At 32.5% G+C, this 142,038-nt stretch overlaps 15 protein-coding genes, 1 non-coding gene and 1 pseudogene across 24 annotated transcripts in view; 10 read left to right on the top strand and 7 right to left on the bottom strand.

Moving 5' to 3' along the window:
- The window catches only part of LOC133688412 (alpha carbonic anhydrase 1, chloroplastic-like), a 1,886-nt gene extending 965 nt beyond the window's left edge, over nt 1–921 (bottom strand). The window contains exons 1-3 of the mRNA XM_062107890.1: nt 837–921; nt 345–559; nt 18–124 (exon numbers count right to left, since the gene is read on the bottom strand). Coding sequence (XP_061963874.1) covers nt 18–124; nt 345–559; nt 837–921 — 407 coding nt within the window. The remainder of the gene's footprint in view (nt 1–17; nt 125–344; nt 560–836) is intronic.
- A 3,373-nt stretch (nt 922–4,294) lies between these two features.
- LOC133689972 (uncharacterized) lies at nt 4,295–10,958 on the bottom strand. 4 transcript variants are annotated; one of them, XR_009841366.1, is made up of 14 exons: nt 10,589–10,958; nt 9,146–9,210; nt 8,839–8,911; nt 8,612–8,630; nt 8,284–8,403; nt 6,980–7,049; nt 6,515–6,558; nt 6,384–6,425; nt 6,102–6,161; nt 5,849–5,916; nt 5,189–5,246; nt 4,992–5,076; nt 4,621–4,771; nt 4,295–4,508 (listed from the first exon to the last, which is right to left on the bottom strand). XR_009841366.1 is itself a non-coding variant. In XM_062110093.1 (13 exons), exons 1-13 carry the CDS (start codon nt 10,855–10,857, stop codon nt 4,764–4,766), a joined length of 981 nt encoding a protein of 326 aa, XP_061966077.1. In that variant the 5' UTR covers nt 10,858–10,958; the 3' UTR covers nt 4,295–4,763. The 4 variants fall into 4 exon arrangements, 1 of the variants encoding a protein (XP_061966077.1); XR_009841365.1 differs by having other exon boundaries at nt 4,295–4,505; XR_009841367.1 differs by having other exon boundaries at nt 4,295–4,499.
- A 9,225-nt stretch (nt 10,959–20,183) lies between these two features.
- Nucleotides 20,184–20,678, top strand: LOC133688409 (uncharacterized). Its single transcript, XM_062107887.1, has one exon. The coding sequence runs from the start codon at nt 20,184–20,186 to the stop codon at nt 20,676–20,678; it is 495 nt and encodes a 164-aa protein (XP_061963871.1).
- Nucleotides 20,679–22,285: 1,607 nt separating this feature from the next.
- LOC133690317 (pentatricopeptide repeat-containing protein At5g42450, mitochondrial) lies at nt 22,286–24,435 on the top strand. The gene has a single exon (XM_062110564.1). The coding sequence runs from the start codon at nt 22,616–22,618 to the stop codon at nt 24,167–24,169; it is 1,554 nt and encodes a 517-aa protein (XP_061966548.1). The 5' UTR covers nt 22,286–22,615; the 3' UTR covers nt 24,170–24,435.
- A 3,142-nt stretch (nt 24,436–27,577) lies between these two features.
- Nucleotides 27,578–28,438, bottom strand: LOC133688403 (large ribosomal subunit protein uL23-like; annotated as a pseudogene).
- Nucleotides 28,439–30,494: 2,056 nt separating this feature from the next.
- On the top strand, nt 30,495–34,611 carry LOC133690089 (serine/threonine-protein kinase AFC1-like). Of its 3 annotated transcripts, none has more exons than XM_062110266.1 (12): nt 30,495–30,797; nt 30,878–30,998; nt 31,225–31,251; nt 31,376–31,529; nt 31,616–31,664; nt 31,776–31,890; nt 32,111–32,202; nt 32,711–32,867; nt 32,954–33,018; nt 33,380–33,477; nt 33,567–33,672; nt 34,184–34,611. In XM_062110266.1, the coding sequence occupies exons 1-12, from the start codon at nt 30,687–30,689 to the stop codon at nt 34,340–34,342; spliced, it is 1,254 nt and encodes a 417-aa protein (XP_061966250.1). In that variant the 5' UTR covers nt 30,495–30,686; the 3' UTR covers nt 34,343–34,611. The 3 variants fall into 3 exon arrangements, with proteins under 3 accessions (XP_061966250.1, XP_061966249.1, XP_061966251.1); XM_062110265.1 differs by having other exon boundaries at nt 30,875–30,998; XM_062110267.1 differs by lacking the exons at nt 30,495–30,797; nt 30,878–30,998; nt 31,225–31,251; nt 31,376–31,529; nt 31,776–31,890 and having other exon boundaries at nt 31,627–31,664.
- A 6,544-nt stretch (nt 34,612–41,155) lies between these two features.
- Nucleotides 41,156–42,562, top strand: LOC133687759 (uncharacterized). Its single transcript, XM_062107067.1, has 3 exons — nt 41,156–41,518; nt 41,640–41,745; nt 41,902–42,562. Exons 1-3 carry the CDS (start codon nt 41,486–41,488, stop codon nt 42,009–42,011), a joined length of 249 nt encoding a protein of 82 aa, XP_061963051.1. The 5' UTR covers nt 41,156–41,485; the 3' UTR covers nt 42,012–42,562.
- Nucleotides 42,563–48,614: 6,052 nt separating this feature from the next.
- On the top strand, nt 48,615–49,944 carry LOC133688062 (protein SLOW GREEN 1, chloroplastic-like). The gene has a single exon (XM_062107450.1). It carries the CDS (start codon nt 48,723–48,725, stop codon nt 49,707–49,709), a length of 987 nt encoding a protein of 328 aa, XP_061963434.1. The 5' UTR covers nt 48,615–48,722; the 3' UTR covers nt 49,710–49,944.
- Nucleotides 49,945–66,141: 16,197 nt separating this feature from the next.
- LOC133690090 (uncharacterized) lies at nt 66,142–72,034 on the top strand. Of its 4 annotated transcripts, none has more exons than XM_062110268.1 (5): nt 66,142–66,585; nt 67,426–67,502; nt 67,678–69,678; nt 70,614–70,800; nt 71,304–72,034. In XM_062110268.1, the coding sequence occupies exons 1-5, from the start codon at nt 66,510–66,512 to the stop codon at nt 71,912–71,914; spliced, it is 2,952 nt and encodes a 983-aa protein (XP_061966252.1). In that variant the 5' UTR covers nt 66,142–66,509; the 3' UTR covers nt 71,915–72,034. The 4 variants fall into 4 exon arrangements, with proteins under 4 accessions (XP_061966252.1, XP_061966254.1, XP_061966253.1 ...); XM_062110270.1 differs by having other exon boundaries at nt 66,143–66,585; nt 67,412–67,502; XM_062110269.1 differs by having other exon boundaries at nt 66,143–66,585; nt 67,392–67,502.
- A 10,451-nt stretch (nt 72,035–82,485) lies between these two features.
- Nucleotides 82,486–84,941, bottom strand: LOC133690237 (protein SODIUM POTASSIUM ROOT DEFECTIVE 2-like). Its single transcript, XM_062110464.1, has 3 exons — nt 83,859–84,941; nt 83,678–83,753; nt 82,486–83,182 (listed from the first exon to the last, which is right to left on the bottom strand). The coding sequence occupies exons 1-3, from the start codon at nt 84,477–84,479 to the stop codon at nt 83,016–83,018; spliced, it is 864 nt and encodes a 287-aa protein (XP_061966448.1). The 5' UTR covers nt 84,480–84,941; the 3' UTR covers nt 82,486–83,015.
- Nucleotides 84,942–89,894: 4,953 nt separating this feature from the next.
- Nucleotides 89,895–94,461, bottom strand: LOC133690355 (UDP-glucuronic acid decarboxylase 1-like). The gene is made up of 7 exons (XM_062110623.1): nt 93,690–94,461; nt 93,422–93,564; nt 93,247–93,326; nt 91,324–91,407; nt 91,130–91,204; nt 90,673–90,765; nt 89,895–90,422 (listed from the first exon to the last, which is right to left on the bottom strand). The coding sequence occupies exons 1-7, from the start codon at nt 94,295–94,297 to the stop codon at nt 90,216–90,218; spliced, it is 1,290 nt and encodes a 429-aa protein (XP_061966607.1). The 5' UTR covers nt 94,298–94,461; the 3' UTR covers nt 89,895–90,215.
- Nucleotides 94,462–94,885: 424 nt separating this feature from the next.
- LOC133688930 (large ribosomal subunit protein uL29y) lies at nt 94,886–96,584 on the top strand. The gene is made up of 4 exons (XM_062108584.1): nt 94,886–95,008; nt 95,102–95,237; nt 95,332–95,488; nt 96,346–96,584. Exons 1-4 carry the CDS (start codon nt 95,005–95,007, stop codon nt 96,418–96,420), a joined length of 372 nt encoding a protein of 123 aa, XP_061964568.1. The 5' UTR covers nt 94,886–95,004; the 3' UTR covers nt 96,421–96,584.
- A 1,390-nt stretch (nt 96,585–97,974) lies between these two features.
- TRNAR-UCG (transfer RNA arginine (anticodon UCG)) lies at nt 97,975–98,048 on the bottom strand. The gene has a single exon. It is a non-coding gene; the product is annotated as a tRNA-Arg (tRNA).
- Nucleotides 98,049–101,308: 3,260 nt separating this feature from the next.
- Nucleotides 101,309–103,644, top strand: LOC133688439 (large ribosomal subunit protein uL29-like). The gene is made up of 4 exons (XM_062107922.1): nt 101,309–101,429; nt 101,524–101,659; nt 101,774–101,930; nt 103,366–103,644. The coding sequence occupies exons 1-4, from the start codon at nt 101,426–101,428 to the stop codon at nt 103,438–103,440; spliced, it is 372 nt and encodes a 123-aa protein (XP_061963906.1). The 5' UTR covers nt 101,309–101,425; the 3' UTR covers nt 103,441–103,644.
- An 18,794-nt stretch (nt 103,645–122,438) lies between these two features.
- On the top strand, nt 122,439–124,678 carry LOC133688182 (exocyst complex component EXO70H1-like). The gene has a single exon (XM_062107580.1). The coding sequence runs from the start codon at nt 122,636–122,638 to the stop codon at nt 124,526–124,528; it is 1,893 nt and encodes a 630-aa protein (XP_061963564.1). The 5' UTR covers nt 122,439–122,635; the 3' UTR covers nt 124,529–124,678.
- A 2,600-nt stretch (nt 124,679–127,278) lies between these two features.
- LOC133688954 (probable pectate lyase 4) lies at nt 127,279–131,399 on the bottom strand. The gene is made up of 5 exons (XM_062108620.1): nt 130,997–131,399; nt 129,341–129,692; nt 129,049–129,259; nt 128,887–128,955; nt 127,279–127,681 (listed from the first exon to the last, which is right to left on the bottom strand). Exons 1-5 carry the CDS (start codon nt 131,124–131,126, stop codon nt 127,442–127,444), a joined length of 1,002 nt encoding a protein of 333 aa, XP_061964604.1. The 5' UTR covers nt 131,127–131,399; the 3' UTR covers nt 127,279–127,441.
- Nucleotides 131,400–136,923: 5,524 nt separating this feature from the next.
- On the top strand, nt 136,924–141,768 carry LOC133689975 (ankyrin repeat-containing protein ITN1-like). Its single transcript, XM_062110096.1, has 5 exons — nt 136,924–137,137; nt 137,309–137,688; nt 137,988–138,180; nt 139,053–139,462; nt 140,670–141,768. Exons 1-5 carry the CDS (start codon nt 137,116–137,118, stop codon nt 141,495–141,497), a joined length of 1,833 nt encoding a protein of 610 aa, XP_061966080.1. The 5' UTR covers nt 136,924–137,115; the 3' UTR covers nt 141,498–141,768.
- The last annotated feature ends 270 nt before the right edge of the window (nt 141,769–142,038 follow it).

Here is a 142,038-nt window from a genome sequence, read left to right as displayed (position 1 = left end):
ATGGAGAGAGAGCATACTGTATTCCGTCAATCTGATGCTCGGAAGGAGAATGCCAGTGCATTTCCTTCAATGTGTAGTTTTGATGATCTACAATCAAGACTCCAGGATTCCCCTCATAGCTCAACTGCATTTAGAAAATTCAGCATTCAGAATAATTATTAGCATTATGAAAAGGCAAATGATATTTTGGACCAGCATATATAAAGTTTTCCAGGAGATCTCTTGAAGCTATTTTTTCTCCATTAGCTCATATCAACCTAACCTACCACAATATATGCCAAAGAGCTGATTACAGCATAGGAATTCCTTAAGATAAAATTAACAAAGTTATTTCAGGAACCAACCCCAATATTGAAGCCATTGTTAACAAGAGAAGCGTTTGCACGTTTGTAATCCCTGGTCAAGGGTGTCAATTTTTTGTTTTTCACGGCCTCTTTCTTGATAATGTTGACAGGAGACTGAGTTTCTCCAGACGTGCATGCAGAGAATTTTAGGTTCAAGCTTCCCCAGTTGGCAGGGCCATTATTTGAACCAGCGTAACTGAATTCTAATGCAGATGCTGCCAAGAAAATCCCAAGAATCAAACTCACTTGTTACATAACAACAGAGAAAGAATAAGTCGTTTATGCTTCTTATTTCTAAGAATGCTCCAAAGAGACAGCAAATGAATTCAGATCATATAACTTGTCAAAGGAAAACAAATACGTGTTTCAAAAGAACCATATATAATTAAAGTCTCATTCATTCTAATGGCAGAAAAATGAAAAAGAAAACACATATCCTTGTTTGTGTGCGTGTGTATGGAAGAAAGAGTACTGCATGCAAGAGAGTCATACCTTGAGTTTGATCTGTAGCACTTGCAGAAGCGACAGCAAGCAATAATGCAATAGCAATGAAGGAGTAGGTGGGTTGAGGAGCCATGCTCTCGTCTCAGAGTAAAACCTTTCCCTTGAAGATGTTTATTAGAAAACTGCGGCTCTATCGATTTGAGTTGTTAAATTATAGGCTTAATAAGTAGCTGTACTGGTGCTAAATTTGGAGAGAGCTGGTAAATTTAGCAGTGTTTCCCTCGAAACCCTTGGCACACCTTGTTTTGTATGTCTATGTCTAATCATAGACGTAGTGGGGTTTGCTCTATCCTTTTTTCTTCTTTTTTTTCTGTGCTTCAATATTTTTAGCTGTTTTATGTTCTAAAAGAAACCTTCATCCTAAATTAGGGAGCTGACCTAATCCCTACCATTGGATTTGCACTCTTGATGCAAACTAGCAGCTTGGTTCTGTTATTGTAAAGTTGAAAACGCAGAAAGCTGGCCTGGTAAAAAATGCAGACCATCGGCTCTTTCTGAGTTTAATCAAACATAGTGGGATGACTATACTTAGATAGATATAATCTGCATCTCAGAATTCATGCACTGTTCTTATTGTTGATCAAGATGAAAGAATTTTTTTTATTTTTTTTACCATTAAACTGCAAATAGGATAGAACACGCTAAAAATCAAATAATTGAAGTGTTGGTTGAGGTGGTAACTGAGTTTTCTCCCCGTATTTTTATCATGGATTTTGACGCAGCAGATTTGACAAGAAAAAAGCAAGCATAAAAAAAAAGATAGAATTTTGCCTAAAAGGGTGTCAACTAGAACCTTGATTTATATTTTTGCTACTGAATATTTTTTTCTAATATAATCTATCACTTCAATGGATCTAAAACTGTAAATAACCGACCTTTACTGGATAAGAAAAATATAAATTCTAATAAAAAAGAAAAAAAACAACATAGAAATCCAAATTATAACTAGGAAAATAAAAATCCGCTCAAACAATATTTTCTAAGCCTAATCTAATGTCTTCCCTGTTATCCTATTATAAAACTAAATCTGCAAAATTTTCTAATTAAATTTAAGCATGATTCAATAATTCAATAAAAAAATTATAATTTTTTTATTAAACTAGTTATTTAGCATGACAAAACTTTTTTTTGAACTTAATTTTATCTCACTGATTCATAAACGACTATGCTAGGTTTTCTATGTAATTTAATAATAACAAATTCATAATTGATTAATCAGAACCTTCAAACCTGCTACATCAAAATTTAATCTAGATCAAAATCTTCTATCGAGAAAAAAGACCAAAATCATGGATGGCAATTTCATGCATGGAATTAAGGTACCAATCAAAGACATTATAAAAGAAATATGATCCTCTCCCTTGTAGCTATAGCTACTGTAGTGCTCAACTTTCAACAAAATTCCACCCTTAAAATCTAGAGTTTAGGCTCAATCTTTGTAGAAATATAATTAAGTATAATTATTTTAGTTTATTAGATATTGTTTAGAATTGCATCTAAATAAAATTGTGTTATTGAAATCTCGAAAGCTTTATTAAAAAAATTGGACCTTTTACATAAAGTTAAGACCAAAAAAAGTTTTTTTAAAAAATAATTAAATCTTGACAATAATAAAATTTTAGTTTGGTTATATTCCAAGAACTTTAATAAATAAGTACTCTAAACTAGTTTTGTTTTAAGTATAAATTCTATTCGTATGTATAGTATGCATGTTAGGATTGTATTTCATTCCAAATCTCTTTTTTTCTTTATTTTCTTTCTTCTTGATTTTCATGAATAACTCTTTAATTTTTAAAGTAATCTTTCACTTTGTTTTTCATTCAAATTTGATCCATTTTTTTCTGATTACTATTTGTTTTATTTGAAATAATTTATAAAATATGATTTTTCTTCAATTTCATCCTCCTTCAATTTTGTCATCTATCAAATTTGATCTTTATTATTTGATTGTTATTTGTTTTATTTGAGATAATTTTTAAAAATTTTTTTTTAAGATTTTATCCTCTATTAGTTTTTGTTTCCTATTAGATTTGATTTTCATTCTTTTGATTGTTATTTTTTTTTATTACTTTGGCATCTTTTTTAAATTAATATTTTTTTTATTTCATCCTTCAACATTAAATTAGTTAGGAACTGAACTTCTTGATTAAGTCTGGGTCTAGAATTTCATGGGTTGTGAGTTTAGGAGATTAACACTGGTTTAGAAGATTCGTTTGGATTTACCTGACTCTTTACCCCCTATTTTTAGCTCTTGTTTTTGTTTATCTGTTTCATCTTTCAGCATTTAGAAATGGGGATATGTTATTTTTTTAATTGCTTTCTATAGAATTCTTCACGAATTTTGAAAATGACTCGAGTTATCTCGAGTCTTTTTATTTGTTATTTAAAAAAAAAAAAATTAAAATAAATTTTATTTTTGAATTAAACTAAATTAATTAATTAAATATAAACATGATATGCTCAATTCATAATATTTTGTTTTATTTGCTTTTCAGGTTGTCGCTCTAACAACGCGTGCAGTCTCTTTCAATGTTGTCATGTAACCTTTCACAATGACATTAGAATTGTCTTAATAAACTCTTTTTGTTGGTGAGGTAGTGTTCGTGACAGAGTGATGATAAGTCTTTAATAGACTTCTTTTTTCTCCTTTCAAGTATAATATTGACAACTCATTTTTTATAGTTAATTATTACAAAAAAATTTTCTTTTTTTATTGTCAATAGGGGTGAGCAAAAAAACCAAAACACCGATTAAACTGAGAAAGCCGGAAAAAAAATAACAAAAAAAACCGAACAAAAAAAAAACGATTAAACTGATTAAAATTTTAAAAAAACCGGCCGGTTTAGTTCGGTTTTGATTTTATAAGAAAAAAAACTGAACCGAACCGAAACTGAAAAAAACCCGGAAAAAACCCGAGCCAAACCGGAAAAACCGAGCCAAAACAAAAAAAACCAAGTCAAAATCGAGAAAACTGAGCCACAACCAAGCCAAATCAGAAAAACAAGCCAAACCAGTTTGAACCGATTTTTGCCCAAAAAACTGAACCAAATCGAACCGAAACCGGTCAGTTTGACCTGGTTTCGATTTTTAAAAAATAAAAATTCAGTTTGGTTATTTTTTTGATAAAAACCCAATCGAACCGAAAATAATCACCCCTGATTGTCAATGCTTTTTTTTAATCATATTATCAAATTATTCAAATTTATTAGTCAATTATTCAAATCTCAAATTTTTCTTAGATTCTTTAAAATTATTAACGTTGTCTTGACATTTTTTTTTTATATTAAAAAAATCTAACCTGACTCACAACGTAACTCGAGTCCTAACTCGAGTCCTGTCTAGTGGAAATCCACACGATTCATGGTTTTCACGGAATGCAACTAAACTCAGACCTAAACCTTTGGCGGCACATCTTTGCCCGTGCCTGTTATCAATCGCTAACCATATAAACAACATTTCTTCATTTCCTTCTGTAGTCAGCTCAATAAACTAGTTCGGGTTTTCTGCACAAATTGTTCGCACCCTTCAAAACAAACACACACACACACACACAGGGCCATATCCATCAGTCCTCCAAAGTCCAGAATGCCTTCACATGAGTTTTGTTCCATCCTTTAGCCTGTTCTTCTGCTTTAAATAGGGAATTTTGTCCTGCATCTGCTATTTTATTTGGTAAATGATTTTAGTTGTAAAAGGTCCCACACCACATAAAAACATAGCCCAAATATTTAGTTCAATGCCCTTAACAACATATTCTCCCTAATTGAATTACCTCTTGTTTGTAAATATTGACTTATTGAGTGAACAGTTCTTGTGGAATGGAACATCAGAACTTCACGAAGCAATATTGATAGGAAAAAGGTTCTGGACTTTGGAGGCCACTTCAGCCACTTCATTGAAGCAGCCTTTTCATATCTAAAATGCTGCAATCGTGAAAATTTGTATTTTAATATATCAGGTGAAAAAGAAAATAACATCCAACAGAAGTTCATCCTAAGTGCAGATTAATCAAAGAGAATCTAGCCAAACCTTCTCTGTCTGGTGCACTTAACTCGGTAAAACCACAGCAATAAACGATGTTATACAGTCACTACAATTATACTATAAAAACCTCAAATGCCTGTAGGAAGTTTGCTTATGAACCTGCATATGTTACTTTTAGATATTCCACAATTTCTGCGCTTTCAAACATCTGGACCCCAGTATTTGGATCTTCAATGTAAGGCGCCTGGAAACCATTGTTGTAAAATTGATATCACACTCTAAATAGATAGATGCTGATAATAGGGTGTGTGTTTCTTGTTACATATGAAATGCACTAACAAATAAATATAAATCACCTGAAAATGCCCAACTTTCTCAAATAGTATCTGTCGTTTTGGACTACCACGAGCACAGCTAATAATAGAAAACAACAGAAGCCTTATCAGACAAAATGTCCCTGCATATTACGTGTGTGCACGCGTGTGTGGTACACACGCTTTAAAACAGTAACTTGATGGCATGCTACTCGATAAGCAAAACTGATGGAACCGGTGAAATGCTTTCTGTTGACAGAAAGGAACAGTGCCTCACAACTAACATGTCTAAAGTATGCCAATAATAGTGGAATTAATGGGAGTGATAATTGTTTGTTAGAAAGAGCACAAAAATAATTAAATGATCTTTCAGAATACGCATTTCTTATGGTAATAAGAGCATGAAGATATTTGCTCGCTCTCAATCTCCTTACAATATTTCTGCACGTCCACATTGCAAATGTTTTTCTACAACACACCAACAAGGATGGAAATGTTTTTAGAAAATCATTTTTCACTACAACTGATTCAACTGAAAAGCAATGGTATAGATGTGTTTGAAAACATTTGTCTCTAAACCTTATCCCTTGCAAAATTTATTAAAACAGAGAATGAAAACTTACAAAATAGTTGTCATTTTACATTTAAACGGAAAAAAAACTTATAGCAAAGCATCTGATGGGAAAAAAATGTGGACTTTACCTTCGAAAAATATGTGGTAATTCTAATTCTACAAGTACTTCTCGAACAATCTTGCAGAAAGGGGAACCCTGAAATAGAAAGCAAATATCTAAAACTTATTTTTCAAAATCAGGAAACAATTAACTCTGTATCCTGTACATAAAGGCCATTGAAGTCCCTATAGAAAAACAGAAAGGGAAGAGGGTTTCTCGAAGGAGAAAGAACAGTAAGCGTGCAAGTTGAAGTATCAAAATTGATATGGCACTCTACAAACCTCGTATGCCCATAGTTCAAGTGGTTTGGGTGGCAGTTTAGATGGAGTATAAGATGACCCCTGCATTAACACAAATGATCATTAAAGACAATCTGCACCATTACATTACTAGTAGAAAACATAAAAATCACGATGAACTAAAATGGAATTGAAGGTAGCATAAAACATAATTTTACAAATTACAAAGAACGTTTTATAAATAAATATTTCACAGGAAGAAAAGATGAGCTTCATCTAATAATCATGGGAACTATTTACAAACTAAAATTCAACATTATTTACCTTTCCCATACGACCAATCATGGCAAAACCTTCGGTCAGAGTCTGCAAGAACAGAAATCACCAAGAGATATCTTTGAAATTTACATTCTACAAATTGACTAGAGAGTGTAATAGATAAGCAAATTGCTAACCGTTAAAAGACCAAGCGACAGCGTGAAAGGAATACTTCCATCACCTAAATAAGATAATCAAATAGAGAGAACATATCAAATGGTTGGAGAGAGCAGACAGGATAAATTATAATGCTTAAAAAAAAAAAGCAAATCATCATTTAAAATTTTAAACCTCTCCTTTAGTCACCTAAAATTGACAAAAGGTATAGATGAAATGAAAGAGTACCTAACAAGCACTAATTAGGCTTGCTTTGACCAAGATAAGATATGGAATCACAGTTACCCAAATTTTAAGAAAATAAATTTAATCTATTTATTAATAATATGAGCAGTAAAAACAAAAAAAAAATGGGCAAACTGATCATGCAAATTGTATTCTATAGTTTTACTTTTTATTCTTTCAGATAGCCTGTTTAGTGATGAGAAAACAATGAAAAGACATGGAAGTAAATTATGAAAGCAGGTCGATGTTGAGAAACACACCATATTTTTGAACCAAATACTTAATTATGTCGTCCGATTCATACATTGCAGTTCCAGTATTTGGATCTACCTGCAACCACAAGCAAAATTTTGAGCCTTGGCTTCGACTTAAAGTCACTCCCTTAAGGTATGACTTGCATTAAAACCATTAAGCCTAAGGACAAAACTGGCCAGAGCCTAAGAGCCACTTGGGCAATGGCCCAAAACCCGCACTTAACAAAAGACCCTAAGAATAACTAATGTATGTTTGTCAATTATGCTTTATGAAATTAAGATTATCCCTACTTAACAAAAGACTCCAAGTACAAAATGACGATTGCCCAAGGCCCCACTTGTCAGGCATACATAAAAAATAAATAAATAATATTTCTTAAATATTTTAAAAGATCTCATTTATAATTTTGCCCAAAACCTGTATTCACCTTAAGCCGGCTTTACCTAAGGATAGAAGAAATGACGATATGAAATTCTGTAAGAGTGAAATGGGAAATTGAAATTGCAAGAGACATGATTAGATTATGAAATCCGAACTTGAGAAGACCTAATTCAAGCAAGCATGTGAATGGGGCATTGAATTCTGAAGTCAGGAAGTGTTAAATAGCCTTTACTGTTAACCAATTTTGCTGCCCAGACCAGAATACAAAGAGCCACATATTCCCAATTTGCCCATACCTCGACTATTGATCATATTTCACAAAGCGGATTTGTTTTCAAGTTGTAGTTTAAGTTCTTCGGTGGCATATACACACATTGTTGGCCATTTTTGGAAGTTTTTGGCTGCAAAGCTACTCGTGGCTTCATTTCAGGTTCCTTCATTCTATCTTGTTCGAACAAAGAGACCATTATAATTTATAAATTAACTCTATGATTCACAGATAAAATGGACAACTAACCTGAGTTAAGACTAAATGCCAAAGAACTTCCCTTTGCATGGCCAATACAGATAAAGTTGAAGACCCAGATATATAATGGATATATCAAATCATCTCCTTTCTAATAACTAGAACTATAATATAGATTTTATGGTTGGCAGTCAGACAATTGGTGACCATTAGATTCTCATTCTCTGAAAATTAATTGCTCGAAGAAACCAATGATACCTTCTGTTACCATGTTAACAAGGTTCAGGGTGTTGAATGAGATGATAGGGAACTGGACACTGATTCTTTGTGGTTTTACTGTTTAACTTGTAAAACCTGGTCCTTCCAAACATTTATGTCAAGCTATTGTTCTGCTAAAGCTATATCTGGTCATTATGTACATGTGGTGACTGGGGAACAATAATAGAAAGAAAAAAGACAAACCATGTAAGGGAACTGCTGTTTTCCACCCATCTGAGCGACCTTGGGACGAAAATTGGGACCATTTTTTGGGCAAGGATAAAACAGAACATCAAGGTCCAACACTGCAACAATTTCTCTAACCTGAACATGTTTGCACAACCGTCAGCTAACATCTTAAGAAAGCCATAGACGGTAATTTCAGAGACATGCCAGTGATAAGAACAATTAGCTAGCAACATATGTAATGGATCAAGGTTCATCATCCATAAAGACCTGGGACGAACCAAATTAAACACGCCCAAGGTCAATTAAGTATAACTTGTAACACGGTATTTTTGAATGACATTACCTTCCGACAGAATGGGCAGCTGAAGTTTGCAGGTAGTGCATCAGAATCCATATTTGGAGGGGAAAAGGGGTACAACCATTCAGTATTAATTCATCATAATTGCATGTAAAAGAGTCATAAGTGGAAAGAAGAACAAGAGAAAAGACTGCAAGGAAACTCACCACCTAGATTCCTTCTACCAACTATATTATGCAGAGAAAAAAAAAATGATTTGGAAAGTAATGTACCCTTCAAACTCATATATCTCAATAGGCTTCTCTGGTCGAGGGCCTAATTTTGAGGTCTCTTTCACTTTATAACCTGTAAAAGACAAATATCATATTTACATTTATCAGCAAAATTAATTGTTAAGATAGTGGGTTTGAACAGGAATGCCAAATATGCTTTCACATCAACTTAGGACTTAAAATAAATCCTCCATATTTGTCCTGATCTTTTAACTGGTATAGAAACTTGCACCAGCTATTCAACACAAGTACACTATATCAACTTCATATAGTATGACAACTAAAATTTGGGAAATTTGACACCTACCAGCTACTTCCAGAGAATATTGGTCGGGTGGAATTGCATCCTTGGAAACAAAAGATACAGAATACCTGCCACAGTCCAACGAAGATATAATAAATTCAGGAATCCTCCAAGTGGCTGCCACAAGATCCAACTACATGATAAAGGACATGATAGTTTTCACATATTGTGTAAGAATAGCATCACTACAGATTAAGATTGGTGGGTTTGATAATCTCTCATTTCTAGTCTTTTTGGTTTGTCTTTTTTTCACATTTAATTTGATAATAAAATACAAAAAATAACTTAAATGCCTCTAAAAGAAGGCAAGGGTGCATCTTCGTGTACACTTTGGAAGATGGTACAAAGGAAACGTCAAAAGGTGGAACTTGTAAAAAGGAGGAGAATTCTAAAAGATTGCACCTGAAGTTTAAGGCTTTTGTAAGCAAATATAATCACCCATTCTTGGTACCTCAGCTAGAAGCTTAAGCTTTTAGGTTCCATGGTTTCTATGAAAGCTGTATTATTAAAGCAATGAATGGTACAGGACTCTGTCTAATGAGAAGCACAAATAAGGAACTCCAAAATCAATCTAAAACTCTCGGTGCCTTCTAAACCCTTGTCTCTGGAAGTCCAAGCCCAGTCTCAATTCATCCAATCAGGACCTAATTCCCATCTTTTTCCTTCCTATCCCTCGTTCCCTTTCAGTTTTTCTGCCCTTTTAAAATAACATACATTAGTTCATTACTATAAACTATCTGACCAGAAAATACTATGAGAATTTGTAACGAGGAGCAAAGCTGTGGAGATGGATTCTAAGTCACTTCACCAACAACACAACCCGTTCCCTTTCCCCCAGCAAGTCCATTTAGCTTTTCTCCTTCCATCGATAGCCTCCTCATCTTTGCTAATTCACTGCTTTATGTGATAACACCCGGATTGAAATCCCGAATGGATTGCAAGGGTGGAAGACAAACGACTTTAAATAATGACCATTATGGTTCCCATCATCAATCATAGGATTGCCCTCCAAATTTCCTTTTTCTACATTTGTACAAAGAGCCTCGAAAATCTATCTGGAGAAAATTGGGAACCTAAAAGGTCATTATGTCCCCATATAGTTTAAGGAACTCAAGAGTTACTACTATTTGACTTCAATTAACTTGCGGAAACATATTTTGTGCTCCATTGTACAAAAAATAATTTGAATTTCAAATGAACTACAGTGCAAATTTTAATTTTTACTATTAATACTACTTAATTATAGTACATTTGTGTCTGAGTACATTGAAATCTTCAAATCCACGGTAAACTCTACAGCAAAATCGATAACAAAAATCATCTAGCTACAAGATGCCAATTGATCCTGTCAATGTATGAGAAAACCAATATATACATAAAAAAGCAATGAACATAACTAGAAGAAAAGGAGGAAACAAGAGAACTGTTCAGTTTAATTCAACATACCCATTAACAAAAACACCAGTACCCAACCGGAAAATCAAGGCAAGAGAAGCTCCAATAATATCCCAAGTCTTGTCGGGTCTGACTGCAAATCGCTTTGGCTCTGGTGGCTTGAAATTGGGTGGTGCAGTAAAAGAAGTAGAAGTAGAAGTAGATGAAGTCGGGGTCTCTGAGGTAGCTCTAATGGTAGGAATTGACTTCTTGGGTGTTTTACGGCTGCCAGGAACTGAATGGAGAAGAGGAAAATTGTGGATGTTAAGTACTCCAGCCATGATTTTCGCTGAAGGGTTTTGGTGAAGAGAAAGAGTGGAGGTGGGATTTTAGCGAAATAAGACTGGCTGGTGTGCATTTGTTTTTTGATAACCCGGGGTGGCTGGTGTGCATTTGTTGTTTCTGGCATTGATGAGTATCTGTCGGTCTTGCTCAATTAGCTGTCCTGTACTTGGATACTTGCTTTTCTAGTACTTGACGAATGTGACAGGTAATTCAGTTATGTCCCTCCATCCTTGCTGCTCAATGCTGTTTAGGGTTACAAAGATAATTAATTATGTTTTTTAGAAAATTTTATTATGAATTTATGTATTTTTAAAATATAAAATATAGGAAGATGTGACTTCTCTATCTTTTCATTTTTCTCAATGTTCCGTAACCAAACACACCACTAAAAAATCTTGAGTTGTTAGTAACACATGCCAAAAACAAATTTGTCATATTTCAGTACAGATAATAATAATTAAAAAAAAAACCACATTGATGGGTTACACTGTTGAATTAGTTATGTTGTAGCCTACTGCAATTAAAAAAAAAAACTTTAAAAATCTTTAAAAACAAAACAAATAACAATTAAAAAAATCAAAATCAAAATTAATACAAAAAAAACTAAAACACATTTGATTTTTGAAAAGCTAGATGTTAAATATGAGATGCAAAAAAAAAAAAAAAACTTCACTAAATCTCAACTACTGCTCTATCGTGCACATGCATTTGACCACGAGGAAGAGAAATGCTATAATGCTTTTAATGTAATACAGAAAACAATGTTTGATGGTCGAGAGGTGTTATGCACACTATCTAAAAAGCAATGGCTCTCACTTACTAATACATGCAAAACACGTACTAATTATTTTTATTTTTTAATTATATTTTTATTTGTTAAAATATTGAATTGCCCTTTATTTAAATTAATTATAACTAAAAATCATGATGAAAAAAGATGAAAATAGCCCTAGATGTCAATTTTAATTTTTTTTTCTTTTAATAGCAATGGAGTAACTTTATTATACAATCAAAATGTAAAAAGACCAAAAAGCCATTAAACCCTAATTTTATTTTATTTTTACTTTTGTGGATCATCAAAATATAAGAGATGGACTTGTACCTGATCAATATGATAATAGCAAATTAACCCACGAAAAAGACAATTTTGCCTCTAACCACCAGCTAAATAATTAATTTTGTTTAAGAAAGGTGAAATGATCACTTTACCGTGTGAATGCACTATGAAATATGAGTACGTGAATAATGAAACACTGACACCAAATATCTTTTTCTTTTTTATTAAAGTTAAAGAGTTAACAATTATTTTCTCTAAACAAACATCAACGTGATAAACAGAAACTAACCTCTTCGCAAATTCATGGTTTCCCTGCCTTGGGATGAGATCTTGATTGGTGATTTGGTTAAGGGCTCAAGGCCTTTTTCTCTATTTAGTCCTCTCTTGGCCAGGTGAGCCCTTGTGATTCGGTTTTCTAACATCATTAACCCACTTCGTCGATGGTTTCAATTGCTTCAAGAGTTGGGTTTTGATTTCATGGCATGTTTGGAATTATGGTAAAGGTGGTAGTTTAAAATATTTTTTTTAAAAAAAATATATTAAAATAATTTTTTTAAAAAAAAAAATTATTATTGACATCAGTATATTAAAACGATATAAAACCATAAAAAAAATTATTTTAAACAAAAATTAAATTTTAAAAAATATAATTTGCATCGCATTCTAAAAAAACTCCATGGACTCAAGCCATGATACCACATCTAAAACAAAATAACTGTAACAAGTGCTATGAGTAAATATTTATGCCATTTTCGTCTTGAAGTAGGCCACAAGGCTCCACACCCACATCACATATTCACGTATTTTGATTGATTATTATAGAAAAATAATATTACTTTATAATGTGATATTGTATTGAAACAAAATTATCATATCAAAATCGAATTATAAAATAAAAAATAGTCTGTTTAAATAATAATCTTAGGCACAGTTATTCTAAATAAATTATTCTATAGTAGATATGTCATGTAACATGGGAAAGCTCGAAAAACTATGGGTCAGATTCCTAGAAAAAAAAAAGAGCAAATACAAAATTCTACAACTATTTAGGACTAATGTGAATTTTTTGAAAAAAGTTAAGGGGCAATTGCCTCCCTCCTCCTCCTCCTCCTCCTCCTCTTATTGTAGCTTCGCCCTAGCAATGGCCAAGAGTGGCGTCCATAGATATTAGAGAAGGAAGCAATTGCATCCTTAGTATTTTATTCCTCGCATCTTAATCCTCTCATAATCTTCTTATTTCTTCTATGAGGAAATTTACTCCCCCACCCCTCCTCGGTGCCCGATGCCTTATGTGTGAATAAATCATACTGTTGATAAAAAAATATGTTTCATCCAGATAGGAAATGCATAAATAAAATATGAGTCTTAACTAAAAAATACATTTTTTCTAGAATTTAAATCCCTCTAACCCTTTCAAATATCTATTTTATTTGTTATATAATTAAATAAAAATTATATTTGAAAATGGTCTTGTTGCCTTTGCTCTTTCCTCTATTTCATGGTTTATTGCAGTTGTATTACTGTTAACTAGCAAGATTTTATGTACACTATATTTATAAAATATTTATATGTGCATCGATATTTTGCTTCTTAATAAAAACAATAACTTATCACTTTAGTCTTTAATTTGTGTTTAATTACAGCACCTTATGGCCAGGTGAGCCCTTGTGATTCGGTTTTCTAACATCATTAACCCACTTCTTCGATGGTCTCAATTGCTTCAAGAGTTGGGTTTTGATTTTATGGCATGTCTGAAATTATGGTAGTGTCGGTAGTTTAAAGTGTTTTTTTTTAAATGCATCAAAATAAAAATTAAATTTAAAAAAAATTATTATTGATATCAGTATATTAAAACGATATGAAACCATAAAAAAATTATTTTAAACAAAAAAAATTAAATTTAAAAAAATAATATAATGATATCATCAAAATTGTTAATTTAGGAATGAAAAGTTGATGAATACAATTAATATAATGAATTAAGAAATATATTATGATGAATACAATTAATATAATGAATTAAGAAATATATTATTCTTAATTCATTATATTAATTAACAATTTTGATGATATCATAAAATAAATTAGTAACATTAACTTTTTCTTACGAGTGTGTTTGATATTGTGGTAGCTGTTGTAGTTATGATTTTAAAAAAAAATATTTTATAAAAAGTACTTTTAATTGAGGTTAGTTTGGAAAAATATATGTTTGGTTAAAACTGTGGTTAAACAAAAAATAGTATAATGTGTTTGGTTAAGAATACTTTTTAAATTGATGTTATAAAATAACTAAAAAAGACATATATTAATATTGATAGTTTTTAATTGAAATATTGTACATTTAACTGCTGCTATTACATCATGAAATAAACAATATTTTATATAAAGTACTTTTTATTATTCCATTAAACTATTTATAATTCCATCATGTATAAAATTCATCTGATAAGAACTACAGTTTTCATAAAAAAAAACATAATTTTAAATATTACAAAAACCTATTCATAATTACCATCTAATTTCAAAACATAAATCAAAGTGTCACGTCCACACATATAATCCAAAATCGATTATATATATATATAAATATAAAATAAAACTAATTAATTATTAATACCTTTTTATTTTAAAAATTATTTATTTATTCTCTATGTATTTTCTTGGAAATGAATTAAAAATTAAAAAATGTTTTTTTTATAAATAATACACAAAGTAAATTAATTTTTTAAATAAATTTTATATAAGAAATATATCTCTTTTTCAAGGCCATCGTAATTTTTTTTAAAAATAATAATAAGCCATTGTCATTATCATACTTATTTAATATAAAAATATCATAAAAAAACCAACCACATCAACTAATTTGGACTTATCATACTTATTTACCACGGAAGCATCTCTCTTTATTCTCATCATCTACTTTCCACGTTTTTTGAATGGCAGCCACGGCAAAAACTAGGCAGACTTGCTTTTGCTTCTCCTGCATTTGAAACGTGTATTTGTATGGGATGCATACATTAAAAAGTGTGGTCTGCTATTAACCAAATACATTGTTCATTGTTGACGCAGGTAAACGTGGACGCAACCACATAAAAATCTAAAATCCTACTCACGCGCGCAACATAATACAAAGTTACAAGCACAAGCATCATAACAAGTATAAGATACAAGCCTAAGTATATATTACTTTCAAAGCTTTCTAAAGGTAAAATCACTCCTCATATCTGTAGTTGATTTTACACTTCACCGTTATGTTATGAACAATTACAGTTTACACCATGTGTTAACAGAATATTCTTTACAGCGGCTTTTTTTTTTTAATATACATAGAGGTCAAACGACCAAGATGAACGTCGTTTTCCCTCCATGTCTTTGTTATTTCTCCTTTTATTCTTGCCTCTACACGTGCAAACTGCAAACCGCTTCCAACCGTTCATTTCTTTTGATATAAGCGGCTTCTCTCTCCTTCTCCCAATGGCTAGAAGTTAATATTTTCTCGTTTGCTCACCACCATTTGTAACTTAAAGAATGGTTTCGGCGATTAAAGAGATTTGTCCTTTTCCTAATTTTTATTTTAATATTAAAGTTAATATTTAAAAGAAATTATTAAATTTACATCCCAAAACATGGAAGGGTGTTTCTAAAATTTTTTAAAAAATTAATAATTATTTTTTAAAAAAATCATGAAGCTGTTATCGATTCTCAGCTCTAGCTCTTGAGTGGGCATTACTTCTTCTAATAATATATCAGTTCTCTTGTTTTAAATATTTTAAAATTTATATTGTTGGATGTTTTGTTTTAAATATTTTAAAATTTATATTTAGTTTGTGTTTTGGATATTAAATTAAATTTATGTTTTTAGTTTAAAATTTAAATTTAATTTATGTAAGTATTGCATTGTAACTAATTAGGTGTTTTATGTAAGTGTTTTTTTTTGAGTTGATCCGGGTCAATTTAAATCAATTTATTTGACCCGTAACCTGATCACTGGACTGGATCGACAGATCAAATTTTAAAACTATGGTTTTAAGTAATGGTAAATTTACAATCAAGTCTTCTAAGTAGCCCTTGATTTGTGAAAATAAAGTGGATCAGAGAATATAATGGAAACAAATCATTACAAATTAAAGTCAACTGTTTCTTTTTTCTTTTCCAGAAACGAGAATTTGAACACGATGGGCTTTCTTACCACATAATAAACTCAGTCCAGTAACATCTTAGACCCATGTTCTAAGACGAGTCTATCTAAAATGACTCTTTTTACAGGTGGCATTGTTTCAATGGAGCAACCAGCATAATCAACGTTCTTATCTCCCAGGTCCAAGATAAGTTCAGCCAAGTAAGGAAATTCTAACTGACGGTGCCGCCCAACCAGTGAGGGCCAGGTGTCACGATCTAGTGTGCCATGTCAGCCCGCCATGGTAACTCTGACCAAATCTAGAGTGCAGAGAAGGTGGAGAAAAAAGCAGTCAACCTTTCCATGAGTGTGGCAGAAGAATATTTGGTAGGTGCTTTGGAGAATGAGAAAGGAATTAATGTTCTTTGCTTTTCCATTTAGGGTTGTTGAAAGATGGCAAGTTCTGTGCGTGAATCACTGAATCCTTTGCTTGGAGAAGAGATTTTCCATGCTTTCTTGAGAAAGGGACTTCATTCTAATTTAGTTCTGGACTCACGAAGGAGATAGAGAGTTCTACGCACAGCAGCAGTCCTCCTGTATCTCCACCTGTGATAACGTACGATCCTCTCAATATAATGGAGCTATGCTAATGGAGGAGGGCAGTAGTCCATCTTCAAAGAGAAAAGTGCGTGAGGCATGGATCTAGTGGGCATGATTTCTTGTTATTTTTCTAACGCGTGACAACGACACCCATAGCATTAAGAATAAAAGCTTCTCAAGCATTCATTTGCTAGTTTTGAATACAATATGTTCATGAGGCCAGACTTCTCTCCTGATTATGATCTCTGAAAGCTTCATTCACTTTTTTATCTCCAAGAGATGCATGCATTCATCAGGCTGACGTAATTACCGTGTTATGATCCTAATACAGAGAAGCTTTCCGATTTAATTACCGACTTTGGATTTTTATTCTATTCAACTTTTTTATTATTTTGCGTGATTTTTTTTTAATTTTATATATATCCGAATGCGTTTCATCATATGACATAGTTAGATAATGATGTGGCTATTTTGTATCGACACATGGTAAAAAGTGGAACCCACTAGAGATCACAGAATAATCATTAATTATTGAAAAAAAATATCTTAAGAAAACAATAAATAATAGAAAAATAAAGGCATAAAAAGGGAAGCTTGGTTGGGCTGTGTGCGGCCTAGACATTAATACAAAGGGGGACTCATGACTCGATGCCACCTCCACTTTCTACCGACTGCGTTAAACATGGTAAAAATTTATAAAACTATAGGGATTAAATTAAATTAGAAAGTGCTTCTCTTTTTAATCCTGTAAGAAAAGGTACTCATTATTCATATTAAAAGTATAGAAGATTCATAATTAAGAATTCTAATGAAGATTTTATTTCTTACAACCTGATATAAAATTTAATACGTATGAGAACTCGCATGACATTCATTCGCCATTAATTACCATCAAATGCATGCATTACTAACATGTCTATGGAACATGCATGTACTGGGCGAGTCGCCATTCCCTTGTAAGAACAGCTGCAAGGAAATACCTGCAACTTTGAAGTTTGTCATCCTTCAGGGATAGAACATTATCTCAGAACCCTATGCAAGGGAGAAGACCTACATATCTCTCTGTGCATGGGTTTATCTTCCATCAAAGTATGTTTGTTATAATATACAAAGGCATCCAACGACCAAAGTACTGTGATTGTTTGCCTTCACGAATCATGACAGTGACGTGTATATATACATATATGTAATGGATCATATCCATCGATTTTAAGCAAAATCATGTGTTTTGCCGTTTGTTTTCTTTTTCGTTTTGTGATTTCGTTATATAGAACAATGACACTATCACTTGCTGCTAATTATCATCTTCATTTCCGATTGTTAAGTATGATTTGATAGAATTCCATATCTATTTAGCATCTGCAAATATCTTTATATATATATATATCATCTTTGATTGCGTGCAAAATTCTCAAATTATGCAGAATTGGCTTTTCCTTAGTTCCTATAATCTCTCTCTCATTAGTTTCATGCATCAAGCACGTTTGTTTTTCCTTTTTATTCAGGTTGAAATTGCTTTTTGTCCGTGACAAATAATTCAGAGATGCAGGGGAGTATTGATCATATATATGATTAATCGAAGTCTTAAAGTATATGATAATTTCAATTTGCCAAGCATGCATATAAACATAGCAGAAGGATATATACCTCCAGTCATAATTAAACAAGTGTTGAATCAGTTGCTCAGAAATCTTTGTGCCATCAAGAATAAAATAGATGAAAGACACAAGAATTTTCGTGAACTTTTTTCTGTTTAGACTAAGAATCTTTTATATATAACTTAACTTTAATTAATTACATCTTCATGATATAAGTTTCATTAATTTAAAAACTATATGATATATAGAATATTTCAAAGATATATTTTTAAAACTCTCAGGGAGATGTATGCAGCGCCCTAACCACTTGATAAAGGTACCAGCTAGACATGGTCTCTTTGCATCTGATTTGTTATACTATTGCTTCAATATTTGCTTAAAAATTCCTAAAAGGGACGCTCATTTTCTACCCATGCTAGTAAAAGGATTGCCAAGAAGCTCGCATGCGTGTGGAAAACATCACCCAGCACTAAGCAACTCTTTTAAAAAACTACTTCTTTTTCTCCACGATTCATAACTTTTATCCAAATTAGGTCTCGATCATTTCCTGGCCACTTTCTTTTCTTTTCTTTTCTTTTTTTCGTTTGATAAAAGTCATCAACAACATTCATCGTCGAAGAGAATTAATTACTGGCGGAGATTGCAAATTAGAAAACAGCACTAATTGCCCATGCTGGAACACCTTTCCATGGACACGATGCTGGGACCCAACTGGTGGGCTGTCACAGTAACGTACAGGACAGGCGAAAGCCATAATTCAGGACGCTAAAGCTGTAGAAATTAACTGGTAAAAAACCTGCGAACTACCTCTCATACAACTATTGCTGCAATACTAAAAGGCGGCGATCTTGAGAAGTTCACATAATCTCCCAAATTGACATGAAATCCATTCATGTTACTTACTCTTCTTTTTTCTTTTCTTTTTCCCAGGGGCAAGTCTGGATTAGACAACAACGGTAGTTCTCTTCCATTCCTAAGTCCTTTCCCGTCCCTCCGTAAATCTTTTGCCTTTTATGCTAAAATAAATGAGTCCCACTAGCATAGATGTATTCACATCAGGAGAGGCATAGTTTTGCATCGAATCACCACGACACAAGGAAGTAGCACGTAGTGGCTTCTACAAGCGAACCCCATTAATAGCCAAATCTTATTGTGCATGTTTTAATTTGATGTTACGGTTGGAAGTAGGGAGAGATAGTCGATGTTGCACAGAACTGCTAGTCAAGTAGAGTTTTAACCAGATCGATCCATGGTGCTCCAGTGGTCAACCACTAAAGTACAAAGAGTTTAAGCGGTCCTACTAGATCCTAGCTAGCGGATCTTCCACTACTGTAAAAAAAATGAAATCTGGTGAGAACCCACTTAATTCGACTCCGAATGCAAGGAATGAGGTCTTGTATTTGCTTATGATCTCATAGACAAAGAAGAGCCCACTCATTATAGCTAGTTAGAGCTGTAATAGAAAGTTTGTGGTGTACAGTTTAAACACTTCCAACAAAAGAGAGCTAAAGCTCTAATCATGCTTAATTTGTACCTTTATGTTATGCTAATTTACTTTTTATGCTCTAGTCTTGTGTTTTCACACTACTATATCATGCTTTATTTCCAATTAACCAATCAAAATTGACTCCCATGCGCCACTGAACATGAGTCGGCTTTCAGTTTCCAGTTGGGTGGTGATGACCTCAATGAGGAGGTTCTGTTGCAAGTCTTGTTTACACACCAGCAAAATCATCACCGTGGGGTCCAAAGTGAAAGTAGTGGTGTTCCTTGTAATATCTGGGACATCTCAAGGGCATCTTTATAACCATATTCTAAGTATATATATACACACACAACGCCAGCTATAACCCCAGCACCATTCATGCAAAGAAATTAAAGCATTGCCAAGAAGCAACTCTCTTCTTTCTTTTCACCAAACAATCAATAGTAGCTAGAGATATATATATCATGGGGAATTGCCTGGTTCTGCAAGCAAATGTTATCAAGGTCATGAAACCAGATGGGAAGATCCTTGAATACCAAGCACCCATAAAAGTCCAGCAAGTTCTGTCAGATTTCTCTGGTCATGCAATAGCTGATTCGCTTCAGGCTTTCCAGCATCTTCTGCCAGACACCACCCTACTTGGTGGAGACCACTTGTACTATCTTGTGCCTATCCAACTGCCATCCCCACAGGCTAAGAAGAAGAAAGTAAGATTTTCAATTCCAGAGGAGGAGGCCAAAGATGTTCAAGAAAAAACCAGTACTGTGGTGAGAATCAAGCTGGTGATCAGCAAGCAAGAACTGCAGGAGATGCTAAGAAAGGGAGGAGTTTCAGTTGATGATATGGTTTCTCATCTTCAGGGTCAACAGAGAGTGCAAAAGGTGGATATCTCCGGTAGTGATAGTGAACATAAAGGTTGGAAGCCTGAGCTAGAAAGCATACCTGAAAGAAGCCACTAGCTAGCAGTCTTCAATAAAAATGTAAAACTACTCCCATAATTTTGGCTCTAACATAGGAATAGATACAGTGTATTAGCCCTGCAGAAAGATAATGAAAAGAGTACAATATTTAGCTTGTTTCCTAATCAGAAATGCTTCGTGCTTAATTGTGTGTTTTAAGAAATTAACCTGATCAGGCTATGCATACATCACCCAAAATTATCATCCCACGCAATTAAATTGAATAATTAGCCTTATAATTGTCGTCTTGCTAGAAGGCATATATACCTACTCTTTTTATTTTTCTTAACCAGTAAATTAATTAGCATATATATCAAAATTGGGTGCCATTCAACAGTACAAAACCATACTCTACGATAGTAATTAGTTGAGGCTTTTGGGTTTATTTATTTTTTTTAATTTTATTTAGTTTTAATATGGTTTCAAAGTTTCTTTGACCAAACAGTCGTCGTCTTCAAGAAATGTAAAGATGCGTTAGAAAATAACTAGTATAATGCTTGTGCATTGATGTGGATAAGTCTATAAAACACTCAATTATTTATTGATTTTTTTTATAAGAAAAATATATGAAAAATGACACTGAAAATTAATGTGCTTAATCAATCTATATAGATTTAGTCAATGAGTTATTAGAAAATTCACAAAAAAAATCATTAATTATTGAAAAAAAAAATCTTAAGAAAACAATAAATAATGGAAAAATAAAAGCATAAAAAAGGAAGCTTGGTTGGGCTGAGTGCGGCCTAGACATTAAGAATACAAATGGGGGACTCATGACTCGTCGCCACCTCCACTTTCCAGCGACGGCGTTGGCAGAAAAATCAAGAGGACACTAGTTTTGGCCTCTCAAATCTAATTCATACATTATTTTTATCTTCAAATACCTTAGAATAATCCCAACAACATTTAAAAACTATTTTTAAACATTAAAACATGTTTCAGTCAATTCTAAAATGACAAGACTCTCTCTCTGTGATTATCTCTTCTCCCTCTACATACAAGAGGGCATTATATTAGGGCCTTTCCTTACAATTCTCGAAATATATATCAAGAACTAGAGCAAATTAAATTTTATATTAAAAAAATCATTTAATTATTTATTTTTGGCAAATCAATGTTGTTGTGAACAAAAATGAGCGTTTTTATTATAGTGACCCAATCGTGACCCTTTTTTTTACAACATATTTTTTAAGAATCCAAAAAAAAGTGAAAAATAAAAAAATTCTAAAAAATGTGTTCGCAGTCATTTGCACGCAATTTTACAATTTTCAATTTATTTTTTTTGTTGATAATTTTTAAATAAAATAAAAAATATATATATTTTCAAACGTATTCACATTCATTTTGTATTTTATAATTATATTTTTATTAAATTAATGTTAAAATTATTTTTCAAAAAAGATAAAAAACCAAATTAATCTTAAATTTTAAAAAACAAATTGAATATTAATTAATATTAAAAAAATGCTGAAACTTTATAATTTTGCTACCTTTATCTTTCTTACTTGATTTTATTATTAACTCAAAATACATGGAGAATATATTTAATTATTTATTAACTTTTTTTCGATCAATGAGAGTTAGCATGAGCATGGTTTTGCGAATGTCTTTTGGGAATTAATCAGTAATTAAATAATTTGTTTGGCTATTTCATTTTACAATTTTGACATAAACTTGATTTATAAACAAAATTTGATTTAAAAAACGTTAATATTTTTGTAACTAATTTTCTGTGCATTTAAATTATCTGATTATAAGAATTTTCAATAACAGATATTAAATCTACATTTATTAGAAAATGTTCTTCGTCTCTAAAATCTGAACGCACCACACCCTCCTCCTAATCATTCTATCAAGCTACTCATTTGAAGGAGGAGCATTTATTTTGAGGGTAATGAAATGGCAAATTTCCCGATGCTGTCCTTTTTCTGGGTCAAATGATGCAGCCTGTCCAAATTTACAGAAGACTGATACAGATGAAACCTGGTTTTTCCAGATTATCTCAACTTCAAACCTTACGTAGAAAAATCCACTCAGTAGCTTTTAAATCTAACCACTTTTTAGCACAAGAATATATTCTCAAACCGGAACACTCCCATTTCTCTCGAAATGCACTTCAAGTGTTCGATACAATTCCTGACCTGGATGTTGTATCAGCTACAACCATAATCGGTCAGTTTGCTAGGCTGCATCAATACAGAGAAGCAATACAACTCTTCTCTAGAATGCTTTTTTTGAATGTTACACCCAATGAGTTTACATTTGGCACTGTTGTTCACTTCTCAACCTCACTTGGAGACCTTAACTTAGGGAGGCAATTCCAAGCTTGTGCAATGAAGATGGGCCTTAATTACATGGTCTTTGTGGGCAGTGCAGTCTTAGATTCTTATGCCAAGTTGGGTTCTATTCAAGAAGCTCAAAGAGCTTTTGAGGACATACAACATCCTAATATTGTTTCTTACACTGCGTTGATACATGGGTACCTCAAGAAAGGGAGGTTTGAAGAGGCATTCGAGCTTTTTAAACAGATGCCGGAGAGAAATATTGTGACGTGGAATGCGATGATTGGTGGGTTTAGTCAGATGGGACAGAATGAAGAGGCTGTCAATCTTTTTGCTGAGATGATTAGAGAAGGCTTGGTGCCTTGTCAATATACATTTCCTTGTGCTATTATAGCTGCTGCAAATATAGCAGCACTTGAAATGGGCAGAAGTTTTCATGCTTGTGCTATTAAGACAATGGGTGAGTTTAGTGTGTTTGTTGGCAATTCTCTAATTAGCTTTTATGCAAAATGTGGAAGCATGGAAGATAGTCTCCGTCTTTTTTATGAACTTCCTGAAAGAACTATCGTCTCTTGGAATGCTGTGATTTGTGGCTTTGCACAGAATGGGAGAGGAGAGAATGCTGTGGACTTCTATGAAAGAATGAGGAACACCGGTCTGAGACCTGATAGTGTTACGCTACTTGGCCTGTTATGGGCTTGTAATCATGCTGGTCTTGTCGACAAGGGGTATTCGTATTTCAATCGTGCAAGGCTGGAGTACCCCAGTTTGTTAAAACCTAAACATTATGCTTGTATGGTTGATCTACTGTCTCGCTGTGGATGTTTCAAAGAAGCTCAGGAGTTTCTTCGTGACTTGCCTTTCAATCCGGGAGTTGGTTTTTGGAAGGCACTGCTTGGAGGCTGCAAGATACATTCAAATACGGAACTGGGGGCATTAGCCGGGAGAAATATCCTAGATTTGGATCCCAAAGATGCATCATCATATATCATGTTGTCAAATGCACACTCTGCTGCTGGTAGATGGCAGGATGCGTCGGTAATTAGGCAAGAGATTCATGAGAGGGGATTGAAGAGAATTCCAGCTTCCAGTTGGATCGAAATCAAAACCAAAGTTCATGTCTTTGTCAACTGTGACATGAGTCATCACCAAAAGGATGATATTTATAGTGTCTTGAACTTCTTATATTGGGAAATGGACTCAGATTGAGACTTCCGGTTTTTTACCAGAGTAATAAATGACTCTTTTGGTTGATTATTGTGAGAAAGCGAGGAGATCAAACTGAATGAGCTTTACAAGGAAACAAGTCGGTGCTCAGAACCGAGACATATTTATGCACTATCTTTTTGATGATGGAGGATAACCTAACCTATTATTATTTGGTTGGGAAATTGTACTCTATCTTATGTTATTAAATTACATTTATTTGAATTTATTTATTGATTTGATGTTATTAAGTTGGATCATTTTATTTAGTGAACAAAAGGCCTAATTGCTAGCTGTTTTAGAGTTTTTTTTTCATTCTAGTGAAACTGTGAAATTAAGATGATTTGATAAGAAGTTTGAGACTTTTGATTTTTCAACCTCTAATTTTCCTCTTTTCTTTGACTATTTTCTGTTTTTTTCATCTAATTTTTAATTTTATTTTTCTTAAATATTTGTTCTGTAATAGCTTTGATATAATAGCACTCCTTTTTATTTGTTGTCCTTGTAACTAAATGATCCATAAAAAGAAAATTCATTTATAATAAGAAAAGAAAAGGCTCAACATGTCATTATCAAACCCTGGCCACTAACCATCTTCTTTACATCCTTCAACCGTTCTATTTTATTGGGAAATAATTGAGGATTGTCTAAAGATGAATGAATGGTAAATCTTCAATCACTAATTGGAATGAATGAAAATGAATGAAACAAAAATCATAAAAGAAGTACTTATCTTAATTTTATAAAAACTAAGCTTTTAGACAAATAAAATAATTTTAGGCGAGAGAACAAGTTTATCAATAAATATATAACACAATTTAATTATTATAGAACGAGATGTGTCATAAGAGAGGATGACGTCATAACTTTGAATAGATTTTGTAAAGGTTTGAATAATGATTTAAGAGAGAGGTTGCACTCCAAAGTGTTTTCACTCTTGACCAAGCCTGTATTGTAGTGTAATTTATAAGTTAGTTATGAAGAGTTAATGGAAAAAAATGTCATGACCCTTAAAGTACTCTTTTTAGGTCTTAATTTAGAAATAATAGTTCTTTCTTAAGTGCTCTACCTTGTTAGCTTTATTATTAGCACAAAAAAAACATATTAATGTTATTTTAAATCCACAAATTATTTTTATCAGGGATTATGAAGTTAGTGAATCCTAGTTTATAAAATAGATAACCAGATTCAAACTATACTTGAATTACATGAGAGACATTGCAGCAGATTGAATTAAAATTTTAGAAGTTTTATTAAAGCCGCCTAGATTTAGACTTGACAAAGTTGAGTTTTTTCAACCCTAAAAGAGTTGATAAAGAAACCGAACCTGAGATACGATTCACGCATGCATATGATTTTTTTTTATGATAGAGGTTAGCCCAATCATTGTTTATTGGTGAATCATGGTTGCCAACATGCAAATAAAAAGCAACTAAATAATAAAATCAAGTGGTTATGGCTTAGAGGTTACAAGAATTGGTTTTGAAATCTCAAAATTCCTCACATATTTGGGCAGTATATCGATGACTTCAAAAAAAAAAATCTGTATGCAACCAAACAACAGCAAGAATGATCGTTATTCACCTAATTGCCATAAGTTCATAATCAATAAAAAAAAACATTTCACTCTCATAATTAATAAACACTTGGTCCCGGTGCATTTGTTATATGAGATTTGATGCAAGAGGATTTTTAGGGGAAATATTTTTTTATGATGTTTTTATTTTTTTCTATTTAATTTAGGAAATAAAATATTGAGATTGGTAGTTTTATTTTTTTTTCTTATTTGTTTAGTATTTTTATTGTTTTTCCTTTATTTTTTAGGTTTTTTAGTTTGTTTAGGTTTGTTTTTAACCTTATTTAAAGAGGTGAGAACTTTTTAAAGATGCATAGTTATATACTACATTAGAATTATTTATCCAGTAATTAAAAATATAAATTAAGGTTCTATATGACAACCCTAGTCGACTTCAATTCTATTTTTCCAGCTTGCTATCTTTTGATGTGCTGTTTCCATTTGCGTTGGTAGGTACTAGAACCCAACGATTCTAGTTGTTATATGTTTGTTATGTGCTTGAATAACCATGGATGGAAGAGGAAGTAAAACATAATATACTTGTATAGAATGGGATAAGAAGGTTTCTTATTAAGAAATAGACGCCCAAGAACTGGTGATAGAAAATATACAAATATAAAAAGGTGTTCAAGAACTAGTGGTAAAAGAAATGTAGAGATTGTAAAATTAACTCATTAGTTGGCGAATGTGAGGAGCTTGAGAGATCATAAGAAGAATAATCATGAATATATGAATAATTTTGAGAACCTGTTCAAAGACATGAGTAAAGTAAAGAGTTTCTTAATCGAGATGAATATGATATTGAAACTGAAACTGAAAGTTTTAATGATTATAGATCCTTTATGAATTGGACTTAACTATAAAAATTTGATAGGAATGATGAAGATAGTGTTAAAAGAGAAGATTTAAATGCAAAAAAATTTATTTGTGATGTCCAAGAAAATAAAACCAAATTAGATATTGTTCTAAGGGTATTTTTTATGAAGCACATTGCAAAAGATATGTCTTGCATGTGTTTAAGAAGAGTTTTTGAATTGATAAGTTCAAAGTTGATGTCGTTTACTTCCATAAAAATTATGAAATAAATTTTCAAATCTTCTCTAACTTTAAGTTTAGTTTTTTTTGTTAGAGAGATTAAGCATATTGTTAATAAATATATAATATTTATAATGGAAGGTGTAAGCATTAAAAGATTGAAAACGTTTGTTTTGTTGAGTTTATATAATTATTGTTTACCCGGTGGTCTTTTAACTTTCCACAATCATGGATCTCAAGTGCCACTTAGCTTGATAATAAATTTCTTTTAACAAAAAGCCACCCAACACAATCACATGAACTTAGTTTCTTGAGTTCATAGGTCCAAAGCTTATCTTATGCATTTTTCTCTATCATGATAAGTTTTTCCTGTGTGTACTTCAAGCATCATCGTATTGGGATTTGCATTTGATACAGGATCTTCATGCAATTTTCTCAAAACCCCTTGAACAACTCTTGTCGTTTGAAACAGAGGTAGATGATGTTGCCTTTACATCAACAGACAGTATAGAAACTGATATTCGGGTCTAATTTTGGTCATGTTCTTATGCTGGTTAGATTATATTTTATGTTCTATTCTCATGTAGTTCAGCATACAAAGGCTATCATTTGAAGATGGGCATGTTGTTAAACATTAGAGGAAGCCAAGACTACTTTTGAAAACTAGTAAATAAAGGCCAAGTTGAGAAACTAGTAAACTATTTTCGGTTTTTCGCTTGTTTTTTCTATAGCAGGCAAACCCAACAGGACCAGGTTGTGAAAATAATCAAGACACTCAACAGACAGGTCAACTTGTTCAATAATAATATTGCTCCAAATAAGGGATGAGGAGATTAACACCATTGCTACCTGATTAAGGTGTTCACTTTCTTAGTCTGAATGTCATACATCTTCTTCGCTGCATCCTTAATCTTCTTTTTATCAACACGAATGTCAACAATGAAAACTAAAGTGTTGTTATCCTTAATCTTCTTCATCGCTGACTCAGTTGTGAGAGGATACTTTAGGATCTGATAATGATCAAGCTTGTTCCTTGGAGTTGCACTAATACGAGGGTATTTGGGGTTCCTCTCCTTCTTCAAAGTCCTGGGTGATGAAATGTGACCTTAGTTTGTATCTTTTTGGACTTCTTGAAAGCTAGCTCACCTGATTTCAAAGCCTTGGTAGCTTTCTGAGCTTGGGTCTTCGCATCAACCTTCTTCGCATCTAGGTAACAAAGACCCAGGATAACAAGTATACCACCATTTCAATTCCACATGTTCATGTATCAAGCATTTCATCCTTTCCTATTATTGCAAAGCTCATTTATAGTACTCATAAAACTCTAACACCTAACTATGTCATACTAAAAAAATACAGAATACAACCCAAATATATACACAAACACACACATTCTAAAGTATAAAGAACAAAGTCACTAGCGAATAAACAGCCTGGTTATTCCCATAACCAGTCTTGATCTTTCACTAACTTATTATTAGCACTCGAGCCTATGAGAACCACCCCTAAAGATCCTAACAACTACAAAATCAAGTCCATAACCAATGCAAGAAACTTAAAAGAAATCAAAATTGAAAACAACTAAAAAAGAGAACCAAGTGAATATAATAAACATATTGCTGAAAATGAAGATATCCTATGAACATACCTTTAGGAGCCATTGTAAGGTAGGAGAAAAGCCACTCCTAAATTTTTTTTAGTTAGGGTTCTTAGTTCCAGATGGATTACACAATTATACACAGAGCAGTCACACGTATCTAAGCTCGTGAGAGCATAGAGACAAGCCCAAGTTAACATCCAGGCCTAAAATTATAATTATGACATGTACTAAAATGTCCAGTGCTTTTTTTTGTTATTATAAATATTTTTCAAAATTTGTTAAGGATTGAAAAGATTATATGATGAGGCACCAAAGTAAATAATATAGAAAAACATAATGTCCAGTCTAATATTTAGAAGCAAATTTCATTTTAGTCTTAGATTTTATTTTTCTTATTTTTTAGAAGAGAAAGTTGCTATTGGAATCGATTCTAGCAATGAAAAAAATCTATCTTAATGTCAATGAGTTACTTTCAATAAGAAATGTTTTATTGAGATGTTATTTGGCTTTCATCATGACTAGAAAATTGGATCTTACCTTTAAAAGATTTTAAAATCAAGTTGAATTTTAGTTTTTACACTGAATTTTTAGTGTTTTTGGTCATAAATATATTTATTTTGATTTACATTTGTTTTGGGGTTGAAAATGTGGGTTTTAGAGACAAGGATTCATCTTTTTTTTTTAGCCACCACTTTGGTGGTTGAAATCTAAGTTTATGTCTAGTAGCCAACGTGTTCTCTATTACTTTAAAAAAAGGATTTTATAGAACACACAGGACAATCATTGTAACATTTTTTTTTGTTCTCGTATTTTTTTTTTCAATTGCATTCTTTTATGAACCAATTGAAGAATAATTTGTCATAAGACTATAACGAACAATACATATAAACATAATGTCCAATCAATATATTAAGTAGCAAATTTTATTTTAATATGAAATTTTATTTTTTTCATTTTTAATCTTTAATAGAAAGATATGAGAGAGAAAGTTTCATATTCCAATCAAAGAGAGTTTTTTATTAGAACTGATTCTATTTATGGAAAAGATAGATCCTAGTGTCAAATAGTTACTTTTAAGATGGAAGTTTTGTTAAGGTATTATTTGGACTTTATCATGTCTGGAAAAGTAGATTCAGTCTCAAAAAGGTTTTGAAAATCGAGTTATGTTTTGGTTTTTACACCGATTTTTTAGGTGTTTTTCGATTAAAAAAAAGGGTTTTTTGTGATGTTTTCTATGTTTTATTTTGTTAAAATGATTGAAAAAACAGGTTCTATGAGCAAAAATTTATTTTACCTGTTTTTCTAGCCATCACAATAGTGGTTGGAATCTAAATTTACACCCAATAAACAACTTATTTTATTTAAAAAAAAAACCGTGTTTCACAAAAGTGTGTGCTCGTGTGGTTAAAGTTATTATTTTCAAATATCTTAGGCATTTTTTTGTGAGTTTAAAAAATTATTTTGAAATGCTTGATTTAATAAAATAAAATAAAATTTTATTAATTAAAAAATATTAAAACTTTAGGTGTTAAATTTTAAACTAAAACAAAAAATTCAGCCTTTTTTCTAATTGTACATGAGGCCTGGTTTCAGTTATCCTAGTCCTCAAAGTTCTTAGTTTTTTTTTAATTTTAAAATTTAATATTGGATTTTTGTTATTTTTTAAATTTTATTATTTAATATTTATTTAATTTTGAATTGGTTTTTATATTTTATAAATAAATGAAAAAAAATATTATTGAATTTAGTAGATTCAATGGTAATAGCAGGTTTAACCAACTAAATTAGATTGATTTGTATATCACCATTTTAATATTTTTTAAAAATCATCCTAAAATTCTTTTATATTTAACAAAATTTTGGATGAAGCACGAGAAATAACCTGGTATAATTTAAACACGCGTGGAGAGAAGCCCAAGTTAACATCAAGGCCCAAAATCTAAACTATACACGCGTCGAGAGAAGCCACAGGGTGGTGGTCCTGAGAGGCGAAACAAATATAGAAAGACGAAACGCTCCATAACTGGGACCCACCTATTAACTATAGTTAGAAACTTCGGAGGCCAATTGGGTTAACTTTACCTGGCTGTACACAACCTTGGTTAAATTAAAGCCTTCCTCAGGTTTAGCTTCCGAAAAGATCGATCTCTCTCGCTCGTCCTCCTATTCAAGATTGTACTTTTTAGGGTTTCAAAAAAAAAAATCCCCAAATTTTCTCTTTCAGAATTTACAAGTTTTCAATAATTCAGATTCAAATTGAGTGATGGATTCATTGATTACATGTTTAAATAAAGAGGATTAAGAGAGATATGGAAACGCAGAGAATAACAGAGTTTCCACATAAAAACATGGATAAGCGTCCCAAGAAACGACAGCGTTTAACATGGGGCGTGCCTCCTCCTCTCTTAGCTCCTCCAAAGGTAGGTTTTGATCTTCTCTAAAATCTAATAAATCAGAAACTTTCAATTTTAATTTTGATTTTAATTTTTTATTGCAGCAGGTGATTCCTGGGATGTTTTGTGGGTATGGGTTTTACAATGGGAATAGTTCACCTCCTTGGAGACCTGATGATAAAGATGGACATTATGTTTTCGCCATTGGAGAGAATTTGACTCCGCGCTGTACGTCCCCTTTAAAATTTCCTTACTTAATTTGCTTTGATAGTATTTAAGGTTTGATTTAATTGGATCATTTTTTTTTTATTTTGGTGAGGAGGATTCCAAAAGTGCCATTTCTAAGCACCTCGTATTTTTAACTGGTTATTCTGAGAAACTGTAAAGTTTAATATATTGGTTCTGATCATATTTTCTTTGCTGCTACTGTCTTTTTTTTCCCTTTATCTTGCAGACAGGATTCTTAGCAAGATGGGTGAAGGTTAGTACTTTATTGGGTTTTGATTTTGTCATATTGTATCCCTTTTATATGAATTTGTGATCTATAATTTAAGAAGTTATTTCTATCGTTTTCTTACTCTTATCTCGTGATTGCTTTCATGCAGGAACTTTTGGGCAGGTCTTGGAATGTTTTGATAATGAAAAGAAAGAAGGAGTGGCAATCAAAATTGTCCGCTCCATACACAAGTATCGCGAAGCTGCAATGATTGAAATTGATGTCCTGCAGAGGCTGGCTAGGCATGATTTTGGTAGCATGCGGTAAGGCTTTGCATTTTCTTTTTTCTACCCTTGTTCATTCTAGAAGTTTGAAGTGATTTTAGTATAAGTGGTTTTATTCTTTGCAGTTGTGTACAAATACGGAATTGGTTTGACTATCGTAATCATATTTGTATTGTAAGTATTTGTCAGTATTTCTGATTTGATTAATTTGAGAGCAATAAATGCTCCTGCATGCCTAAATGTTCTGTGAGTTAGCTTGCGGATGAATTTAAATGGTTTCAACAGGTATTTGAGAAGCTTGGACCAAGCTTATATGATTTTCTCCGCAAAAACAGCTATCGGTCATTTCCCATTGATCTTGTCCGGGAGCTTGGCAGACAACTTTTGGAGTCTGTTGCATGTGTGTGGACAATTCTTGTACCATTTTTATCTATATTTTATATAAACTCGATGCTCAGATGCTCTTAATTGGAAACAAAATATAACCATCTATTCTAACTTCTTTTTTCCATTTTCTTATTTTCTTGAACCCCAAAGTAAATATTGTTTGGATTAGCATGGAGTTGGTTGATAATAGAGATGGTATTTTTAGTTTGCTCATTAGTTTGTTACCTTTGCAGTTATGCATGATTTACGTCTGATTCACACTGACTTGAAGCCTGAAAATATTCTACTTGTTTCCTCTGAGTACATCAAAGTGCCAGATTACAAGGTAATGTTTCAAGGTTAATGTTTTTTTTTCTTTCTTTTTTCTATTGCATGATTTTGTCATGACTTTGAACTTGTATCTGCAAGTTTAAGAGTGTAAATGAACTGGAATTTGGAACACAACTGAAGCTTCTCTTAGCCAAATAAAAGAACTTGTCCTCTTTCTTTTTTTTCTTGCATGTTCATTTTTACACCTGAACCTGTTAATGTACTTTAAAATTTTGATTTGATTCTTTATCTAAGCAGCATAGTTGTTACAACATTCCATACCATGCGCCATGCATTGTTAAGATATGTTACCCCTGTGTAACATCATATGCTAATCATATAATGTACTTGCAATTTGAAAGTTTTCCTTATATTCATGATAACTGCCAGGAGATACATTACATTGGAGCTTTCTCTTATTTCCACTTCCCAACCTAAGCCATGATTGAATTGTGTGTTTTTCTCTTTTCCCCTCGTTGTTGATTGACTGATGATTTTTTTTTCTTCTCTTCCATGTGATTTAGTTTCTTTCACGGTCCACAAAAGATGGTTCCTACTTCAAGAATCTTCCCAAGTCAAGTGCTATTAAGCTCATTGATTTTGGAAGTACTACATTTGAACATCAGGATCACAACTATGTGGTGTCAACACGGCATTATCGTGCACCAGAGGTTGTTTTAGGTAATCACTAAAACTATTGTTGCGCTGATGCTTTGAATTTTGATGCTTGTCGTCAAATGACATTCCATGGCACTTGTTTTCTTCAGGTCTTGGGTGGAACTATCCCTGTGATATATGGAGTGTGGGCTGCATACTTGTTGAATTATGTTCTGTAAGTAACATCAGTTTTGTATTCTCTCCCCTTGATTACATTTTCCCGTGTTGCTGAATAATGGTTCTGGTTCTTATTGGCCAGAAAGGGTTTCAAGTGAAAGGTTAAGTAAGACAGGCTGCAGTGAATCGGAACTGCCTGAGAAAATAAAAACGTTCTCTTTGTTTGATGCATTTCTAGTAGCCAAATATTATTTGCCAAGTTTTTTATTAAGGCATGTTTGGCCTGGGGTGTTTTTGTGTTCTCAGATGGACTACTTTGGGACATAGGGCATCCATAAAGAGTGTGAACTGTAATTTAATATTGCATACTTGAAGGAAGCTAATTTATGTTTATGTTATTTTGGTTTGTCTATGACTAGGGTGAGGCCCTTTTTCAAACTCATGAGAACTTGGAACATCTTGCCATGATGGAGAGGGTTTTAGGACCTCTGCCACAACACATGGCGATCAGGGCTGAGTAAGAGAATTTGCTGTAGTTGCTCTATTTGTTTGTTCCCATCTTTCCATGTGGATGAATTACTTCCTTTGTGCCCGATCTTGTTGCAGTCGACGTGCTGAGAAATATTTCAGGAGAGGTGTGCGATTGGATTGGCCTGAGGGTGCAACTTCAAGAGAAAGCATGAGAGCAGTTACGAAGTTGCCTCGTCTGCCAGTAATTTTTCAGAATCCATCTCAATTAGTTTACTTGTAGAATAACCTGCTGCCTGCCTATACTTGTGCTGAAAAAGAACGTGGGAATTTCAGTAGTGATAAATGGTAATCAACAAAGAGAGGTCTTGAAAAGCATGGTTGAAAAGAGCTGGTTGCATTTCTTAAATTTTTGAGAGTATCTTCCAAAATTCATCTCACTCAATTCCCAGAATAGCTGACAAACGTATATCTTTGAAATAACTATTTCTTGCCTTGCGCCATTCTCTGTTGAAAGAAACAACTTCGTGTTCATTCACTTAAAAAAAGCAACCTCTTAATCAAATTTTACTCTTTTCCTATGTAGAAACTTTGGGTATGGCTTTGTTTTCTGATCCTGTTATAACATGCACTTTGATGTCTGCCGGTCACCATTATTTGTACTTGTACCTGATTTTCTCCGCTTCCCCCCTTTCTTTTAATTTCTCACTTCATGCAATTGCAAATTTATGTACTGTTTTGAATTTCTTTGGCAGAACATAATAATGCAGCACGTGGATCATTCTGCCGGTGATTTAATTGATCTCTTGCAAGGACTCCTAAGATATGACCCAGCAGAGCGGCTCAAAGCCAGGGAAGCGTTGAGGCACCCATTCTTCTCAAGAGATCTTAGAAGATATGGCTACCCCGTGTAATCGGGATTCTCCCCTCTTCATTTTGACGAGCTTTGAGCAACCATATAAACAAAGAGAACATGCAGCGATTGGCGTTGACTGGCATTATATGATGTCAGGTTAATTGTACCCTTGTTCCATATAGTAAAGTGTAATTCTCATTCCCTACAGTGCCCACTTGCCTTTTATTTTTTGGTTTTCTGATCCAAATTGTTTGTGTTCCAACAACCCACTAAATTATTTCTACTTTGTTTTGTGAAGATGAAGAAAAATCAAAATTTATTATTCTATGTCTCAGATTTGGTTCATCATCTTGATTTCTTGCCAATAGCACTCCCTCCGTAAATTTTGGTGCCTGTGGCAAAGCAATCGGATTGGCTTTTGGTGCCTGTGAACCCGATGAATTATGTGCAGTAAAAATTAATTAGCATCTTATCTTCTCAAGCATATAAACATTGCTTTGGTGATGTCGCTGTGAGCTTAGAGTAAACAAAAAACATGTCATAATCGCGTATTAGCTGTAATTGCACAAGAGCACGCATTATCTGTAACGCATTTAGAGGAAATAATTAGTATTGCAAATTGTAGTGCTCTAAATATTCTAATGTTTTTACTAAAATAAAACTATCAAGAAAGTAAAGGTCGGAGACTCTATAATGTGACCCGCGACCTCCTCAGGTTAGTCGTTGAAAGTTGAAACGGTGGGGCATGGGAGGTTTTGCCTTCTTTTGCAGATATGATGTGCTTTCACGGCTTCGTGTGAATTTCTCTCTCTCTCTCTCTCAGTGCACTGAACTTGACACTGCAGAAGGTTATTCAAAGAGAGGCTTGGCACATTTTTACAGCGGTGAGCTACCTTGTTATAAATGGATTCCAAGCAAATGAACATCAGATCCACGATTCCTAGCTAAAACTACATTAAATAGACGGGCACAGTTTCACCATCACTGAGCTTAGAAAGCGACCGCTCAAAAGGAAAGAATGAAATCCCAAAAATCCATTAAGTAAAATTCCTAACCATTGCATTCGTTTTGTAAACATGAACTTACCTTCTTGGTAAATAAACCAAAAACTCCACATGAAAAACATCAAATTCGAATGGCTTAGCTTAATGGTGAAAAAGAGCTCCACCAAAATACAACTTCTTGTAAGGATCCTTATACACTAAGTTTATTAATTTAGTGGATGTTTCGTGATATAACTTGTTTTTATTTTAAAAATATTTTTTTATTTAAATATATATTAAAATGATTTTTTTAATTTTTAATATCAACGCATTAAAATCTTTAAAACAACACTTAAAAATATATCAATTTAATATTTCTTAAAATAAAAAATATTTTAAAAAATATTAAAAAACAAGAGATAATAGACTCTCAAGCGACTTAATTGACATACAAACAGACATCCAGCAATTTAGCAATCACAACACCAATCATGGCTTTAGTTGATTTTATCCTAATCATAAAAAGAATAATTTTCTACTATAAAATATATCCATGTATTGATTAAAATTTAATTTTTTTTTAAAATAATTTTAATAAAACACTTTCATAAATGCCTGTATATTTTTTAAAAACGTTATATACTAATTTAATATTCAAATTCATAAAGTTAGAAGAAAATAACAAGCCTTTTAATTTGAAATCAACCCCTCAAAGTTATAAAAATAAAATAAAATAAATACATTGAAGAAAAATAATATTTACACAAACTGCTAAAAAAAATATTCTTAGTGTCGAAATCAGAAAAAAAGAAATGCATTCACCAAAAAAAGGACCCCGACGTCCCCTCCAATTTGTACACTTTTGCAACGAATCCGGACAAGGGCAATATAGAGTCTAGATTCTTGCCTTTCACCTTGAAGATTTTACAAAAAAAATTTTCTCGAATGCTATGAATCGTAGCCCTTCTGGTGCGGAGGATTATTGATGTGCCCCACGTCATCATGGGATTTCTTTTCGCCGAATAGGCCAAGACGGAATTCGAACCCGGAGAGAGCACAGCTTGTTATATTCCCATGCTACATATATAGAGTTTTTAGACATTATTTTTAGTATATTTAAGATCTAATTAAAAATAAAATTAATTTATTTTTTATTAAAATCTTATTAAAAATGATTTGAGGAGACTCAACCATGAGATACTTTTTGGTGAAAGAATTGATAGAGTCACTTTAAAAGCCTTGATAAAAAAAAAGAGAATATATTATTTGAAGAAAATTTTATGTCTTATTAGATAACAGTTTATCTAGAATGAAGCAATGTATGGAAAATCACATACGAGTTGAAGAAGTCAGTTTGCTATGACATAGACCTCCCTGTTTTTTCAAAGACAATCAACAAGACTAACCTTCTAAGTGAAGTAATCAGGGTATTCTAAGTAAATATCTTAACACCACCTCTAAAATGATTTTTATTTTTTTACAGGTGATGATTGAAGGCCTCTCAACACTTATCCTAGGAATGTGCAATTCTCCAAAGAATGGATAGACGTAGTCTTCCTAGTGTTATATATAACAATCTTTAAGGGATAGACATAGTCTTCTCGGTGTTATATGCACCAGTCTCCAATGAATGAATGTGATCTTCCTAATACTATATGCACTAATATCCAAGGGATGAATGTGATCTTCTTGGTCCTATATGCATCAATCTCTAGAGAATAACCCCAATCTTCCTGGGATAAATGTGGTCTCCCTAGTAATTTATGCACAACTCATCAAGGGATTAACTTAATCTCCCTAAAGGCAATAGACCCTCAAATTACCAAGGTATGGACTTATCCCCCTGCGATTTGCATAACTCTATCTCTCTAAGGCAATAACCTCACTCTATAAGGGTCTTCCTAGTACAATAATAACATCATCAAATCACCAGTCTTCAGTGGGGAGCTATTATACCCCGATGACAATGCTGAGAAAGCTATAGGCACCCACTCTCCAAAGAACTTATAATCACTTAGAAATTTCTAAGTATAGGTTCACCCTCATTGAGTTCCATATAACCACTTAGGAATTTATATAGATGATGGGTATGGTACCCTCAATCTCTTAGAATTTTTTTAAGTGCAAACTATTAGTCTTTTATTTTTGAAAGAAATTCTTTAAGTCCAGATGCATATTTCTCTACTTTTTTCCTAGTTTGCCTCCCTTTTATACGAGCAAAACCCAACACTCTACTTGAACTGAGAGATTAATTAAAGTCTTCGCATATTATTCCATCACAAAGACTGGGGGGCTACTGATGAATCAAGATTTTATCAATATATTTTTATTATATCAACACCCCTCTCAAGATCAAAAAGGCCGATACACTTCACTTTGGCCTCCAAGTTTGATCAAAGCCATCTATCTTGTGATAAAATCAACCTAGTTTTGGTTTGTTATAACCCCAACAAACTCTTTTAGAAACTATGAATCAACCTCTAAAAGAAGAGGTAATCTGACAGAAAAAAGGAAAAGAGGGAATGAATTTGTTTAAGGTCTAAAGGATTCAATATTGAGTTCAAGAGCTCGGAAAAAGGTTTAAAGGTTTAGCTTTATTAGGTTTAGAAACAAGAAAAAAGAAAAGCAGCAGCATAAATCTACTCCCATTAAATATTTCAAGCTTGAAAGGTATACTTTTGCAAACTTTAAAAGCAAAGTCCATGAGGCTTGCTAGATTCAAAATCATTTGTTTAATGTATAATGCAATGTTTTTTTGAATATATTGATGTGAAGACTAGTGTCTTGGTAAGTTAAGCTTGCATTTAATTTGATTGAAATCTACCAAATATGGCAACAAGATGTTTAATGTTTTTCTGGTTTGTTAATGTATTGTTCCATACTCTAAAGTTTTGTTTTAGTTTTATGGAGGGTTAAAGTGTTATTTTTTAACCTTATATTGGTTAAGTATGCTTGTTGTTTTAATTTGGCAATTTTGAAAAATAAAACTTAATGCATGTTTATGATGATTTTATGTTTTTGTTAGTTTTTTTTTATTTAACTATGCTTGGTATTGATAATGTGGTTTGTGATGACCATAAACAGTAAGGTTTAGAGGCCAAAAGTCTATTTTTTATGTTTAACAGCTTGTTCTTCAATTCTGAGTTTTTTACTGGGCAATGTTCTCGTGTTTTTAGGAAGAATATTATTTTAACCCCATGATTTAGATCAATTTTTGTCTATTTCTTTGCAGTGAACCATTTGGGAAACTCGATTAGTCAATAATCTAGGATTTATTTGCATCATTAATAAGTTTATATGGGTTTTAATCCTAGGGTTTCAGTTTTGAATCAAAACTCATTTTGATCAAACCATGTCTTCTTAGTGATAATTAATGGGTTTTGATGCTTGCCTTTTGATCTATACATGTTTACGAATAAAACCATGCCTTTTTTGTTTGAAATCTGGTTTGGGTTGGTTTTCACGTTGCTAAGTTTGGGTTTGAATATTCTTTACTTTTTTTGTGTTTGATCCGTTTCATCTAAGAAATTTTGAGCTTTTATGTTTAATTTGTTTTTGGCTTTGGTCATTATTTTTGGTTTGTTTTCAGGTCAAAATCGGTTTAAATATTTAAGGCTCTGTTTGGTTTGCCATTTTTTGTATAAAAGGATTTTTGGCCTAAACTGTGTTTGGCAAACACACTCTTAGACCTGTTTTAGCAATTTTCTAAGGAAGAAAAAATGTTTTTGTCCAAACATAGCCTTACAAAAAAAAAATTATATGTTGCATATGGTCCAATCTTTATAAAAAAAATTGCATTTTGATTTATAAAAAAAGAGAAAAAAAATTTAGTGTTGTTTTAGAAAATACCTTTGTTGATTTTCTTTTGTATTTATTTTTTGGAATTTACATAAAGTTTGTAAAATTCTTTTAAGAATTTGGTTAAAATTTCAATAACCTTAAAAATTTTAATTCATGAAAATTAATAGCCAACACCCTGGTATAAACATTGGATCTATAAGTAGGCTGATATTTAAATACCAAAAGTTGACTAGAAAATTTTCAGAAATATTTTTAGATATTCACTAATTTTAATTAAGAATATTTTTCACCACAATATATGAATTGTGAAAAATCCTTTCACCTTCCAGGATAGATAAACCCTGTCAGGACAATTACATATACCATTTTCATAAGAATTTATCTGGGCATATGAGCCTATAATAAATTCAAAATACTAGACTTATTCGTAAGAATAAATCTTTATCTTGAGCCATAGATAAACCACAAGTTATGAACTCATCAAAACCTTTAAACCATATTTAGATCACGCAATGCAGTTTACTTCAGGTGAGATGTGTTAAGGACGCTAATACTTTTCCTAGTCACAACCAACCCCTTACTTTTGAATTTCAGATAAGACCAGTATACTCGGGTCTCCTAGCAACCCCAAACCAAACAAGTAGGTAATGACTCCTTGACCCTCGATGCTACTCGCCCACATGTGACAATTATAATTCAACCCAAGTCTTTCACATATAAATTTTTTTTATATCTTTAAATGACATGTCTCTAGTTGTTTTCAAGAACATAGTTCTCTCATTAATATAAATGACATTATTATATGTATCAAAAAAAGTAGTACCATCATAATGACAACATAAAAAAGCTTGAAGACATGTTATGTAAATTAAAATACTCATTTCATAAAAATCAAATTATCTCACAATTCAATACAAATCGTAATTGCGATCACTTTGACCTTAATAATATCAATGAAAACATATTTAATTGCACTAATAAAAAACTAAATGATCTCAACTGAACAAAATCCTCAGTTATGACAATTTTTTTACCAAAATTCAACGCAGACTCTAGTTACTATGATTTCGACCACAACTTTATTAATAACATTAATTGATTAAAAATCTATCTAATTGCATCAATTAAAATAACATTTATTTCAATTCAAACAATCACATTAAATATGATAAATGACTGGACAACCAATTTAAAATCTATATTTTATAATTTCATAAATAACATAAAATGAATTAAGAAAACATAATTGTAACACTCAAAACTGAAAATTATATCAATATTAATAAAATATCTAATTATAAAACACAACACATATAGTTATAAATTAAAATTCAAGATTTATTAATTCAATAATGAAATCTATAAAACTAAGAGACAATGTGAGGCTATCTAGGCCTGGAAAGGCTGTTTAGGTTAGCGGTTTGCAACGAAAAAACAATAAAAAGACTCATTGAGACAAGGAAAAGATGATTTTGGTGGGTGATTGAAGGCTATTTCAATTAAGCGATAGAAAACTGGTTTGGGTAAAGGTTTTGAGGTTCTTAGGATTTTTTTCTCTGTATGCCCGAGAACCATGGAGAACAAATAGAGGATTACATATTCATTGTAACCAATATTTTAATTCGCAATTGTATTATATAATCGTTAGTCATGAGAATTACAATTATATTAAACTTGTGATTTTAAATCGCAGTTTATAATAAAATCACAATTCAGAATAATAGTTATATTTAAAAACATGATTATAAATTGTGGTTATGTTAAACTATATTATTTTTCAAAACCCTTTCTAATAACAGTGTTAATTTTGTTTTGTTTTTTTTAAATCGAGGGAGCCCTCCGGTTCTGGTTTAAAATGGAAAGTGGAGGACCCCACTGTCACGTCACCTATTAAGAAGACAAATGAGGTTTGCTTATAAAATCTCCTCTAATCCCCTCTCCGCCAATCATCCTCCTCCTCTCACGTGGGCATTTAGTATACTATAGTCCTTCTCCCACGTGGGCATTTGGACCCCACTTTATCATGACCTCGTATATTGATTATTTTATTGTAAACCAGTGATCAAGTCCTTAATTTGCTCATTGTAACCTGCCTCCTGCTGCTACCCCTTTTTTCTATTCCATTTCCATCGCCGTTATCATCAACCCCTTTGGCTTTCTTTGATCTACTCCCTTCTCTCTCTCTCTCTCTCTCTCTCTCTCTCTCTCTCTTCCTTCTTTTTTCCTGATGTCTTTTCTTTGCCCTTCTCTGTTCTAGTTGTTTTCTTCTGATCGATCTTGGTATATTCAGGCTTGTTCTGCCTCCAGAATCGTGATTTAATTTCTTGATCATAAAAGATAGAGTAGGGTGTGTATATATATATTGTTTGTAGCTACTAGTTCCATACATACATATTTATATAAAGAGAGAGGAGGACATGGGTGATTCTTCTGCTTCATACATCCACATGGTATTTGGAGAATTATTAATTTGATCAATAGTATCTTTTCTTCTTTCTTTCTTTCTTTCTTTTTTTGCATGGAATTAAGCTATATTCATAAGGTATATGTATGTGATTGATGGTCTTGCAGGTGCACCATCTAATAGAAGAGTGCATCATATTCAACATGAGCAAAGAAGAGTGCATGGAAGCTCTGTCCAAGCATGCTGACATCAAACCTGTCATTACTTCCACAGGTACCAGTAGCCATCTTCTTTTCTTTACCCAGTAGTACTTGCACAAAGGCACACTAGCTGACTAACACATGCTAGCTAAACTTAGCAAGGTAATTAATTATACAGCCATTTGGAGTAATTAACTTGTGTCTGTGTGTGTGTTAAATATCCCAACAGTATGGAAGGAGTTGGAGAAAGAAAACAAGGAGTTCTTCGAGGCCTACGAGAAGAGGAGAGGAGAGAAAGCTGTTCAAGAAGGGGATAAAAGCACGGGATCCAAGACATGAGTAATTCTCATCTCATCTTTCCAGGTTAATGGAGTAAATAGCATCAGCAGCAGCTGCTGCCGCTAAAACTTGATAGTCAAATTAATAAATAACACTGTATTTTGGCTAGAATCTTCGAGTTTGCTATCTGGCCAAACAGTAGCTGCCCCAGCTAGCAGCAGCCTGAAGGTTCTTTCAGTAATATGCATGGCAACTCTAGGGCAGATTAATATTTAGATAGCAATCCTAGTAAAAATAAGAAGAAAAAAAGCTCCTCTCCAAAATATCATAAGATCAGGCGCCGTACGGTCCTAAAGCGAAATGGACTGCCAAAACGGCGTAGTGTAGCTAGTCCTGTTTTGATGTAATATTGGGAATTGCGTGTCAGCATGTGGGAGCAGTATGCGGCCAGGGGGTTGCATGGAACCATGACACGTTGTGTTAACGTGGCACCGCCCTCTTGACCTCTCTCTTCTATAACGTCTGCGTCCGCTCGCCTCTGGCTCCCTCTGCTTTGTAAATTTTTTTATTTAGCTACCCAATGAAATTTGTTGTGTTGCAATTTGCATGTATATTTGCTCTCATCTTTCTTTAGAAGTTTATTTAAAAATATATTCAAATTATATTTTAAAAAATATATATTTTAAAATAAAATAGATAATGTTTAGTTTGTTTTTTTGGTGAAAAATATTTTAAATGTTTATCACCAAAAAAACAAACTAAAAATGATCTATCGTGAATCAATATCGAAAAAGAACAAAGAATTGGGGGACCGTTTGGAAGGTCATGGGTGGTCATTGTCGGAAGCTTTTCGGCATTGGTTTTTTTGATCAATTAATTAGCTACATAGCTGAACGATCCTCTGGGGAGTGACGGCAACAGTCGTTATCGTACCATTTGATGGTAAGTCTACGGTGAGCAATGTCTGATATTATTTTTTTCCGACAATAAAGAATATTCTTGAATCAACTAGTTAATTAGGAATGGATTGTTTTTCTTAATAATCTTAAAAAACGTATTTCCACATGCATCAATATGGTATATTTAGATATTTTTCAAATTAATACTTGTACAAAATCTTAATCCAAAATCTTCTTAATCAGCAGGTCCACGAAGGTTACAGTGTCAAATAATTAAGAGTCACGATCCATGAATGATGAATCCCTACAACTACGATTTCTTAGCAGGTCCGTCGCTAGTATTTTCCCACGAGCCTGGGTAGCATCGTGCTCTGAATCTTGGCTCGCCAAGTCAAAAACAAACTCTTTGCGGGTGGGGACCAGCCAGCCTCTGCGGAACAAGACAAGAGGGAAGACAACAACATCTAGAATAACAGTGTTTTGAAATTTTGATTATAGTTGTTTTTTTAAAATAATTTAAAAATATAAAAATATATTAATTAAAAATTAAAAAAATTAAACTTGTTTAAAAAACATTTTTAAAATATGATATCAAAGAATTACTTGAAACTCGGAAGAGTATGTGGTTACTCTAGTTTGCCCTATTAATTAATTTTCTAATTACTTGAGCATATTCTTGGGCAAATTCCAGGATTACTTGCTATGATAATAATTAATACATACGTGTTAAAGAAATAACCAATGCTATTATTAATACAAGGCCATGCTCAAGTTTCAAAAATATTTTTGAAAATATTTATTATGTTAAATTAAATTGTTTTAGTATTTTTAAATTATTTTATTAGAATATATTGATGTTAAAAATAATTATTATTTTAATAAAAAATATTATTTTAAAAAATAACTATTATAGTACGGAATCATAAAATGACATCTCAAATCAGGGGCAGCTGCACCCACCACTTTCCTCTCTAGGATATAATAAATTGCTTTATGAGTTGGCAATTACAATCAATCATTTGCAATTGTAATAATTTAAATAATTAGTTAATTACAAAGGGCGAGGGCAGATTTTTATGATACATTCGTCTATAACTTGAAACAGTACTATAACTAGTTTATCGCTCCTGCGTTTAAAATATTATGATTTTAATTAAAACATGTAATTAATTTTGATTTTATAAAAAAAAATGTTTCTTTATATATATATATATATATATATATATATATATATTGACACCTGGCTATATATCATATACTCTCATCATATTCAATAGCGGTGGACCGGGAAGGCACCCAAAAACAATTCAAGGTACACTATGAATAACAGCCCAAAAGCAAGATAACAGTTTTACATGATACATGTAAATATCTTTTCATGGGCTCGAGGAATGCATCTAATTATTTGCTGTAGTTTATTATTAAGGAATTGGAAAAACATGGATGGATGCTGTCGGCAGGTGTGTGTGTGTGTGTAAATGTAGATTTGTTGTTAAAATTATGAATTGAATTATAAAATTATATAATTTTATGAGTGAATATGTATCTAATAAATAAATTTAAAATAAAAACTTGAAAATTAATAAAACCAGACGTATAAAATTAATAAGCTCGATCAAAATTATATAAGATCGTGATTTTTCACTTGATTTTATGACTTTGTAGAGGTATAAATAAATCCAAATCAACACCGTTCTCAACCTTAGCCTTCTTGCTAAAAGTGAAATGAAGAAGTAAAAAACAAAAGAAGACATTTAAATTTCTATTTCTATTTCCAATTGCAAGTTCATTCTCATCAAACCCACTTCTTGCCAGGTTAGCTCTCTTTGCCTACCCTGTAAAAAACAAAAGAAAGTTTGTGTTTCTTGCGGTAATTCTTTGAATTTGGAGAATATGGCCGATCAAAATCACTATTGTCTGTGTTGATTCTTGAACCTCTTTTTTTTTAAAAAATAAAATTATAATGTCATGATTTGGGATTAGCCTTGTCGTTTAATTTTTTTTTTTAGTTTAACGTGGGTGTTCGGGCCCGCTTGCGTGCACCTCGACTAATTTCACGGGCCTTGAAGTTAACGACCATGTAAGCCTCCAGTGGCCATCATATGAGCAACCACAGGGTTCGAACCTGAGACCATAGAGGGAGCAAACCTCTTGATCCCAAACTCTTATCACTAGACCACCACTTAGATAGTTTCCTTGTCGTTTATTTTTTTTTTAGTTTAACGTGGGTGTCCGGGCCAGCTTGCGCGCACCTCGACTAATCCCACGGGCCCTGAAGTTAACGACCATGTAAGCCTCCAGTGGCCATCATACGAGCAACCACAGGGCTCGAACCTGAGACTACAGAGAAAGCAAACCTTTTGATCCCAAATTTTTACCATGTGCCACCACCTAAAAGGTTACTTGTCGTTTATTTTTAAATATATGGATGGTGTCCTTTCTCAGGAAACAAGCAGAGATGGTTTTCTGGGTTTTTGGCTATGGTACACTATAATGGAACCCAGGTTTTGAATATGATGCGAAAGTGATTGGATTTATCAAGGATTACAGGCGTGTTTTTCTTTTTGATCTCGGCATGTTTGTGTATTAATTTGAAGTTATTTTTATCAATTACAGTAATAATCTTGGTTTTTTATAGTCTTAAACTGTTCAGCTGTTGTTAACAAATCTCATGTTCTGTACGCCAGCCTGCACGTTGGAAAATGTTTCGGAGCTGTTTGCGTCAGTGGTGGTGGTGGTGGTCAGCCAAGAATGCTCATCTTTTTAGGTTAAATCTTTGTACTGCTGCTCTATCCTACTCTCAATAGGCTTTTGTTTTTCCCTGTTTTGTTTCTTATTCCCCCCTTTTCAATTCTTGTAGCGGCGAGCTGCCTACTGTGTACGGGGAGGTCCTGAAACGGAAAGATTATCTATGGAGGTATGTCCTGTTATTGTATTTCTAGCTTAAAATTGCTTTAGATTTAGCAGAACTGGCTATTTATTAATTTGATGGGAGAAATGAAGCATTGTTATCAGAGTAACCTGGGGTTTATCCGGTTAAAGAGTCGGGTTCTGAGTTACATGGGTTAACCTGAAAAAATTAAAAAAAATATTTAAAATTTTAATATTTTATATAAAAAAATTAATAAATAATCCATGAAAATATATACTATACATGTTATAAATAATAAAGTTTAAAATATTATTTTAAAAGGTTTTATATCTCATATTAAAAAAATATTATGTTAATATATTATTCTTTTAAGTTAAAGTATTTAAACTAAAAAAGATTTTTATTCCATAATAAAAAAACATAACTTTTTTTATGAATATATAATATATATATTAAAGGGATTCAATCCTACATTTAAAAATAAAATATTCTTCTAATATTTATATAATGAATCTTGAAAAGGGTTTCTAGCTAGTAAAAAAAATATATTTGAGAAAAAAAAAAACAAATCAAGTTTCAACCAGGTTTTTCTGGCTCGCCCGGATCACAGGTTAATCTGGTTTTTGTTTATTTTGATTTTTTAGCTTACCAGACCGGTCTAGCTACCGGATCGATCCAATGAACCAGTCTAAATTTAATAATTATGAATTGAAGGGGGTATGATCTAAGATGGAGTGGCAATACTAAATTCAGAAGCTTAATTACATAAACTAGCCACATTCATTTAGTTTTGTAGCTGGGAAAGAAATATTTTCCCCTGCTTTTGAAAGCAGTAGCTGAATTGTCATTTCTTAGATGTAGCTAGTGATATGCATTGGTTTCTTTTTGTAGTATATGGAGAAGCTAGAATGCGATAAAAAGACCCGACCCATGTAGATATTTTTTTTTTTTTTTTGATTATCGTGGGTGTCCGGGCTAGCTTGCGCGCACCTCGACTAATCCCACGGGCCCTGAAGTTAACGACCATGTAAGCCTCCAGTGGCCATCATATGAGCAGCCATAGGGTTTGAACCTGAGACCTAAGAGGGAGTAAACTCCTTATTCCTAAGCTCTTACCACTAGCCCATATAGATTTTTATAAGGTAAGGTAATGGTTTGTTTTTATTTGAATTTGCCGGATCATTTCTAGGCTTTTCTCCATGCTCTTTGTCCTCTTATTTATGATCCATTTCTGCTTTTTCCTCAATATAGGGGAATCCTCGCAGCCCCTTCTTTACTCTGTAAATATATATTTAGTTAAAATATTTACTTATAATTTTATAATTTCAAGTTTACATTATATTTTTTTATGTCGTGTAAAAAAAATATATTTTCGACAACTTGTGCCATGTATTTTTTGAAATATATCCGGCCTATAATTTTTGTAATTACATTAACATCACTAATTACCCACGGCCAAAACAAAACCCTATTTCAACCAGAGTTTTTTATTGGTTTTTTTTTTTAGCGCATCCCTCTTGCTTTTATTTTTTATATCTCCTCTTCCTGTGAAACTTTAGCTTTCCTCTAAAATTGAATATAAAAAAATAAAAAATATATATATATATATATGCAACTTAAGCATTACAATTGAAATTAAAGGTATCATGATGTTTATAGATTTAGTCTTTAACTAGTTGTTTGACTTGTGTTTGGCCAAAAATTGAATAAATATTTTTTTCAACAAAACATATTTACAGGTTTTTGATATGAAAAAATCTTTAAAAGATGATGTATATATTTAATTAAATAAATCAAGGATCATCTGTTTCAATAAATAAATAAATAATCTTTTTGTAATAACTAAAGATTAAATTGAAAAAATAATATAAATCAAGAAATTTGGTCTCAAACACTGGTTTTATTCCAGGTGATGTTTAATGACTTTGTTTCTTGGAATTAATATTTTATTTAATTAAATGATGATAAAAAAATGCTTAAGAAAGTAATTGAATAAGATTTTTTTAAAAAAATATTTAGATTTATACATAATGAATGTCTTCTAATATCATAAAAAAACTAATGTAAATCCCGCAAAGTATTTTCTAGATTTTCTTGCAAAGTCCTCTCAATGTACTATCACTATTAAATTTTAAATGTATATAAAACAAGGACTCTTAAATTTTCTAGTAAAAATTTAGCTCGATCAAATAGTCAAATAAAAAACTATACTTATTAGCATAAAATTATGCATTAGAAAAAATAAATCTTTAGCTGTTAAAATTAATTACCCATGAAGTAGATGATTAAGCCTCTATTATATATAAATTAAATTGACTAATATTTTATTATTACATGTTGAAATTTACATTTGGTCGAAATATCATAAATAATCTAATTAAATATATATTTTAGTTTCTTTGCCATTAGCCTTGTAATTGCCTCTTCTAAGACTTATAATAGATTTTTTTTGGTGAAGTTTAAATCACATCATTAAGTGAACATGCTAATTATAAAAGTCAAGTAATGAAATCGAGATAAACTAATAAAAAATTAAAAAAAAAAGAGTGAAGTCCAACTTTAAACAAATACAACATATAAGGATGAATTTAAAAAAAAATTAAACCAGCAAAAAAAATAGAAAATAATAGTAATTTTTAGTATTGTGGTAATAATTATTTTTAAAATATATTTTTTTGTTGGAGATGTATTAAGATAATAGTTTTTATTTTTAAAAAATTTACTAACAATATCATAACAACAAAATAATAAAAAAAATTATTTAAAAAAAAACACGAACACATAAATAAACGCAAGGGGACTATAATGGATGCTCCTAAATCAAACAAAAGAAAGGTGGTAACTAACCCAAATGGTCCCTACTCCATATATAATATAAATTCAAAACTGGCATATCGCGTTAGTCTTTTTCTTCCCCTCCTCTCCAGGCCAGGGTTTTCCTTTCGCTTCCTTTTCCTCTCCTTTTATCATCAGGGTTTTTAGCTTGAAAGAAGAAAAAAAATGGAGTCCATTGCTAAACCCCTTAATCTCTCTCTCAACCCCCACCGTCCATCATTTCCAAACCCCATCGTTTCGCTCTCCTTCAAAACCCCACCTCCCTCATCATCACCCTTCAAACTCTCCACCTCAATTAGAGCCTCATCCTCCTCCCGCATCACCCCATTCAATCAATCCCTCACCACCATCATCAAAACGACTTCCATCACTCTCACCGCCGCTGCCGTATTATTCTTCACGCGCTTCAACTCCAAACCCGCAATCGCCTCCCCGGTCGCCGCGTCTTCATCCACTGCAGACCCCACAAAAGAATCATCCAAAGAAAATGTTTCGTTTGAAGAACAAGAAAGAGCTCTTCAAGATCATCTGGCCCAAAACCCCAGTGATGTCGAAGCTTTACGGTCTCTCATGGAGGTGAGGATCAAATCAAAGAAACTTCAAGAGGCAATTGAAGTTGTTGACCGATTAATCGAGCTGGAACCAAATGAAGATGAATGGCCATTGTTGAAATCGCAAATTTACACTTACAGTGGAGATTTTGAGTCTGCTAAAGATGGGTTTGAAGCAGTTTTGCAAAACGACCCACTTCGGGTCGAGGCTTATCATGGTCTTGTAATGGCGAATTCGGAATCCGGTGGTTCGTTGGAAGTCGTGTTGAAAAGAATTGAGAGTGCAATGAATAAATGTAAGAAAGAAAAGAAGAACTCGGATTTGAGGGATTTTAAGTTATTGATTGCGCAAGTTAGAGTAATGGAGGAGAAGTATTTTGATGCGTTGAAGGTTTATGAGGAGTTGGTGAAAGAGGAACCGAGGGATTTTAGGCCGTATTTGTGTCAAGGGATGATTTATACTTTATTGAGGAAGAAAGATGAAGCAGAAAAGAAGTTTGAGCAGTTTAAAAAGCTTGTTCCGAGGAATCATCCTTATAGGGAGTATTTGGTTGAAAGTATGTTTGCTACTAACTTCTTTTCGGAGAAGGTAGAGAGATAGAGGAGTTGAGGGGTGTGGCAGAATGCATTGAGGTTAAGGGTAATAACAAGGTTGCAACTTTTTCCTTTTTTCTTGTGTTGTTATTTTGATTTTCGTTTTCGTTTCGATAAATGCCTTGGATAGAAGTTAGTTAGTGGTTTAATTTCCATGCTGGTTAGAGGAAGTGTTCGTGAAGGACTATCAGTCTCTCTATTTTTCTAGTTAGAAATGAAAACGGTAATGGATGTGCTAGTTATTCGGGGGAGAATTTTTTATTTATTTATTTGTTATGGTATTGCATATATTTATGGCTCTGGTAAAGTTGCATCTACTTAGAGCTCAAATGATTATTGCATGGAGATAGAAGTCTTTAGCTATATCTTATAAGCAAGTTTCTTGGGGGGAATGCGTGATTCTGAATTTGTGGCCTTGTAGAACTGACCATTGTTCGGTTGAAATTTTATCGTCTAACTTGTTGAGTCCTGGTATTGACCGCTAATGTTGTTGTATGTCCTGCTAAGGCTATGAATTTGCAAAATCATTTAGTTCTCTTCTACTTGGTTGGGAAGGAGGGTAAAATACTCCATGTTGTGTGCATTTTGAACTTCATTGGCTTCATTAGCAAGACTAAGGTGCCCATTCACCCTTGTACTGGGTGACCCAATTAAGCGTTCCTGGATGCTAGTTTTTATTTTATCTGAACCCGAGTGCTTCCAACACTCAGAACAATAGCCATGTTAATCATCAGAAACCAGCTTCGCATTTCACTTTGGTTGATTTTCTGCATGATCGTGAAGTGCTAAATTCATCCATGTGACCTATTATTCCTAGTTATCCCTTAGCCAAACCTGAAAGAAAAAAACTTCATAATTATGACATGACATTCGCTTCTAAACTTGCCAAGTAGAAGAAAGTGAATGCAAATGCTATTCCTCATGATAAAGATTCTAGAATACAACCATGTTGGCCTTGTTGCTTTTCTTTTCCTCCGCCCCAGTAAATCCTAGTCATGCTATTGTCAACGAATATTAAGGTACTCTTTGGTGAGAATGTGAAGTGGACTCCAACACCTTTTCTGCTCTTTCTGGATGAGTACTTTGGGTGAGCTAGTGTCTGTTAGCTCCACATAACAATTCTTAATCGCTAATTCAGAAGTCTGTTAGCCCTTGTGATGCTTTGGAAATGGGCATCAAAAGCGCTATTTAAGAGATGTGGTGAATATCTCGCATCACAGGCTATAGTTTGCTTGCAGGCTATTTATTGTCTTTAAATTATTCTTCACAAAGATGTGTGCTATTTTAGTTTCACTCTGTAACTTGTTAATTAGGACTGAAAAAGCCATTTCTTGAATACAAAAGTTGGCCTCGGGAGGAATTTATAGATGGCGTTGTGCCATGTGCATCTTCTTTGATTGTTGAAAATGCATGTAAGGCTTATACTAAGGTGTTGAAGAGATCCACCATCTCTGCAAGTGCTTTGCATGACGAGGCCGAGTGGGTTCAACTTTGTACCAGATAGGAGGCAAATGCTGGAGTTTGCATTATGGTGTCTTTACTGTAATTTGGCAAATTTGGGGTGATCAGGCTTGGCCATGACGGTTCATACTTGTGTTTTTTACCATATATTTTCTCATTGAAATTTCAGATTATTACAGGTATCATTTAGCGAGAATATTTTAGCTGGTTAAACTCAAGCTAAAATGTCATGTTAATCCAATGATTGTAGAGAATATGTGACCGTAAAGAATTCAGGTTTGGAGCCTGTGATTCGGCTCCAGTCCCATGTGCTACTGCCTTTTTGGACGGTTGAATTGGTAGTCTTTAAGCTTGTGCTGTTAATGGCTAGTTGTCGTTATGAAATCTTTATGCAGTGTAAGATTATGATTTAATATCCTTTAATTTTGCTTGTCTATTTAACTCATACCAAATGATTCACAAGTAACTCAACTTTTCTGTAGCAGTGCGTTGTCATGTTAGATTCTATTCCTTGCGTGCATAAAATTCTGTACAAAACAGAGGATTTACTTCTCGTTGCGCCTTCCTGTGCAGAGAGGCTGTGGAATATGAAGTGAAGTTTTGATTTTCACACGTGATTTATCTCCCGGTCCATATAGGGAATATTTGATGAATAACATGCTTGCAACTAAGTTCTTTTCGGAGAAAGTAGAGGCAAGAAATTCACTCCTGTAGTTTAGAGTCATCGTTGAATGAATTGAGGCTAAGGGTCGCAACAATGTTGTAATTCTTTTTGTCTTCTATTTTGGGTTTTCGTGGTATGGTTTCGGTAAATCCCTTGGATAGAAGTTCTAATGATCTTGTGAGTGTCATGGTAGTCGGAGAGTTTCAAGGGGTGACCGTGTCTCTGAGTTCTTCTAGTTCCATGTGGGAATGGTACTGGATATGTCTACATGACATTGGACCTGCCAACAAGAAGAAAATGAAAACATTGTATATCACTCTGCAAATGTAGGGTATGCTTTATTGAAAATCCTCACTGCCTAGCATTGCCGATACTTTCCACCCATGCTGACTTTAAAGTTTTCAGCATTTTATTATTGTGGAACTCTTCGCAGTGCAGACTAAATATTGAGCAATCATCTACATGGTTTAAGAATTGTTTATCTCGGCTGCAGTAGGATTGAGGATTGTTAGACACTCGATCAACTTGCTATTAACTCGGGATGTTGAATGAAACTGGAATATGTGATTCATTTTGACCAACTCTCAATTATCTTGCATTATGTATGTTAGAATTTTGTGCATCGCTTTATTTTCAGCATGTTTCTTCGTTTTTCTGGTGGAGTTTTGGCCAAGTCCTAAAGCTTTTCTGTAGCATCATATTTTGCTGGTAGGTGCTTACTGGGTGACATTTTGAATTATCTGTTTTTGACATGAGAGCATGTTTCGGGAAATTTCTCATCACGTAACGCCGCCCCTGCTTGTATTTATGGCTTTGGTGTTGAGCATCTAGTTAAAGCTCGAGTGGAAATTGAAGACTTTCATTAATCCCTGTAATATAGGATAGAACAGTCGACTATGGTGGCCTTGTTATTTATCTTCCCCCCCCCCCCCCCCCCGGGAATCATAGCGGTGCTATTAAAGATTGAACTCCACCGTGCTGAGAATCCAGAGTGAATTCCAATTTCCTTAACTTTCTGCATTCTTTCTGGATGAGGATTTGGGTGAGCTAGTGTTTGTTAGCTTAGCATAGCAATTGTTACTTGTTATTCCCAATACTCTGTCTTCGTAGTTTTGGCCACCGGTTGCTGCAAGTGCTTTTTGCCTTTTGGGAGATGCCATAAATACGTTGCATATGAGAGACTCATCTATCATAAATCCGTTAGCGTTTCTACGCCTGGAAGCATTACATTTTAGCCCCGTTTGCAACACTTTAGAAATAAATTGTGAAATTTTAAAAAAAAATTATTAAATTATTTTATTTTTTAGATCGTTTTGCATGCTGAAAATAATTTTAAAAAAATAAAATATATATATTATTTTAACATATTTTTAAGTAAAAAATATTTTTAAAAGCAACTTTAATGACACTTTCAAATAAATAAAAATTTATGTACACAATTAAATTGTGCAATAAAACTTTAAAGGCCATTTCTACAGAATGAAGTTAGCACTAGCATGAACCTTTAAGATGTCATTGTGGCAATGTCCATCTCCTTGGATTGTTGATATTGCAGCTGGAGGCCATATAGGGTTGTCAAAAGCATTTCTGCAAAGTCTTCGACTCGGCCTTGGTCTATCTGTCTGCAGGCTGAGATTTTCTGGACACCCGATGATAAATCTTGATATTGAGGTCTTGTTTTACAGTTCTTTGACTTGGTGAAGAGCCCAGCACTAGAGTTCGCAGTACAGTCTATTTTGTTCTTATGCAAAGCTTAGATCGATGATCAAGCTTGTCGAGGCTAATCTTCCTTGTGTTTCCATCCAGTGCTCCCACTAGTGGGTTTGTTTGTCAGTGTGATTGTGGTTGCTTTTTAAATAGTTTTTCGTGTCAAAATACATGCTAATAATGTTTTTTTATTTTTTAAAAATTATTTTTGACATCAGCATATTAAAATGATTTGAAAACACTAAAAACATATTAATTTGAAGCTAATAAAAAAATAAAAAAATTTTAAATTTTATTAAAAATACTTTTAAAACACAGAAACAAACAGGCGCACTATTAAATATAATTTCTCGGTGTTATTGCAAGTTGTTGCGGGTGTTAGTTCGCAAATATTGTAGCTGGATAAACAGCAGCTTAATGGCATGTGATGCCGCGGGATGTGACTTGACAATTTGATTTTGTTGAGAGCATTGGCTGAGTCGGTCAGTTCCCTTTTTAGATGAGGACAGATAAGGCATTGCAATATATTGTCACTTTTTGCCGTCTATATAGAGTATATTTGGTATTGCGATAACTGTTGTGGTTGTGGTTTGAAAAAAGTTATTTTATAAAAAGTACTTTTAGTTGAGGGTGGTTTGAAAAAATAGGTGTTTGGTTAAAACTGTAGTTAAAATTGAGGTTGAAGAAAAAATAGTTTAATGTATTTAGTTAAGAATGCTTTTGAAATTAAGGTTATAAAATAATTTTAATATATATATATATATTGATAGTTTTAAATTTAAATAGAGTAGTATTAACTTCTCCTATTACATCATGAAATAAATAATACTTGATATAAAATATTTTTTATTATTCCATTAAACTATTTATAATTCCATTACATACAAAATTCAGCCGATAAAAACTACAGTTTTCATAATTTTGTGACCGTGTAATAAAATCAGATAAAATATTATCAGATATAAAATTGATATTACAGTACGAGTGAATTTAATTTACTCTATACTAGTTTTTCATGAAAAAAAATATTGTTCACATCACAATACGAGTGAATTTAATTCATTATAAACTAGTTTTTTAAAAAAAATTGTTAAAAAAATTAACAAATTGCAAAAAAAACAAAAAAAACCCGTGAACAGTGCAATTCTATGCTTCACAGGTTGAAACTCGTAAAAAAACAGTAAAATACTGCTTCTGAAAACTCGTGGTCCTGCCACATATAAATGGCAGGACCCATGTGTTTTGAAACATTCAGTATTTGTAACCAAACGATAATTCCATGCGTTTTTGAAAAAACACGAACGCTAACACGTTGCCAAACGAGTTCATAATCTTGTTAGATTCACATGTTTTCATCAATCAATCTGGGAACCAAGACACTGTTAATTATGGAATCTCAGATTGTCCACTCCATTTGTCTAGGGTGATGGTGAATCTGTCTCTGGGTCACCCACGATTCAATGTCTTGCGTGAGCTAGAAGCAGCCCGGGTTTATTATGTTCTTAGAGCCCAGCAGTCTTTCTTTGCGGTTCGAACACTTGATGGAGACTTTGCTACGTGGGCCTACAAAATAGTGTGTTAAAACACCAAATGAATTTACCTCCCCATCTTTTGCTCCAGATTGCTCATCACTGAGATGGTGCAGATGCATGTCCATGAGTTTCAAAACAAAGCAAGCCCGCACCACTTCCCAGAGGCACTGTATAGCAGGTCAAATCACTGCAGAAACATTTAGAATCCCAGTTCCACTCGGGCGCCGCCTCCATGCATAGCCACAAGGGTCGCTATTGTTCATAATCATGGTGAGGACTGAAGAGGATGATGCCAATGTTTACTCTTCTCGTCCTATTCAAGTTGAGGCACCCATCACCGCGGCGTTTGTTTTACCATCTATAATAGCTGTGCACGCATGTCTCCTTGAAGGATACCATAACCCGGGATACTTGGTCTTTTTTATAGAAAAAAACCCCATTTGATTCTTTTCTTTTGTTCTCGTGATGGGAGAAAGGTTCGGTGCGAGTCACTCCCGCCCTTAACGGAGATTCTCTTACCCCTGTATTGTCTTGGATAGGGTCCTAGTTAGTTTTAGATGGCTACACTGTAATCTCTGAACAGGTCTTGTAGGTCTTCTTGAATCCATCTCATTGCTGTCAGAAACGCGCCGGAGACATCGGTAACCAAACACAGCTTAAAGATGACAACGCTTAGCTCATCCTCTCAAATTTGAATCTACAAATTTTTTAAGAGCACAATATTCTATTATTTGTTATGACAAGCACAGGGATTTTTATTATTGTATGGATCTTATAATACACTAAATAATATATATTTTAAAGTAAAAAATATGTCTTATTTGGCCTAGTCGCATAGCTTCTAACAGGCCTGAGCGCTTGCAGCTCTAGACTGGGTCTATCTCGTTCACTCACCTCCCTCACTCTAGATATGCAAGGGCTGTTGAATTTAACACCCTGTTTCAGTCTTTTTTATTTTTTTATAGATTTAAGGACCTGTTAACGTTGCTTGTTACGGACCCCCACAAAACTATTTTTTAAAAAAATATTTTTAAAAAATTATATTTTAATATTTTTAGATTATTTTAATGAATTGATAACAAAAATAAATTTAATATATTTTTAAATAAAATATATTTTAAAAAATAATCATCATCACAATATTAAATAAACTCAAAAAAAAATTAGATGTCAATTTCTGCTTGATATCAATTTTCATATTTAATACTATTCTGTTTTGACTCGTGGATGCTTCTTTATATTCTACATATATACAAACATGCAATCTTACCTAAGATGTTGACGAATTTATGGAAGCATTTAGGTTTTATTTGGGATTGTGGTGGGTTCGTGGTTTGAAGTATTTTTTTGTTTAAAATTATATTAAAATAAAGTTTTTTTATTTTAAAAATTATATTTGATATCAATATATAAAATGATATAAAAATATATATAAAAAAATTATTTTAAATAAAAAAATTTAAAATTTTTAAAAATATATTTCTAAACAGACCCTGATTTTATAAATTGAATCTCCAAAAGGGAAATTAAAACTAGTATGTGTGTATGGTTTGCCGCTCTCTAGACTTTTCTCATATAGTTAAGACTAGGTTATTGTGTTTTTAAAAAAATTTAAAATTTTTTTATGTTTTTTAATCATTTTAATATATAATAATAAATTTTAAAAATTAATAAAAAAATATTATTTTAATATATTTTCAAATAAAAAATATTTTAATAAATAATATCGATAAAAACCCTAAACCATAAATTGTATCAGGGATGAAAACCAATATCCCTGCAGCAGGTGTCGTCTTAATCAAGATTTGTGTTTCTAAAGATGGCAGATAATTACGGACATTCAAAAGCTATAATTGTTGATTTGGACCTTCAACAGAATTTATTTTCTTTAGCATGGCTTTTTTGATTTACCTTTCTTCTTTTTGACTCTCTCTCTTTCCTTGCACAGATGTAATTGCCCATTGATTTGATGAAGAGACTCTATCACAAGTCCATGCTCGGTGCCCTGCTGTCTCTTGTTTGAGAAACTTCTAATCTAGGAGAAATGTCCAGTCCCTTTTCCCTTGTCGAGGAGTTCCAAATCTTTCATAATTTAGCCACTTAAGATTTGCAACTCTTTTTTGTTTTTGGTTAGCAGCTGCTAATTAAACCTCTTAATATAAAGAGGGGGAAGATGAAAAGACTCGAAGAATTTGATCATTAAAAGTAAGGTATTGTATCAGAAAAAATCATCGAAAACGTTGATATTCTATTTTTTTTGTCGATTAAAGCTATAACTCATGAGGTTGAAAGGATGAACAATGAATGCAAAAACGTCAAAACAAATGATCGGTGATAAATATATGGATGATCAGGGATGGATACTCCCGAGCTTTAATGGACCGGGGGTGGTGGGGCTCTTAAGCTTCAACTTTCGCATGCTTCTATGAGTAAACCTTTGGATTCCATCGAAAAAGCATCGGGAAGGACTATACAGGAATGGAAGATGAGCTACCTAGCTAGCTTTAACCTACTTTTATCTTAGGGATTGGAGACAGCAATGATGTGCCTGTTATGATGTCTCTTGCTTCGGTCTCTTGTACACTGAAATAAAGGTTCCCAGACAAATCATGCGTTGTAGGGGAATGGTTGGTGTTTCACATCATATGGTTGAATCATGGACGAAGATGCCTGCGGATGTTCAGGCATAGGCATATGGTAAATGGTCGCCTTCTCGGCTTCTCCTGTACTGGAAATACTGTTTTAGATGCCCCTTTTTGACTTCTGTTTTACATTAGGTAGAAGATTTATGCTGCAGAACCATGAATACTGGGAGCATGATAATAATTGTTGCTTTTTAGAAATATATTAAAATGATATTTTAAAAAAATTATATCAAAAAAATCCAAAAAATTTATTGGAATTTTCATGAAATGATGTTCGGAAGGCGACCTTAACGCTGTGAAAACTCCTTCTGGGAACAAGACAGTGGAGGGGAGCCGTTGTCTGCTACATATGGGGTGAGCTTATGCAAATTAATTATGGAGAAAGAACATGCCTAGCAATTAATTATGATATTCTATAGCTTGCTTCTTTTACAAACATCCACAAAATCACGTATGAAGCAGGGTTTTGATTGCAGGTAAGAGGAGCTTTCAACTGGATCTGTTGCATGAGAGATTGCTTGCTTGTTCAAAGTTGTAATTAACTTCATTCAATGCTCCTGGACCTCGTGTCTGCTTGAACCACTGAGATTAAGCCCTGGCAATAATTTATAATTCTTAATTGTCCTCGACTTCTTCACGCCGATGTCTTGACGCCATGGAATCTGCTCGAAGGTCAATGCCGCCGCTTATGAAGAGCTTCGAGTAGCCTGGTCGGTACTATAATTAGTTTAGAAATCCTTCGAGGCCGGGGCTCTAACCATTGTTAATTAGGTGGTGGAGTTTTGCACTGTAGTACGACTGTAATTTAAAATTTTTATTTTTTAAAAAATTTAAAATATTATTTTTTGTATTTTTTTATTGATATGTTAATATCAAAAATAAATTTTAAAAAATAAAAAAATATTATTTTAATTTATTTTTAAATAAAAAATAATTTAAAAAATAATATTTACCACATTTTCAAACCCTCACATCAAAACAATACCATATGGTGGGAAAGTGAGATAGGTGAGTGAATTTTTTTGGCTACTACAACCTTACATATTTAATTTCTTGATGGTTGGAAATTTTCTTAAAATAGGGTTAACGAAACCTTTGAAGTCAAATTAAAAGTAGTGTTTATTTATTTATTGAGTTAAAAACCTTGTTGAAATTTATTAAAAGTAGTGTTTATTTATTTATTGAGTTAAAAACCTTGTTGAAATTTATTTTTCAACACAAGCCCCTTAACATGGAATATTAATATATTTAAAATAAATTACAGATGAATAAAAAATTGATTTCAAAAAACTATTAGTTGAGATGTTTTAAAAAAATTCAAAACTCTCTAAAACCCTATCTCACATGTAAAAGAAACAAGTTTTTCTTGTTGTTTATATACTAGGAAGGTAAAAAGATAAAATTAGACTAAAAAAACACTCGAACTTTAAGAGATGGGAGGTCCTAAGCATCAAGTTTATATTAGTTTTGTGATGAGTAATTAAAGCTGATAATAACATGAATTAATTTTTATTATTTTTTTTAAAAATCCTTTATGGCGTATTTTCTTCCTTTTAAACCATGTTTAAAGCTTTATTTTTCCTCTCAATCTAGAATTTAGATTCGATCTTTATAAAGAGATTTACGAAACAGGTTTCTTAGATTCGTGTTAAAAGTGCATTTAAATAATGTGATGTTGTTGGAATATTGAGTCATTTATTGCAAACATCTTAGTTGCGCAAAATAAATAGCAATAAAACTTTAAAGACAAAGTATTAATCATTGACAACAACAAAGTTTCATCATATTTTCAAATATTTCAACAAGTATCAATTTCTTTGTTATCGTTTATATTTTAATATATTACATAATTAATATGCATGCTAGAATTGTATTTTAATCTCCTATGCAAGTTTGAATATATACTTTGTTATAGTTTTTATTGTAAAATCGTATTTTTATAAATTAAACATTATATACTAGTTACTTGTCTAGTCATGTAAGAGCATCTCCCATTCTAAATAGCTAAATTGATAAAATGATATTTTGAGTAATATAAATATAGTTTTTTTTAACTATTTATACTTTAATGGGAAAAAATCATTTAAAAAAGTCAATTGTATTGAAGTAAGAGAAATATATATATTTTTTTCAAGGGGTTTGATGTCTTTTTTTTATATGGTTGTATTTAATTGGTTTTTATTTTTAGCCATGCTTTGTTAGTTTTTATTTTTTTGAAAAATAAGTAGAAATAGTATTTTTTTAAAAAAAATAAAAGATATTTTTAACTTTTTATTTATCAAGAATTGCTCAGTTTTTTTGGACAGCAATAATCATGAAGACAAACACAAATCCACTTTGTGATGTTTTTTAAGGAGCTTATATAATTAGTTATGAAAGGGTTTAACAGTGGTGGACATTTCTAGTGGTTTGACTTTCATCACCGTGAATCATGCAGTTTTTTTTTTTAAAAAAAAAAGACAACTGGGGATCCTTGAAGTTTTAAATTACAGTTTCCAGTAAAAATTATATCAAAATCTTAACCAATTAGTATACAGCATACATTCTGCATAAAATTATATTATAATTTTATATTTTTTGGAAAGTTTTAATTATTCCCTTTGAAACCACATAATTTAATGTTGCAAAATCTCGTTAGGTATCGTGGGGAGATATGATCGAAATTACATTTTGTTTCATCCACGGTTTTGAAATTAATTATATGGTTAATCAATATAAATTATAGTTTTGCATGAATTTCATCAAAAAAAAATTCTTGAAACATTAGTTACAAGAAAGTTATAACTTGTTATTTTTTTAAAATTTATTTTTTCAAATCACAAATGCAAAATTATTATAATATCAAATACACATCATTGCTATTTAAGTATTTGTAATATGGTTTAATCCATTTTTTAAATTATTTTTTATTTAAAAATATATTAAATTTATAAGTTTTAAATTTTTTCAATAATTTCAATATACTAATATTTAAAATTATAAAAAAATCATGAGCAACATTACTAAAAAGAATGATATATAAATCTGAGCAGTATAATTCAACTTATCAGACTCTAAATTTGTTTTTTGATGGTCAATAGTTTGAGTGTCATGAACCTCAAAACCACTGAAAATTTACCTATTTATTAATTATAAAATCTTAAAAGATTAGTTGAGATACAGGTAAATTAACCCTAACATTCACAATTAAAAAAAAAACAGTGATACATGCGTGTACGTGGTAAGGTTAATTTGACATGGAGTGATTTTTATTTTTTTTTAATTCTATAGAAATGCAATCGCTGAAAGGTAAATGTACGAGCTTGTTTGATTAAAAAGTTAACGACACAAATCCTATGGACAAAGTAATTTCCCCCCAAACAAAACAAAGAAGCTGTCAAGGGTCAAGTCTGTCACCTTCACTGACAAAAACAGAACAAAAAACAAAGATTTTGCCAGTACCAGCCTAGTCGCTACCTCCATAGCTGTGGCAGCTCCTTGCTTCAAAATCAAGATCCCCAAATCCCCTCTCCTGTTCATGGGTTCAAATCAATTGTCATTGTCTTCAATTTCTTTTCTGATGGGATTTTTCGTCGCCATCTCAATTTAAAAAAAAAAATCTAAAGAATCCAAGAAATGCAGTTTGTTCACTTCCAAACGTAACATAAAAAATATTTATAATCAGTGTTTTAAAGATCAATGATTACAAGAACCTCAATCATCCAAGACAAGGACAGTAAAAAAAAATCAGAATAATGCCAGCCCATGGACATGATATTACATACATTTGGAAGTGGTTTTCTTTGCTGTTAAAACTATGTTTTGTGATTTTTTTAAAATAAATTATTTTTAATATTTATTATTATTTTATGTGTTAATATTAAAAATAATTTTAAAAAATAAAAAATATTAATTTAATATTTTTTTTGAAAAAAAACACTTTTAAAAAATAAATAATACAACACTCTTAATTATTATCTTATAATGAGAGATGAAGGGTAATCGGTTAGTTATAAGTTGACATTTTGGAGCGAGTAACTTCACTTCTAATTTTATCAATTACTACTGTTGAATTAGGTATAATACTTAGTACGTGTTTGGGGTGGGAGTGTGTGGTGACTTTTTTTTTAATGAAAAATATGTATTTTTTACTTTTAGAATATGGTTTGTGCTTTAAAAGAACTTTACCTTTTAAAAATATCACCATACCTCTTATCCAAACACGCTTTTAATTATCTGGCTCGTATTATGCTGGAAGTTAGATAAAAAAACTTATTAAAAAAGTTCACAATTATTACCAATAAAGTTTATAACATGAAAAAAAAATTCTAATTATGAATTCAAAAATTCAGTAGTATATCTAATAAAATTTACAGGGCTTTTATAGCTCGATAAATGTCAATATTATTATAGTTTTATTTTTTTAACCAACTTAAATTATTGATGAGTTAGACTAAAATAACCTGATTAATTTAACAACTCCAACCATCTCTGAGCTCATATGGTGAAAACCAAGTTTTACTAAAAAGAAAATCATGGATGCCACTTTTTTATTTTTGTAATAAATATTAACATAATAACACTTTAGATGGACTCGGGTCGTGATATAGGTAACCTAGTTAAAAGTTAAAATCTAATTTTTTTATTTAAAAAACCAATTCAATGTTTTATTTATATAAAAAATACTTGGATGATAATATTTTGAATGGATCTGAATTAACTTGTCCAACTCATGATCTAAATTATATTTTTATTAAGTTTAATAACTTTATTTTTTGAATTTTTTTTTTCCTAATTGAATTGAATGATTAACAATATAAAAATTACGAGGGGGGGGGTCCTACTCAAACTTTAAATGAAAAAATAATGCAACTAAAAAACACAAAAAAGAGGGAAGGTTTGACTACAAATCTGAAAGAACAAAATGAAAAAAGAAGAAGAAGTCAGGTGCTTTACCCGGATTCGCCGTAAACCAGCTTCTTCTGGCTTGTGTGTCTTGCAAGAAATCCAAGCGCAGGCATGCGCACATGGGTTTGATTTTTTTTTTATGACATGTCATTCATAAATACAGATTTCAACCATTATTGATTGTTGAAAAATCAGGTATCTGTTTTTGGATTTAAAAATTTGTTTTCAATTAAATTTTCAAATAAAAACACTTAAAATCACTCAAAGAAACCTAATTTGTGGTATTAAACTTGGGGGAAAATCAATCTCAAAACATAAAATCAATCAAATTTTAAAAAACTTATCAAGTTTCAATCTATTTTATTCAAGAATAATAAAAATCAAAACATATCTAAATGAAACTTTTCTTCTCGAAAAAAACTCTTTAACATAAAAAATAACTATTTCATAGTTAGAATTTTGGTAAACTAATAACTTTTTTTTTTGTTATTTTTTAATGATTTGCTCCCTCCTCTCTCCCAAACCAATAAAACAAGAAAAATAAAATTTTAAACCGAAATAATACTTAAAAAAAAACAAAAAGAATTGTAATATAAGAAAATGAAATTAGGGTGCAAGTAACTTTGAAACCAAGTCTTTATTAATAAATCGATGACCGAATAGTAAATTGGCTGTCAATTCCACCTATGGCAGTATAAAGTGATATTACTTTTTAATAATAATAAAACTAATTTGAGAATATGGGTTAGCCGTGCTGTTAGTTTAGAACTAAACAAAATAAATCTTCCAGTAAAAGAAGATGTTAAGAATAAATTTAAGTCATCAATCTTTTTAACTCTCCTTTTTTTTCCCCTCGATTTATTTGCTAATTTAAGTCATCAATCTTTAAGTTTTTTGTAATTACATCCTAATATTATAAATTTGAAAATATGAGTGCTCTTACATCTCTAAACTCTATAACTATAATAATATACCAAATACTTGTTTATTCTTATGAAACAATTATCTAATTGTAAGGGTGAGCAAAAAATCAAAAAATCATTTAAATCGAAAAAATCAGAAAAAAAATAACCGAAAAAACTGAACCGTGAAAAAAACCGACTAGAATTTTGAAAAAATCATGTGGTTTAGTTTTACAAGACTGAAACCGAAAAAACCAAACCTAAACTGAAAAAACCGAAAAAAACCGAGACAACCCGGTTTGAACCGTTTTTGTTCTAAAAAACCGAACCAAATCAAAACCAGTCGGTTTGAACTGGTTTCGGTTTTTTTAAAAAATTTGATTTGGATACTTTTTTTTAAATAAAACCAAATCGAATCGAAAATGATTACCCCTACCTAACTGTATTATAAAAAACTGTCAAAAAATCATAAAAAAAAGTATTTTCATCACTGAAAACAGTGTTCATGGTTGAGAAAACCATGAAAGTATGGATACATGTCCAGGTTTGATGCTAGAATAGCATAAATTTGATTAATGAATAGGAAATTAAAGGACGAGGACTCAATTATAAAGCAAATAAGAAGTTGGAGGATTTGTTTTCAACAAATTAATTGATGGAATTGCCACACTTTGAGGTTTCAACTCAGTCGCTAAATGAAATGGGTCAAATCAAAATCAGGGGGCTTTTTTCTTTTTGCAGTTTTCCCTCGGTTTTAATTTACCATTTATCCAATGTAAACACGACAAGGAATTTACTTCATTCACGAGGAGAAAAGGAGTGCAAGAAATATATTCCGAAGCTATGAACTTCCATCTGCCTTGTCGGTGGAGATTAAGACACCTTTCTTTTTCTTTTTCCTTTTCTTTTTTTTTTTCTGTTACAGATTATTAATAAGTAATTTTTTTTATCTAATTAATACATTTCTGATTAATCATAACTTAAACATTGTTTTAATCGACCATACTTATCCCAATTAAGCACGAAAATCTTCACTTAAATATAGAATTTTGCATGTGTATTTTATCCGTGTTTCCAAGCACGAGGCATATGCTTGGCCTCGATATCACGTGCTATTGTTTTTACTCGTATATTTTTAAGTAGTGACTTTGCGCGCAGAAAGCAAGCATAGAGATTAATATTGGTTTTTTTATATTACTCTTGAAATCAAATTTTGTTAAACCGGAGTCCATGAGAATTTTAGTACTTTTATATTGGTTTTTTTAATAATCATCGAGTTGATGAAGAGACAATTTGATATTTTAATTAATATAAAATATATATTAGTTGTCGCATTTAGACGGGACATGAAATCGCGCACAGTGTGTGAAGATAACCTTTCTTGATATAGTCAGAATCGTCTTAACGTCTTCTTCTTTTCTAGGCAGCACGTGTGACGTACTAATTTTTGGTGTGGCACCAACAAATTTTGTTTTTCTTTTCTTTATTTTCTCTATCCTCCTTGATTTTCATGCAGGACCCTTCTCTATATTTTCAAAGCAACTTTTCAATTTGTTTTTTCCTTTAAACCTGATGTAGATTCTTTTTATTACTGTTTATTTTATTTAAAATAATTTATAAAATAAGATTTTGTTTTCAATTTCATCCTCCATCAACTTGTTCACTCATCAAATTTGTGCCTTATACTTTTAATCGCTATTTATTTTATTTAAAATAATTTATAAAATTTGATTTATTTTCAATATTATCATCTTTCAACTTTTTTTATTTGTCAGGTTCGATCTCCATTTTTTTAACAATCTTAAAAAAATTTATAATATTAATAAGTGATTTTTCATGGCATAATTAAACACTAAAAAATATTTTTCAACTCATTTTTTATGATACTGTCAAGCAGAAAATATAATTTATTTTTCAAAAATCTATTTTTCATATAAATCACTTTCGAACTCAAAAAATTATTTTCAGCCAACACACCTAGCTTTAGTTTGGTACACTACATGTTTTCATGTTTAGTAATGCAATTGAGAGATACTTTTGTCTTAAAAAAAAGATATTAAAATATTTTTTAAGTACTTTTAATTTTGATAATTTTGAAACAAAGACATCAAAATTAACAAAAATAAAAACATCCAAATCAGTGTCAATTTAATATTTTTCTAATTCAAGTATATTTTGAAAAATATTGAATAATAACATCAAACAATGCCACGTATCTAAATAATTTATTTTCCATATTGATAAGGTTTTACTCTATCCCAAAGCCAAAGAGGCACCTCAAAAAAGTGAATGAAGATTCCGTATATGCAACTCTTATCCCAAGATGTACCACACCACATCGTGAAATGTTTTTTTTTTTTTTTTTATCTTTGATTAATTTACCATCCAAATCCACTTTCTCGTTCTCTATTTCCTGCCATATAAAATAGAAATAAAAAATAAATTCCAAATCAAACAAAACTGAGAAATAATAAGAGACAAAAACTAAAATACGACCTCCTATAACACCCTACAAAAAAAAACCCATAAGAAAACGTGGCAGCCAATCGCTCTCCACACGTGTAGCCAAAATCATGGGCACACGGGACTACTTGCCCGCTCTCACCTTCACTCTTCTGTCAGTCTATCGTTTTTTGAATGTTCAAAAAAATCACACCCCCCACACACGCACACTCTCTTCGACGGTTCTAACGGAACACACTCTCTCTCTTTGTTATCCGCTGTTTTCTCTCTAGGTTTTTTTTGTTCTTTCTAGAAAATATTTCTTTTTTTATCTTTTTTTTTTAATTTTCAAGATCTGGTAACACTACCTGTCTTTGGAAATAAAGAAGCTGAAAAAAATTAATTCAAGTTTTTTTTTTTTTTTTTATTTCTTAAGTTCAGTTATATGATTTTCTTGGATCCTTCCTCTCTATTTCTCGCTTGCTTCTTTGCGGGATTTCCGATCTAGATTTCTGCTGCTGCTACATTGCATTGCACTGCATGTTTTTTTTTTTTTGAGTGATAATAATGGAGAGATTTCAGCTCAGAAGGTCCAATTCCTCGCCTTTTTCTCCTCTTCATAGTCATAATCTTAGCAGAGAAGGTAATTGTTTTTGCAATTTCAAGCTTAGAAATGTTGAAGTGGTCGTTTTCTTTCATTCTTCTCCTACACTTTTCTCAGCATCCAAACAAAGTCTTTTTTTATTATTTTTTTTCCTTTGCTAGCCTTTTTTATATTGTTTTTTAGAAACAAAAGTAATGCAAAAGAAAATCAGTCTGTTTTTACTTGTTTTTTTCTTAAGATTTTGCAGGCAGTTAAGCTAAATAATAGTCGAAATTTCGCTCATTTGAATGCATTTTTGGTCTTTGATTGAAAAAAAATAAAAAATTATAGCATTTATTCTTCGGTTTTTTGCTCATCATTTTGGCTCCTGCACTAAATAACAACTAGATTGAGCTTTGGCTTTGTTTCTTTGGTTTAGTTAAAGTAAGTTTTTGATTGAATTACTTTATGACCTTTTATTTATTTATTTATTCTATGGTGGTATTGGCATGATTATTTTGCTTGTTTCTTTTACTAACTCAATGGCTGTAACAAGATATGATTGCAATTCTTTAAAGTGTTTTCTTTTCAATTTAGACTAATTATTATTCATATTCTATTTTGGAACTTTTATTATTATTATTATTATTGTCATTATTATTATTAAAAAATAATCTTAGTCCTGCGCTTGCTATTTCAAGTTTGAGGACAACACCTTCTGTATATTGTGGAAATTCACTGGACGTTCTTTAACTTCGCATGCTCAAAACGACACTTCTTCGATGATTTCTTGATTGGATTAGTTGACTCTTGCAATTTTTGTGTCTTGACTCTTGCTATCCCCCCTTCCCTTTTACTTGCAACAGCAATCCTAATGTTGTACTAGGAATTCATTTCCAGGAAACGGGCTGGTTGGAAAACCGAGAAACTTCCCAAATTTGGCCTCTGATTCTAGTTCTCAGAGCGACGACGATCTGGTGTGTGTTGATTGATCTGCTTCTATTTATTATTTCTCCCTTTACAAAATTGATTGAACAGCAATCCTGCCCAGCTATATGAATTAGGAATTTCATCTATGTTAGCTTTCTCTTCTATCTATTTAATTTATTACTTGCATTCATAGTTGTGATTTGAATCATTTGGCTTCTGTAGTTCACTTGTGAGTTGGGGTGGAGATCTCCAAAACAAGCAGCTGGAACACCAATAAAGAAGTTATTAGAAGAAGAGATGTCGAGAAAATCTGATTCCAAAAGAAGGGCACCGAGTGTTATTGCCAGATTGATGGGCCTTGATGGGTTACCACCGCAGCAATCTTCTCATAAACAACAAAAGAAGTCCTTGGAGAACTACACACAAAGGATGGTATTGACAGAGAAAGCTCAAAGAAACAATGCCTCATATGGTCGGCGGTCATCCAGAAAAAGCTCGAAGGATGAGCAAGAATTTAAAGATGTATTTGAAGTTTTAGACCCATCAAAGATGGATAGTAGTAGTTACTCGTCACGGGGAACTGCACACTCAAAGCTCACAGCGGCAGAGATGGCATTCATTCAGCAGAAATTCATGGATGCTAAACGGCTTTCAACTGATGAAAAGCTTCAGAATTCAAGGGAATTTCATGATGCTATTGAGGATCTGGACTCCAACAAGGATCTTTTGCTGAAATACCTTCAGCAGCCAGATTCCCTGTTCACAAAGCATCTGCATGATCTACAAGGTGTCCCTTCACAATCCCATTGTGGTCAGACTCGCATATCAGCTATGAAGCCATCACATCCTCCACACTGTGGGAGCAGTGGCCTAGGCTCCAATATAGAGAGGCAAACTGCATTGAAGAATCGAAGAAAATCCCATGTTGATCCTGCTAGCCACTCTCATGGCAAGCATGGAGCTCAAAACCCAGTCGAGTTGTCAAAAATTCAACTGGATCAAAAAGACGAGTCCGCCATTCTCCCTACAAGGATTGTTGTTCTGAAACCAAATCTTGGGAGAACGCAGAATTCTACAAAAAATATTTCATCGCCTCAATATTCTCATGCTTCACCTTTAGATTGTAGGCAACACACCGAACCTCCTGGTATCAAGAACAGGGAGGTGGTGTCATATGGAAAGAAAAAGTTTCCTGATGATGCAGGGCCCTCAAGGTATAAGTCTAGAGAATCTAGAGAAATCGCAAAGGAAATAACTAGGCAAATGAGAGAAAGTTTTGGCAACGGCTCCATGAGTTTTTCAACACCTGCTTTTATAGGGTATGCAAGGGATGAGAGTTCGCCAGACATGTCTGAAAATGAGTCTGCAAATGAATCAGAGGAGACAACCGTGACTTCCAGAAATTCCGTTGATTGGAGCAACCGATACAGACCTTCATCATCATGCTCTACCGAGTCATCAGTGAGCAGAGAGGCCAGGAAGAGACTTTCAGAGAGGTGGAAAATGACTCATAAGTCTGTGGACATGGGAATCGTTAGTCGTAGCAACACACTAGGTGAAATGCTTGCTATCCCCGATTTGGAAACAAGGTCGGGAAATTCAGATGCAATGATCTGCAAAAAAGTATTTAGTGATAAAGGTGATCGCAAACATGGAGCACTTAGGAGGGATGGACCTTTGGGTATTAGCAGCAGGGAAGGCTGGAAGGATGTTGGTACCGGAAATCTATCTAGATCAAGGTCTGTGCCTGCTACATCTACTGTTATCAGCAGTCCTAGACTAGGCATGCGCCATGAAAATGTATGCCATGACAGATATATAATCCCAAAGCAATTGATCCAGCAGCAAAGAAACAGAACAATAAAAGGCAATTTCAGTAAGAGAGAATGTTCACCTTCTAGAAATTCCAGATCCTCTACTAAGAATTCTCACATGTCTAGCTGCTCATATAGAGATCATAGTGACACTTTCCGGGAAGTTAATTTTGGTTTGGATCAAGTGCAGAGCGAGATCGCAGAAGATGATTCACTTGAACAAATTTGTACAGTTTCTGAGACACCAGATTCTATTGTCACAGATAAAAGTTTAGTTGTTGAAAATGTGGTGGATGTGGCAATTGAGAACAAAGCCATGCCTTCGATGCCCATTAAACAAGAATCATCAACTTATATGTTGGTAAAAGGCGATTCCTCTACTAGTGATCTGGAAGTTTTAAGTTCACAGGTACGGTTCTTATCTTTAATGGATGACCTTTGTGCATGCTGGCATATTATGAGCACTGTAGATAGAAACTTCGAGCTATAGGGTGTTCTTCCTATCAAATCCCAATGTTAAGGAAAGGAGAATTTTGCCTGTTTATCTTCTTCTCTTTCCTAATAATTTTCTACTGCGGTTCAGAAAATCAGTCAGTCAGATGCGTATGGTTTTTGACTCGCGACTTCTGACTTAAACGTTTTGCTTTTCCCTTAGATTGGAGTTTCAGTTCGTGGAAATATATCAATATTAGTTTTAAAAGTACATTTTTTAAATATTCGAACAGCTATGTGTTTCTTTTCTTTTATTATACTCATGCCAAGATTGCAATCTTTAATATTCTGTTTCAGAAAAAAAGTTCATTTTTTCTCCTACTATCTGTTTCCTTGAGCAATACCAATCATTTGCTATGGCCATTAATCTAATTTAGCTGCAATCTCAATATAGAACCTACCTGGCTTCTCATTTCAGTAAATTTTCTTGTTTGATGATTTGGACACCTTTATGTTAGATAACTTTCTCGCACTGTCTGTAGAGGCAATTGTGGTTAAGCGCATGTGTTGTGTCACAAAGTGCTCTTTGAACAATTCAAATATGATTCTGTCTTTGAGACATCTTTAAATTAGTTGACAGAATCCTGGTGCTCTTGCGTTAGTGTATATCTATAGAGATACAAACACTCAAGCATGCACATCTCTTCCCTACTTTCTAGGACATATATGTTTAACATTTGCTTCTTTCCTGAAAGCTCGAAGTATATTTTCTTGTAAGTGTGTGTCTTTAGTTGAATGATCCAAAACAATTTGGTGCTGGTTTAATTGAACTACTCTGTTGTCTATATAATGAAATGGATACTTCAATTCTACATAGTGAACAGTTAATCTCAGCATTTGTTGGTGTTTCAGAAACCATCAAACGGGCCATCCGATAAAGGTTCAGTTTCCATGCAGCACCCTGTAGCCAAAGTAGAATCTCCAGCATGCTCGAAGGAGGCTGATCAACCCAGTCCTGTCTCGGTTCTTGAAACTCCTTTTCCAGATGACCTGTCATCTGGTTCTGAGTGCTTTGAGAGTCTCAGCGCTGACCTGAATGGTAATCTTGAAAAACTGTTTAGCTTGTTAATTCTTCATTCATTGGTTGGTCTCCACTTGGGATTTGAATCATTGCATTTGAATTGTTCAGTTTGCTTTTTCGTTGTAATTTATATTTGTTTGCTTTTTTCATGACTCCACTTGGAGTTTTTGAGCACAAGTTTTCATTTAGCATGTTGTTGCTGAAAGAATAACAATGAGGGGACAAAATTATTCTATTACTCCGAGTATAAATGTTTTGAAACTTAAATAATGAGGTTTTGGTTGATTTAATATGCTAAGACCAGTCATTCTTTGCCTTCATTGGTTGGTGGTTTCGCCACTATAGATAAACCAGTATCTTTCTCGTAAATACGTGGCTGATGCATTCTTGAGTGAGACCAAAAATGGTGTTGATTTTGAGAGAGAAAAATCTTCTGCTGCAAAAATTCTCCCATTGATGGGAATTTACATTTTCATTCCTATTATTGCTGCCTTGTTTTAAATTTTTTCCCCTTCCTGTAGGACTTCGGATGCAGCTTCAACTACTTAGGTTGGAGTCAGAAGCATATGAGGAAGGACCCATGCTCATCTCAAGTGATGAAGATACCGAGGAGGGCCCTGTTGGATTTACAGAAGAGAGACAAATAGCTGCCGAGAGCAAGGAATTTTCCTACATTGTAGATGTATGTTTAGACTCCGGTATCAATGATGCCGATCCTGATACTTTTCTGAGAACATTGCACTCCCCAGAATGCCCTGTCAACCCCTTGATATTTGAAGAACTTGAGAAGAAGTACTGTAATCATGCATCCTGGCCAAGGTCTGAAAGGAGGCTGCTGTTTGACCGTCTAAATATAGCCCTTCTGATGATTTACCAGCAATATGCAAATTCACACCCGTGGGTAAGGCCTGCAACTATGATTAGTCCCAAGTGGATAAAAAATGGACTCAAGGATTGTCTTTGCAAATTGATCGGTAGCCAAGTTACGACAGCTAACGAGGACGTCGCAGCGGACAAGATACTGGAAGGGGAATCGCCGTGGTTGGATTTGAGGGAGGACGTTGATGTAATAGGTAGGGAAATTGAGAGGCTATTGACAGAAGAGTTAGTAAGAGAGCTAGTAGCAGTGTAGGCACACAAGTTCCCTTTTGATTTAGGAGGGTAACGTATACTACGGAAACGTAGGAATGAAATCATCATTTCCTTAGATGGTGAATAAATTGATGAACTCCTCTTTGCATAGAAAACAAAACCCCCATCGCAGATTTAGAGAAGTAAAACAAGATGAACTGAAGTCCTGAGTTTCCATGATTGGTTAGCCGCTCGGCATCGACCATAGGTGCCCAAACGTAATCATCGTTTTAACTGCGTAGGCTCAAGCCTGCTCAAAAATTTTAGTTTCTTTTGATTTTGTGGAGGTGATTTTTAAAATGTGTTTTATTTAAAAATATATTGAAATAATATTTTTTATTTTTTAAAATTTATTTCTGACACTAAAACATCAAAAGTTAATTCTTCAATTATGTTTGAGCAAGTATTATTCAAGAAAGCAAAAAAATCAAATAAATGTAAATATTGCTAATAATATTTTAAAATAACGATTGGATCTCAATTTTTTATTGATAAAATCATCTGTAGTACTTCATTGTGTGTGTGTGTTTTATATTATCTTTTGCACCAATATTGCATAATAAAATATTTCTTTTTAATAAAAAAATTTTTAAAATTTTATTTTATGCTTATGAGTACTGAGTTTTCATAGATCACTTCCTATTTGCTTAAACAGTACTTAATAATGTAACTTTCTATAGAAAAGAATTATAAGCATACATATAAATGTGTGTGTGTGTGTGTGTGTGTGTGTGTGTGTGTGTGTGTGTGTGTGTGTGTGTGGAGTGGAACATCCAAGGCTCAAAGGCGGTGGACAAATCCAGCGTGCGGGTTAGAGCATCATTTTCAATTTCATAAAACGCATCTTGCCATAGGTATTTCCTAGCCCATAGGCACATATTACGCCGCAGAAAGAGTGAATTATTTTTTTAAAATATATAAAACAATTAAGTGTTGGTAACTTGTCTCTTAAAAAAAATAATTTTTAATCATGAATTTAAAATCTATTACTTCTTGAATGATATTTTAATCTAATCCTAAAAACAACACAATGAATTTATCTAGGCCAATCCAGGATAACAAGAAAAACTTACAGGGATATTCTTGAAAAAAAAACTAAAAAATTAAATATCCAACTAACTTAATATTGAATGATAACATTGATTAAAAAAACTTAATTTTAAAAAGAAAAACCATGTGAACTCGAGTTAACCAACTAATCTCGCAACACAAGTCATGTACACCATCGGATTCAATAATGATTTTACCCTATAGATTAGTTTTTATTTAAGAAAGATTTTTTTGTATGAGATATTTTTTTAAAAAAATAAAAACCATGACTGCATAGGACTCAGAAAGAAAAAATATATTATTGATAAAAAAAGGTCAAATTGCAGTTATTTTTAGTTTTAAATAAAAATATAATCGATAACAAATTGTGAAATTATATTTGTTTAAATTGAGGGACAAAAAATTGCATTCAACAAAATGAAAAGAAAAAATAATAATAAATTAGATGATGTGGCTTCACCTGTTTAACTTGCGATTCGGGTTAAGGACTCAACCGGGTTCTATATTTTTTTCTTAAATCTATAATTAACCCAAATATACAAAAAAAAAAACCAAAAACAAAAAGGGCTAGTAAATAGTCCAACGCCCTGAGCTTGTGAAAGGAAGAGCACAAGTGCACAAACCTTTAAGCCCATGCCTCTGATTGTGCCTATGGTTTTTTATTCATTAAAAAGGGTGGATGACTTGTCATATACCTTTATTTATTTTTGAAAAAAGATACATAGCGTGTCATATGCGAATTCAGAATTCGGCCACTATTGTAGTGGATGAAAAATTGAGCATAAGAGTTTTTCACCCAAAAAGCTCATTTGAACCCGAAAACATCATACAAACACTCTTGAAGCATCAACAAACCAACATATCAATCTAACAAAAAAAAAGGTCAAAATTACAATATTACGTGAATACAATTTCTCATTATTGACTTAGTTCTAGTTTTTTAGGCAATATTGATGCTCAAAACAACCATTATAAAACTCCAATCATTGAATGAATCCTGTTGATATAAATTTTAACCATTTTGATGGTCGACATGTGTCAACAACAACTGTATCTTTCTAATTTGTATTCTGATGAGTCTCTATCTCTCTCCTTTAAAAAAAAACTAAAAAAAAGAGGAAAATGAAGTTTGGTACCAAGATGAAATTTTTGACAACTAAAGGGACCAACCATTTATTAACGGAAAAGATGGGGGATCAAACTAATATATTTAGATAAAATTTGAAGGTGTCACCTATTTTCTCCATGTTTTTCACTTTGATCCTCTATGTTTTGACTTCACCTTCTATTGAAAAAAGATGTGATTGGCTATTAATTTGGGCTAATAAGGACTCAATCATGCAAAAAAATAAATAAATCAAGGATCAAATTGAAAAGTTAGAAAAAATTAATTATTCCAATTCATAGTGATTTATGAGCGAATGCACAATACAACATCAAGAGTAAAATAACCACACTACTTAGTCTTTTTATAAATGATTTCCAACCTTCTAAATAATATAACATAGTTTATTTTGCAATCGAGGGAAAAAAGAATACATTGAAAGAATTGTAATTTTTTATTTTTCAATTATGAAAACTGAATAATTATTACAAATGGTGTATTTTTTAATTGGATTGCCAACATAATTACCATTATGCTGTTTTTCAATAGTTATAAAATGATTAGATGATTAAACAAGTGAGCCTATTTGTTTAGTTTATAATCATGCAAACATATAAAAAGATAATAATCTTGCAATAATTATAAAAATATAGCATGTATACTAAGCAAATATATAAATTTGTAAAAGATATAGGAAAAACAATCTAGTATACAAACTATCAAGTGTTGAAATAATACTTAAACAAAATTAGTTTAGAGTATATACTTGTTGAAATCCTTAGAAAATATCCAATATAAAAATTTTGTTCTTGTTAATGATTAATTATCTATCTTTAAAGCTTTATTGCTCATCACATAGTGCAAAAAGACTAATTCCAATAAGCCTCATGAGGTTCCAATGAACTCAAAGAAATTATACTCAATATCTCACCACGAAAATTCAAACTAAACTCTATGGTAAAAAGAATAAGTAGAGGAACACGTCTAATAAAAAACCAACAACAAAGCGATAAAATAACTCAAGAGATTTCTCAATTTATTTTCACCCACCCAAGACACAAATTTATAAAACTTGAGAAACAAAACATTAGTTACTTATAATTTATGAATCTTTAAAATTCATAAATGTTCATAGTTAATGAATTGCTCATAATTTATGAATATTTATTAATTAAGATAAATGTTCATGGTTCATCAATTATTCATAATTCATGAAGTTTCATAGATACATTTATTATTATCACATAATTAATGTATGGTTCAAGTACTAAGACATTTTATGGACTAAAATAAATTATTGATTAAATAGGGACTTAATAGCAAAATATTTTTCATTAGCCAAATCCAAGCTCAAATTCATGAGCCTACAAGTCTACTACCTAATCTAAAAAGCTATTTTGGGTTTGAAACGTTTGATATCCAAAGGTTCTTTAAGAACAATTTCTCATTTATCTTTAATTAATTTTTAAAAACATGTTTATATTTCACGTTAAATTACCAATGTTGGATTACGAAGTCCAACATGGTTTTAACCTTAAATCTAAGTGAACCTCACATTTAATTTGGACTTAAAAAGCCCATTACATGTTTTTATAAAACTAATTCCAATAACTCCCTACATGAATGGAAATTGTCTAGCCAAAATGAAGACTCGAAGAATTTATATAGACATACTAATTTGATAGATCACTGCATCAAGAGAGGTAACTTTCAACTATGAACCTTTCTAAGTACTTTATCTATAATGCATACTTATCATTATATATACTACTTTGTACCTTTTTAATTGTTGACTAATTGTTTCAATGCACATAAATTGTTGGCACTAGTTTTGACCAACATGAAATATAAGAGTTTTATTAAGAGTAAATTTATCTTGATCTCATTTCTCGGATCATGGATTCAATGAGTTTACTAAAATTGACTCAGGTCTTTTTTTTACGTTAGTTATTTTTTTTCGCACTTTCAACACCTGATTCATTTGAATTAAGTTTCATGATTTTATTTAATTTTTTTTCGATGGATTTATCTTGGTTTCACAACTAAGTCATAGATTTGATTTGTTGGCTTGGATAAACTCGAGTTGTTTTTTTTTTCATTTACCTTTTCTTTCAATCTCGTTATTCAATATTTTATTTACTAAGAATTGAGATTTAATTTTTTTTATTTTACTTTCTATGTGATTATTCTGTTCTTATTTAATTTTTATTTTGTTAACAAATAAGATCATTAAAATATTTTAAGAATATTGAGAAGATCAATTTCCAAGGTATTACCAAGTGTTTCTTTTTGTATTAAATCAATATTAATTTCTTTTTTACTTTATTGTCGTCATGCGTTTTTTTGCATCTCTTTAATTTTTTTTGTTTTTTTAATGTTAGGAAAAAACTAGTTTGGCTAGCAATGCCTGTAAACTATATATTTAATGAAGTTCTAATAAATAATTTATATTATTCTTTATAAATCTCACTTGTCATTCTTATAAACTATTTTCACCTCAAATCATACATTATGATTAAATTACAAAAGGAGAGGAAAATAACACATTGGAACACACGGGCATATAATATTCAACCAATGAGAGCAAAAATAATTGCTATAAATAATGTCTGGTTTGCTAACACGATTGCCAGGACGTTGCATTAGCACTCAACTATATAGCACAATATTCGGGCCCTCATTAATTACCCCTGATTCAAAATGATGGCGGTGAAGGTATCTCGGAAGGAGACTGGTCTTTAGAGGGTCCAGTACTGGCAGGCCTGGTAGACGGTGGTGGTGGGCTAGCAAAGAAAATGGCACCTTTGGGGATTAGGGGTGGTGGTGGGCTAGCAAAGAAAATAGCACCCTTGGGGATTAGGGGTGGTGGAGGGCTAGCAAAGAAAATGGCACCTTTGGGGATTCGGGGTGGTGGTGGGCTAGCAAAGAAAATAGCACCCTTGGGGATTGGGGGTGGTGGTGGTCTAGAAAAAGCACCGGCAGCCTTGGGAGATGGTGGTGGTGGGCTATATAGATGGTAAACGGGAATTCTGTTGAGGATTGAAGATTGTTGCTGGCTAGAAAGATCACTGGCAGCCTTTAAAGACGGGCTAGCAAAGACAATGGCACCCTTGGCAGGCGGTGGCGGTGGGCCATTTCTATGGTAAAAGGGAATTCCGTTTAGGGATTGGGATGTTTGCTGGCTAAGCAGTGGCCTGGCATTCGTGGAAGAGAAGGCAAAGCCCATCAAGGCCAGCAAAACCATTGAGGCGATGACTAATGGTTTCATGGCACCTTCCACCACCAAGTCTACCATTCTTTTCTGTTTCTTTCCGTCGTTCAGTCCTTGATGCATTCTTAAATATGAGTCGGCCACCTAACTAAAAGTGGAAGCATATCTGGTTTTAATACTAAATAACATATAAATCGATAGAACCACAGAATCGACTGGTTTCAAAGATTTTAGATATCTTAGCCTTTAATTTCTCTTTTTAAGTTGCCTTTTTTTGTCTTAGATTTTGATCCCATCGCTACAAAATCTTGATTCGGACATGGAGACCACGCCAAGTGGGATCCAGATACATTCATTTAGAAAGAAATAGTGTGCTCACGTCATATTTTGGGATGGTTATAGGTATTTTTGGTCTGAAAAGAAAGTTTTAATAAAAAATTTATGAAACTAACCTAGTAAAAGAATAATTAATCTAAGAAGATTATGTTAAAATCTTCTAACAAAAAAACAAAGTAATTATTTTATTCTTATTGAATTTTTATTAACCTACTTTTTAAAAGAAAATTACATGTAATATTCATATCAATTCATAAATTAATTGTTAATAATACCATAAAAGCTATAATCTATTTGAAAATTATGATAAAATGGGAAAATTTTTAAAAATCATTTTAATAATTTTTATTTTAGTGAGTTTTATTCTAAATTAAAAAAAAAAAACTAAAGGGGCATTTAAAAATAAGACCAGGTGCCTAGACCTGATGGATGTAAAATAATAATAATGATAATACCATCACTACAAGAGGGGGTACTTGGTAGTGGAAAAGGAGCAGTAATGGTGGTGGAGGAATAATAATAATAATAATAATAATAAATATTTATTTTTATAATATGCCATTACCTCTATCAGTGGTGGTTGGTGAAGAGTTTAAATACAGTGATGATTGTAGAGGTAGTTAATATACAACGACAAGAAATGTTATGTAATTCTTTTGAGAGAGAGAAAAAAAAAGGGTTAATGGCTCAATTTGTCCTTATATTATGAGATTTCTAGAGATATTTCTTTATATTTGCACATGAAATGCAAGTAATAAAAAAAAAATCTTTCCTTTCTAATCCCATTTCCCTTATATACAAGAAAAATAATTGAATACTAGAAAATATTATCATTTAAAATAAAATTTATTCAATGTTTACAATCAATATTACTTATTTTTATTTAAATATTTGGTTTTTAGTTATTTTTAACACAATTAAACAATAAATAGAGTATAATTAAGGATAAAAAACTAAAAAAATGCTCGGAGATTCATTGTAAATTGTGAGGGAAAACACTGGAATTGGAATATTATTTTCTCTTTTTTTGTTCCTTCAAGCATTTTCTATTTTGATTATTGAATCTCTCTTTTTTTTCTTCAATTTAATTTTTATATGTTGTGTTTACTGGGATTTGAGGTGATGATTCACTTCAATTAACTTGCTATGGGGCTCTTGTGACATTGAAAATATTTTCCAAAGTTAAGTTGATCTCCGGTTTGGTAACATAGAGTTTAGTTTTATTTTTAAGAAATAATTGAAACTTCGAGGACCATACTAAACACTCAAACAAAAAAACACACTCTCTTTTTTATATTTTTAATGTGCATAAGGTTTTGCTTTTAAAAATCAGGTCCCCAAATTCTTTTGTTTTTTGTTTTGATCCCTTTAGTTTTTGCATTTTAAATTTTAGTCCAATAATTTATTTTATTTATGTCTCAGTTCCTAAATTTAAAAAGAAGAAGAAGAGAGATTGTCGCTAGAAAACTACGTAGAAGAGGAAAAATGATCAATTAATCACAATCTAACAATAAGAAAAATCAATATATGAGTTAATGAGTTCTACTTAATGAGAGAAATTTTTTTGGAGTATTTTTTTTTAATCTTTTATCTATTTTGCAGAAAAAAATAGATAAGGGCTCGAGATTATTTTTTAATTCGGAGTGAATTTTTGATTTTTTAACCAATTAAAGATTAGTTTAAAGGAGTGCTTGAAAATATAATAGCGCTTTCTTTTCAAAGTGTTTTTTACTCGAAAATACATCATAATAATATATATTTTATTTTTAAAAAAATTATTTTTAACTTCAGCATTTCAAAATGATATGAAAAACACCAAAACCTTTTTTTATCTTGAAGCAAAGAAAGAAATAAAAACAATGAATTGTTTTAAAAATACCTTTAAAATGTAAAAATAAACAAATGTTATATTAGATATGGTTTTTTCTTGGAGTTAGTTTTTTAAGGTGAAAAAAAGATTTGAAAACTATATTTTTTTTTATCAAAGAGGTGGAGTTTGACTTTCCATCATACCAGTAGAGGAATGTCTTCAACTTTGTGTTAAAAAAGAGTAAATGATGTGTTATTGGCGCACTTAAAATAAAAAATAAAAAATAAAAAAGATAGGTAGGAAGGAGGAACACGAGCCTGACCTTTCATGCGCTCCTCGCGTCTGGTCTTTTTTTAAAGGTCAGGTGTGCTATCCTACCGAATTTTTTATGCCGTGATTCAAGGCCTCAAGTTCAAAGTACAAATTGGGCTGGAGGTGGTATTTCACTGTGTGGTGAATCTTTCTAAAGGATAGATCTTGATGTGTTTAACATTAAGTTTTCAAAATGTTTTTTAAAAAATTTAAGTTTTATTTTTTACTTTAATGTAACATGTTTTTGATTTTTTCAGATTATTTTGATGTGATGATGTTAAAAATAATTTTTTAAAAATAAAAAAATATTATTTTAATTTGCTTTGCAATGAAAAACATTTTGAAAAGCAACCGTTACCACACTTCCAAATACATCCAGAGAATACAACGTCACAAATTTGCTCGATTTAAGAAAAAGGTACTGTGGTGATAGAGTAGAGAGATGGTAAATGAGAGTTTTGTTAAAGGATCATAGATGATTTAAAGTTTATTTATTTTTGTGTTTCAAAAGTATTTTTTAAAAAATTAAAAAAATATAATTTTTTACTTTAAATTAATTTTTTTGATGTTTTCAGATTGTTTTGATATGTTGATGTTAAAAATATTTTTTTAAAAAATAAAAAAATATATTATTTTAATATATTTTCAAACAAAAAAATACTTTCAAACAAAAAAAATACTACATCAATTCAAAAAAGCGTAATAGCATCTGCGTGGGAGAAGGAGGAGCCAATAATGGCAGCAAAACCACTTCGATGCATCTTGAATGGTTTTACGAATGCTTGGGATATGAATATCATTTCCTTTTGCCTCAAGTCTAAAATCTGAATTTAACCACAAAAAGGGCTAAAATCCGAACACTTCAATGGGTCAAAGCCCATAACCATCTTTCTGCTCCGAACAGTCAATTATAGCACTAACCAACAAAAAAATAAAATGTCACTCACTAGCGCTTTAGTGAGCCAAAGCCCATTATACAAACAAGCAAAGGTTCCTAAGCCCAAAGTGTAAAAACCGAGAGATGTAGAGGGTAGAGACTGAACCCGAGCCTTTCACGATGAACAGCATCAATTCCTTCGATACCATTCACGCATATAAATAACACTGAATAGTTGTAAAATGCCCCGGATTCGAGTTCCATTGTCAAGAATCTATAGGAACCGAGCAACAAATTAACTCACTCTATTCTTATTTATTTTTTTCGGGTCTGGGGATGCATACAAATATCTTATGTTCGGTTCATTCGATGGCCAGTACTCCAGATTTTAAGCTCTCTTCTCTCGGTCCGGCAGTCCTCAGAAAGAAGTTGCTATTTAGAGTATAATATATTAATCACTCTATGTTTGAAGGGCGAGAACATTTTACACCTCGAGTTTGTATACATTGCAAGATGCCGAATATTTTGTTTCACAGGACACATTCTTGATTGAAAACGCTTACGGACATCAGTTTCCTGCCATAGGTAACATCAGGATTATTACAAATTTGTTATGAGACACCGATCAATAAAAACACGATGACTAGGTTACCCTTTTAGCTAACAAATATTAAATTGTAGAGAACTCAAATAATTAGACGGCACCTTCAAACACCATTAGATGATGCCTACTCCTTGCCTTTCCTAGTTTCGAAGCATTTTAATACAACCAAATCCACCACCCAAACACTCATTTTATTTCAATCAAGCACTACTACTAAGAAAATGTTTTTCCCTGTGAGAATATTTCCCTGAAAAACCTTTTTCTCATAAGTTATTATTGTTATGTTATATACTTTAATAATAAGATGTTAATATTGGTGATGATGACATCGATGGTTGTGGATAGTGATTTTTATTGTGATAATAATGGTGTTGAAGTAACTATAATAATGGTGGAAATAATGATGAATTGTGGTTACATTGATAATTGAAGCTATATTTATTTTTATAATATGATTTGTGTTTTGCTTCAACCATATATTTGAAAGTGTTTTTTTTAATCAACACACTATAATTTTGCATGGATTTCACTAAAAACTCTATCTTAAAATCTTGGTTAAGAAAAAAACTATAATTTATATTTTTTTAAACCTATCTTTTTAAATTAAAACTGCAAAAGCTAACACAATTAAAATAGACACACACCAAGTGGTTTTAATGATGGATGCAGTGTTAATTATTATTGTTGTGATGGTGATATAAAAGGATTATGGTGCGATAATGATAAAATAATAATTATATATATTTCTTAAGATTTAAATATGCTAATCAAGCAACCAATAGTATTAACAAGGATTTGTAGCATGATCCTCTCCTTGGTCTTACATATTTTTAATTTTGTATATTATCCTTGTTTAGATTAATACATTCTTATCTTTTTTAGTTCATCTATCCTTGTACAAATTAATATATGTTCTTGTGTATTTTTATTTAGAAGAATTTTTAATCCAAATTCATATTAATACTGATAAACAGATGGTGTATATAATAACACCAATTGTGGTGACTAGCGATGCAATGCAAAGATCTACGAATGATGAAAGAACACAAGAAACAGTTAAAAAAACAACCAAACAACAATCTTAAACTAAGAAAAACACTAGACAGGTTGAACAAACATCATTAAAAAAACATTAGATCCTGCAGTAAAAATACAAGATTTATAGCTGGACAAAGAGGATAAAAATAATAAAAACTGTTACCACTTGTAGCAGTGGTTAAGAAAAAACTCAAGATACTCTGAAAATCCCAAAAAGAAGAGGAGAAAACGTCAGAAGGATCCCCTTGTTATTTACTAATATCATATACTCTTGCCATTAGTAGTTTTTCAAAAGAAGAAGCATCCGGCATGTTTTCTTTTGTAATATACTTTTGCCACTAACATCTGAAAATTTTGATGTCATCGTGGCAATTACAAGAAGAAATGTCACCGGGAAGCAATAGAAACAAGATCACGGGAAACTGGATCCAAAAATGGGCCAGTGCTTGCTTTACTTTGAAAAACAAAAACAGAGGGCAACGATTGTGATTTGTGAGCATAGCTGAGAAGTTTTTTTAGTTTATTCCAATATTGCCATAAAAACTCCATTTTTTTTTCCTGACCATGCAGGAACAAATCAGGCCTGAGAATATGTCTTGAAATGTGAACCAGATGACCACTCCTGATTTGATCTTCACTAACTTCAAAGAAAAAAAGATTCGGGTCCAGTTACTCATGCTAAGTCTTGCATTTACACTAAATTAAGCATCTAATCACACTTAGATAGCCAATTTTCGCTCACACACACTTGCGAGTGTATTATTTCATGCTCACTTCTGTGTTATTTGAGGCAGCGGCTGGGGCTGTAGAGGTCCAGAACTGAGCGCTCTTTATCTTTGACACACTCGCCAGGACACCTAATGGGGTTACATCTCCAACAATTGTCACCTTCTTTGCTGCAAAATCTATGCTGAAAGACGTCACACCTGTGTGTGTACACATGATCAATGCCGATGTAAATCAAAACACCTTAATCTGAATAAACTATCACTTAGTTCTAATTTAACGAGTTCTAATTTAACGATCCAAAAGCCATCTTTCAGAGTAAAAACCATAATTGATATTAGAATCCAAACGAAGACAGGACTGTTGAATTGGCTGAACGAAACGCACAGTCCAGGGCTAGTAATTTGACCCCATATGTAACATGTTGGCTAGTACATGATCTCATATAAAATTTCTTTGAAACAGAGTACTCCTCATAAGTTAAATCAAGTTAATGACCTCCCTCCCCCCTTTCTTTCTCTCTGATTGGTGTTTGCCACGAATACATAAAAGAAAACAAATTAGGGTGTTTTTGGAATAGAAGACAGAGAGAGTATAGAGACACTTTCTGTCAAATAATAACGTCTGAAAGAGAAAGAGACAAAGATGAGATAAAATTGAATGTCAAGTCATTAATTCATGTCACGTGGGCATACCTTCCATCCTGGATAGATGTTTCCTCACTTTTCCTTCGCAGCCTCTGCAGTGTAGTGACACTCTCAAAACCACAACCTGAAATCCAATCCATTCAGGATACAACTAATTAAAACTTGAAGGGTTTTACTACTTATTGATGTTATAAGAACATAATAAGCTTAACCAAAGTTTAGTGCAAACCTGATTCGGGTTTGAAGATGAAGAAGAAGATGGTTTTGAAGCAGTAGATTCGTCTTTACTTAAAGCTTGAGTATTCCTGTTGGATTCCACAGGAGCTAGCTGTGCTATAACCGGATCATAATCTGCTAAGCCATCAAAGAAAGCCGTGTCACCCAAAAGATATCTAGACGAGCCAGGAGGGGTAATAAAATCACCAGGCTTAGCCCAGCCCCTTCTAACTATATCTTTTGGGGCATTAAGATAAGTGGTTCTCTTCTTATCATCATCAATATCAGTTGGCTTGAATGAGATTTTCTTGGTCTTTTGATCATTTGGTTTTGGTTTTGGTTTTGTAGAGTTCGACTTCTTGCTGCTACTTTGATCACTGGCTTTATTCTTTGAAGTGCTTTTTTTGCTCTTGTGAAGTAGCTGGTAGGGGACGGGGTTGATCGGGGGTGGTTGAGAAGTACAAGGGGCTAAAGGGAGAGTTCTTGGGATTCTTTTTTGGTCTCTGATGATGGGGTTGTAGCGATCAAGGGTCCGGCCACCAAGTTGATTGGTGGAGGAGGAAGAAGGTTGATCCATGCTCATGCATATGGCTGTTGAAGCTTGAGACGCACAGAACACATCTATTTTCTTCATCCTTGGATGTTGATAAGAGTGTACGACCTAGTTAGTGGTTTAGAGAATCTGCATTTTTGAGAGAGAAAGAGAGAGAGAGAGAGCGCGAGGAACTTCTTAAAGAAGGTTGTTTGTTCTGCTTTTATGCTTGAACAACTTAAACGATTTGGACAGAGAGGGAGAGTAACAAAAGAATCACAATTTTACTAGCTAGATTGTACAGGATTAATTATATAATATTAAAGCAGTATGGATCAAGTAGAGAAGTTTCTACTCTTGCAACTCTCGTGTACTAATAACCAATTGCCACATTATGAAGTGTCAAATGATTTGTATGCGATGAGTTTTTTATTTTTATTTTTGTGATAAACATGAGAACTCTTAATCAAACAGAAATCCTTACAGAAAGTTCACCCCATAACATATCGAGTGGAGAAAAATGATTCATACAGCAGAAACAGACACTACTAGTTTGAAATTGATCCATCACACACACATGCCCTCAACACAGGGTTGTAGCTCCAGTAGTTTTGAGAATGACATAAAGGACCCACGACACAGCCGTAAGAGCTAGACTCCAATCTTAACGATATTACAGGACTGCATTAATTTACTAGACAAGTAACCATACTGTAAACTGTAAAAGGAACGAGGAAAATAAAGGGATCAATGCATGGGCTGCTGCTGCTGCAACATTTCTATTCCTTGGAGGTCAGAACAGAAAATAAGTGATCTTTAATGGATGAAAATGAGATGTAACCACCTCTTTTCTGTGCTTCTAATGGATGAAAAAGAGGCATCTTTTTTTTTTGTAGTAATATATTTTAGGTTCTACAATGGCAGTGCAATTTCCCTCTGACAAAATCACTCTTCTTGGTTATTGTGTTTACATCAAGTACTTTTACGGTTTAAGCAGAAGATTAACAAGGCCAGGAGATCCCAGATCCATTTTTAATCCCAGAAGAATCTTGTCTGTGACGTCAATGGAGCCGACAGAAACCTCAGAGCTTGATTAGCAGAGAGCTCAGAGGAAATGTACATAAAATGTGTTGTCTTCATTATAACATTATGATTTAAACAAAACTATTTTATTAGTGTAAATTAAGGTATAGTCTGTTGGCCTGCGGGGCATGGCCTACAGTTTTAATGGCTAATTAATAAATTGTTCGCGGGAAGTTGCCTATGAATTCAATTTTCGGAAAGGAACAATACAGAGGGTCGAAAGGGTCAGAGCAACGGCAGAATACTGAGCAACTGCTAATAACTGGGCTAAACATTTATTGAAGGAATATTTTCTTAAAAAGAAAAAAAAACAGAGAAGGCCCACTTGATTAGTGTTAATTATAAATTATAGTTGTTAAACTATTTACACATAAACCGATTTGTACTTTCCTCCCCTCTGTCAAAATGCATGGACATGGTGATAAAAAGAAAAGATGGACAGGACATGGTAGCCAAGAGGATGATGACTTGGCAGACAATTAAAATGTAGGATTTATATGAGGAGGTGTAACTGTAAAGATCAAATGAATGGCAGGAATATGCCAACTACATGAGATGAGATGAGGTGAGAAAAGTTATTATATTTCAAATTGTTTTTTTTTTAAATATATTAAAATGATATATATTTTTTATTTTTTTAAAATTTATTTTTAATATCAGTATATCAAAATAATTTAACAATATATAAAAATTTAATTTTAAATAAAAAATTTAATTTTTTATAAAAATATTTTCCAACTATAAAAACAAATAATTTCTAAATCAATAACACGAACATCAACTAAATATGAATGGAACAACTAGCATAAACATCCTTCTTTTTAATAATTGCCTCATTTGTTGTTTAGACTTCGGATAATCTCCAAATGTCATGTTCAAAATTTACATTCTAGTCAATTGAGTAGTTCAAACCCTTTTTTTGAAAACATCCTGATCTACTGTGATTACTTTGATGCAATTAATTGCATGGTAAACTTATCATATTTGTTTCATTAAAACATGTTTTTTTTGTTAAATGGACTAGGATGAACAAGGAAGAGAAATTAAAAAAAAAAACTTAAACTGAAGGAGGAATTACTATACATCTGTGAATTACAATAATAATCCAAGATATTTCCTTTTTTTTTGGTCCTTTGATTATTTCATTTCGACCCTTTTTTTTGTCCCTCTAGCATTACAATTATGTGGGTAATAGCTTTGCGGGTTGTTTTGTCTTGTCTATTTATGGATATAAACCTTGAGACGTGGAGGAAATATTTCAATGCTTGCTTGGTACTTAATTTTATAAAATAAAATTTATTTTTATTGGTTTTTAGCAATTAAAGTTTCGAGGACTGAATTTGAGACATTGACAAACTTTAAGCCCCTTTAATTTTATACCTTTAAGGGTTGGGTATTTTTGTCCTTTTTATTTCTTGGTGCATGTTTTTTTTTTTAAAAAAAATTGATCCTCCCATGTCTTTTTAGAATTGACTTAATTATTTATTTTAGATGCCTAGATATAAGTTTCTCGTAATGTTAGGGAAAGATCCAGTGCTCGGTTGATGCTCAAATTATGAAAATATATTTGAATTCTGTTGATTTAGAATAATTAGGAATCCAGGGATCAAATTGGATTCTAAAACAAATACGAGAGGGTTGTAGTTTATGGGTAGTGTAATTTTGGTTGGCGCATGGAAAGAGTGACGATGGTCACAGTGCATATGGCCTCCTCCGATGGCCAAATTTGGCCTTCTGTGGTGTCTCTCATGCGGGTTGTGGTAGCTGATTGGTATAAATCAAAATTGTGAGATAATCCTCATAAATCTTGGAGAACAAATTAAAATCTATGGTAATTGATATGTGCTTGTTTCTGTGTATATTTATTATAAGCCCTATAAATGTTAAGACTTTGAATCAGTCTCTATCTGCATCAAGAATTGTTGGGCGAGCAATCTACTACGTACCTAGTTAACTTTATCTACCATATGCAGCAACAAATTTACTTCTTAGTTTGCTGCTCACAAACTCAACACAGCAGTGAATGAAAGCCTCATGTGCACGAACATTAGCAGAAGTTACCGGCAAAAGACAGCTAGCCAGGCTCAGGTGTGTCCCATTGGAACAAAGATATCGAGGGAAAAAAAAAAGGCTTCGAATAATCATGATGGGAACATTATTAAGATTCTGATGGAACATATGCTGCCAGATAGAGTAAACCATTTCGAATTTTCTTTCCTGTGGATGGATGAGACACAAAGTAACTTTCTTTATCCTCCATTAACTCAAATTCTCCTTCTCAGCCTCATGGAATCGGATGCTTGTGGATGGCTTTTATCATGTTTTTCCCTCTCCTTTATATCCCCGCCGAACTCCCCCTGCACAGTTCAAGAGTTCCGACTCACAGACAATTTTTTATTTTTATTTTTTATATTCTATCAGAGAATAATATAAATTATATTTTAAAATTTTATTTAATAGTTTAAGTTTTTAGATTAAATTAATTTTTTAATATAATATCAAAGTTGATGACAGAATGGTCTCGATTTCAAATCTTACCATTATTATTTATTTGATAAAAATTAAGTATAAAATAATATGAATTTATGTGAATTTTAAAAAAATTTATTTAAGAAATTATAAAAAAATAATATAAATTATATTTTCAGTATTATTTATAATTTAAATCGGTTATTTGACATGTATACGTCAACCTACCCTCTTCTAATTGCCTACCTCTTTTGTCACCGAGTACCTGAAGATGTAGGGCGTTTTATTTTTTCTAGTGGAAAATAGTAGGGGCCCCCTTCAACACCTTTTGTTTACTTTCCTTTTCTTCATCTTTAATTCCCAACTCCTCAGAAGCTGTTACTATACAAAAGAGTACACGAAGAACGTTCTGAAAGGTCAAATGGTTTGGGGCCTTGGGGCTTCGATGATCAAGCTAAGCCGTCACCAGATTAGAGAAAGCAAGAGGGACTCCGATGGCTCTGACACTGGGACAACCTCTGAGCTCTGGGTCCAATGCTGTGCCTAAGCAATAATTGTACATGGCTTGAAGCTTGCGCAGATGGATAGTATTCGAGGGAGGCCTTCAAGCTTTTTAGATAAAAATCTACTACTTACTACTCATGAATGAATGATTTGATTCGTTGGAAAAAAGAAAGATGGAAAGAAAAAAATAGTTGAAAAGCTGGGCACGGTCGCCTTTACTCGTTCTTTCTATCTCATGGCCATTGGTCCCCGACCCGAGTGTCCCGAGTTATGACCATGACTACGGACTCCGATCCCTTATTTTTTTATCTTCCGAAAAAGAAAAGCACTAGCCAACAGATCTTTTGTAGATTTCACAATTTGGGTCGGCAAAAAAGTTGTTGAGAAGAGATGTGTTTGCGTCTGGAAAACAGTCTCAAAGATGTAGTAATCATATTGTCAATTAGTGGGGGTGTCATGATTCCCACAGATAAAACAAGTCCGATGCTATCAGTGGAGAAGCTGATCTTATCGCAGGCTTTAGATTTTTCTAGTTTACTAGTGTTTTTTTTTAATATTTTTTATTTAAAAATATATTAAAATAATTTTTTTATTAACAAATTAAATTAATAAATAAATACTAAAAATATTAATTTGAAGTTTTTTTAAAAAATTAAAAAATTAAAAAATAACCGTGAAAAGGAACAAAAGGTGATGTATAAAATGTAGGTGATTTCTATGACTATTTAAAACATTACAATTATAAATTAAGTACTTTTAGATATTGTAATGTAATAACTCTTTTTATCTGTCATTCTTTTAATTAATTATTTCATAATTATGCTAGTTATTAATATTATAATGAAATTACATATCTTAAAGAAAAATAAATATTATTCACTTGTAATAACTAGATAATTACAAACTATTAAGTAACGATATTTACTTATTACAAGTAAAAAAGAAGTATTTTTCTTAGTAATTAACTAATTGCTTGATATTTATGATTAATTAACAGCGATTTCAATTAAAAAAAAAGTTTCTGTTTTACCTTAAGTAGAAAAGAGTATTGTTTAAGACGTAAAAAAACCAATTTTAATAATTAAGTACTAAAAAGTATTTATGATTATTACATTGTAACCTTTGTTTTATTGTTCCATGAACTTAAAAGTGCTATAATTAGAGTGCTTTCAAGTAAAACCAAAATAAGCACCTTTTCTCGTATATTATATGAAGGTATAATACGTATGTATATATGTGTATGTATGTAAAGATTTTAAATATTGTAAACAATGTAGTTACGATTTTTCTTTCTCAAGTCGGCCTATAAATAAAGTTTAAATTTCAGCATGACTGCTCCAGGACTGGAAGGGATCCACGAACCTGACAGAATATGACTGGACAGTGTTGCAGTGGTCAGGACAGACGCCATATACTGACTGGCTCAGCCTGAGACCAGCATTTTGACGTGAACAGAGAACAGGATGGCCGAATCACGGCACAATATTCCTTCATCGCTGTGTTATTCCGCACCAAAACTTACTATTTAATACAAGCCTTTCAAGAGTGGTCAAGACTAGGAATGCAGTATAAAAACGGCATTCAAAAAATTGCAAATGAAAAACTAAACTAGTATCGATTTTGTGCTAATCAGCATAGGGCATGAGCAACATGCATATTTTCCTGCTATAGTGGCACCTAGCTATAATTTCCATGCAAACATGGATTATGGAAGATACCTACTAAATGAATGATATAGATAAGATCTTCACACTATACATTGTAGTTCTGCCGTCATTTTATTTAAAGCCCTCTCCCTTCATCTCCTTCCAGAATGCGATTCCGGAAGTCATTCACCATGAGAGGCAATCCTTCTCTCAAAGAAATTTTTGGCTCCCAGTTCAGCAACTCCTTTGCTTTGCTAATATCTGGTTTCCTCTTATGTGGATCATCAGCAGTGTTTGGTCTGAATTCTATTGTTGCACTTGAATCAATAGTCTCTTTGACAACCTTCATGATAGGGAGGAAAATTGAGTGTGCCAACATAAACTAGGAGTTTCCATCTCTCTCTCTCTATCTATCTCCTTATGCATGCACGCATACACACACACACACACACACACACACACACTTATGAGTAGTCAACAATTCTCCTTAGTTTGAATCTTAGCAAGAACAGGGTGCAGAAATGCAACACACTCGGAAAAGGAACCCATGCCTTTCTTTAAACATAAGATAACTATAAAATTTGAAGACAAACCTCTGCGAGCTCTAGCATAGTGAACTCTCCTGGATTGCCAAGGTTGAAAGGTCCCACATGCTCGCCTTCCATTAGTGCCACCAGCCCATCAACCTGTAAATGGAAAAGGCTTTTAACATACCTTATCACATCAACTTTTTAGAGCTTAAACAGAGCCCCAAAACACAACCAATGTTCAAGATATCCTCTGCATTTGCAGTTATTCTCTGTTTCTCTTTTAAAAAAAAGAATTATCACTTCTGTCATCTTCTTTTTCAAAGCCTTATGCAACCACTTGACTGATTAGTGGCCGTGAATAACAACTGCAGAGGTGATTTTAGTAGTTTGCATTGAGATAGAGTAGCTCAAAGATCATACAGCTTTTGGGCCGCTAGCAAGGGTACAAAGTAACCAGGCATCCAGAGGAGCCTTAAGTGGAAAAGGCAGGATAATGAATTTATGGATAATGATGCCATACCAGATCAGAAACATATTGGAAGCTCCTAGTTTGTTTCCCATCACCATATACAGTCATTGGTTGTTTGCGGATGGCCTGCAAACATAGTTCAAATAGTTAAGGAAGCTTCTAAAAAGTAAACCTCCAATTAGATATCCCAAAATCCAAATGGAAGTCCATTGCCGACATCAATGCCTAAAAATGGAGAATAATACCTGAGCAACAAAATTACTGACAACACGTCCATCATCCAAGCACATGCGAGGCCCGTACGTATTAAAAATGCGAGCAATACGCACCTGCCAACAGCAAGAGCCATCATTAGCCCATTTCCCACAGGTTAACTGAACATATATATGCAAGAGAAGCTATTGCAGGATAGAGAACAACAGTAACCTTCATATGAAAAAATCTTTCCAGTTTAATTGACAAAGTTTACATCATATCAACCTAGTATAGCACAGACAACACAAAAAGCTTAAAAATTTTACATTCTATGCATCAAACAATTAGAGAAATTCGCCAGCTGATCCAAGAAAAAATGGGTACAAAGCTTGTTTTGAGCCCAAGCTGCTGCAACTGAGACAGCTGAAATAGACTGGCCACTTCTGTGCGTACTCGTTATACAAACAAGGCAATTGTTTTTAATCCACAAGTGACAACGAATTATTTTATAGTGCTGCAATTATTCATCATTTTCTAGAAACTGAATCCATTTATTTAAATTGGTATGATTTTAACCAAAGACCTTAACCAATCTCGCCCACCCCTTTACTGCCTGGGCCAAGCCCCCAAGGGGTAGCTCATAAAATTTATTGATGTTTAAGGAGTTAAAGAAAAATTTAATCTCTACACACCAAATTCATTTAATTTCAATTGGTATGATATTGAGTATTAACCGAAAACCTGGCCCATACCACCCACCCCTTTACTATATGGAGCAAACCCCAAGGGCAGCTAATCAAATCAACTAATCTTTTAAGGAATTAAAAAAGAATTTAAGCAAGTTTGAAGACTTGCATAAAATAGGAATGGGTAAATCTTGGACCAATAGCTCAACAATGCCAAAATGAAGAGATATGTGATATTACAACTCTCCTACCCTACACAATGTGGCTTTGGCAGTTTCCAAACTTTATGCAACTGTTTAGACATTGTAGAACGTGGACATTAAGCACACAATGTCAAATTAAATTGATGACATTTTGAGCATGCAAATTCAAGTGGATAGGAAGAAACACCCCCCCACTCCCACAGTGCCCCCCCCCCCCCCCCCCCAAATCCCCCAACCTACCCAAACAAATCAACTATTCAACAACAATAATAACGGAAATAACACAGATGGACTGGTAGAATGCTGAAACTGTCAGAAAAAAGAATACCATTCTGCCAGTCAATTCTACAATAAATTTAATTGCTTGTATTCATTCTTTGAATTCCAATATTTTTCAGAAGATAAATGACCAGTATAAGCAGAGTTTAGTACATTTTTGAAGTAGCCATAGCATATACTTTTGCAAAGACATGAGATTCATGTCGAAACTTTCAGTTATTTTTTAGAAGAACAATGAATAAAAACGATTCCTGAAAACCATGTGCAATAGCAGAGACACTTATTTTGCCTTCGACACAAGTGCATTACATGATTTCTTTAAAAAGAAAACACATGCTCCAAACATAACGAAGCTAAATCAAATTATTAATGCCCTCAAAAAGGTTAAAGTCATGCAACAATTCCAGGGCCTGGCTAATTGATCGTGGGCCATTCTCAAACACTATATGCTCAAAAGGAGAGATTAATTAATAATAACCTCTATTTTACCAGATATATAAGGTCTGAACCAACTTAATTCACACTTAAATTGTCTACAGAATAGGTTGTCTAAAATACACATATATCTACTTATTGGATTTCTGCACAAAAGCATGACATTTCATCACTGGCATTTTAACTACAACCAGCAATTATTGATCCTCCATTACATTGTATCTCAAGGAGCATATCTATCAAGAAACACTGAGTAAAGACAACTGAAATTCAAATACTATCAAGCAAATTTCAAATACCCAAAGATCCTAATAACAAAATAAGCAAGCCATGATAGCATATAATCTAGTTATTTATCAGAAACAATTACCTCAACATCTGCACCTCGATTATAATCCATGGCTAATGTTTCTGCAGTCCGTTTACCTTCATCATAGCAACTCCTCTCACCTAAACAATTTCAAAGCATAACCAATCAATAACCAGAACAGAACACTGTTGAATCAATGAAACAAACAAACAGATGTTTCTAACTAACATCTGACCTATTGGATTCACATTTCCCCAATAAGTCTCCTTCTGCGGATGCTCAAGTGGATCACCATAAACCTCACTCGTACTCGTTAACAAAAACCTCGCCCCTACCCTCTTCGCCAAACCCAACATGTTAAGTGTGCCCATCACATTCGTCTTGTAAGCAAACAATTCACAGTCAAGGATCCAAAAATTCCAAAAACACAAAAACAAATCACATAATTAACAACATTGATGATAATTCAGAAATCATAACAACTTCATTTCAAAAAGAAAAAGGATATAATAGTCTTGACAGGATTGTACTTATAATGAACCGGAGAAGCAGGACAGGCCAAGTGATAGATCTGATCAACTTCTAACAAAATAGGGTCAACAACATCATGTCTAATCAATTCAAACCTCGGATTCCCAAACAAATGAACCAAATTATCTTTCCTCCCAGTAAAAAAATTATCAATCACAATAACCTCATCACCCCGCGAGATCAATTTATCCACCAAGTGACTCCCAACAAATCCAGCCCCACCAGTAACCACAATACGCAGCCTCTTCCTCCCGATCGCAGCTGGGACCCGGCCTGGAAACGATCCCTTCGAGGCAAACCCTGAGGACCCAGATGAGGAATCTTGGTGGCGATGATAAATTGAAGTGGGGATAGAAGAATGGGTAGATGGATTAAGGCGGGAGAGAGTGGGCTGGAAAATGAAGAAAGCAGAACCAATTAAAATGCCAACAAGAATGAAAAGAAAGCGTTGTTCTTTGAAGATATAAGGAATGGATCTAGGGTGTTTTAGTGTCTTAGGTGAGTAAGATTGAGTTGAAGTTGGGATTTCATCTTCTCTCCTGTGATTCACGCTGGTTTGTTTGTGTATTTGTTTCATCATTACGGTGTGGGAATTGGAGATGGAAGAAGAGGTGGTGGTGTTGACTGTTGAGTTGTCTTAAGCATTAAGCATTACTGGTTTAATTCTATCATTGGAGAAGCCAGAACAGTTCATGTGATCAGGCTAATACGATTCTTTCCTGTTTGTTGTGCTGGAAATGTTGGAGGTAGTTTTTTAAATTTTGTTTTTTAAAAGTATTAATTTTTTTTTAATATTAATATATTAAAACGATTTAAAAATATTTAAATAATTATTTAAAAAACAAATTTATTTTTTTAAAAAAATTAAAACTCACTTTCAATCACTCTTTTCGCGTGCGTTTGTAAACGGGGTTTGAATTTTTTATTATTATCTTTGCTGAAGAGTTTTCTTATATAAATTTAATTGATAGTTAACATCGTATTAAATTAATAATGGAAAATGAAAAAAGTGAGGGACTAATTTGGGCTGTCAACGACCATTGAAATAAACGCATGACACAATGCATCAGGCCCATGAGACAGCCCAATAAAAACGAGAGCGACACTGGACAGTGTCTACTTGAAATAGGCCCAAAGTACTAAATAGCCCATTAGAAATAGTGCGTCCATTTGTCTCTCTTTCGCCTTTGGATCATCAAATAAGAGGGAGTCTCCACTTCTAGGGTTTTGAAAGAGTTGTCCACCTGAGCAGCAGAAGCTGAAGCGGAGCCTCACAACAACCTTAAAATGGGTAAGAAAACCAATCCTCTTTTGTACATGTTATTTCCTCTGACTGATTCAATTGCTGCATGCTAAATGAGTTGTTATTTGGTATCATAAAAAGCAAGGATAAGGGTTCATGAGTTGAGGGAAAAGTCCAAGACAGAGCTCCTAGCCCAGTTGAAGGAGCTCAAGGCAGAGCTAGCCCTCCTCCGTGTTGCTAAGGTTACTGGGGGTGCCCCAAACAAGCTCTCCAAGATGTAAATTGTCTCTCTTCTTGTTTTTGTTGCGGTTAAGTGATTTTTATATTGTGCTTCTTTTGTTGTCTATAATTTATAAAATGAATGGGTGCAGAAAGGTGGTGAGGTTGTCAATAGCGCAGGTGTTGACGGTGATATCACAGAAACAGAAATCCGCACTCAGGGAAGCTTACAAGAATAAGAAGTTTCTGCCTCTTGATCTTCGTCCCAAGAAAACCCGTGCCATTCGCCGACGTCTTACTAAACACCAGGTCTTCATTTAACCTGCCAGTTATATATATACCAAATGTACACTCTGTATTTTTGTTTGTAATGCTTGTTTTGTAGAATTTTCCTGTTTAGCTAGCAATGCCTGGTAGTTTTTGTCTTGTTTCTGTCTAATCTAGGAAATGAGTGAAGGATCAAGTCTAAGTTGCCTATAATTAGCTATATGTTTGGTGCATTTGCGTGTTTGAATATGGTGAAATCTTAAAAACAAAAAATAGCTGTGATTGAAATATATCATTTGGAGACATGTTACAAAGCACCTGGTCTTTATTCACATTCCCAAATGAAAATTTTAGTGAATATTTACTTTGTCACTGCCTTGCCTATAGTTCTTGTTTTAAAAATATGCTTCTTTTGATAGTTCTGCTTGGTGCATATCTTGTTGTGGTTGCAATTCAGTAAACTAAAAGGTATATTTTAAGTCATCGTGTATAATTAAACAACACTCATTCGTTACCATGTTATTTTAGCATGCGTCTTAGTCTCTCAGAGATCAAGTACATTTTGAATTTAGTATTTAGTGAAGCTAATCTATAAAAAAACTGGATATCTAGCAAATGGACTAAAAACTTTATTGGATAATTACATTTTGAGTTTTTGTGTGTTCAAGTCCTGCAATGAATAAATTGCTATTGTCATTGGCTGTTGTGCCCACATACTTTCATTGGTGTTGTTAATGTGGTTTATTTTTCGAAGTTCAATTAACATATAATGATAACTCCAACCTATAGAATGTTGAGTAGGCATCATCTATTTATTTTTATCTGTCTGGTTTTATTATGAATGCAGAATTTCTTAAGGGGTTTTACTTATATTTTGTTTTCCACTTGTTTTGCTGCAGGCATCTTTGAAGACAGAACGTGAGAAGAAGAGGGAAATTTACTTCCCAATTAGAAAATATGCAATCAAAGTATAGGGTATTCTGTGGCGCATTTGATATAGTTGCAGCCATGTTGAGGCAACCATTTTATTTCTTAATTCTTGTTGGAGTACTTGTTTAGTTTTTTTATCTTGAAAATCAGAATTTGTGTTCTTTGGATTCGATCTAATTGCATATCGTTATATGGTTTTACTGGAAAATTCTCTTGACTGAGTTGTTTAGTTTGCCTGTAAATTACCGATTTTCATTAGCTGCTCCTTCACATCCACTTCCCCTTCTTCCTGACTTGTTTTTCGCCCGGATCACACTCAAATCAGCTGAAAGGCTGGTAACTTTGCTATCAGAAGCATCAGCAAACTCATAACTTATCCAACAAAGACGTACTCGGCTCTTTGAACTGAAATTCTATTGTGGACAAACATTGCACTGGACATGTCCTTGTTTAGTTTAATTTTCAAAGGCCAAATTCTTGTTTCACTGTGAGGGTGGAACAAGCTTGTCGAAAGCTATATGCAAGCTCGTTATTATTATTTTTAATTATTATTTTATTTGTTTTTAAATTTGGTCGGCTAAAATTTGATGTGGTTCTTTATTTTATTAAAATGAACTTTACATACAGGGGTTTTACGGTAAAAACATTTCTGATTTAGGGCCTAAGCTGCATGTAATGAAAAACTAGAGGATCAATTTTCTTTAACAAGTACTACCAAAATAAATTGTTGCAAATTTCATTGACTAAAATGAATTTTTACAAATACTTCATTCACTCTCACAATCCAGTTCAATCTAATTTTATTTGCCCTGTCTTATAACCATAAGTGTTTTGACGTAGATTAATAATTGTTTTTTAAAATATTTTTTTTTAGAAATTTAATAAAATAGTATTTTTTAAAAAAAAATTATTTTTAATATTAGCACATAAAAATAATTTTAAAATTAAAAAATTATATTTTTTGAAAACATTTTGAAACACAATTTCAAACAGCCAATGACACAAGCTCTCCTATCAGGAAGTATGCATATCAAGGTGAGTGCCTCTAAACTAAATTTGGAAAGTGGGATTTTTGTAGGATTTTCCTAGACGTCCTTGCTGAGACTTTGCAGAGAATCTTGACGACCCTGGGGCCGGGTAGAAACCATATATTCATATGCCATGGAGAATTCGCTCATGGTGCTGATGAATAATAATAGTTTGATTCAATCCTGTCAGTGTTTTTGGAGAAAGAAATATAGAAAAACAAATTTTAACTGGTTTTATAAATTCGATGCTCTTTCACAAAGTAACCATCAGCTCTGCCTCTTGTGCATTTGGTGCTCCATTCTTAGAGCTCCAGAAGATCTTATATCTTCTTAATGTTCGAGCAGTCTGCCGACTCTGCCCAAAGAGTTTCGAGACGCTGAGCTTTGCCAAACAAGAAACCATGACCATAGGCATCTGGTATTTTACTTTTCGGAAGCCTGTGTCTTGAATCTCTTGCCAATCTAGAACCCAAATGTATCTGCTGCTAAGCAAAGAGCCATTGCAGATGGAGTGGTTATGGGGTGAAGTTATGATGGCAAAACTGGCATGTCGCAAAAATGAAAACCGAACGACCACAGTGGGAGTCGAACCCACGACCTTTCGATCCGAAGTCAAACGCGCTAATCCACTGCGCTATGCGGTCTTGATTGCTCACTTTCTATTCCATATAATACATTATTAATTAAAACAAAAATCTGCATAATGCTGTTCATGCTTTTCGTTCTATTTTAATCCTCCCAATTCACTAGACTGTACAGGCAATCGATTAATTTCGGTTGTAATTTCAAGGGGACGACATGGAGCACTTGCCTCGTGGTATTCATGTCAGCATCAAGCCTGTATATGTAACTCCGTGAGCTATAGATTAAAAGGATGGTCATTATTGTTTAGTCTATATATCATGCAAAGAAAAAGCTAAACAAGTTAATCTTGTAATATAATTAAACAAAAATAACTTAGAATGCATTTTAGACATATAAAACAAATTTATATGTAAAGTTGAAACCTAACATGCATAATATGAAATATTTATAAATTAAAACTATAAAAACAAAGATTCTTACTTGTTGAGGAAAAGGAGACATACATAAGCTAGCAAGCTAATAGATTTTATGTTCTTGAAGCTTTATTACATGTTACTTACTTCGTGTATATGAATGTATGCAATCAACTTTTTAAGAGTTTTAACAACTATACTTTTAAAGTATGTATTTATTAGGGGTGATTTCGGTTCAGTTTTCATCTAAAAAAAGTTATCAAACCGAATTTTTTTAAAAACAAAATCAAAACCGGTTCAAACCGATCAGTTTCGGTTCGGTTTTTTAGAAAAAAACCAGTTTAGCTCGGTTTTTTTCCGCTTTAGTTCATTTTTTTCATGTTTTTTTTGGTTTGGGTTCGGTTCGGTTTGGTTTTTTTGGTTTCATACTTATAAAACCGGAACCAAACCAGTCGGTTTTTTCAAATTTTAATCGGTTTAATCGGGTTATTTTCATGATTCGGTTTTTTCAGTTATTTTTTTTATTTTCTCAGTTTAATTATTTTTTTTATTTTTTTACTCACCTCTTAGTATTCACTTTAAAAGTCATCCAACCAAAAGAATGAAACTCAAAATTTCTCTCTGAAATGATAAGAACACGATCTCTATAATTAAAGATATTAAAAGGGTAATATAAAATGGAGGCGAAACAAGTTAAAATAGTATAAAGGAGGATAGGAGAAATTTTGCAGAAGTGTTCAAAACATCTCCCTTCCATTTTTATTTATATTGGCTATTGGAGCCAAGGCTAAGAATCAATCTTTGTAATTACTTTAATTAATTATGGTTGTTTAACCTTAATTACTTGCCATAAAATGGAATAAAAACCTGATAGATTTTAATTTTAAGTCCAGATATTTTTTCTTTGAAAAACTATCTAGGAATATGAAAAAAACTGGCTATTAAAACCTTTTATTCACAAGCTGGATATTCATATATGGGTCGGCAAAAAACTAATCCTTTATGAGTAAATAAATTATTTTATAATAAATTTAAATTCAAGTTAAAAATATACTATCAAAAAATCTAAGATCCCAGACTCGAGATTTAGTGTCTAAGGTCCGAGTCCATGCACAAGCGGAGCACGTGCGGGAGTTAAACTCATATTGCTTTATTAAGACTCATTTATGATTCTTTAATTTAACTTACTGTACAAACTAAAAAAATATCACTTTTTATTTTTTATATGGGATAAATTGTCTTGGATTTCACAAAAATATATCAAACTAGATTTTTTTAGATGAATTAATTTTCATTCACTCACAATTTATTTAAATGTTAATATTCCATGTCAAATAACTATTGTTGAAGAATAATTTTCAATAGAATTTCGGCCTTGAAAGTGAACATATCCCCCTCTACATTTTTATAAATCAACATCAAAATTAAATAAAAATTATAACTGCAAACTTTTCATATCCTCAATCTACCGTTCCAAACACAAGAGATTTTATTTATTTTCTATAAAATTCTTGTTTGAGATTTTATAGTCGATTTTGATGGATGATTTAGTAAAATATGCAAATATGATATACTAGCGGAAGAGGGTAGGAAAGATAACAATAGTCGATGTTTCTAAGTTTTTTTTTCCTATTTGTTTTAGAATAGTAGTATTCTTGTATTTTCAAAGGATTAATACAAAAATGTTTTTTAATTATATTTATTTATTTATTTCAATTCCTTCATTCCTATCTTTTAAGTGTGTGTTTGGTATTGCGGTAGCGGTAGCAGTTGTGGTTTGAAAAAAAATGTTTTATAAAAAGTACTTTTAATTGAGATTGGTTTGAAAAAATAGGTGTTTCGTTAAAACTGTGGTTAAAATTAAAGTTGAAAAAAATTAGTTTAAATTGTTTTGTTAAGAATGTTTTTGAAATTGAGGTTATAAAATAATTTAAAAATATATATTAATATTGATGGTTTTAAATTTAAATATTGTAGAATTAGTTACTCCTATTACATCATAAAATAAATAATACTATATAAAAAATATTTTTTATTATTCTATTAAACAATTTATAATTTTATTATGTATAAAATTCATCTGATAAGAACTTCATTTTTCATACGTGTAATAAAATTAGATAAAATATTATCAGGTATAAAATTGATATTACAATGTGAGTAAATTTAATTCACTTTACACTAATTTTTCAAAAAAAAATTGTTAATATCATAGTGCGAGTGAATGTAATTTAATATAAACTAGTTTTTTAAAAAAATATTAAAAAAATTTACACCCTAAAAAAAAAACCTGTACACGTGAACAGTGCAATTCCTTGTGAACAGTGCAGTGAAATGCACTGTTTTTTAAGTGAATAGTGCAACTTTCTGCACTGTTCATAGGAACAGGTAATTAGCATAAACTGTTCATGCTAATTGCATTGTTCAGTACAGTGCAATTAGCATGCACAGTAAACACAAAGCAACAAAATACTGCCTTTTCTCTTCTGCATGACAAACGCAAAAAATATGTGGGGCCCATACACAATAAAATGTGTATTTTTTTTTTGTTACTAAACGACTCCAGATTGCATTTTAATTAAAACGCAACCGCAACCGCGTAAACGAATGAACCCTAAGTCATGTTGGGATATTACATTCCTTGTTACTATTTATTACAGTCGAGTGGAACAAACATAAAAGATAAGATCTAAATGAAACAAATTAGAATTTCAGGAGAAATTGAGATAGGTAAATCGAAATTTATAAATATATATATATAAAAAATAATAATCACAAGGTTTGAACAGACATACACCGGGCCCCCGAAACAGCCCAATAAATGCTAACAGACATCAGACAGTGTCTTCCTGGGATTGGCCGAACAGTGTGCTTTTGGGCCTGGCCAACTGTTAAATAACCCATAGAAACAGTACGTTTTATATGTCATCTGCGGATCCTCAAATAAGACCTTCTCCCTGCCTGCTAGGGTTTTCTGAAAGGAACACAACGGAGCAGCGGCAGAGCCTTACAACCACCTTAAAATGGGTAAGAAAAGCAATCTTATTTTTGTACATGTTATCTCCTCTGAATGATTGAATTGTTGTATGCTAAATGGGTTGTTATCTGGAATCATAAAAAGCAAGGATAAAGGTTCATGAGTTGAGGGAGAAGTCCAAGACAGAGCTGCTGGCCCAGCTGAAGGAGCTCAAAGCAGAGCTCGCTCTCCTCCGTGTTGCCAAGGTTACTGGCGGTGCCCCTAACAAGCTCTCCAAGATGTAAATTATATCTCTCACCTCTGTTGTCTATTTTTGCTGTTTGCTTCACTGATTTTATGTTGTGGTTAAATTTCGTGTGTGATAATTTATATATAAAAAAATGAATGGGTGCAGAAAGGTGGTGAGGTTGTCAATAGCGCAGGTGTTGACTGTGATATCACAGAAACAGAAAGCCGCACTCAGGGAAGCTTACAAGAATAAGAAGTTTCTGCCTCTTGATCTCCGTCCCAAGAAAACTCGTGCCATTCGCAGACGTCTTACTAAACACCAGGTCTTTATCTGCATAGCCAATTAATATTTAACCAATGTTCACTCGTATCTCTTGGCCTGTGATCCTTGTTTTGTAAATTGTTTCTGGCCTAGCTAGCATTGCCTCGTAGTTCATGTCTTGTTGTGGTCCTAAATTAGGAAATGAGTAAAAGATAAATTATACTTCGTTTGTATATGCAAAACAACTATAATTAGCCATATGTTTGTTGCAATCTCGGATACAAATATGGTGAATTCTTAGGAAATGATTATGATTGAAATATGTCATTCGGAGATCTTACTAAACACCAGGTTTTTATTTAACTTACCAATTAATATTTACACTTTTTTTTTGGCTTGTAATGCTTGTTTTGTAGATTTTTCTGGTTTAGCTAGCACTTGCCTGGCAGTTTATGTCTTGTTGCGGTGATAAATTTGGAAATGAGTGGATGTTAAATTCCAAGTTGTTTGAATATGTAAAACAACTAAGTATAATTAGCTAAATGTTTGTGGGTTTCACGTATATGAATATGGTGGAATCTTAGGAAATGACTGATTGATATATGTCATTTGGAGAATTTTTCCTAATCACCGGGTCTTCCTCACCTTGCCAGATGAAATTTTGTGCTTATTTACAGTGTCAACCCTTTGGATGATAGTTATTTTTAAAAAAATGTTGATCTAGACGGTGTTCCTGATGTGTCTTACTGTGGTTGTGATTAATGAAATGAAAAATTAATTTTAAGTTGTTTTTGTTTGATTAAACAACACCAATTAGTTCCTATGTTATCTGAGTTTGCATCTCAGAAACTTTATACAATTTGCATTAAGAAAAAATGTATACCTATTAAATTGAACCTAAATTATTATTGGTAAGAATGTGACTAGATGTAATTTCGTGAAATTTTAGAAAATGATGCAGAGTGCTATATGAGTAGTGGGACTTGAGATAGATAGCTGTAAGGTTTCACTTTAACTGGAAGTTAATGGTGTTAAACGTTTGGAGCTAATTGAATTTACAGTTTACTTATTGATTTTATTTTTAGTTTCATGTTCAAAGTTTATCCAAATTGGTTTTATTTTGTACATCTTGAAAATTCGTTAAAAGTTCTTGTTTTTAGCATCTGGATTTTAATTTACTAAACCCCAGAATATATACATCTATGCTTGCCTGTGATCTAGTTAGTTACAGAAACCATGACTTTGTTGAAATTTTTGGTTCAAGTCTTGTAAATTTGTAATAAGCAGATCGTTATAGCTACTAGCTATTTTGCAGCTTGCCCCCACTTCCATGCTTTCAAAGCTGTTAATGTGGTTAATTATTGAAAGGTCAATCTGATGATGAACTCTAAGCTATAAAAAGCTTGAGAAATTATTTGTTGTTTTCGTTGTCTAGTTTGATTCATGGACACAGAATCTTTACTAGGTATTCATGTTGTCCACTTGTTTTGCTGCAGGCATCCTTGAAGACAAAACGTGAGGAAAAGAGGGAGATGTACTTCCCGATGAGAAAGTATGCAATCAAAGTTTAGGATAGTGCGTAGCGCATTTGGTATAGGTGCAGCCATGCCAGCAATCATTTTGTTTCTGCATCCTTTTTTGGACCACTTTATTTGTGTCTTCATCTCAAAATTCAGAATTTCTTGATTTTGGTTGCCCGCACTTTGGATATCATATTCCTATTCTATCTTGTTACTGCCATCTTCACTGATCGAGTTGATTATTATTGAATTCCACATCGACTCCCCTACTCTGTCTTGCTTCTGTATTGGTATTGCTCATTAAAATCAGCCAAAGTTTGATTATTTTTCCGTGACAATTGCCAATAATTATGCTATGCAAACTTGGAGGTAGCCTCATCTCCTTGTGAATTGCTGTCTCGTAAAGGAGGGATACAGATACAAACTCGGTGGAAGACTTGAAAGCAAGGTTATCATTATCCTTGGCATAGTAAACTGACAGCTCTTTAGAATCAACTCGAATCACATATGATGGATCTGTGGTTTGAATATTCTCACTGGGGATCGGGAATACTTGGTGATGGTATTTCAGTTCCGGTTCGAGAACTTGCTGGAACTGTTGTGTATTAGGAAAACGGTACTAGGATCCCCAAGGACATCGTGGATCATGGTGTATGGCCTTGAAAGTCCCTAGCTGGAGCTCATGGATAATAAACAGCAGGATGATTCAATCTTGCTTATTGTTCATGGAGGTAAATATTGAAAAACAAATTGAAACCCTATCTTGTCATTTCTTTCCTGACAGTCTGGTCTATAATCAGCTGATCTTTCACAAAAAGGGAAAAAAAAAAAAACAATAATCATAGAGCAGTCTTGCCCTCGGATCCTTTCTAAATATCTTGTGCTGGCCAAATTAGCTCCGGAATAGCTCGGTTTTTCTTAATACCAGAGCAGTCTGTCTGAAAAATCTCAGCGTTTATGAAACAGGAGCACCAAGACCATAGCCATAGGCGTCTGGACTCTGGTATTTACTTGTTGGATGTCTGTGGCTCAACTGAAATCGAAAAACCTCCTGGAATCTAGAGTCCATATACGACTGCAGCTAAAGAAAGAGTCATTGCCAGTGGGTATGGGGGTACGCAAGTCAAACGCGCAAATCCGCCGCGCTCTGCGGCACTTAGGCACCGTTTGGGAACGCGGCTGCGGCCGTGTTCCCAAAAAATTTGAATTTTTTTTTTTTTGTTAAAATTTAATATGGTTTGTACGTTTTGGATCGTTTTGATGTGCTGATGTCAAAAATGATTTTTAAAAAATGAAAAAATATCGTTGGCATGCATTTTGGCACGAAAAGTTATTTGAAAAGCACTCGCAACCACACTGCCAAACACGCTCTTAAAAATCTAGATATCTCTGTTTTCTTCTCAGAATTAAAGTTTACAACTTTATTTTCCTCAGATTGTGGTCAAAGTGGACGCGTAAAAAAAAGATAAGGGAGAATAAATTTCAACCGAAAATTTCTTTGCAAAATGATTTAATTAAGGGGCTAATTGATTCTTGTCCATTATCAGTTATTATCAATTCATGTATTAACAATTTTTTTTTTATGTCATCGTAAATTGTTGACGATTTCTACATTAGTAACCTTACCAATGTTGAAGATGATGAGACTTCAATACATGTCAGAGAGAATTTAATCCTTAATTCCTCAAAACGATTACATTATGGTTGGATAACGGCAAAGCGGCAAGTCTGTCCTGCTAATCAAGCCACATACCTTCATACCCAGATAAATTTAAAATCTGTTGAGTATTGTGATAGTAATTGGTTTTTAAAATATTTTATATTTAAAAATAATGTTTTTGTCTACATTTATTTTTAAACAATCTAAAAATATAAAAAAATATTTTCCAGAAAAAAAAGTTCATTTTTTAAACCATTTATGCCACTAATCCGTATCCCAAGTCTCAACATGGTGTTTCGGCCATAGCTGTTTGTGGACAGTGACTTGAAAACGTTAAAGTTTGGAGCCTTACGGGGAAATATGAGGTTTTTCTGATGGAGATTTCTCGTGCACGCTAGAGGCAGACAAGACAGTCCCGTCCAGCAACAACTGAGAATGACAAAGCATGAAAAGCATGCCCACATGATCGAAATGTCTTTCCTCTGTTTTGCTTTCACCGAGTGTACTCTGGACCGCGTGTTGTTCTCTTTCTTGCTACTTGCTAGAGCTCTTTCTGGTCATTTTTTAATGAAAATTTAATTACTCTTTGACAAAAAAAACAAATAAAAAAATCCGCTGACCAGGCGATCGATTTTGTATAGTTTCGCACCACTCGATAGGGAAGCAATTTGTAACTGGTAATTAGAAAAGTCGAAGTCACAAAGAGACGAGAATTTTCATTTGGCTTGAAACTAGATCATTCACTACGCGTTGGAATGGATTCATTTTTTTTTAACTGTAAAAAAAAAAAAATTCAATTGTTCAGAGACTGACCAATATGACTCGATATATTTGTTAGATTGAAAAATAACTCAAATATTTGAAAAAAGTGTAATTAAATTTTTAAAAAATTAATATGATATTTTTTAAAAATATTAAGATAATAGTACATTGGATCAACTTGAATAAACTCGGATTAATCTGCTAAATTTACAATCCGGGTCATGAAACTGCAACAACCTTATATAAAATAAATCAAAACAAATTAAAAAATATACCAATTAAAAAAAAAACAATAAAAAAGACTGGAATTAACCTGAGTAAATATACAAAACTTGTCTCAATTCATAAGATTAGACTAACCCCATAAAATCTAAATTGAAATAAATTATAAAATTTGAATCTCAATCAATCCAATATTAAATAGTAAAATTAAAAAAAATAACAAGAGTCAACCCAAAATAATTAGGTGAAGTGTCAATTTAAATTATAAGATCAGAATAACCATGTATAAACTAAAGTAAAATAAATTATTATGAAGTTTAAAAAAATATTTTTATCTTTTTTTTTAAATAAATCAAAATAAATTAAGAATAAAAAAAAAATATTTTTTAAAAATATATAACACCGTTCGATGTGAACAGTGACAGTGCTTTGCAAGGAATTAACCACCTCTTTTTAAGTTTTTGTTAGTGAATGAACTTCATATCAGAAGCTATGAGCGTACAAATTAAGTCTTGTTGATATATAGATCTCATGACATGCCAATGGATCGCTGAAAAGTAATTCTATTTTAAGCAGCTGGAGCTCAGATTCAACTACATCAGGCTATAGCGACTCCCTAATTCTGGAAAGTTGAAGCTAAGAGCATACACATCTGCAGGCTCTGGAACTCTCTTGAAATTCCGAATAAGAGAAGCAAAACAGAAGTTGGATTTCTCCATGCGACTTTTCTGAGGTCTGAAATGAGGTTATACGACTCGGACAAATGTGAAAAGGTGGCCATCGGCACAACAGTTGGCCGCCCTAAGAAAATATCAGCGCCAACTGTTGTGCCGATGGCCTACCGAATCTTGGGGCGGGTTTACAGATCAACTCTCTGCACTTTACTGGAACTCCAAGTTTTATCAAGGAGTTGCTTATCAGGGACTTAACAGGGGCTATGGGGATTTTAGACTCTGTACATAGTGTTTGTGTTTGGATCTTTAGTAGGGGTTAAAGGGATTATGGAAATATCCATAAAACTGACCTAAAATTGAATTGTTTTTCAAAATACCTACCATTTTAATTTAATTATCACCATTATTTATTAATTTGTTTTTTTTTGTACGTTGAGCATGACTTGCATTGGATATGAGATCTTTTGTAGTGACCTAGTATATATATTAAGATTATGCTAATTATTTTATTTTATTTTAATTTTTATTGATAAAAGAGATTAACATAACTAAATCAATGCGCGCATCATCTCGTAACTTGATTTTAATTTTTTATTTTGATTAAATTTTTAAAAGTACAAAAATACCAGGTTTTATAGCTATTGTTATATTTCAATTAATCTAATTAAGTAGCACTTTTAAAATTTTAAAATAATTGTTATATTTCTTATCGCACAACTGATCTCTTATCTAAAGATTCTAAAAAATTCGGTAGGGTTTTATATCTACCGTGAAGCTAGAAAACAACTTCTTTCACTATTTATTATATATATATATATAGATTGTCTCGATGTCCAATACCACACATCAAGTAATTACCAACCCAAAGTCACCAGAAAGCTAACTAATAAGTTGACATTTTTAATTTTTATAGAAACTATTTTTTTAAAGAGAAAGTTGGCAGATGGTTTTGATCGCATCACTCAATGTACTTGTTGGTACCTCTTTAAGTAATCATGACTTTAAATACAATAAATTTTGTACGGCCACATAACCAATGGATACACATAGCAACCGATGGATAAACATAACAGTATTTTTTTTCTGCTGATAATGAGATATGAGATTGTTTAGTTAGACTGATCGAACTTATATTCGCTGCTCACCTAATATATTTGAAATTGCAATATCTATATCACTGTCGATCCAAAATCAATTCAACATCAAGTACCGAGATGTATGAGGTGTGCGTACGGAACTTGACAGAGAGAGAGAGAGTGATTTTTCACACAGTAGGTGCATGTATGTGCACAGATGAGAGGGAGTGAGAACGACATGTATACCCCCATCAGTTTTCTCAGCGCAGGATCTTGAAAATGTGAGGTTACTTGTACAGTTGTACATGGTAATATTCAAATGCATGCATGCACGCCAGATTTCTGTTCAGTCTGCAATAATTCAAACAAAAAGACAACTTTTGTTGTTCCATCATCAGAAAGCAAAACTTTCTTGCCCAAATGTCTACCTGTTACAAGCATGAATGGTCGAGGGTGATCGTTACTTTCACACTGCTGAGTTTTCTCCAAGATGGAACGCAGACACGAGAAATATTGCAAGCTTTCAATTTCTGTCATTTGACTCATAAAAACTGGGGCAATTTCACTGCACACGTTCGATATTTCGGCTTGGCCTTTGATAAATACTGTGGATGGATAGATAGGTTAAAATTTGTCCATAGTTGTAACGGATAATATTTCTCGTGGTACGAACAACGACCAGAAAACTGTGGTACAGTTAGCTGAAAACATAGGCAATCGTTTTTTTCATTGATCCTTGAATTTTTTGTCCCTGAGCCGGCTTGACTTATAAACATAATCAAACAACCCGTCCGTTTTCAGACCAGAAACTTCAATTTGTGACGGACACAAAAATTGAAACAGTTTTTTTTCTTTTCAGCATAATAAATTCATCGTATCAATCGTCTTTTATATATATATATATATATATATATATATATATATATATATATATATATTTGTGTGTGTGTGAACAAATATCGCAGGTTCATCTTGTTAAAAACTACAATGCCTAGCTAGCTTTCAGTAGGTTGTATTTTCATTAATTAATAGTATTGCAGCAGTAAGAATCTCAAATTAAATTTGATTTTTTAATGTCTACATCATAAACTAAGGTGTCTAGAATTTGTCCAAACAGTAGGTTACAAATAAAAAAAAACAAGAAGAAGAAGGAGCAAGTGACGTACATACGCTGTAAGCAACTTCATTTTTCTTTTGTAGTGATAAGCACCTTGAGTTTTATATGGAGATAACCTGCTTGATTATTCGGAATTCAACCCAGTAAATTATTTATTTGAAAATCGTGGATATACGAAATCAGCACAATTTTTGAAATCGAATGATGAATTTCTTAAAGTGTGTTTTTGCTTAAAAAATTAATATTATGTATTAATTTTAAATTTTTTTAATGGTTTTGATGTGCTATTGTTAAAAATTAAAAAATTATTTAAAATAATTTTAATTAAAAAATACTTTTGAAAATCAACATAAATCTAATTAATTAATTACTAAACACATACATAAAATCCCATTGAATGAATATCGTGTATACAAACCTAACCGCTTTTCACTTTGGTTTATGATTTTCAATGAAAAAGTTGGGATAGGGAGTTAGTAAAAAGTCTTCTATGTTGGATCACCAATACTTAGAGCGATGTGTGATTGTGGTTGTTTTTTAAAATATATTTTACTTGGAAATATATCAAAATAATATATTTTTTTATTTTTTAAAATTTATTTTTAATATCAGCACATTAAAATAATATAAAAACACCAATAAAATATTAATTTGAAGTTAAAAAATTAAAAAAAATTTAAATTTTTTTAAAAACACTTTTAAAATACAAAAACAATCAGAGTCTAAGGAGGATATAAAATAAAAATACTTTCATTAATTTACTAAGAAATAATTATTACTTTTTTAATTTTTTTATCTCTTTTTTTTTGTGTTTCTTTAAAGTAGATATTAATAATAATTATGACTATCATAAAATTTCTCAAAATACATTCTAATGACACATAGCAAAGGTTTCTTAAAATAAGTGCACTTATTAAATATAAATTACGGGCAACCACCGATTCCTTTTCATTGAAACAATCATTCTATTTAAGATGCGGCTAAGGTAAAAAAGGGAAGACAACAGGCAAGTTAGCTGGTAGCCCTCTCGAAGTCAAAGGAGGGAATCTCAGAGGGGCAACTAGTCTCTTCGAGGGACAGAATTAGCCTCTCTGGTTAATTTAATGGGAATGTGTCTCCTGTAGATCAGTGACCAATCCTACCATGTTAAGAGCACGGAAGATGTATATTATTTAATTAAGACCACAACTCGAGACAGGTTAATTATTTTTCTCAATTTCTATGCTCAAAATTCCACGCTCAGAACATGCATGTTCCTACCGAGTGATAGAGTCATCAGGTGTTAGTTTTTGTTCGTTATTTTTGCATTTTAAAAATAATTTTAAAAAATTTTATTTGTTTTAAATTAATTTTTATGTTTTTATATCGTTTTAATATCTTGATATCAAAATAAATTTTAAAAATTAAAAAATATATTATTTCAATATATTTTTAAATACAAAATATTTTGAAAAAAAAATGACATTATAGCTCTAAAAAGCTTAAAATGAAACGGGACATCGAAGCCTGTTATGGATACATTTTAATTAGAAAAGAAGAGTGCACGAGGAGTGGTGGTGTTTTTTTAAAAGAAATTAGTAATCCCATCAAATTTAATTTTTACTTTAATTTAAATCTTCCGTATATCTGTATTTATTATATGAAAAAGTCAAACCCTTACGCGGATTACATTCATCTCGTACGTGGCATAAGTTAAATACGAAGAAGTCTACGTTACAAATATACTAATTGAGACGAGGTCTTACATAGGAAAAGAGAAGAGATGAAAATTAAACGACCTCAAACATGGGCGTTCTATAGAGAAATTGAGAGTTGACTTCCAGGTTTCAGTGATTGAATCTTGAATCGAACGGTTCTAAGAAGCACGTGGCCAGGACTTTGTCCTTGCAACTTGAACCGATTGCGAAAAGTCACCCCTTTACAATTTTATTCTTTTTTTTTTATCCCGATTATCTTTATTTTTTCTGTTTTGATACAGTTCCGACTCGCACACCTGCAAATACCAGGGGTTCTGACTTTTCTTCCAGCCTATTAAAATGAAGCAACTTGAGTATTCCGAAAACCAGGAGGACGCTAGCTGGTTCTTTCTACGGGGAGGGGACACAAAATTAATGGAGCACACTAGCAGCTGGTCGATCTTTTTATCATATATATATATATATATATTCCTCTCCGATCATAAATTGATATTTTAAACGCATGTCAAGGAAATTGAACAGTGGTGGTCACTTTCGACACAAAGTAATTACTCAAAATCTCCTGAACCTAACAGCTTAACTATGGTTTTTTAACATTATTTTTTAATACGAGCTAGGGCTCAAGGATCAAGAGTTCAAATCCCAAAGGTAAAGATGATTTTTTAATTTTTGACAAAATACAAGAGACACAACCCGAGAATCCTAACGTTAGTATGATCCAGAAACTTGATTTTGGCTGTTTGCTGACAATGGAAATGCGTAGGAAATCATTCTTTACTTGAACTGATCCCGTTAATTCAGCAAATTAAAAGAAGCTGATCACACTCACACGTGCATGCAACCTACTATCTTTCAAATTACAAGATGCATATGTCACTGCAAATTCAAAATAGTCATCGCAAGATTAAGAGACATCAAGGACAGAAATATTTGACGTGGGTACGGAACCGGGAGGCTGATCTTTTCACGCAATTATTCAAGGTTGTGATGCATGCATGTTGAGTTGTCGACCGTGCTACATCACAATTCGGTCTATAATATCTATTCTCAAGAAAAGAGATTTGTCAACGATAATTAAATAAAAAAACTTGTCTCCAACAATCAATTGTTAGTTACAATTTGCAAGTTGCCTTTATAAATCACCAGAAATGATCAGGAGATGTTAGGCTGTGTATCAGTTACATTCATGAAAGCTCGATTGTATAATAGATAAACGAAATCCTTTCTTACTGTGTGTGCCGGCTTAGACGTACAGTAGTTTCTGATTTTTTGATATTTTTTAAAATTATATTTATCTTGAAAAAATATTAAATTGATATTAATTAAAAAACCTAAAAAAATATTTCAAAACTAAAAATATGTTTAAAGAACACTCTACACTATAATAATAAACACGCTCGATTAATTTGACTTTCCATGAGGTTGGAATGCATATATTTAAGCAGTGCCGTTTCAAATGGAAATTGTGCCGAGCTGGTGCGCACCTATCCGAGGCGCTGATCAACATCAGAAAGATGAGGAGACTCCGCGTCATAAAAGAGGAAAGAAAGAACAATTAATTTGCTATATATATTGAGGCTAATTCAGTAACCTTACCTCAATGATGTACAGAGCAGCACTAGCTAGGCTTGCCAGGCACTCTAATCATTCATCTTAAAGTTACTAATATTTGCCATCGAGCTCAGAGCTCAGTTAGTGTATTTACTATTTAGTATATTGTAATGTAAGGATTTTTTTTTATATTTAAAAATATATTAAAATAAATTTTTATCTAAAATATGTTTTAAATTTTTAATATCAACACATTCAAATTATTAAAAAACCGTCTTATAATTATATACTATATAGTAACAAATGTTGGAGCAAAATCTAAAAGTTTTCCTCCATTATTTCTCTAAGAAATACGATCTTATCGTGAAGTTTCAAGAGAAGTACGTACAGTCTAGGATATGCTATTCGATGAATTCCATGTTATTTTGTTGCATAATCGAGCATTGAGTTTTTTCTTTCTCACTCCAGGAACTGAATCAGGAGCTCGAATGTTTGGTTTGATTTTAATATGATGAATAAAATCATTATCCACTTGAACGCCGAGCATCACAGGTTTGTCAAGTTCAAATCGATGTCTCTCTGTGTTTATGCTTCACCAACGTAGCTAGATAACCCTTCTGCTCCACCTACGTACGCACGCACCATAAAGAAATTAAAGAAAAATGCATGACACATAAGCTATAAGCACCATCGTTCTTTTATATATTTAGAGATAAGCACCCGCATATTATATATTAAGTTAATCGCCAGGATAGCCTGCTTGTTCGGAATTGAAAACCAGAGGAAAACTGCAGACAGATGAGATCATGAAAATATACAATTAAATCCCAGGGTCAATCGTCAAATAATATATACTATGATTTCTATTTAAAGAACACTTGTTGTGTCCAAGTTGCATGAGCCCACGGAGGAATTGATCGCCATGGAAGTCAACAGAAGAAAAACTAGCTAGCGTATACAGAACCGCATCTCCATTTACGGCTTCTCATCTACAATTACGGTGTGTGTGCGTGTGTGTGTGTGTGTATGTATATATATATATATATATATATATATGCACAACGCATAAGCGACAAGCACTTTCATTATTTGTCTATTCAGAGACGTGCACGTCCAATTCTTTTGTTTTTTAGCAGGTTATTTTTAACTACGAGTCAGATAAAAAAATTTAAATATAAAAAAATATATCTAAGATAGTGGAGAACTTTTTATTATCATCATTAAACCTAATCACTTAAAATTAACTTATAACGTTACTTTTTTTTTTATATGGTACATGATGTGTTTTGTTAATCTATATATATATATATATATATATATATATATATATTAAAAACTATCTTTATTAAAATTTGTATCCTTCTACTTATTTTTTTTAGTTAAGAGACTGTGTGTCAATCGTCTATGCATTTAACCAATAAAAATAGTTTAATGGCATTTTTCACATGTATTTTTATTTTTTATGGAATTTTTGCTTGTAAAAAATCTATGGTGGATATTAATCTATTGATCAACTAATTTTGTTAAATCTTATGACACTTGTAAAAAATTTATACATTGACTAATAATATCATTACTCGAAAAATAAAACTATATTTATTAAGAAAAATAAAGAAAATATTAAATTTAAATATCAAAACCAATAAAAATTTATCATCCGATTAAAAATAACAAGGTGAGAATTTAGTTACAAGCTCGGTGGCTCACACCAATTTGTTTTTCAACATAAAACAATATTGACGCAACGCTAGCGCATTTTTAAAGAAATAAAAGAAATTTGATAATTGGAATATTGACTCAACTTGATTCAATAATGTAATAATAAGATTTAAGAAAACAACGACAATAAATAAACCAAACTAAAAATATATATGCAATGATCAACTCAAAAAATAAACGTTTGTCAATATTACGGAAAGATATCCTTTCATTATTCCTAGAAGGTCTTCATGATATTAGTTGATAACAAAACAAAAATAAAATGAGAACATGATAGCTTTATAGAAAGAAAATTAAAAAAATAAATAATCCAAAGCTCAAACCCTAGCAAGTCAAATATTAAATGATGAAATTGAAAAAAAAAACCCGCTCTAAGTCCACCCGAGTCAACCTACCAAATGCATGACCTGGTCGTGAGATGATTGAGGTAACCCTGTAGAAATAAAATTGAATAAAACAACGAATCTCAATTCCTAAACAGTCCAATGTTGAAGCGCAAAACTGGAAAAAAATCAATCTAAAAAACAACAACGAAAAAGGACATGAAATGACAATATAAAAAGAAAAGTGAAAAAAAATCACGAATCTCAATCCTCAACTTAAAAAAAATTTAAAAATTAAAAAAATAATATAAACAAACCAAGTCAACCCGGACTAATCTTTGAAATTTTTTATTCGGGTCAAGAACAGATCTAAAAAAAATCACAAATCCAAATCCCCATTCAACAAATATTAATGGATGAAACTGAAAAAAAATCAATCAAAAAGGGATAAAAAACTAAATAAATAACAATCAATAAAATGCAGACCAAATTTGACGTAAAAATAAAATGAAACCAAATGGTGAGGAATGAATTTTTAAAAAAAAAACCAATTAAGACAAGCTTAAAAAAATAAATAGAAAAGAAAAGAAAAAAGACCAAATTTTATATAAAATTAAATGAAACTCATGCTAAAGATTGAAATTGAAAAAAATAAAATAAAAATTTAAAATAAAAGAAATAGCAATACAAAGAATAGAACAAATTAGATACAATAAATAAATGATAAGACACGTTTTAATTTTGATAGGTCAGAGAGATTCTTCAAGAAAAGAGAGAGAAAAGAGGAAGGAGAAGCCAAAAAATGCCCACCAAAGCCTAACCTTCACACCTCTACTGAGAAACTCTGGACGACGGGGAAGAGTGCGGCATGACATTCTCAATGCATTTATGGAAGCTGTCATTTGATCATTTGTAGACTCCTTGTGCGCTGCTTGAAAATCGCTAATGCCTACCACGCGTCATCGTATTTAACATTTGACATGCTCATTTACCCCCAATCCTCATATTTTGTTTAATTTCAACTGGTCCTTTAACACTTAATTGTTCTAAAATAACTGAGTTTTATTTTATTTTATAAAATAGAGCATCAATCGAGCATCAAAATTTTCTCTTGATATTGCAAGATTCTCATATTAAGGCAACCAAAATAAACTATCAAGTCAAATTCCAAATAAATCCAACACAAAGAGATCAATTTGAAATAAAGTTAAATGACCAAAATTAAAAAAATGAAGATAAACTTCATCTTTAACTATAAAAACCAGTTCCTGATATTAGTAAAAAAAAATCTTTTAAGCTTTAAATTAGTTAATGTAGCTCTAATTATTTTAAATCAATTAAATTGAATTTTATTTTGTAAAATCATGTATTAATCAAGTGAACATTTTATCGATACTTTAAGATATGCATGGAAAAAAAATCACGAAGATCAATGGCTAATCAAAGCAATATCAAGGGATCAAATCGTGACAAGAAATGAGTGAAAGATATTTGTTCAAATGAATAGTGGATATCCCTATAGTGTTTCACTAATTCCTATAGTCTTTTTGATGATGTTAAAAATATTATATTTAAAAAAGATGTAAGAAAGAGAAATTGAAATATTGTAATAACAAAAAAAAAACAAAGAAGGGGAAGAAAAAATAAATCAAACTAACAAACCAATATTATAGTTTTCTATATCAATCATTCCATCAAAGAAATTTTATTTCTTAGTTGAACCATTTCATTAAATATTATCAACGAAATTGTTAATTATTTGTGTGTTTCTCATGTGATCCCCGTCAGATGATGAAATTGAAAGGAAATGTCAATTTTCAATGCGATATAAGTGAAAGGTATATAAGCGAACAATAATTAGGGCCATAGGTGGGAGATATCAGATTTTATTTCTTGACGTTACATGGAGATACCAGTCAATTTAAGTATGATTAACCTATATGAAAGCTGAAAAGGAAATGATTAACGTATATAAAGAACTACTGACTTTAAAATACTTATATTATTAATATAAAAATAAAAACAAAAACGTATGCAAATGTTAAAAAAGATATCTAATACTTTTTATTATTATTATTAATATGAGTGTTCGAGCTAATTTGTGTATATCTTAATTAATTTTATGGACATTAAAGTTAACGATTATATAAATCTCTAATAACTATTATATTAGCAAATACAAGAGAAATAAACCCCCTTGATTAATCTTAATGATATTAAAATTAATAATTATATAAATTTCTAATAACTATTATATTAGCAAATATAAAAGAAATAAAACCTTTTATTCTAAATTTTTATAACTCGGGCATCTCTTAAATAGTTTATATTTGTCCACGTCTTCATTTTAAGAGTAGTGGGATTTAAGAGAATAATATTCCCTTATTAATTCTACAGCGACAATCAATTTAATCTCTGTCTTAATAATGCCATTTGCACGCCATGTTAACTACAAACGTCACCTTCCTGGCTCTCCAGCCACAGAAAAGAATTGTTGTTTTCGCTGCGGCAAAAGTTTTTCTTTCTTTAAGTTAATGTCTGCCGGAAGAAGCGCTGGAGTAAATAAACAAGAAACCTGACGACGTATGAGCCTACGAGGTGTTGAACATACGAATTTGAAAAGCAGAGAGTATATTATATTGAGAAAAATCTGACATACAGCCTTAAAAAAACATGAGATATTCAATAGATCATAACGAGTTGACCTCGATGTTTATTAATCAAACATGAATCTGGTCCAAAAACAACATAACATTCGGCACTGGACTTGGTATTTGATCTCGCATCAAATGATTTTAAAAAAATTATTTTTAATATTAGTATGAGATGATATGCCCGCGCGTTGCTGCGAACTTATAAAACAAATATATTTAATAGTGTTATAAAATAAATATTAGTATATTAAAATAATTTAAAAACACTTTAAAAAATTAATTTAAAACTTAATCAAAAAATAATTTAAAATACTGGAAAAGCACAGTTGAACGCAAAAAAGCAAACAAAAACTAAGATTATAGAAATCCAATATATACTAAGCAATTGCGGGATGGTACTTTGACATTGTAGGAGTCCGAAATTTAACTTGAGAGTGGAGCGATTAAATTTAAATAAATAATGAAAAAGAAATCTTTGTAAATAAAATAATTTATCAATAATTGAAACCATTCTGGTAAAATCCATTTAATATAAAAATATAAAGAGATCTTATTAATGATAAACACCCATAAAAGTATGATAAAAATATTAAAACAAAGAGAAATATCACATTCTTCTTATAAAAGAAAGTTTGAAGGATCCCTTTTGCGAAAAAAAAAAATTCTTCAAATTATTTTTTAAAATTTTTTTACATTATTTTAATGTGATTATGTTTAAAAAAACTTTAAAAATTAAAAAAATATATTTTTATATATTTTCAAATAAAAAATATTTTGAAAAACAATCATACCACACTACGTCGGGGTTGAGGTAGGGCATGACTCAGTTGAACCCCTCCTATTAAACAGAGAAAATAAACTATTTTGCATTTTTTATTTTGTCACAAAAGAATTTAAGAAATAAAAAATCAGTGCTCAATTTTTTTTGTTTTAATAAAAGCTTTATAGGAAATGAATATCGACAATACCGAGTGAGCATGAATGGGTTCTCGTACAATTATTAAAAAGGCGGCAATAGAGAAATTGCACGACTTGACTTGGTGATTTTTCTGTCAAAAAGCCCCACCATATTGACGACGAGTGGGGGAGATATAGCAGTGAGCTGGGTCTCTCTTTGAGGCTGGGATACACAGAATTAGTCCTCTGAATTAATGAAGAAGAAACTTTCCATGTGCAATCTGCAACCGGGTCTCCGAAACAGCACTGCCATTTGAAGGGGTCACAAGGCCTTAATTACATCGATGATTTTATACCAATACATACAGTTAAGATTCAAGAAATCACTCCCCTTCACCCCTTTTTTGATCCAATACAAGAACCGGAAAGTCTTTCTTGCTGGGTCTGCCATTGTTGCCGTTTGTTTTCAAAAAAAAAAACATTAAAAAAATGAGGAAATAATTCTTTAAGAGACAAAAATCCAAGAGGGAATGCGGCTCAAATTTCTGAAATTTCTGCTAGCTCCTCAAGTGTCCAGTGCGAGAGACAAGAATCCAACATCCTAAATGATTGGCGGGTCTGGATGAATGCTGTCGTCTTCGCAAAATTTCAAAATGAAAAAAGGTCATCAGCGACGTGTGCAATAATTGAAACCTAATATTTCAAGCCTTTCTGCCATGACAATTGGCTTATGTAACTACACACCTCACCCTTTTGTTTCTTCTTCACCGTTCTACAGCATGCAATTCGTGGTGATGTATGTTTTTTTGGGAATTATTATTATTATTATTCGTTTTTTGATCTTTCTAGATGATTGTGGTTCATTAGATTTGTGGACTTTGACTCTGAAAAATATGAAAAGAAAAATAAATAAATAAATAAATAAAGAATTGCATCATATTAAAGAAAGTCTAAATACTGGATGGTTCACCAAGCAAGGAAGTATTTTTCTTTTTTTTCTCACTTGCAATGTGGTCAAATTTGAAACACTTTTGTTTGCTTGTTAGGACTGCAGCATATCAAATCCACCTGCGATTCTTTGCAAAAAAATAAAAAAATAAACAAATCAAGCGCTCTGACCATTGCATCAGAGTTCAATAAAATCAATGAAAGAACATTCATCAAAATTCTACCCTTTGAATTCTGGTAAAAAAAAAAAAATGGTAACCAGATCAGAAAATCCAGCAAAACTCGAGCATTAATTTCCTTTTATAAATATTATCGATATGTTGTCCTTCTTATCTTAGCAATGGAGATTTTTCTTAAAATAAGACATTTATTATTATTATTATTATTATTATTTCCAGAATAAGGTACTTTTGATCTTATTTTCCAACAAGAGATCCTTTAGTGCCATTGTAGATATACATATCAGCTTTTTAATTAATTAATCATTAGTAATTTACTAACTCCCTTAATCTGTTCTATCGAAGGCCATGCATGATCTTTTTCCATGGTAGTTTTTATTATTTTTTAGTTTAATGTGGGTATTTGAGTCAGTTTTTTAAAAACAATACAAGATCTTTTTTTTTTATCCACGAACAGCTAATTTAATTTATTAGCTTAAACTTGAAATTTAGTTTTATATTATTTTTTAACATATACTTTTACCCTTCAATAAAAACTCTTTAAATTTAAAATTTATATAAATATATGTCACCTTATATTATTAATTAAAATATTTATACAAATCCACGTTGCTTTGTACTATTATATAATAAAAAAACGCTAATTTAATCCAATTTAGGTGATGTTATAGTATTATATTTGGTTTTATATTATTTTCTGACCGTTACATCCGATGTATTTAGAAATTAAATTGGCAAATCGCTGCTCCTCTTCCATTTTCTTTTCACCACAATACCAATTATGTATTTGTATTATATACTATAATTCCAAATACATAATTAAATATAACATTAATTATTTTGAGGGGTGTAGTTCAACTGATCAAATTCTAAATTTGTTCTATGTAAGTCACCAGTTTAAGTTTTATAAATCTCAGGACTACTGAAGGATTATATGGTTGTTAATTTTAGGATCCATTAGATTAATCGAGGTATTCACAAGCTAACTCGGATATTTAAATTAATAATAATAATAATAATAAGTATAACATTAATTAGTAAAATATAGCAGCCATATATGGGTCCACTCCCCCCTCTCAAAGATGAATTTCTGGCCAAGAATGTGTTTCGTCATGGCTGATATTACTTGACTTTTGATGCTATGCCTCTAGTGATTTAGATGCTTACGTTCGATCAGACTTTTATCTTCCACCGTTAAAACCTGAAATCATTGCTAGTTTATTCATAATTCAAGGTTTTAAAACAGAAGCAAGAAAATGATAAATTCATTGTTCACATTTTTTTTAATGACAATTTAATTAACTGTAGCGTGAAAGCGTGAGTTTGACAATAGAAATATCGGTACGGTACACGGAAACGAAATAATTTAAATTTTGATTTTTCTTCGTCGATTATATTTCCTAAATTCATATACCGTGTACCGAATTTCGGTCATTCACACTGATCAATAACATAAAATTTATATTTTGTTAAAATCAATTACCAACTTCTGCTTTAACCTCTCTCTCTCTCTCTCTCTCTCTCTCTCTCTCTCTCTCAAAAAAGAAAAGAAAAGAAAAGAAAAGAAAACAATAAACTGAGATATGTGGGACTGTAATGACTTGGATTTCATTCCAATAAATTAAGATTATAAATCTCACTGTCGGGAGATGTGAGAGAAGAGAATTAATGTTTTGATTAGTATAGAATGAGCATATCTATTAAATATTTATAATTGATAGAATTTATTTCATATATATATATATATATATATATATATATAGAGAGAGAGAGAGAGAGAGAGAGAGAGAGTTAGGTTACTAGCAAAACAAGCTTTTAATGTACGCCACACGATCTCTACAGCTTTTGTCAAATCCCCCTTTTAATTAGAATGTTTTATGAGCTCTCTGTATGTGCTCCTTTCACCGTGAAAGTTTTATTGAATCTTTTATAAAAATAAAAATAAAATGTATATATAGAAGTTGGTACTCAATTACTCTATGACTATTTTTTTATAAAAGAAACATATATTTCGAAATATCTAAATAAAAAATAATTAACAGGGTGGCCTTTCAGTATTTTCGTTGTCCATTGTAAATACAAATTTAACCTTGGATCAGGAGAGAAAAAAAAAGAGCTTTGCAATTAGGGGTATTTTTATACTTTCTCATAGTTATTTTGTGTAACTAATAGGTTATGGGGGCATTTCAGTATTTTCATATTGACGTTTGAATATTTAAATTAAAAAACCATGGGCGCATGTTGAACATGCAACGGAGTGTGGGTAACACCTGTACCATTCAAGCGGTGCCTGCGATGCCATTAAATGAAAAGATATTGACTTCCATTGTCTCCCACAATTGTGTCCTCTTTCACACAAAGTAGTGCATGGTGAAGGGTTAAATTTCAGTCTTCATTATTTTATTTTCTTATTTTTTTAAAGAAGTTTTTTTTGTTTAATTTAGTCTTTCAATTACAATTTCTCAAATATTTTGTTTTTCATTGGTCCTTATTTTTAAAATTTTATTTTTTTCCTTGTTCCTTTTGTTAAAGTTTTTTTTCTTTTAATTTCATCCTTTAATCAAAGTCTTTTTTTTTTGTTTATTTTTTCTAGTTTAACTCTCATTCTTTTGATTTTTTTTTCTTTTGGTAAAACTATTTCTCAATTCAATTTAACCCTCTAACTAAAATTTTTTATTTGCCCTCTAATTAATGTTTTTTTCACCCTAAATTTTTTTAGATCTTTTTATGTAATTGATTTTTTTTCTAATTTCATCTTTCGACATTTGATTTTCTGGGGGTTCAAATTTGTGCGATCTTATCGTTCTACATTAGTTTTTTTTAATATTAGTTTTGTGATTATCTCCAATTTATTTTTTATAAGTTTATTACGGTCTTATAATCTAGATCATAAATTTTGCATGTTATTTTTTAATAGAAGTTTTTTCTTTATAATTGTTTGGTTTGTGTTTGATTTTTCAAGATATTATTCTAATTCATCGGCAATATATTATTTTAAGATATTTTTGAGTTGTAAAAAATAAACTTGAAAAGTTTGCATTTTTATTTTTTATTTTTTTGTTAAAGCTTGCAGCGAATCGCAATCATGTATATGCTATTACTCTGTGTGTGTGTGTGTGTGTGTGTGTGTGTGTGTAAAAGGTATGGAATCTCAATAGTACCTTTTTAATTACCTTATTAGTCTCTTTTCTCCTCGAGTGTTTCATCTTCAAGTCTTTTTCCCTATTAAAGAAAGGAAGAAAAAAACAGTTGTAAATTAACATCCTGAATTTCAAACAATTGAAAATGACAATACGCAATATCGGCACTAATCCGGCAACCCATATATTGTTAATTTTCATCCCATTTTCGAGGAAGTTATTCAACAATTTCTTAATTAATTAGATTGGATTTCCCTTCCGCTTCCTAGCCTTCTTTTTCCTGGATTTCCATTAATTGGTTTTCTTACGAAATTTAGCCATGTGTAACGCGTTAAGCAACGAAGATACAAGTGACGTGGGGTGCAAAGTCAAAGTCCAAACCCATGTCCTTCTTTCTCAAGCAACAACGCCATAGTGCTTTCGTTGTCTATATATACACCCACCACCCAGCTAGCATACCCCAAAACACAACGGGGCTTGTCTAACCGATCTAGCTCCCCTCCGATTCTTCTCCTCACCCTCGTTAACTTTCCTGAGAAACAACCAGAACTTTTACTTACGTTCACACCCTCGCATCCTTCCATATACTTGCCATTTCCATTGATTAACATTCCTGTGATTAACCAAATGCCGAGAAAAGGTATGAGGAGCATTTGCTTTTCTCCGAAAACGATCTCTTTTTTATCCTCACCTCGTTCCTCACCTTCAATACTCTCTCTTCCACCAACTCCCCTTCGGAGTGAATGGATGGTTGAACAGATCATCGAAAATGCCTCATCGTTGATCATGAAATGGAATCCTGAGACATCTGCCTACGCCAATGTCACCTCTCTTTTTTATGAGAACAGAAGAGAGGCCATGCAGTTCATTAAATGCGTTAACGATTTGCAGAAAGTTATGCATTCGATAGTCTCTGAAGATTCCACCCACTACAGACTCGTACAAGCACAGAATCTAATGCAAATCGCCATGAAGCGGCTTCAAAAGGAGTTTTATCAGATTCTTTCCATGAACCGGGCTCATCTTGACCCTGAGTCTATGTCTACCAGATCCTCTCGCACCTCTATATCCAGCATCTCGGATTTTGAAGATGATATCTCACCTGATGATGATGTTCGCGCTGCTAGTGATTCGATCTCCGAAGTTGAACAAGTTTCTTCCATAGCCATGGCAGACTTGAAAGCAATTGCGGAGTGCATGAGTGCAGCTGGGTATGCTAAGGAGTGCGTAAACGTCTACAAAGTTGTTCGAAAATCCATTATCGACGAAGGAATTTATCGCCTTGGGGTAGAAAGAATAAGCTCCTCACGGATCAACAAGATGGACTGGGAAGCCCTTGACATGAGAATCAAGAACTGGTTAGAAGCAATAAAAATTGCAATGAAAACACTCTTCTTCGGAGAGAGATTTCTTTGCGACCACGTGTTTGCCGTCTCTGAATCAATCAGAGAGTCTTGTTTCAGCGAAATATCTAAAGAAGGAGCTACTCTTCTTTTCGGATTCCCGGAACTTGTAGCCAAAAGCAAGAAACCATCATCACCAGACAAAATGTTTCGCGCACTAGACATGTACACGGCAATCTCCCAAAACTGGATAGAGATTGAGTCCATCTTCTCATTCGAGTCCACCTCTCCCGTGCGCACACAGGCTCTTTCTTCACTCGTCAAACTTAGCGAATCCATTTACTCAATGCTTTCCGATTTTGAATCAAGTGTCCAAAAACACTCATCAAAAGCATTAGTCCCCGGCGGCGGAGTGCATTCCTTAACAAGCAATGCAATGAACTATCTATCATTACTCGCCGACTATAGCAATGTCCTTACAGATATTATCTCCGACTGGCCGCCACCAACGAAATCATCACTACCGGAATCTTACTTCGACAGTCCAGATTCTGATGATCCCCCGGCAGCTGCCATCTCAACACGGTTTGCTTGGTTGGTTCTTTATCTTTTATGCAAGCTTGATGGCAAAGCAAAATATTACAAAGATGTGTCCCTCTCCTACCTTTTCTTAGCCAACAATCTACAACATGTAGTATTCAAAGTCCGCACGTCAAATCTTCAGTATCTACTCGGTGACGATTGGATTGTTAAACATGAAGCTAAAGTGGGACAATTTGCAGCAAATTATGAACGGTTAGCATGGGGCAAAGTTTTTGCATCATTACCACAGAATCCAACGGCGGAGATCTCGCCCGAGGAAGTTAAGGAGACTTTTAAGAGATTTAATACCAGCTTTGATGAGGCGTGCAGGAAGCAGAGTGCTTGTGTTGTAGCGGACCCCAAACTCCAGGACGAGATTAAGGTTTCCATAGGGAGAAAGATAACTCCGGTTTATCGCGAGTTTTATGAGAAACATCGGAGTAGTGTTGGAGGGCAGAGACGGGTTGGGGTATTTGTCAAATATGCCCCTGAAGATGTTGAGAATTGCTTATCGCATTTGTTTTTCGGGACAGTTGATTCGGGGAGTTCAGTGTCAACTTCCACAACATCGTCTCGACAGCGGCATCGTGCTTAATTGGAAATACCAGAGAATACTATATTGTTTTGTATTTTTGGACGTATATAGTATATACGGTTTCCTTTTGTTTTTTTTTTACTTTTTATGTAAAGATACATTACGGTTCATATTTAAATAATAAAGGATTATGTGAAATTTGATATGAAATCATCGTGATGCAACAGAAATCGAATTAGATTTTGGGTAAACATTGTTTTTTATAGTATTTTTTTATTTAAAATTATATTAAAATAATATTTTTTATTTTTAAAATTTATTTTTAACACCATTATATTTAAGCAATTAAAAAACACTCAAAAAATTAACTCAAAATAATTTTTTAAAAAAATATCAATAAAAAACCACTTTAACTACAGCCTCGAACAAGAACTTAATCATATATCCTAGATGGAATTGAAATGAACGCTTTGGTGTTCTAATGATAGAATTGAACGCTTTGCTTGAAATTTTACAATGGGAATGCTTTATTGGATGCGTAGTGAATTAACAAAACGAATGAGAAGTCAAGCAAATTTCTTGAATTAGTTCATGCAAATTCTGTGACTGAAAATTATTATTATCATTTTTATAATAATAATATAATTTCTACCGAGTCTAATTTCGCTTCTATGCTAGTGGCTGTGTGGAGAAAGACAGTCATTCTCGCGGATCACATCAAAAGGACACCCAAGGCAGTACGTGGGCGACGGCACAGCCGGCCAAGTGGGCGGCTCCAAGGCTTTTGGCCGGTTATAGATGGTGACTGATAGTGGCACATCTCATTGTGGGAATTGACAATTTGATGGTAGTTCGAATTGACGAACACAAAGATAAATGATGATGGGTACTGACTGCGTATAGATACATCTATCCTGGGTGCCCACATGGGGCTGAGTTATTTAAAATAAATAAATAATATTAAGATGCTGAAATGAGGTAAGAAAACATACATAAAAAATTATTCATGATAAATGTGATTTAGATAACGACGTCTGAGTTAATTTGGGATATTTAATGAAACCGGTATTCTAGATTATAAAACTTAAATAATCATATAAAAAATAAAAAAAATTATAATTTTTTTTTTAAAAAATTGATGTGACCTGAAACATCTAATATAAAAAAAACTATGAAATTTAATATTTGTTAACCAATCAAATATTAAAAAATAAAAAAAAAATATCATATAAAAATATTTTAAAAAATAATGTTCAAAATTAAAATATCAAATAAATTTTATATTTAACCAAATTATAAAATTAAAAAGAATAATAATTTTTATAAAAAATACCTTTTTTTTGTTTTTTAGCTAAATATAGAATTGTCTCTAAACTGAATTTTTTTTGTGAAAAGTCAAAAACTGGGTGCCCTTGATCTCATATTTTTTTTTTATTTTAAAGCATTTTAAATACCTTTTATAAAAATAAATTATTTTTATAGTTTCATTGAACATTTTAATTGTTTATTTTTTATATTTATATAAATACTAAAGCATCCTCAGATTTAATCATGATAGCTAAAAAACTGTTATGAAAATATGAAAATATTCCTTGATATCAAGTTTTTTTTTTTTTGCTTTAAATGATATTTAAATTGTTTTATTTTAGATAATAACACATGAATCATAAAAAAAAAATTAATGCCCTTGTAAACCTGTTTTGGATTTTTTAAGTGGAGGAGCAAGAACGTTATTACACTTCGCCGGGGGTTTTAGTTCGTTTTAATCTTGTAACATATGTCTTCCTATGTATCTGCTTAATACCATAATATCTCGGTTAAGTTAGTTTTCTAATTTCGTTACTCTAAACTCTAAAGCATTTATCAAAAATATCAAACAGGAACTCATTGAAATATGATTAATCTATCAGAACCATTGCTTTAAAAAAAAAACAAAACAAAAAAAGAATTGATATAGAACCTTCGAGCTCGGACAAAGACAGCATATGGTAGAAGGCACAAAAGAGATGTGTGACATTTCAGATGATAGCTATGTAGAACCTTCCCTGACCGGAATCTGAATCCGATGCAATAAGATTTGAAAAATCTTGAAACAAGGACATTTCAACAAGAAGATTAGCAAGTCAAATAACAACCACGGGCTTAGCTATTAAGAAAGAAGAAAATTATCATGACAAATTGCAGTGAAAGAATAAAGAATCCGGTGAAAAAAGGGCTTCGTTTATTTTCAAAATGTCACACATGCACTTGACAATTTCGCAAGGTCAGGCATCATTGCTGGTTCAGAAGTTTCCATGGAATACGACCTAGCTTTTGAAACTCGACTTAGCAAGTTGCATCCCTCGTAGATGCCGGGTCACAAACAGCAGTATTTGCATTTGGCAAGAAGAGAAAAGAAAATGATCATTTCAACTCATGCTAAAATGATCATTTCAACACATGCTACTCTAACTGCTATATTTTTTTTTCCCGAGCAAGACTTTTAAATGAAGTTCACACAAGACTCATTGAATGCTTCCTGCACCAAGTTTCAACAAAATGAAGTGCTACACTGGACCGAGAGATGGATTTGAATTTGAAATGCTAATGCACATTCGAAATCATTCTCATGGCCACACATGCACTGCACTGACTAATAAATCCCCACCACTTGATGGCCGACTTATCAAATAAAATATTCAGTGATCTAATCTTGATGACAACTATATGGACCAGAAAGAAACTAAAACAAGACATCAAAGCCCTACCAAGGTCTAAAAGAGAGGGAAATTCAAGACTTCATAGACATATATAGTAAATGACACGATAACTAATACATTACTACGTATTTCATTATTCTCATTATGGCTCGGAAGGATAAATTGATTGAAAGTTACACCTCTGCTATATAGCAAAGGCAAGAGGCATCCAAGCGGGAAAAAAAATTAACCTACTTACATAGAAATTTAGTGTATAAATATTCATTCCCTGATTTCACTGTGCAGCTAATGGATGATCAACTGGCCGTGGAACACACTGCCATCCTGTACAATGCTGGAGAACCTGTTTAAGACTATCTGTAGGAGGTTCTACTGTCCATGTGGGGTAATATTCACTGGGATGAAACATACGGAATTCACCGTCCTCAGTCTTTAACCCTGCTTGAGCTCCAATAACAAACAAGTCTCCTTCAGACCTTATGCAGCCACTACGTGCTTCCTCCTTGTCAGCTGCCTAAAATACCATCACAAGCCAATGGTTTAACCTCGGAATCGAAATGATAATTACGGTCACTTAAGTAACATGCTTGTCACAGGAAAATTCATCTACATCCAAGAGCACGAAATTTAAAGTAACACAGAATCTCACATAACAAATTTATCAATAAATAGCGTGTATTTCTCACTAATAGAACATCAAATTCAAAGCTCTTAATTGCAAGGCGCAAATATCCTGTCAACTTTTATTTCTATGTCAATGTATTTGATGGGTTTAAATGCTTTGAGGGTTAAAGACTGGCCAGAAGAGCTTCACTGGTGTGTGGAAAATGACTTCTCTACAAAACTCATAATGGCACATCCTACTGAACTTCAGTGGTTCAGTTAGTTATTACAATGACAAATGACATCTTCCCTTCTTTCTTTCCACTGAAGTTGCCTCTGTAGAGTTGAGACCCTCACTCTCTCTCTCTCAATTTTTTATCATGTTTATTTGTTTATTATTTTTTGACACCACAAAGGAACCTCACCATTTGGGTCCACTTCCTGGGTTAAAGGTTGGGGTGGTAGATGGTTTCTATATTGCTTGATTTTTGCATCTATAATTACTCATAGAGAAAAGAGCATTACATAAACTGATGAGTGACAGAAAATGCATTGCTCTGCCGCATAAAGGCAAAGTGGACAAGCAAGCTCTTGTTTGACAATGAAGAAATAATTGGGAATTTATAGGTCCTCAACCAATATTTAGATCAAAGAGCATAACAACTAGGAACTAACCACAATGAAAACAAAGCCACCTAATACGTACACGTCCCAGGTAGCAAAACATTTGATTGCTAAAATCAAGCACCAAAAGAATAGTTCAGTGCAAGGGAGGCAAATTTAAAGTGAATTTCATTACTGAATTTTCTCTCCATATGGTTATTGCTTTATAATTTGTAGTTTACCGGTAGGAAAAACTGACTCTAGATAGCGAAATGATAGCCAGACAAATTCAAACACAAGTGTGAATTATTTGTTAGCAAGCCAAGGTGGTTTAGTGCAAATATGAACAAACCATGTTTTGTTTTTTTTCAAAATTCATTGCAGGATCATTCAAGCCAACCCTTCAATCCTATACAAAAACCATTATAGAATAAAATAACAAGGTATATTTCTGAAAAGAGTAAAAGTAAAGAAAGGCAGTCATGAAACAAGAAGAAATATAATAGTGCTCACCTTCTCAGAGAGATACTTAAATGCAATCTTCTTCTGTCCTGCTTCATATATGTTGCATTGGGAGTATATCTGATGTCGAAAGATTAGTGGCTACATATACTTAAGCAAATAATACCATAATATGGTAACACAACGAATTGCAAATAGTAGTAGTGTTATCACCTGTGACTCTACACTGGCGCAAACAGCATAAATGCCCCAGTTTCTGATATAGTTATTGTATAAATGTACTTTTCCAAATCTAACACGAGGATGGCGTTGCCGTGTTCCATCAAAAAAGCAATGGTGAATGGTTACTCGAATACATCTGTCACCAACATGAGTAGGATCTGCCCCAATGAGCATCGTTTTATCATGTTGTGCAAAGTGACACCTGTAGATAATAGTCAAAGCCATCAGATAAAATCGTGAAAGAAAAAAATAGTGCTTCCCATGCACCGGGGATTCACCTCACCTAGAAACAGTAATATCTGTGCTTTCTCGGTTGATATCAATCAGCCCATCATCATAGTCACGAAGGCTGCAACGGTCTATCCATATATGCTTTGACTTGGGTTTTATCTGAATGCCATCAACATCAGATCCTCTACCACCTTCAAACTCTAGATTGCATATAATTACATGCTCGCATTCCTTCAGTCTCAAACCCTTGCCTGTAAGTTTTATTCTTTGACCCCGGCCATCAATGGTTTTATAAGACGAGACATTCAAGTAAGATCCAAGCTGAATGGTGCCTGATACTTCAAAGGCAATCCAAAGTGGCTCTTTTTTCCGACATCCGTCTCTAAGTGATCCAGGGCCATCATCTGCAAGCATATGGAAATCAATAATAGACTTAAAATGTGCACCAAAAATAGTCTAAAATAGCAGTTCCACCATCAAGACCAAAGAAAATGATCAGAAAAGCCCTTTGATTTGCAACAAATGTGATATACTAGTTTCAGAAATTGAAGGTGAGACGTGCTAAGAAAATTACAAAACCAGTGTCAGCAACCAGAAGAACAGCAGGTCACAACCATAATCACAGTTCACATCCAAAACATTAAACCTCCATTGTCAAAATTCAACCAATAACTAAAGGTTTTTCTAAAACCCCAAAAATGCTGAATATGTGAAACTCAGAATCATAATTTTTAAATTCTAACCATGCATCCCAAACAAGTCCCATTAAAGAAGAACCAGCAAGGATGTGAAATTAGCAGTGACAAAATGCTGCACAATCTTATAAGTTATGTTCTAGTAGAACTAACTAATGGAAGAATTTATCCTACATATCATGAATCCCCAGCCCTAAGTAACCATGATCAGCATTTCTACAGACAACCTTGAAATAATATTCACATTACACAGTGCACAAGATCGGAAAAACTTATTCTGTTTTTTTTTTACCCAAAATCCATCCCTAAGCAGCTCAGGCCATCATCTACAATCAAATGAATAACAATAGTGATTTTTTTTTATTTTTTTTTTAAATACGAAATATGTCCCTAAGCTGCTCAGGCCATCATCTACAATATAGTTAACAACAACAATAAACCTATGGGGAGTACCAAATAGTATCAAAATGTTGTTGCACCATCCACAACAAATAAAATTATCTGAAAGAGCCATTGATTAGCTACAAATGTTATCCATTTTTTTCACAAATTGATGGTGAGGCATTCCAATGAAGTCACTTACTAAGTATCGGCAACCAGAAAAACAGCAGGTCATGACCATGACCACAGTTCACACCAAAAACATTAGACCTCCACTGTTAATACTCGCAAATCAGACAATAAGACAGGGTTTTTTCTAAATGCTAAAAAAAGTTCAAAACGTTATATTCAGAAATCATAAACCGGCGAAACTCTAAGAATTGCTGCAAAATCAAATAAATAATGCTTCAATAGTCCTAGGAAGCAAAGCAGCGACCCTGCAATATTCTCACCAAATATTGACAATATTTCCTCAGACAGAAGAAGTCACATTGAGTTAATGCACAATTTCACACAGAAAAGATCAGACAAAAACCCATAAAATAAAAATTATAAAAAGGCCCATTCAGCCAGAAAAAAGAATATTAATCAAATTCCAGTAATAATCATCTGAAAACACAATCCAAATTTACCCAATAAAGTGGTGACATAATAAATGGGCCCATGGAGGCCACCAATGGCACAGCGACCGAACCCCTCGGCCTGGGCAGCAAGAGCACGCAAGGCAGAGTCGACATGAGAGTAAGGCAAAGAGGTAGCCATGTAGGATGCGTGGATTGATGAGTTGGGAATAAGAGGGTGTTCGGGTTGATAAATAGAGGGCGGTACAGGTTGTGATGGTGAAGGAGCAGAAGCAGTTTTATCGGGGGAAGGGACGTTTCCATTATTACGGAACTTGCGGTGATGACCATGAGCATGGGAGTTTCCGATTTGTTTGTTAATTAACCTTTAAATGACAAGACAGAGAGTGAAACAGCTAGCTACGAACTGTTACTCTTCTTGGTTTGAATTCATTCATTAATCTTTGCTGCAATTGATGAAACAAACAAAAAACACACCCCCACGGAGAGATAGAGATTACGGCACCGTTTGGTTGTGCCGCTCAGCATTGCTATTCAAATATTTTTCTCAAATTAATTTTTTTATTTTTATATCGTTTTAATATAATATTAAAAATAATTTTAAAAATTAATAAAAAATATTAACTTAATATATTTAAAAAACACTTTTAATTACTACCCTGTGGAGTATGAGAAGCGTAAATAAAATCAATGCTACAATTATTTATTATAACAAAAGTTAAATAGTTTGGTTCACTGTAGATATGTGGATTATAATTATAATTTTTTATAAATGGATAAATATTTCTTTGATTTTCTTCTATATGGACAATCAGATTTTCCTAATTTTCAAGTGCAAGCAAATAATAATTTTAGCATTAGAAAAGACACAAAAAAAATTGTCTTTGAGAGTATTTTGATATTTTTACATAGATTTTTTGTGTAATCAAGATGATCATGGGGTGTTTTAGTATTTTCATGTTGTATTTTATATTTTTTAATCAAAAAATTATTGGAGCGTGTTCCATATGCCCTAACGAGAGAGAGAGACGCTTGTGCCCTTAAGGTGACGTATGAGACACTTCCCCGTGGCTAAATATATCAATCTGTCATATCGCTAGATGCACAGTCGTGTCATCTTCCACATAGAGGAGCACATGTAGACATATCATGGCTGGATTGCTACCGGTGATCGTTTGCTTGAGTTTTTTCTTTTTTATCTCTCTCTTGACAACTAAAGTGCACTATCGTCCTATCTTTATTTGTTGTTTGCTTGGGTTTGCAATGAGTTGCCACACCCAAATGCCTTGGGTCTGGCCACTATATGTGAAGCAAGACCCAAGCACAGGTCTAGCAGACCCAGACGCTGGTCTAGCAGGCTTAGGGGCTTGGGTCTAGCATAGTCGCCAAACTCAATGCTTTTGGATCTGGTATGCCCTCCAGATCGAAGAGTCTATAAAAAATTAAAAAAATAATTAGAATTTTTGTTTATAATACTTCAAGGATAGTTTAATTTTTTTTATAAAATATATAAAAAATAATTAGAATTTCTATTTAGGATACTTCAAGGGTAGTTTATACTTTTTTTTAGAAAAACTTAAAAACAATTAATTATCATTTTCATTTATGATACTTCAATGGTAGTTTAAATATTTTTTTATAAAAAATAAATTATAAGAAATTAATTAGGCATGGCTGCCAAATCCAAGTCGTTTGGCCCTGAAATGACTGTTAAACTCAAGGCGATTGGGCCTGACGCCCAAGCTGAACCCAAGACTCTTGGGTTTGCATGACAGGCAGACCCAAAAGCCTATAAAAAATAAAAATAAAAATAATTAGAATTTCTATTTAGAATACTTCAAAAATAGCTTAAATTTTTTTAAAAAAATTAATTGACGTTTTTGTTTAGGATACTTCAAGGGTAGTCAAAATCTTTTTTTATAAAAAATAAAATAAATTTATAAAAAAATCAATTAGGATTTCTATTTAGGATAATTTAAATTTTTTTTAGAAAAAATAATTTTTTTAATTAAAATAATTAATTATCATTTCTGTTTAAAATACTGTAAGGTTAGTTTAAATCTTTTTTTATAAAAAATAAAAAAATATTAAAATAAATAATTAGCATTTCATTTTAGGATATTTCAAGGGTAGTTTTAAAAAAAATTTATAAGAAATAAAAAAAATTATAAAAATATTAATTAAGATTTCTATTTCTGATACTTTAAGGATAATTTAAATATTTGTTTTAGAAAACAAGTTATAAAAAAATAATTACCATATCTGTTTAGGATATTTCAATGATAGTTTAAATGTTTTTTTATAAAAAAATAAGAACATTTATGAAAAAATTAATTAAGATTTATGTCTAAGATACTTCAAAAATAATTTAAAAGTTTTTTTATAAAATAAAATTATGAAAAAAATTAATTAGGCACGGTTGTCAAACCCAAGCAATAACCACCTGACCTAAGTCGCTTGGGTGTGACATGACTATCAGACCCAATGAACTTAAAATATTCTCTATACTTTTAATATGTTTTTGAAATTTGAAAAAAACAATTGATACTGACTCACCGACGAGCGCAAGCAAATATACTAGTCAAAATTAATTGTGTTAAAGGTGGGTAGGGTTGGGCTCTATTATTCTCTCCTTTCGAGATGACTTTATACATTTTTTCTTTTTTAAAATTTCCACTAAATTATTTGACTTGTGTTATGAAGGTGGAGTCAAAAAAAATTTAAGATAAAAAATATTTAGAAGTTGTTAATATTTTTTTCTAGTGGGAAAAAAAATTAAACCATGCAGGAGTTGAATGTGACCCAATTGACTTTGCGGGTCCAAAAACAACTCGAACGACCCATAAGAATATAGTTTGATACACAAAAAATACCAAGATGACATCTCTTTTTAATATTAAAATAATAGCACATTAGATTGACTTGGATAAATCCGGGTTAACATATCGAATCTGTTATCTGGGTTATGAGACTATGATAATCTCATAAAAAGCAAATCAAAATAAATTATGAAACTTAATTCCTAATCAATCTAATGTTGAAGGATGAGTCGAAAAAAATCAATTTAAAAGGAACTAAAAAAGCGAACCGAGTTAACTTATTAAACTCACGACCTGAGTCTTAAGACCGAGATAACCTCATAGAAAGTAAATCAAAATAAATTATGAAATCCAATTTTCAATCAACTCATTGTTGAAAGATGAAATTAAAAAAAGAACATAAAAAATGAACTAGGTCAATCCGCCAAACCTATAACCCAGGTAATGAGATTGAGATAATCTCATAGAAATAAAATAAAAAATGACCTAATTTAATTAGGTTAACCTACCAAATTCGCGACTCTAGTCATAAGATTGAGATAACCTCATACAGAGCAAATACAAATAAATTATAAAGCTCAATTGTTAGTTGACCATGTTGCATCTAATATTGAATGATAAAATTTGTAAAAATCTTAATTAAAAAATGACGCAAAAAATGAACCAAGTTAATCCGTTAAGCACTATTCCTGAATCATATGCAAGAGATAACCTAATAAAAAATAAACTAAAATAATTTATGAACCCTAATTTTCAATCAAATACAATATTAAAATGATGAAATTAGAACAGAAAACAATTAAAAAAATCGAGTCAACTAGATTAACCCATTAAACCAGCAACTCAGGTTATGAGATAAGGACAACTCAATAAAAAAAAAATCTAATGTTGAAGGACATGTGACCTGGATTATGAGATCGAAATAACCTTTTAAAAAAATAAAAAAACAACCTGATTTAACTAGGGTTAAAATACCAAAACTCACGACCATGATTATGAGACCAAGATATTCTTATAAAAAAATAAATTATAATAGATTATAAAGCTTAATTTTCACATAAAACCTTGGCTAGGAGAATAAATTGGATTGCTATAATTAAAAAATAAACTGATTATTTAATAAATAAATCTTGCTTTTGAGCTACTTGAATTTCTTAAGACATCATTGAGCTTGGTTAGAGGTACATATGGTATAATATAATTTGCAGAGTTCCTTATTACACCTTTTTTTTTGTTACAGTTCATCAATTTTTTTTGTTACAGCCCTTATTACATGTTTGATATGATATAATATAATTTATTATGTAATAAAATATAATGGATAATGTATTACATTCCTTTGTTTGCTTACAAATATTCTCGGTAGTGTTAGAGATGCTTTTTACAAAGATTTATTTTATTCCTTAATTTTTCTTAAAAAAATTATTATAATTTTAATTTTTTCCCCTACAAACTAATCCTATAAAAAATAGGAAAGTAGAAGAAATCATGGATCCACGTGGCTAACTTGAGAGGAAAAAATAAACGATAACCAAATTCGATCAAATCATAACTCAAAATGATCATGTATTGTATTTGATTTATCAACATATTTTATTTTTATTTACATTTTTTTAAAATAAATAAATAAATGGAGAGTGATAGCCCAACATCTGGAGGCTCATCTAAGTGTTAGGCCAAACCATATATGAATATGGTGAGCTGTTAAACCAATTATCAGGGTTCAACTAATCGTTAAGCCCAACTATATATGGATACGATGAGTTGTCAGACTCATCATTATTAGGTACAATAAAACGCTAAGTATAAGTAGATATAAATTTGATGAGTTGTCAAACTTACTATTATTGGGCTCAACTAAGCGCTAAGCCTAAACATATGTGGGTCTAGCAAGCCACTTGACCTATTGTCCTTGAACTCGAACGAGCGCTGAGTCCTAGCTCTTAGGTTCTATAGCTAACCTACAAATTAGAGATATTTCTTACCCTTGATCCTTTTAAGAAAGAGACAAGCTCATGGGCAATAAAAAAACTATGAATCCTTCAAATAGAGAGGCTTAAATCTCCATTCTATACTGCATATTTATTTTCAGAGTCTTTTTTTAAAATATCATTTTATTTTCTCTAAAAGAGATACTTATTTAAGCATTAAAGAATCTCAAAATTCACCAAAGAGTACCTTTTGCAAGTATCAAGGACTAAGCCTTATTGACTAGGGAGAATGGAACAGATTGTTAGAATTAATAGATTAACAATTATCCAATACATAAACCTTGTCCTCAACTTACTTGGATTTTTTTGGGACATCATCAATATTTAGATAGCGTTTGAGGAACATTGTTGAAATTGTTTTCCCTAAAAAATTGAATTATGTTTTTTCTTAAAATTAGTTTTTATATTTTTTGATCGTTTTGATGTATTAATGTCAAAAATAATTTTTTAAACGAAAAAATATATATTATTTTAATATATTTATAAATAAAAAAATATTTTTAAAAGTAAGTGCTACCATACTCACAAACACCATCCTATTATAAAACACAAAATTCGATTGAAAAGCTACCAGAAAAGGATTTATTAAAACTAGTGAATTGAACTAAATTCACAGGAAAAAAAACCCTTTTATTATGAAATACCAACTTACAAATTGTAACAATTTTGATTTACAGTTCAATCAAATTCAAGTAAATCATAAGTCACTTGCTTCATCTTGGAAAGAAAATTTATAACTCCGTACATATTTTTGAGAGAAAAGGTAAAAGTATCATTGTGTTCAACAAATTGAGCACTTTCAATCTTTGTTAACAAAAAAAAAAAAACCCATCAATCTTTGCAAGTGGAATATCAAATGCATGGGAGAAAAATACTCCCATCAACAGGTTTTTGCTAAACGTAGTTAGCACGCGCAAATCCATTCAAGGAAAAATATATTTAGAAATGTGTTATTGTTCAAGGGTAGACTTCAACAATCAAATTATATATATATTAAAAAAAAATATTGCATGTCCCCTCCTGTCTTTAGATGGCAAAAGCCTGCTGACCTGGCAAATAACATTGCACAGGCTGCAGACATAGCAAGGCCAAAGCCGAAGCCAAAACCAAATTACCAACGACCTTATAAAAACAGTCTAATGGTGGTGAGATCCAATTTCCTCCGGTGGCCCCGGTGGTCAAACCGGTAGGCCCGACGGCGTTAGCATGACATTTCCTCTCCCGTTTTCTACAAACTAACCAACCCATTTTCCATTTTTTCTGCAAAAACCACGCTTTGCATGTTCCTGGAAAAAAGAATTAAAAAAGGCTATTTTTTCTTTGAACAATGATTTCATTAGGATTGTTTTGAAAATCTCCAATGGAATACGGAATCGAAGAAGGTAATTAATCTCTTGTTTCTTTTAGCGTCATCATTGTCTTTTATATTTCCTGCATGCATAAAAATATAGCATGCAAAGTCATTCTCTGTTTTCTTGTTGGTAACAAAAACAGAGGATTTATTTTTTTGAATGAATTGTTCTAATGAATTGGAATGATTTGTCTTGCAAAAGAAAACGAGATGGATCTAGAGAAGGGTCTGGACAAGCCGTTTAACTCAAGTCCTAACCTTCTCGCAGAGGTATCATCATCATCATCACTCCCTTTTCCGTCACCAACACCGTCGCCTGCTGCAACACCAAGGGCGACCCTGGTGTTCACTAATTCTGGCAAGAAATTGCTCGTGTCCAATTCGAGCAAGTCACTGGTTGTTTCCAATTCGGGAAAGCGGTTTGATAGAAAGAAGTACTTGAGGCAGGTGACCGGCCGTCACAATGATACCGAGCTGCATTTGGCTGCGCAGCGTGATGATTTGGAGGCTGTTAAGAGAATTCTTGGTGAAATTGATGAGCAGATGATAGGGACGTTGAGCGGTACTGATTTTGATGCTGAGGTGAGTGAGATCTTGATCACTGTTTCATCCTGTTTTAATTGATACGATCAATACTAAGCACAATTGGGACTGTGCAATCCTCGATGAGCATATGAGGATGCATTGCCCTTGGCAAATGATTAGCATGTCTCAAGCGAAAAAATACAATGGTTATTTGCAAGCTATTGTCTCTGGGCACAATTAAGGGTGCAATACGCTTATTATAATGCTACATTGCATTTACATGGTTATAGCACTTGCAGTCTTGGAGAGAGGGTTTTCTTTTTCCTATTTTTTTGAATTGGCTTTATTCTATCAAGGTTGCCGAGATAAGGTCTGCAGTGGTGAATGAGGTGAATGAGCTAGGAGATACAGCCTTGTCCACTGCAGCCGAGAGAGGACACTTAGAGGTTGTAAAGGAGTTGTTGAAGTATACGACCAAGGATGCGATTTCGCACAGGAATCGATCAGGGCTTGATCCTCTTCATCTTGCTGCAAGTAATGGTCATCAAGGTAGTATAATTATTCATTTCTTTTGTCCATAGTTTTATATTAGTCTGCAATTGGTACACACTCAATTATCAGTCTTTAAGATTGAAGTTTTTTAGAAAATATGTAGCAATTTTCAAAAGAAGCTTCAATAATTGTACTAGGATTGAGGGTGGAGAATGTTGTCACTATCTAAATGTATTGGCAGACTATTGTTTAATACTTAATTTGTCCAGATTTGAAAATTCAAATCCTTGACAAGTTGCATACTCTATATTATTTCTTGTCATTGGGATGCTTCAAAGTTTAGTACGCTGAAGGATCTCAAGAAGCCTTTGAATCAGTTGAGATGAGAGTTGAAAGTCCATGACTATGAAGCATTAACAGTGGCATATGACAACATGTTGTTGGACGTTTCCTTTCTTTCATGCACTGTGAAGACAGAATCATATTTGAACTTGTGCTCCTCAATCAGTATATGGTAAATGTACTTTTCAGAAATTTTTTTGATCAAGGACAAAATAATCATCAAACAATATTCTAAGATTTATGCCATCATTGTATTTATTTTTTAATTATTTTTCGACATAGCTAATTCATATAATGTGTAAGCAATCATGCATGATAAAGATGAGATACATGAATGGAGTAATAAATAACTAATAGAGCTGGAGACTTGTGTCAAAATGGAGTTTCTCCTCCTTATGATTGATTCATGCTGTTTGGTTCTCTATATGTGTTACTGATGCTAAGTTTCTTTTGATCCATGATGTTTTTTTTGTGTTGAATACATGGTTTGCTTGTTCTGAGTTTCTTGCATTTCTGTTCTTGAGTAATATATAGATTGAACAAAACTTGGCACTGGGAAATGCAGTTGAAAAATAATCTTTATGCAGCTATTGTCCAGCTACTGTTAGAGCACGACCCCACAATGGGAAAAACAGTTGGCCAATCAAATGCAACTCCTCTTATTTCTGCCGCCACAAAAGGGCACGCAGCTGTAGTTCATGAATTGCTATCAAAAGATCCGAGCTTACTAGAGATGACTAAATCCAATGGAAAAAATGCTTTGCATCTAGCTGCCCGGCAGGGGCACGTAGAAGTTGTGAAGGCGTTGCTTGACAAAGATCCACAGCTAGCCCGTAGGACTGATAAGAAAGGGCAGACTGCATTGCATATGGCTGTTAAAGGATTGAGTTGTGAAGTGGTGGTGCTGCTGCTGGAGGCAGATCCAGCTATTGTTATGCTCCCAGATAAGTTTGGGAATACAGCATTGCACGTAGCCACCAGGAAAAAGCGGACACAGGTACTTATTAGCATTGTTGATCCATCTTTTTCAAATTTCCAGAGAAGATAATCAATACAGAATTCCTGATATCATACATGAATTGTCTTCAAACTCTCCTCGTTTGACAAAATACAGTGGGAATATTTAAGAACATCCTTTTTTTTTCTCCCTTTGATATACGTTTCTTTGCATTGATGATTGGAGTTTAAGTTCTATATAGGACACCAATTTAGAGCCTCACACATGCTGATGAACTTGTGCTTATATTGTTTTTTCTTTTCAAGATCGCAAGACTTTTGTCCTCTGCCCAAAAATTTGTTGGACGTTCTCAATTTGTTGGAAACTGGTTCTGTTAATACCTTAAATGGTAATGTGTCACAGAACCATCCCTGATAATCCACCTCATACTGCAAACCATAAGGTTCTTTTTAATCACAAGTTCCCATTACATATTATAGATTGAAGCTTTCCGGGTGATGTAACCTGCTGTATTAAACAATCGCTAGAGTATATTAGGAAAGGAAGTAATCCTTACGTATATGAGCCCAAAAGAATTCAATAGGGTTTTCCAAAAGATTTCGTTCCTCAAAGATGATATTAAATGAACTACGTACCTTTTCCGATGGTGAATTTATCATGTATTGAATTCTTCAGTGCAGAGGATTGGTTTCCAAGCCAACCATACACCAGCTTAGAAATCCACCTGCACAAAAGCTTGTGCATTTTCGAATGCAAGCATAGTCAATATTAGTGAATTTAGTGGCCTTGTGGATGAGTTCATTTGTATGTTTATTTTTCATGAAGAAATGCAACTGGAGTGAAATCATAGGATAGGGAGCATGTTAGCTCCTAATTTGTCCAAGCAACACTTTTTGCCTACTAGAGTCGCTTTTGCTTCAGTTAGGAGCATGTTTCCTTCTATTTGCTCTGACCTTGGAGTTTCTCCAGTTAACAACTCATCAGTTTCAATTATTTCTCGCATGAATGGTCGGCAAATAAGTATTGTGAACTCTGCAGTAGATGGAAATTTGGTGTTTGTTGATTCTGTTTTCCAGGAAAATCCTGTTTGTAAATGCTATTGTAGTGAGGTAAGCTCTCACTTTAGCCCATTTTGATAATAAAATATTTCATTCATAAAAAAAGGAGGATACTCAAAGTTCAGGAGACATTTTAGTTGAAATGCATAATCATGGTACTCTGTTTTTATTTTTTTATTATCTTGCAGATAGTGAATACATTGCTGCGCCTTCCTGACACAAATGTCAACGCACTAACAAGGGACCGTAAAACAGCCCTTGACATAGCTGAAGCCCTCCACTTCACTGAAGAAACCTCAGAGATAAGAGAGTGTTTGGCTCATTACGGTGGCGTAAAAGCAAGTGAGCTTAACCAGCCACGGGATGAGCTTCGGAACACTGTAACACAGATTAAGAAAGATGTGCACTTCCAGCTTGAACAAACCCGAAAAACAAACAAAAATGTAAGCGGGATTGCCAATGAGCTCCGTAGGCTCCACAGGGAAGGAATTAACAATGCCACTAACTCAGTCACAGTGGTTGCTGTACTCTTTTCAACAGTTGCGTTTGCAGCTATTTTCACTATTCCTGGTGGTGCCAAAGAAAATGGAACGGCTGTAGTGGTGAGCAGTTTATCATTTAAGATGTTTTTCATCTTCAATGCCATTGCACTCTTCACTTCACTGGCTGTTGTGGTGGTACAAATCACACTTGTTAGAGGAGAGACAAAAACAGAAAGAAGGGTTATAGAGGTGATCAATAAATTAATGTGGCTGGCCTCAGTCTGCACTACAGTAGCATTTAGTTCATCATCATATATAGTAGTTGGCCGGCATCGCAAGTGGGCTGCGATTCTTGTTACGGTTATAGGAGGAATTATAATGGCAGGAGTTCTTGGCTCCATGACTTATTATGTGATGAAGTCCAGAAGGATTAGAAAGGTGAGGAAGAAAGAGAAATCTTCAAGAAGAAGTGCAAATAGTTCTTGGCATTATTCAGAAACTGATTCAGAAGTAAAACCAATCTATGCCATTTGATGTTCAATCCTAAATCTTTCCAGCCTCTGGTGTCTTCTATTAATCTTCAAAGCCATTTCACTCTTGAATTGAGTGTGAATCATTTGGTTTTCCAAGGAATGGATACACTACTTCGAAAGCAGAACTTGTCTCCCACGCACCCTCAATCTTCATGGCCAACAAATGAAAGCATCATGTGAACAAAGTATATGATAATTTGTGATATTCTTAGGAGCCCCCCAAAGTACGTTTAGCTATCTGAAATTGAGGATATGTGATTGATTGATTGCTTGCTTGCTTGCTAGTAGATCATATTTTTCTTGTTTTTTTAAGTGGAATGAAGGCTGTAAGTTAGAGGGGACGATATTGATGTATAGAATGCTGGAGGAGGAGGAGGAGGAGCTTGGCACACCACTCCTGCCTGATTCCCATTTCTTTCTTCTGGTCTCTTATGGCCTAATGAAGCAAATTTGTATACAACTTACGAGTGCTACCTTTTCGTCTTTCAAATCTTTAACAACAGTGCTAAATCTTACTTCCTGTAAGGCCAGAACAATGTGAA

Source organism: Populus nigra, chromosome 3 (assembly GCF_951802175.1).
Source record: "Populus nigra chromosome 3, ddPopNigr1.1, whole genome shotgun sequence".
Classification (NCBI taxonomy): Eukaryota; Viridiplantae; Streptophyta; class Magnoliopsida; order Malpighiales; family Salicaceae; genus Populus; species Populus nigra.
Note: the sequence above shows the minus strand (reverse complement) of the source record. Positions and strands in the feature narration are given on the sequence as shown.

Excerpts from the sequence above, each read along its gene's own strand:
- LOC133689972 (XM_062110093.1), bottom strand. The coding sequence starts at position 10,857 with ATGGCTGGAGTACTTAACATCCACAATTTTCCTCTTCTCCATTCAGTT. Across the intron at positions 9,211-10,588 it reads ACTGGTGTTTTTGTTAATGG|GTATTCTGTATCTTTTGTTT; the intron begins GTATGTTGAATT and ends GGACTGTGGCAG. Across the intron at positions 8,912-9,145 it reads ATATTCTCTGGAAGTAGCTG|GTTATAAAGTGAAAGAGACC; the intron begins GTAGGTGTCAAA and ends TGTCTTTTACAG.
- LOC133688409 (XM_062107887.1), top strand. The coding sequence starts at position 20,184 with ATGGGGAATTGCCTGGTTCTGCAAGCAAATGTTATCAAGGTCATGAAA.
- LOC133690317 (XM_062110564.1), top strand. The coding sequence starts at position 22,616 with ATGATGCAGCCTGTCCAAATTTACAGAAGACTGATACAGATGAAACCT.
- LOC133690089 (XM_062110265.1), top strand. The coding sequence starts at position 30,687 with ATGGAAACGCAGAGAATAACAGAGTTTCCACATAAAAACATGGATAAG. Across the intron at positions 31,891-32,110 it reads ACTTTTGGAGTCTGTTGCAT|TTATGCATGATTTACGTCTG; the intron begins GTGTGTGGACAA and ends TTACCTTTGCAG. Across the intron at positions 33,673-34,183 it reads CGAAGTTGCCTCGTCTGCCA|AACATAATAATGCAGCACGT; the intron begins GTAATTTTTCAG and ends TTTCTTTGGCAG.
- LOC133687759 (XM_062107067.1), top strand. The coding sequence starts at position 41,486 with ATGGGTGATTCTTCTGCTTCATACATCCACATG. Across the intron at positions 41,519-41,639 it reads CTGCTTCATACATCCACATG|GTGCACCATCTAATAGAAGA; the intron begins GTATTTGGAGAA and ends ATGGTCTTGCAG. Across the intron at positions 41,746-41,901 it reads ACCTGTCATTACTTCCACAG|TATGGAAGGAGTTGGAGAAA; the intron begins GTACCAGTAGCC and ends ATATCCCAACAG.
- LOC133688062 (XM_062107450.1), top strand. The coding sequence starts at position 48,723 with ATGGAGTCCATTGCTAAACCCCTTAATCTCTCTCTCAACCCCCACCGT.
- LOC133690090 (XM_062110268.1), top strand. The coding sequence starts at position 66,510 with ATGGAGAGATTTCAGCTCAGAAGGTCCAATTCCTCGCCTTTTTCTCCT. Across the intron at positions 69,679-70,613 it reads TGGAAGTTTTAAGTTCACAG|AAACCATCAAACGGGCCATC; the intron begins GTACGGTTCTTA and ends TTGGTGTTTCAG. Across the intron at positions 70,801-71,303 it reads TCTCAGCGCTGACCTGAATG|GACTTCGGATGCAGCTTCAA; the intron begins GTAATCTTGAAA and ends CCCTTCCTGTAG.
- LOC133690237 (XM_062110464.1), bottom strand. The coding sequence starts at position 84,479 with ATGAAGAAAATAGATGTGTTCTGTGCGTCTCAAGCTTCAACAGCCATA. Across the intron at positions 83,754-83,858 it reads CATCTTCAAACCCGAATCAG|GTTGTGGTTTTGAGAGTGTC; the intron begins GTTTGCACTAAA and ends ATTGGATTTCAG. Across the intron at positions 83,183-83,677 it reads ACATCTATCCAGGATGGAAG|GTGTGACGTCTTTCAGCATA; the intron begins GTATGCCCACGT and ends GTACACACACAG.
- LOC133690355 (XM_062110623.1), bottom strand. The coding sequence starts at position 94,297 with ATGATGAAACAAATACACAAACAAACCAGCGTGAATCACAGGAGAGAA. Across the intron at positions 93,327-93,421 it reads GGGAAATGTGAATCCAATAG|GTGAGAGGAGTTGCTATGAT; the intron begins GTCAGATGTTAG and ends GAAATTGTTTAG. Across the intron at positions 90,766-91,129 it reads TCCAATATGTTTCTGATCTG|GTTGATGGGCTGGTGGCACT; the intron begins GTATGGCATCAT and ends TTCCATTTACAG.
- LOC133688930 (XM_062108584.1), top strand. Across the intron at positions 95,238-95,331 it reads CCAAACAAGCTCTCCAAGAT|AAAGGTGGTGAGGTTGTCAA; the intron begins GTAAATTGTCTC and ends GAATGGGTGCAG. Across the intron at positions 95,489-96,345 it reads GACGTCTTACTAAACACCAG|GCATCTTTGAAGACAGAACG; the intron begins GTCTTCATTTAA and ends GTTTTGCTGCAG.
- LOC133688439 (XM_062107922.1), top strand. Across the intron at positions 101,660-101,773 it reads CCTAACAAGCTCTCCAAGAT|AAAGGTGGTGAGGTTGTCAA; the intron begins GTAAATTATATC and ends GAATGGGTGCAG. Across the intron at positions 101,931-103,365 it reads GACGTCTTACTAAACACCAG|GCATCCTTGAAGACAAAACG; the intron begins GTCTTTATCTGC and ends GTTTTGCTGCAG.
- LOC133688182 (XM_062107580.1), top strand. The coding sequence starts at position 122,636 with ATGCCGAGAAAAGGTATGAGGAGCATTTGCTTTTCTCCGAAAACGATC.
- LOC133688954 (XM_062108620.1), bottom strand. The coding sequence starts at position 131,126 with ATGGCTACCTCTTTGCCTTACTCTCATGTCGACTCTGCCTTGCGTGCT. Across the intron at positions 129,260-129,340 it reads ACAGATATTACTGTTTCTAG|GTGTCACTTTGCACAACATG; the intron begins GTGAGGTGAATC and ends TATTATCTACAG. Across the intron at positions 127,682-128,886 it reads TTAAGTATCTCTCTGAGAAG|GCAGCTGACAAGGAGGAAGC; the intron begins GTGAGCACTATT and ends ATGGTATTTTAG.
- LOC133689975 (XM_062110096.1), top strand. The coding sequence starts at position 137,116 with ATGGAATACGGAATCGAAGAAG. Across the intron at positions 137,138-137,308 it reads GGAATACGGAATCGAAGAAG|AAAACGAGATGGATCTAGAG; the intron begins GTAATTAATCTC and ends GTCTTGCAAAAG. Across the intron at positions 138,181-139,052 it reads TGCAAGTAATGGTCATCAAG|CTATTGTCCAGCTACTGTTA; the intron begins GTAGTATAATTA and ends ATCTTTATGCAG.